The sequence below is a fragment of the Larus michahellis genome, chromosome Z (genome assembly GCF_964199755.1).
Source record: "Larus michahellis chromosome Z, bLarMic1.1, whole genome shotgun sequence".
NCBI classification, from domain to species: Eukaryota; Metazoa; Chordata; class Aves; order Charadriiformes; family Laridae; genus Larus; species Larus michahellis.
Window position 1 is genome coordinate 14,202,877 of NC_133930.1, and position 110,964 is coordinate 14,313,840.

Below are 110,964 nucleotides of genomic sequence, written 5' to 3' on the forward strand. Positions count from 1 at the left end.
AGCCCGAGCACAATGAGTCCATCCCTTACAGTCACTGAATCTGTGCTCACTATGCACCACACACAGACCCCTGTAGTTGCATGCAGCCTAATACCAGCTGACCTCGTAACCAGAAACAAAACCTCCCAATACACGCATTCATTTGAGCATGCAAAAATTGTAGATACAATAGTCATAGTGTATGGTAGCCATAGTACATGGAACACAAATCCCTGCCAGCGTTTTGATTCCACTGTCCATGTGGAGTTATGAAATCACCATGCAAATACAAAAGGTGTTTTCTAAACTGCTCATCATGCTAGGCCCAAACTGAACTCATGCAGAGACTGAACTACCTCTTGTCCATGAAGAAAATATTGCTTTTGATCGCAGGGTTGAGGTTTTTGGCATGGTACCAGGGAGCTCCCAGTGTGGCTGCCTGTATCACACAGAACTGTACATGGCTAGAGGGCAAACACAAGATTCCCACTGTGACAACATATCAACCTTTGTAAACAAAAATATGGAATGAAAAATAAGAAGCAGCAAGGCTATCATGCCAGCAGTACATGCCGTATTTATTATTCTAGTGCATATGCTCTGAATAAAAAGATCTTTGTAGGGGTTCCGCTGCCATTCTCCTTCAAAATTAGGCATTTCTAAATGCACAACAGCTGATGAGAACACTTTGCAACTTGAAAAAGATCATATATGGAGAAAAGTAGTTTAAGAAGTCCATGGGACCCGATGGGATACACACATGGGTACTGAGGGAACTGGTGGATGAGGTTGCTGAACTGCTCTCTATTATATTCCAAAAGTCATGGCAGTCTGGTGAGGTCCCCACTGACTGGAAAAAGGGGAAACATAATCCCCATTTTCAAAAAGGGAAAGAAGGAGGAACCAGGGAACTATAGGCCAGTCAGTCTCACCTCCATGCCTGGTGAGATTATGGAGCAGATCCTCCTGGAGGCACTGCTGAGGCAGAAGAATAACAAAGAGGTGACTGGGTACAACCAACACGGCTTCACCAAGGGCAAATCATGCCTGACAAAGCTGGTGGCCTTCTATGAGAAGGTCACAATATCAATAGACAAGGGGAGAGCAACTGACATCATTTACCAGGACCTGAGCAAAGCCTTTGACGCTGTCCCGCATGACATCCTGGTCTCCAGGCTGATAAAATATGGCTTTGACAGATGGACAATTCAGTGGATAAAGAATTGGCTTGACAGCCGCACCCACAGAGTGGCTGTCAATGGGCCCATGTCCAAGTGGAGGCCAGTGACAAGTGGAGTCCCTCAGGGATCAGTACTGGGACCGGTCTTGTTTAACATCTTTGTCAGTGACATGGACAGTGGAATAGAGTGCACCCTCAGCAAGTTTGCCAACGACACCAAGCTGTGTGGGGCGGCTGACGCGCTGGAGGGAAGTGATGCCATCCAGAGGGACCTTGACAGGCTGGAGAGGTGGGCCCATGGCAACCTCATGAAGTTCAACAAGACCAAGTGCAAGGTCCTCCATCTGGGTCAGGGCAATCCCAAGCAATGATACAGGCTGGGCAGTGACTGGCTTGAGAGCAGCCCTGAAGAAAAGGACTTGGGTGTGCTGGTGGATGAGAGGCTCAACATGAGCTGTCAGTGTGCACCTGCAGCCCAGAAAGCCAATCGTATCCTGGGCTGCCTCAGGAGAAGCATGGCCAGCAGATCGAGGGAGGTGATTCTCCCCCTCTACTCCATTCTCATGAGACCCCACCTGGAGTACTGCGTCCAGTTCTGGAGCCCCTACTACAAGAGAGATATGGACGTGCTGGAATGTGTCCAGAGAAGGGCCATGGGGATGATCCAAGGGCTGGAGCACCTCTCCTGTAAAGACAAACTGAGAGTTGGGGTTGTTCAGTCTGGAGAAAAGAAGGCTCCGAGGAGACCTTATAGTGGCCTACCAGTATCTTAAGGGGGCCTACAAGAAAGCTGGTGAGGGACTTTTTAGGATGTCAGGTAATGGATGTCAGATGTCAGAGGGAATGGATTAAAACTAGAGATGGGTTGATTCAGATTGGATGTTAGGAAGAAGTTCTTCACCATGAGGGTGGTGAGGCACTGGAACAGGTTGCCCAGAGAGGTGGTGGATACCCCATCCCTGGAATTTTTAAGGCCAGGCTGGATGGGGCTCTGAGCAACCTGATCTAGTGGGAGGTGTCCCTGCCCAGGGCAGGGGGGGTTGGAACTGGATGATCTTTAAGGTCCCTTCCAACCCTAACAATTCTATGATTCTATAAGAATGTCTATGTTTTTCCTACAGCCTTTTCAGTTTTTATTTTCTCACTATAGTATACCTCAAATCACTGTCAGCAAATTCTATCCAAAGGGTACCCTTGCAATGCAGCGTTTGAGGGCAACAGCTCTCACAGCTCTTCAGTCACCAGTGTCCTGCTGTTGAGCAGGTTACGGAGAAGGTGCATACTGTAGGAATAGAATTTCACATAAACCATCCGTGACAAAAGAAATGTTAACCCTTTGAATTGTCTCTTTTCACAGTAATAATTTAATTAGAACTTTAATTTGAAACAGATCTGAGGAAAAAAAATAGTTTTCTAAAGTTGTTTTGATTGTTCCATTTTTGAATTTTCATAGAAGACATCATAATGATGATAATTGGATAAATGTTTCAATCCAGTTTCCCTCTTTCAATTTGCTTACATCTAAGTTCTATATGAAATTTCTTCACAGTAGCCCTGGGAAGGAATTCATAGGTCTTACCGCAACCTAAGTGAAATGTCATTTTTTTTCTCTGAGTTTGCCCAGAGCCTGCACATTTTTCTGAAAGTAAAACAGCAAATTTCTATACTTCATCTGAATTACAACTCTCACATTCTCATGTGCTCGAAGACTCTACTTTTTACTTTTCATTCACAAAGAATCTAGAGGCGCCACTGGAACGAGAGCTGTGCCAGGGGTAACGCAGCTTCAGGATCAAAGTGCAGATTTATCAAGAAAACAATGAAGACTAGGAAAACAAAACCACTTTAATGATACAAAGTCATTGTATGTTCATACCAAGAAGATTTCACTCATTACTACATTTGTGAACAAAAGGGAGAGGCAGGCATAAAGAGGAAACAGAAAATTATGTTAATGAGGTTGCAAAAAGGTAGCTGAGAGATTTTTCCCTCAAGTTTCACATGTGTGTAATATAATCAGTGATGGATTAACATGTTGGAAGTGAGAGGCTAGGAAGCTCTTCTAAACCCAGAGGAACATCTGTTTTAAAAACAGTGCTGCAGCTATTTGGAACAGTCTTCCCCAAAATTTTCTGAGGGTACCTATGGCAAAAACATTGCAGTATTAAACTTTTCTAATAACTTTCCTGTTTGAATCTCAGTAGAATTGGCAATGAGAAAATACAAGAGTACTTACAGGGAGAAGGAAGTTAATGTTTTCCTGTCTGCAAGACTCTTGTTCAAATATGCTATAGAATACTATACTGATGGCCCCAAAATACTGTAAAAACATTTTCCAGATGACACGATCAAGTCAGTTTAACAGAATAAGCTATACTGGCGGCAAAACTAGAGAAATAGTATGTAAAGGTGGTCCTAATGCATTTATTCTTTGAGGATTCCTTTTAAGACTTTTCTGTCCCAAATCCATCAGTCCAGAACTTTTCTATTTGCATATTTGCTGACCAGTTGTGCAGTTTGCATGTACTGACTTCCCCGTGTATGAGTACAGAAAAAAGCCGGGGAATTATCTTACGTATACTGTCAGAAAAGGAGAAAGCATTACTGGTAAGAGGGAGGCTCTTTTTGCTTGTTTGTTTAGGAAAGGCCAGGCTGTTTGTGATCCAAGTCAGGAAGAGAAGGATATTATGAGGATAGCAAGGTAGGCACGATGTAAACTACTCGGGTCTGCCTGCTTTCATTAATTCCAAGTAAAACTGTGTCTACTCTCTCTGCCCTGTGATAGAACTAACATTTCTGTGCAGAGACTGAAAGACCTTAAAGATCTTAGCATAAGAAGAACAGTTTTTAGATTAACACATGTAGCTTATTTAAATATCCAAGCCAAGGTGCAGAGTCACAACATTTGTACTCACTCTATGGCAGCATCCAGATTTCACTGAGTATTTCTCTCGCTCAAGAGCTATTTGATCTGTTGATAATGGCAAAGAGGGGCAAGTAAAGATATAAAGCCCTCAGCATTTATCCCGTTTCAGAAGCAGAAGCAGATTGTTGACTAGAAAGATGATAGCCAGGTACCCCTTTATTTTCAAAAATGTGCACAAGATCCTGTTTCACTAAGTATTAAGCATATGAGCTAATAGGTAATTTCCAAGTTCAGGAAAGTATACATTTCTAGCGACAACCATTTTCCAAAGAAGCTCTGACTCTCAGCTGCCTAAGAGGATTGTGCTCATCACTGCTGGTTGTGTTTTGTCTCTCTCTCTGCTCTTGGCAAACACATGCATCAACAACTACAGCCTGTCAATCCTGCAGCCTCGTGTGTATAACGCGCCAGCCCGTTCAACACAGCCTCTCATGGGAATCTTCCACCTCAGCTATTGCTTTGGGCTGCAGTTCCTGTTCGTTCATAAAGGAGAATATGACTATTCCTTCATTACCATCTTTTTCAAAAACAAAACCTATGACATTAAAATTTTCTATTATTATCATAGCAAACACAGACATTATCTTATCTATGACCAAAAAAAAATCAGCACTTGTCATTTATGAGCATTGTAATTTCAAACCAAATGATAAAAACCTGTACTACCTAGGGATATTAAATAAGAAATTAATAGACTTATACATATAATCAACTGTTTACAGCTTTCTGAAAGATATATTGAATTTGCTTTACGCACGACACCAAAGCTGCTTTTAAAATGAAGTTCATTCGAAAGGCATTTCAAAAATTACATGAATGACATTTGAGAACTGTTAAGGCTAAGTCTTTGACATGAAAGCATTTAGTATTGTAGTCAAGGACTGACATACAAATAAACAATGAATAAATAATGGAAAACCAGTGCTGTGAATGTCAGTAACCACAACATATGCTTCAACATGCTCCTTTGCTTCCCTGGAAATATTTGCATATCCCATATCAGTTAATTTCATATGATGGGTGAGACCACCAAAGAGCACGGCTCTTCCAAAGGGTCATCTTCCCTCAACTCTGCCCACCTTCCAGCTCCCGGCTGCACTCTCCTGTCTTTTATTCTTACCTGGCTCTGATGCTTGTTGGATCTTTATGTGATTTTGTTCATGTTACAAAGCAGCAAGGAGTTTTGAAATAGGAAAGTTCCTAAACAATTTTTAGATGACTTTGTAGCCCAGGTTATATTCCGGTAATCTTACTTGTTGGTCAAGGATTCATTCAAAAGCCACATATATCTCTTAATACAAAACTGCAAATTTTGCAGGCTCATCAAGGGCAAATACGGATGTCAGAATAGTCTTCTCCTCTGCAGACTGTCCCTAGCAAATTATGTGATCAAATGGCCACCTACAGAATATTCATGAGGGTAATGGTCTTTTTTAAAGATCTTTTCTTAAGAAATATCCAAAGCAATTGATGGGTACCTTAACATGTTATCTCAGATTCAAGAATATCTTCTGAACAAAATACAAATCAGCTACTAAACAGAAGTTTCACAGCACCCTTCACAGTGACACCTTTTCATAACATCTAGCTTTCAACACAGTCAAAGATACTGAATTATACTAAAATCATAAGCTTTTATCTTGAAGGGATCTTAACACTACAGTGTAAAAAGTTGAATTCATCTATACTAGGAAGAATGGACAGTTTCTGCTATTTTTCATTATGCTTAAAAATTACTTAAAAAACATCTAACTCTCAAATTAAATTTAACATGTGGTAGAAGTCAGCAGATAATTTCACCATAATTTCTCTCATTTTACATTTAAAAAGGAAAAGTTCATACCATATAAGGATTGAATAATATACATTCAAATAGTTTAAATAGTTTCAATAGTTAGGCCCCTGGGTGAATGTGTCTTGTGTCTTCTTGTTTAGAAACTTGTCAAAATAGTGTCATATATGGATAACATTGAATTTTCAGATTGAGATGATTATTCATACAGATTTACACCTGTGTGGTTTGTTCATACAACACTTTCCATGTAAAGAACAAAAGTCGCATCATATATAGAATATAATTGCCATTGATTGAGATTTCATCTTACTATTTGATTTTACTCAGCTTATGCAGAAATTTTATACTGGTTTTCTTTTTAGTAGTTACTCTAAAGTCATTTTATTATAGTAGTTACTCTAAAAGGCATTGTTTTATTAAACTTAAAACTGCTGTAACCTGCTGCAGGTTCTAAGGTTCAAATCTGAAAAAACAAAACACCAAGAAACACACAGCTCACTATGATTTAAATAGCACTTCCGCAGTTCTATTTTACAAAATATCAACCAAAAGAAAACCCATTTTCCCATTTGGGCTCCTTTTGTGGCAATAATATTTAATTACATATATTCTGAGACCTAAGACCTACTGAATGTTACTCTGTCTTCAAAAATGTTCTACAATGTCAAAATGTACTTGACTGCTTTATAGAGACAGCTTTACTATAGATAGCTGTGAAGGCTACATGCTGTTTTTCTAAGAGTGAAAGATACCAAAGTGCCATAAATGGCAATTTCATTTTTTAAAATTTAAAAATAACTTAGTGAAATATTATTACTATTGTTTATAATGTCTGTTATTAAAAAAAATAAACAAAACAGGAAAATAAAAAATAATGAAAAAATAACTGAAAATTTACGTTCATTTTGCTACACTCTGCTGTACCATAATCTACAATGGATGGAAACCTGATACCTGGCAGATCTCCACCCCAGAATACTGGGTTAAATGCCTTTCCAGGATCACCTAAAGATTCCTATTTAATAAATTCCACACTAATACATTAATCCGATAGATAAGCAATGGGCTTGCTTCGTGACTCCTACGCTGCGCTGGCACTTTTGAGGCTTTGAGGGGCTTGTACTAAACATCTAAATTTTTACTGTAATGCAGGGCGAGTTCTGCAGTAGGCAGAGAGCTGCACTTTGTGGATCGCTGCTCCCACATCTTACAGAGCAGTGAGTCACTTGTGGAAGATCGGTCTCGTTGTTACAGATGGTTCCTGGAGTTTCTGGTAATGCAAATGAAATATATTAAGGGTTGTGCTTCATATCTATTTAAAGTATAATTTTATAGTACATTGCGAATGTGTGAAAACCAGCCTCCGCTCAAAATGTTCACACAATAAAAATTAAATACGCACAACCTCCACAAGCATTCACATCAGCGGATGTAGTGGGAACTGAAATTAGTAGCGTTTTGCACTTTTGCACTACATTTAGAGAACCTTCAGGTATCAGAGGAGAAAACAGAGTGAAGCTGTTCATACATCACTAATAAAAAGGGGGAAATAAATACAAAATAAAAAAAATTTAATCTGAGGCAAAGCATATTTGGTTTTCATGGTATTCACACAGGTCCATCAAAGTAAAATATTCCTACAATTTAAACAAGATTTCAACTGTTCTAACTGCGTTTTGTGTGCAAAGGGGAATTCTGAGTTTTATTTGTTACTGAACCATTGTAGACTTTAATAGCTTGTGATTATACAAAGTTCACATAACTTGTTTTAAGCTGTTTGAATACAGCATGACAAAAGCAGCTTAACGGGATCTTCTCATTTCATTCATCTCTCATATTATTCTCCTATTTTGAGTTACTGAATCACGGGAATTCTCTCTTTAAAAACTTATCAGGAACCCGATAAAAGAATTAAATGCTTTCATATTCCTGGCCTTAGAAGAAGTCAAGAACAGCAAATACTTTTCAAGAAGTATTCAGATCTCAGAAAAAATACTGCTTTATGGATACTTTCCCCAAGACGACACATTCTCATAATGTTGTGTTTTTAATGTTTAGGCTTAAACAAAATTCCTGGCTAATTCTACAAAGAATTTGATAGTGATTTTACAGAATTCATTAATGAATCATCAGGAAATTAATATCAAAGCACAGTTGACTGGGTTCCTATTCAGCACTTGTGAATCACTGCTCATTGAGCAAAGCAATCACTGGACAATGGGGGTTTTGCCTGAGCAAAATGTGAGTCAGGAGACCTGGACTCCCATTGTCTTCACTGGGAGTTTTGCCTGCATATGGAGTGAGCTGGGACTTCTGGTGAATGGGAGCCATTCACAGAGTAGCTAAGTAAAGCACCCAATACATCACCATTTTGAAGTTAACACTAGGTGGTAGACATAACTGGAAGAAATACAGACATTTTTGGAGCCATGTGAAAGACTTGTATAAAGCAGCACTTCAAATGCATTGTCTCTTATTTCCCCCTATTTTGGCCTAAAGGTTTTTGTTTTGAAAGGTATCTGGCTGTTTGCTCCGACATTCCCTTTGGTTTAACAAATTAATTAAAATAATATCCTTTTTGCATCCAGTCTGTAGGCGGAAGAGGCATCCCTGTTTGGAGGGGAAGAGTTGACATCCTTGCAGCTGAAAACAGAAATCTGTTCCACTGTCCATACCCCCTATCATTGTTAAGTTATTTAGAGATTTCTAACTAACCAGTTCTCGGCATGCTGCTATATGAGCGCATATCCAGATCTATAGAGACACTCACAGATAGAGATTTGTGATAGATACAGCCACCTCCATGAACACATGTCAGTATGAGTGAGACCTTCAATCCCATTTCCCAAGCCAGCTGAGAGCTGGTATAAGCAGAACACAGGGAAAGGCTAAAGGTGAAAAAGGAAACTGAATGAAATAAAGAAAAAGAATAAAATAGCAGGACAAGAAAGCCTACAGGGAAAAGAGAACATGAGAGAACAAAGAGAAAGGAGTTTACAGACTGCACACAGAAGGAGCATAAAATAAGGGATGGTTTGGAATAGGTGACTGAGAGCCAAATAGGGTCAAGATCTGAACTCCCCTCAAAACTTGGATTCACCGATTCAAATGAAAACAAGACCTAACTTTAATCATTTTACTCTGACTCAAAGGAAAGTGGTGTGGGCTAAGGAGTAAAAAGGGAGATAGTCTTAACGGAAGCAAAGGGAGGAGGACAGCAATGAACCTGCAAAAACATGAGGAATAGTTCCTCTACCAAGGAAAAGAGGACAAGGGGGCAAGGTAGCACTCCCTTGGGGTGGAAGTTCAGAAGGGAGCAGAAGGGTGGAGGGAGTGACTGCATGAAGAAGCAAACCTGTTACGTATTATATAGTGAATCTACAAACGAAGGATAGGATACTATACTATGGCTGAAATATTTGATTTACATTCTTCTTTTAACAATTTCTGGGAGGAATGAAAAGACTACTGTTTGTGTTCTTTGTACAGATGCATTTATAATGTATGTCAGAAGAGCTTTCATTGTATACCAAATAAATCTAAATAAAAATAATGTACACTGTATTAATATTTTGTGTTCTTACAGAAAAGACAGTTTTAAAATGTGTACTCAGCACATTTTTGTTTCTTTATTTTTCTTAATTTTTCAATTGCAATTTTCTGAATTTCTTTTGTACAACAGTAGTATTAAGATCCTCTCAGATACTAAGTGAAGAATCTAGTCCTTCCAAACAGAACAGATTTCAAATTTTCTTTGAAATATACTTGTTCACTCTGCTATCTAACGCTTAATGTTTCTATAGATCTGAAGGCAGGCATTTGACCAAGTTTCAAGAAAAAAACAATGCGTAACAAATGTTAAAGGACTGTTCCTATTTTTAGTAAATTTTAAGTAAATTGCATATTAACAATGAGTTCTGTGGGCCCTGGATCCCAACAGAGAATGGAATTTCAGAATGAAAAACACAGCAAGAAAATAAATGCTGACTACTGCACAGCCACAGTGCCTGGGTGCCAGGGCTACTCTGAAACACAGACATTTTGAAATCTTCCGCGGGGTCTTAAACAGACATCATCCAGAAGAACCTAATGACTTTAAATCGTCTAGGCCCTATGTGAACTGGAAAGACAGAAGCAAAGAAGACTTTCTGCCATTCTGTTTTCCAAACCTGATGCTGCTTCTTCTCTTGCTGAAAATTTGCATGTTTTCTCAGAGCCTGTTTCTTTCTCACAATAAACAATGCAAAGCCATCCTGCCAAAAAAATGTCCAAATGCTAAACAGTTGCTATTATAGTCATTATTATAACAGCAACTTAGAGCTGTGTGCTTTTAAATTATAATTGTTTTTACAAAAGATTTTATGTGTCTTGATTGCAGTAATTATGATTCCATAGTAGTAAATGTGTATTTAAAAAGTCACGTTACCTTACTGATCCAAATGAATGGGTTTCCTTAAATGAACTTCATACAAATGAGTGTTTTTCTTTGTATTTATCTTACTTGCTATGCTAACAACACACTAGGATGTATTAAACAGCTGATAAACCATTGTTTCTTTATAAAAATTACTACAGACAAAGATGTCAAACAAAAAGCAATGTTTTACATGAAATGTGTTTTACACAGATAATACCAGATTCTAATTCAGAAATGCGCATTACTCTTTACTCTTGATTCTTACCTATCTGCCTTTACTTTGTTTAAGGAGACCATGCCAAGAAAATAAAGCGATGGAAAAGGGAAAAGGAATCTGAGCCCATGTTTGTTGTACGGGCCAGCACATGTATTGTGATAAGCCTGTACCCTCTGTAAAGAACATCCAGTATAAAGAGCACCACAAGATCCAAGAAAGGGGCTTCTTCAACAACCAGTCTGGTAGGGAATAAAGGCAGAAAACAGTTCAGCCAGTGGGACACCCACCAACGGTGCTATTATCCCAAAATAGGACCTGTGTGGGATGGTTGCTCTGTTGCTACTGTGACCAGCAGGGATTGGAGGTCACGATTTAGAGTACCCGTGACAGCGCGTACTTCCAGACAGAGCTTCCAGGGGACTCACAGTAGCTCAGTTGATTCACAAGCTACTGACGTTTACAGCTGATCAGAGAAAAGATTTGAAAAAAAAAGAAATCAGGAAGAGGAAACAGAGAGGAACCTGAGAGAAAGAGGGTAGCAGGTTTCTGGCTCCAATGCCACGCTCTTTTGTGACTCACCACAATGCTGTATTAACTTTTCAAATGAACCTGTTTGTCCCTCAGCACCCATTTAAGTGGTTGCCAGTAGCTGTGGGAAAGCCAGTGAAGCTGTACTTACTATACAGCGGTTTGGATCTGAACTGCAGTCGGCTATCAGTGCAATCCCATTAGATTTCTTACAATGACACAATCCCATCCTATCTCCCATCCCTCCTAGACAACCTTGCCTATTCTTCGGTGAGAACTGCTCCATTGTACATACAGATATTCACATTCTTGATAAGACAGTCAGGGGAAAAGGTCATGAGCCACATCCTCTGCTGGTATAACTTTATTTCCCTTCCCCCTTCTTCCAAGAGTGAGTGGGTGATCTGACACCCTGTGTTGAAAGGAAACAAGGTTGTCTATTCAGCTGCAGTCAGACATAAAGTATGCGTTAGGGCCCAGACAGCCGGTGATGCTGAATGGAGATAGTACAGGTTCGTGTTTCTCTGCTGGGAATTTTCACAGAGCTGAAAAGGAATGCCGCGTTTTTATTGTAAAACTTCTGACTGACAACTGACAGAGCTTGAAAACATAAAATCACAATTATTCTCATGGCACAAGACCTCAAAATGTAGGGAAAAAAAAGACCAACAGAATTTATTGGCTGTTTTGAGTGAGTGATGTTAAGACTGTAATGGGACACTAAATAGAAATGTAGAAACAGATCACTGAAAATCTGAGACCTGCTGATTAGACTGGACATTAATACTAATCATTCCACCTAATCTCAGGCAAAACACTTTGCTTTTGAAATATCAGTGTGATGGAATAGTGGCATTTTATAATAATAACTTAATCTTTAACATCAACAGAACATTTTACAACATAAGTTTTACTGATAACTGAGCTTGACCAATAACTTGCAATGTATCAAAGGTAAACTCAAGTTCAGCGTAACCAGTAAAGGAAGTTTCCTACTAAAAGTGACCAACAGGAACATTCTTTGATTCATATCATAGAGTCGTCTTAGAAGGGAGAACTGGATTCCTTTAGGAGAAACAAAATGAGATCATATAATCCAAGCACTAATGGGTGTTTGGGCCACAAAGCAAGGTCAGAACTAATCCCAAGTAACACTCCTGCGGCATGTACACTGCAAAAGTCTCGTCCTGAATACTAACTATTGATCTACAGATCTTGTCCTGCTGATCTTCAAATTTGCTAACAGAACATAGCCTATGTCTTTTTTGATCTATGTAGTGCACATGCAAGTATATAAATTACAGCTCACTACCTCTTCCCACTGTCTTCAATAAAGCAATGTGTTAACTTTCATTGCGTCAGATCTTAATAAAAAATAAAATATTTTTTTCACAGTTGGCTGACTAAAACTGAGGTATTTGTCAAATCCCACTATGATAAACAGATTTGAAAAGAAACAAACACCAAACCTCAATTTATCATACTCATTTTAGCGTGCTCAAAAAAGCAAGAGCCAACCAAGTATCTCAGGAAAAAAACATACCACAGTCCTGTGGAAATACTCAGGAGCCCAAGCCTGTGTTTTAGCTCTGCCAACCATTTGCTAACTTGTATGGATTAAATTTGACTTCTCAGAGACTCAGTTTCTTCATTGGTACAACAGGGTATAATGGTAATAACAGTTCTAAGCTGAATTGGAGCTTGCAAGGGAGTCATATACATTCTTATTTTGTCCAACTTAACTGAAGACTGGGGACATACCAACATACCATTTACCATGAATAAACATATTCAGTCACAAGAATTTTATTCCAGTTTTGCCATTGTGGTTTCAACAGTGCTTCACTGAGCTTCTACCTAAAACTCCAAAAGTTCAAAGATTCAGACAGTATTATTTTATAAGGCTGATTTATTAATGTGAGGACTGGGTTTCTTTGAATGTTAAAAAGCTTATTTCAGCTGGGATCCATGCACTTTTCATACTGGATTTATTACTCTCTGGGAAATGAAATGGTTGTACAATTTGTTGCTTCATTTCCACTTGTGCATTTCCTTCAACTGACTTCCCTGGGTTTTTGTTTGATAGCTCTACTCAGATGAAAGTAACAATACTTTATGTTTGAACAGCAGCTTCCACTCTGATACCTTTACTTATTTTACAAAGGCACTCAGATACTTTGCCGACATGCAAAATACATTTACTGGCTGATTTTGTTAGCCACTAGCAAACAGGGCTTGAGTTTACCACGACACGTGATTTCAGCTGGCTGAACCCACACAGCTTGTGAGGACGAGGTTCAAGTTGAAGCCAGTCCTTACCCTATACTTGCACGTCCCTGCTTTGCAAGTCACCTGGTGCATTGTCAAAGAAGGGCTGAAACTGAGACCCAAAGCACAGTTAGAGGGCTGGGCTAATATGACAACACAGACAGGCTCATCAAGGCATTAGGTCATTCCTTGTCAATTTTTATGAAAATGAAGCATGTAGAAATAATTTTGTCGGTGTGAAATTGGTGGTAATACCAATGGCTGCTGCTCTGTGTTGCTCTACAAAACATACCAATGCTTTTCTACACACTTCGTGTTGGACAATCCAATCTAAAGTCTACAGGGTTTCTAGTCACTCTTATGTTTAAAGTTGCTCATCCTAGAAACTAATACTACTGAAACTTTAGTTAGATAGAAGCACTTAACCAGTAACATTTTAAATTTGTCCTAGTCCTCGTATTAAGTACTGTATACTAAATCTGTTAAATCTATTATATATATAAAAAGGAAATTCCAGTAAATTGTAATTTCATGTATTGCAGGTTGACTCTCTACTATGAACTATGACTCATTTATTGCTATCCAGGGATCTCTAAAATACCTGTTTATTATAATATAAAAGGTAGTACTCTTTATATAGTATGGTTTCCTTATTTCACCATCAAAGTTAAAATCAATAAAAGAAATGGATGTTGGGAAAGGAAGGAGAGAGGAAAAAAGACAGAAAGAAAATTTTGAACCAGAACAGGTTGCCAAAAAGCTCTTAATGTTCTTTTTTTCTAAGCACTGTTCAATAATGTCTGCTGCTCACTGAGAGCTAATAAAAGTATCACTGCTGAAGTTAAGCTAAGCCGTGAGACTGCTTTTTGTCTGTTTTCATTTTGTCTCACTGAATAGCTAATTCTCTTACAGGATTATCCTCATCTCTCACAGACTACATTATAAATGAAAGCATTAAATGATAACATAATTTTGGATCACCTCGTTTGGGGCCTGACCCCCCTCCCATTGAGGCAATTGGAACATTACTACTCATATGAAGAGAGGGCAGAATGAAGTCCTTATCTGGGAGGTTTCACAGAGAGCATGCCATACTCCAAAAAGAAAGATGAAACATGCAGATTGCTAAAGGCCAAAGGTCAGTTACGAGGTCAGTTCCCATCTCCAGGCAAAATGGTGAAAGTATTTGAAAACTGCACTGTGAAAAATAAGAATGAGATAGATATTAAAGCCACCAGGTGTAAGAAAATCCAACATGTGCTTCTAACTTCGCAACACAAGCTGTCAACATTTATTCTTGCTTTTTAAAGTCAATTAATAACTTAATTTAGATGTTTACTTCCTTTCTTAAGCTAGATAACTAAGATCAAGATTCTGTGGTATACAGTTCAATCTCAAACTGACATTAATCATGAGCAAATTTGCATTATACTGTAAGATTATTTTTCTCTACATTATACATCATTATTTGAAGCACACTTAAATTAGGAAACACTTTAGCAACACCATTACTGTGATTTTGTGGAAGTAACGCTGCTCTTAATTTTATTTCTCACCTAACAATTTTGTGTGTGTGTTGTACATAAAATAATTCCTGTACACTTAAAATGGCTTTCCAGGAAAAAAAAAATTAAAAGCCACAACATCTATAAACAAACTTCTTAAATTATATGTTTAGCATAAATGTATATAAATTTCCATTTACGGTATTTGTTCCTCTTAAAAGACAATATACTTAAAAAATCTCATGAAAGGTGCACTGAAAGGTAATTACTGAATATTTTAAACTGACTTTACCAACATTTAAAGCAAAAGTTTTCCTCTAAAAAGTCAAAGATGGTCTTTGGAAATTCCCCTGACTCTCTTCAAGTATCTTTTCAATAGTACAAACTTTTAAATGCTAAAAAACCTGAAGGCCACTGATTTCTCAAAAGTGGATGTTTTATGCGTTTCCCGTCATCATTCATTCCACGCTATTGAAACAGGCTGAATGGCGCTTAGTACCAGTGAGTTTGAATCGCTGAACAAGAAGCAAGTCCCAGCGTGTTTTTGAATATCTACAAGAAACATACAAAGAATCATAGCTGATTACGTTTTTCTCTGTTCTTGATAATGCTCCAGTTGCTTCTGAGAGATATGTTTGGTTCTTCCCCACCCTGGGAAGAGTACATCATGAATAGCTGTCTTTAAGAATCAGAAAATATGTGACGGCTTCACACCATGTCCCTTTTTAGAACAAACTCGCATGCTCGCACATTTTACCATTTATTTTAGAAAGCACAGGAATAGCGTTATATAATTATGCTTAGGCTTTTCAGATTTCCAGTCTGGAATACCTAACGAAGAAGCGCCTCCAGCCTGCCCTGCTCTGTGTGTGTGTGTGCGTGCGCGCCCACGATCCTCCAGTTCTTCCTGGCTTCTGATTTTGCATTTCTAACGAAGCTGAACTGACAAAGCGTGAAAGTGGTCTAAAAGGAAAAACAAAGAAAGTGACCCTGCTTTCACTGTGCCAAGACTAATCAATATTCAGAAGCTCCGCTTTCCCCTCTCTTCTGATGTGTTTTTATTTTTTTTCTCAGAGTTGGGTGAACAGTCTCCTCCCCTTTCCTTAAGTTGCGGTGATAGTAAGCTGCTGTGTTCCAGAGCACATGCAGATTGTCAGTTTTCTCTGTCTCCCGCTCGCTCCACTCTGCAGCTCGCTTCTATCTGCTGGGAAACCCCTACCTTACCTGCCACCACCCTGTTCCCAGAGAACCGAAGGTCTGAAAAGGTGAGACGATCGTTTCATTCGGTGGGTTCTGAGTAGGGAGTCTGAATTTTTCACTCTCTGCCTCTGTATGTTACTTCTATGTAACGATCCTTCTGGCTGTATCCATGTTGTTTCTTGATCTGAATGTAAGTTATAAAGGACAGATTATCTGCATTAATCATCTTGGAAAGAAAAGGCACTGTAAACGAATCTTTTTTTTTTTTTTTTTTTTTTTTTGCAAAATACTAAAACTAATTACTCTGAAAAAAACCCTGCTTGCACACAGTAGTCGTGTCCAAGCTAAAATACTCACTAATTTAAAAATCTAGCTGAGTCTTAGAATGTTTCCTCTCTGTAAAGAAGCACAACACGTAGCATTCTGTTAAAATTTGGAGACAATACTGCACCGAAGCGTCAAACTTGAAACATATGGTAGAAGCAGCAATCAAATCCCATCAAAATTAATTTGTTACAACACGGTATTTGCTTTAAAACAGACTGCTTGAAAACCCTGTGTATTTATATTCTAAGTGTTTCCTAAAAAAAGGACTTTTGGGCACTAGATTTATTAAAAGTAAGATGTTAGAGTCGGGCTGTGTATAAATGGAGTGAGATTTCAGTGGAAGCATCTAACTGTATCCATTTATTAATTTCTGATTTCTTCATAAAAACATGCCAGTGTATTAACTAAGTCCTCCGAAAATGGGATTCTCAGTCTAAAATTTTTCTGAAACCTTTCTGCAGCTCCATTATTAAATGAATTCATACCAGGCAGCCACCAAAGAAAAAGAAAAAAAAAAAAAGAAAAATAATGTCCTCGTGAAGGATTTTTAATATTAAAACATTTTAAGGTTGATTCAGTGTTTGATTTTGTAAAATCAGATTATATCTCCATAATTGCCGTCAGGTCAAGCTAAGCATTACTTTGCAATGTGAACTTGTATCACAGTCTGAAGCGTCAAGCTAAGTGGGATATAACTCCTGATGTTTTACAGATGTGCTCTGAATAGTTTATACACTTCAAAGATGAATGTTATCAACATAAAACTGTCAAAGGCATATCTTCTAAATAGAGGTTGAGGGATAAATAAACTATTCCTGCTGCGTTTTGACATGTGAAAAAGAGGAATTCAGCCAATGCATTCAACCATTTAAAACCATCTGAAATGCAGAACATTTTAAACCTATCAGTTTAAGCAAAATATTTCTCTTCAATGGTTAATGTGAAGGTGAGCCAGAATTTTTTTCAGATAAAATGGGCCTGCTAAACAGATGAAAAGCAAGCCTAACAGATAGTTTTAAATATTATAGCACCTTATGCTTCTACAGATTGTACCAATTTGACATTAGCGTATCTCTAGCAATTGCCAAAAACAAGTTACTCCTGGGTTTTACAGCATGACAGCAATTCAGATTAATCTCTGAAGACACGGGACACATCTGATCACTCCATGTAATCCTTCTTTCAAAGAGTTCTTTAACAGTCATTGAGGCTATTTATTAAAAACTGCAAGCAACAACTTCAATATTACAAATAATGTAAGTTTTACTGAAACATGAAGAATATTTACTTCCATGCAAACATATGGCTAATCATTCCTCTAAAATTTTACTGCAATATTTGGTATTTCTTGTCTTGCAGGTTTCTCTAGTACCTCCCACAGAAAAGTCTTCCATTTTTTGAAGGGATATTGACAGAAGTTATTTGTAGAAGAAAACTTTCTTGAAGATAGATGACTAAAGGTAACGGAGAAGAGCCAAAAACTGGAAGTAGGATGGAACGCATTCAACAAGGAGTCCGGAAACGTACACTTTTGGCTAAAAAAAAAGTGCAGAGCATAACAAAGGATGATGTTAAAAGTTATTTATTGAGGAATGCCTTTGTGCTCTTCACCGTTGTTGCCGTGGTTCTTGGTGAGTAATTTGTTCAATAGGAATATTCTGTTCTCCAGTGCATTTGACAATGACGATTTGCCTGAGCGATTTGCATTACAAATGAGATCCCAAATGCTTCTGCACTGATAAGAATGTTCTGGCTTGGAGAGTTTTGGCTTTGACAGCTGCGTGTTGAAGTTTAGGGAAGAGGCATTTTAGTTATTCTAGTATTCCTCAGCTGAATTTTGGTGAAAAAAAAAATAGCTAGTTTATGGATTCTTCTCTTAAAGAATCAGATTCAATAACTGAATTGAATGTTTTCAATGAAGTCTTTTTCTATGGAAGCCGTCTGCTGCGAATGCTCAGGACGTAACTTTCATTTACCTAATCTATGAAAAAATAACACCTTGCAATGACAAACAGAAATCCTCAATGAATGAAATGAAGTGACATTTCTACACAAAAGTATATATTAGAGCCTCAATCTTTTCAGCTTTCCTTTGATAAAAGCAAACCAATCAAACCTAAGTACAAGTTTATGCTCTCTCAGTCACTCACAATCTTACACATGCATCCTTCAGATGCAATTGGGGCAACAATGGCAATGCTACCTATTCAAAGGACTGCAAGATAGCACCTGATTAAATGCCTTTTTACAGTATACGGAGAGGAATCCAGGACATCAAACAGCATGTAGATTTGGAATGCACCAAAATGTAAATTTAAAATATTGCTAAACATTTTGATAAGAAAGAGAATCTTCAGAGCAAAACATACAATTTTTTAAACAAGTTTTCCTTTATATAATTACACAATCACTTTTGGTAATTTTCCCTTAACTACAGATTTTCTAAATGACACCATGTGTTTCATGAAATACCCTTCTTTATGGTGTGACCAAGAATATTATGGCTTTACTGTAACACTTTCATTTTTATTTTCTAATTTCTATGAATCTGCTCATGAAAACCCAAATGTTAGCACTTAAGGGTATATATCCTACACCTATGTAGGCCCTAATGTCCTTGATAATGCTGATCTATATAAATCTGCTTGCTATGGTTCTACAGCTTTTTTAGGAACTAAGATTTTAGGGCTTTAGCATTATTGTTGCTTGATACCACATCTGCAGGGTTCTTTTAAATCAATTTCAGGTTTGATGGTCTTTTTCTGGGAGACAACCATATTAATTTGCATATTGGTAAAATAAAGTAGTTTTTTGCTATAACAGAAACGTGAGTTTCTCATATTCATCAAGAGTATTTTATCACAAGTGCTTTTAATTCCTAAATTAGAATTTGTTCAATGCAAAAACCCCATTAATATCGGGGGTAAAAAATGTGGGCGTTTTTTCTACAGTGGTCATGAAAGGCAGAACAAATTATGCGGCTTTTGAAATACTGTCCAACCTCAAAGGAATGCAATTCTTAGATTGTTGCCTGTCTATACCGCACAAGACCAATGTGCTCTTGCAATTTTTTCACTGTCATCTAGCTCCAGTGTGACTCCTGTAAATTTGGCAAAGTGGGAACAGAAATGTAGGCTGGACAAGCGTTTTTACTGTTATTGCATGTTCCAGTTAGCTTTAGATGACTAGTGACAAACATCTGCCCACAGCTCCACTGCCACCTACAGCAATGGCAGAGTACCAGTAAGGCTGGAACACAAGTTAGGGAAATCATGAAAATGATGAGCTGGCTGCTCAAATTCTGCTCATGAACCTATAGACGTATCTGGTGTAATACGTGGAAAAACATCTCCTCATTACTATGAGAGAATACTACAAAATTTTGTTACATTTTTTATTTGTGGTGTAATTTTACAGTATATATATGATTAGAACAGTAAATTCACACTTGGTGGCTTATAAAAAGGTAAAATTTGGTTTTTTGAAGAGTTTTTTGCTGTTGTGGAAATATTCAGAAGTAGGGAACAGTTGGATAAGGAGTTTGGAAAACACTCAGCAGTTGAACTCCATCTGTCTAGTTTGGCAAGGACTAAATTGTTGTAATCTCTCAGTTTGGTGATCTGTGGAAAATCAGGCGGTGGGCTTGATCACTTTCCTAGCAAACAGTAACCAACATTGCGAAACTAACCCACCAATTAGCAGCACTGGCTGTTTCATCAGAGATGCTTGGATGTGAGTGTAGGTGGAAACCAAACTATACTCAGGCCAGGGTTGAATCATTTACAAAAAATGATGCTTAATACTCGCTGTAATCTAAACAGACACATTACACCAGTTTTTAGTTCTGTCAGTCGAGCAATTTTCATAAAGACTAAACTCAGGAAAAACAGAATTTTAGCTTTAAAGAGCAGAAATATTTCTTTCAGGCCTCTTTTGTCAAGGGACTGACATGAACAAGCCTATCTAATAGGGCATTTCCGATTTCTTTGCTGAGCAGGATTGATGCTGGTGGAGGTTAAGTGGATAGGATCATATGTCTTAGCCCAATTTCATGACTGTAGTTTATAACAGGCACTTGAGTTTGTGTCTGTGGAAACATGCACTTTGTAATGAAGTGGGTAGCTGCAACATGCATTTGTTTGAGAGTAGAGATTTTCTGGCATTCACATGATAGAGGAAAAATACAGCCATTTACCCTAACTTCTGCTGTTACTCTGATTCTGCACTGAATTCATTAGCTGCTATAATACAAACCCAATTAGTCTTTAGAAACCTAATGATGAATATGCGAGAAGTTATTCATGTTGAGAATCACTTCGCGCTATTCTGCATTTCCCCAGACCCTCAGGAAAGGTCCTTCTGAGTGCATACTCTGCATGGGCAGGGTCTGTCCAGCAGATCGTCATTATCACTGCAGTTGCTATTTTTAGTGAAATCTAAACTGCTTTCAAGTCCTTTAAGAAACTTCGAGAAAAGCATGGTTAATAAGTGAGTTGTGATGCAGTTTTTCAGATTCTTCTGGTACAGCTAGAAATATTAAATTAGTTTTCTGCAGTGGATCTTGGCAAGTGCCAACAGATGAGACCAATTATGTGAGGTGAATTTGGGAAGCTGACCACTGGTAAATTCAGAGTGTCACGGTGACCAGGAGCAATTTAAGGTAGGGTTGGGGTCATGGTGGCTCATGGAAAATCTGCAGGAAGTCTTACAAACTTTGAAGTGCTAGCCAAATTACTGGCAAAATCTCAGGCAGTGCCCTCTCTCCCACGCTACTTAGCTCCATCATCCTGTCCCCAAAATGCCTTCCTTTCAGATACCCTTCCTTCATCAGCCTGTCTTGATTCTCTGCTGCTTACCTCCCATTTTCCAAAAATGCCACAGGAGTCCAGACTTTACTCTGGCAGGACTCCCAAATGCCAAAGAATCTCCTGTGGATTCTGAACCTGTACAGAAGGAAAGATTGAGACACACAGAGCTGCTGAGCAGAGATCCTCAGAAGCTGTTCACAGAGACATACTGTTTTAGTTGAGGGGCTCGGCGAAGTAGAGGAAGGTTGTGGAGCAAGTATGACAAAAAGCAGTTTCTGCATCGTTAAGAAGCCATTATAGCTCCAAATCATTAGCTAAAATCCTTATTACGCTGCCGAAGTTATATGCTGCAGTTGTCCACTGGGACATTCAAGGGAGATGGGATGGATCCAGTTCTGTTCTCTGGTTGCCTGTCCACTGAAGGGAGCTCAAGACTGGCTGTGTCCTTGAACCCAGTCTTCTGTAATTGCGGGCAATCTCACAACAGATGTGAGATGTAGATTGGCCTATACAACATCTGCTCTACAACAGCATGCACCATATATAAGATTCCAAAACTTTCCAACACCTTTATAAAAAAAATCTAGTTAGAAGTACAGGAAGAAGACAGGAGAGATGAAGGCGTTGCTAATGTCCCCATGACCCTGAAAAAAGCAAAGAGTTAAATAAAGCCTGCAGATGATCCTTTATGATACAGAAGGCAAAAACCCCACAAAATCCCCTAAAATACCTGAACAGTGAAAAGCTGTCCAGAGTAGCAGATTCTCCTATCTCAACACACTCCTGTTTAGTTTAACAACAGTTTAAAATGAGCCCTAAGAGGTACAAGTCTGTAACCCACAGGTAGACAGAATCCTGGATAACGCCCACAAAAAAAAAAAAAACAACAACCCGGTCTCTTGTGTGTTGAAGTGACATCTTTTCTACTACTGTCAGATCCCCTATATCCATTGAAGACTGAGGCTGACATACCCAGAGAAGAGTATTTGACCCCATTACACACTGACAATGAACATGATGACAGTGCCTAAGGCAGCCTTGGTAAAATTTGCATGAGAACAAAGCAAAGATCCATCACTATAGGAGAAACAGCTGTGGGAGGTGGGTCCTAGGTGAAAGAATATGTTAAAACATAATTAGGGGAGAAATGTGGTACCGTACAAAAGATCAAGATACAAGAAAATCAAGACAGTTTGGGGACAGCTAAGGAGAAATTAATTCTATTTACATTGAACTCAGGGGCTGCCTCTGCCCCAGTGCTCGCCTAAAGAGCCTGCCCAGCACAATTGCTTTCCCACTGAGTGACAAAACCTTCCTAAGTAATATTCTGAAAAAATTGCTACGCAAAACCTGAATTCTTTTTTGACTTAAGAAACAGTTACAATTGGGGGGAAAGGAACAACACAAAACAACCAACCAACCAAAAACCATAAAAAGACACTGTAAGATCCAGAGTAACACTTAAAAATTCAAAGGAGGTGATGCTTTTCAAAAAGCAGAAGAAGTATAGAAATAAAAAGTGCTTTCCTTCTGTGATTAAGTAGCTAGTAATATAAGTCAGGCTGCGAAATATGAACAGTACAGTACTGTAGCAGTTACTTGCAAAATAAAATTATGATATTATCACAGTCTTAATTTGTTAATGTACGATCTGGTATTACTGAAATGAAACAGCACTGGTTGTTGGACATAGGTGGTACTGAGTAACAATAAACTTGGCTACTTTGTGAATCACAATTGTGTATTCTGGAGACAGCAGCTGTGCATATATGCACAGTAAAGATACAAAATGTGCTAAATGTAGCCTTGCTACAACAAAACAATGCAGAGAAACATACACTCACTGAAAAACGGAAGGTGAGACTCTCACAAACCTCTCTAGAAATTAAATTTTAATTTATTTATGTAATACCACTTCTTACAATACAGATTTCAAGGCTGTCCTGGATGGAATGCAGGACAGTAACCGCATGAGACATTTAGGATGTTTATGTGGTTTGTCAGAGATTTTACAAGAAAATTCCCCAAATGCCTGTAGAATATGATGATCATGCTATCAAAAGCCATGTTACAACAGTAACAGTGGTCATCCCAAAGACTGCAAAAAAAAATATAAATTTGTGTTGAGCATCAAAGGGGACTAAAAAGATGTTTTAGCATCAAATGAACTAGTATTAGGGCTTGCCAGTCCTTTCCTCTTTTCAGTAGGCAGGCACTGTAGTCACTATGGTGACAGCAGAGCAGTACAAAATCATAAGCAAGGTGCCAATGATTTGTATGCTGAGTAAATGTTTAACGTTGTTAGATCCTTACTAGCTCCCTAGCTATTTTAAAGCCAGAATGAGTTGTCATCTGCACTGGAATGCTTTTGAGTTGGCCACGATGAAGGTGTAGCTGAAGGTGGTATGTTCAGTTGTTTATGAATTCCTGAAACTTTCATTCATGTGGCTGAAATTTCTCACATAATTTCTTGAAATAACCAGGCATCTAAAAGCTTCTGGGGATTTTATGATACCAAAGAAAAAAATGTTTTTATAAAATACTTGTCTTTTTAGGTGAATCAAGATAAAGTACATTTGAAAAACTCTACAAAAAATCTAATACTAATGAGAGAGAAATAAAGAAATTAGATCTTCTGGATGTTAATAAGGCTGCAAAAAAAAGTAAGGTATAAATGCAGGCATTGTGATAATTTGTACTGTGGCATTGACTTCTAGATCAGCAGCTGAAAGATATTGACTTTTTTATTTTTTTTACGCCTTGTTAAAAAAAATCAGGTGTCTGGAACCACCACCAACATAAAATAATCCATGCAGTCACATTAGTTGTGTATATCCTCCTTCCATCCTTCCAATTCCTTTCATCTAGTGTGCATTCCCATTCAGTTTCAAATTACAACTCGGCTTCTTTGGGATTTAGCGTATTTTGTCATATATTTGTTCGTCAGCATATTACAGCTCAGTTCAGCCTGGAGCTTTGAAGCAATAAGGCAATGTAAGTGTAATATTAAAAAAATACTAAGGAGCTAAGAGATTTCTTCCTCCCATACTAATTTGTCCCAGCTGTGTTGTTCATAGAATATACTATGGTGTCTACTGTGTATATTAGAAAACAACTAGGGTCCTGACCAAGGAGTTTTAAATTAGTCATTGATACAAAAAAAAAAAAAATAGAGGATATGGAATTGGGAAGAAACAACAGAAAACAGGGAAAGAAAAAATGGAAATTATTCCAGAGAAATTATACTAAAAGTCAGATTATTCCATTTATTATGTCAACCCAAGTTGCACTGACACTGTACTTTTAATCAACAGGATGAAACCAGGGGTGTGCAACTTTTTAATATACATACAATTTTGAGGATAGATGTTATAAGGCATTTTTTAACAAAAGAGGAACATAATACGTCCAGTGAACTGTACAACAGTGAAAAGGAAAACAGTTAAAAGCAGGAAAAGAGGTAAAGAAAACCACAAGGATAACAGGAGAATCAGGAGGGTAAGAAAGTGTTACCATTACTCATATTTTGTGGTTGTCCTCCCATATGTCCACCTTTTCAATTCTTGTTCAATTCTGTACACTGAAGAGGCACCTTTTCTTGCTTGAAATTTGAGATGTCTATGTATTTTCTATTGGCATGGATAGAAGATCATAAACGGAAATCAGCTTGACAGTTAGGAAGTGTGTGCTTGATTTTCACCATTTACTGTAGCTTGGCATAACTGAAAATTCTCTTATTCAAAAAAAGTCTGTAAAAGATGGGACTTAAGTGTTAAGCATTATTTACACTGAAACATAAGCTGGTGCCTCAAAATGGCCCTAGCGAATGCTCTGGGTCTACTATTCAGAAGGACTAAATTAAAATGAGAATAAAATTGCCTTTGCATGAATATAGCAGGACCGCTAATCAGGGAATTCCTGGGAGTACTAACTAAAGGCAGTAGATAAATAAGGCTACTGCATATATTTTGATGTCAAGAAACAGAAGATGCATATCTCAGAGCTGAGTGTCTTTTTGGTGCATGAGCGAGGGCTAGAAGACTCAAAAGGGTAACACCACAAGTCCACAAACTATGCACATAACTGCCTAAAACTTGCTAGGAGGTAAAAAACCCCAGCAAACAAACAGGTTTGCATTCCTACTCCCACTCCTTTCTGAATGAGTCTGGACCATGCCAGATATTTTCACCCAGTCAAGATCCAGAAGCACAAGAGCCCTCACCTTGGGAATGGTGTCAGCAGCACTTGAGGAATTGGCTTACTCTTTTCCTTTCAAAAGGCAACTTAGAGGAGGATGCAATTCCACCATCCTTTTCCAAGTTGTGTCATAGGCAGAAGGAAATGCAAGACTTCTAGAGGCAAATACATATGCCAAGAGAGCAAAAGGCGGCATGATGTTTAAACCTCATGGCTAAAACACTCATCTGTAACAGGGAGCCCCAGGTTGTCAAGTAATCCTTTGAGCAAGAACAGGAACACAGGGCATCCCAAATCCAAGTGATTCTCTGCATGTGTTGGTTGTGTTCAGTTTCTAGATCTGCAGGACTTAGCTTGGAATTAGGCAAATAGCTGTTTGGGTCATGGCAATCCCTAGAAAAACACAAGCAGAACAGTGAAAAGTGAGGGATCTTCCAAAAACGAACAGACAAGTCCCCATTGACTATACAGATTTCCAGAAATAAGCTTTTTTTTATCTAGACAGACTCTGAAGCTCACAATTTGGACTTGGGTACTTACTATGTAATTAAGTATTGTTCCAGGTGCCAGTTTCCCTTTGCCGTTTTTGTGGCCTTTAAGATAGGGAAATTCTGCCATTCTGAATAACACCTAACAGTGAGAAGAGATGTATCATAACCTATATGGAGGCTACATCTAAATTAATTATCTATGCTACAACATATCCTTCAGATGTGTTAAGTCTATTTAATGAACTGAAATAAAACATTTTTGGAAATTCATGTTTTGAACGAGGCTCTTGACCAGAAAACTAAATAGATGGAAGGTTTTATTTATGAATAGTTTCATAGTCATATTGAGGTTTTTAGGGATGAAGTGGGTCAGGTAACAAAAATCAAACAGCTAGGGGCTGAAAGCATCCTAGCTTATCTTTTTAAAAAGACCATAACATGATTCCATGAATTTCAGTGATGAACCTGATATCCTTATCAAAAGAATTCACTGAATGATAAATCAAACATAAATAAAGGGTTCCGGTAGTGCTTACACCTGATATGGCAAAAATCTTGTATTCTGTAACAGGAAATGCTTCCTCTCAGTCTGTCCAGGTTGTTTCCATGTGTCAGCAAGATACTGGATAAAAAAGATTCTTTAAAACCTTTTACAAAGTCTGCCACGTGAGTTATGTTCCATGACCCAAACAGTTCTGGCATAGGCATATCTTGATTCAATAAAATACTTAATCCTCAGTGGCAAACATCTCAGTTACAGATTTAGACTATCAGCACTAAGCTAAATTAACAGGTGGTTTTGTAGGAATGAAAAGTTGGGCTAGCTCCATAGAGATATGAATGCATAATTTGAATGTCCCGCAAATGATGGTGTAAAACTGCACACCAAGGAAGCCAAGCTTACAATGAACCTTTGTAGTGTATGTCAAAGGTGGAATTAGAAAAAAAACAAACAAATAAAGGCAACTATCAAGGTCTAACCTCAGGCTCTCTATTAAACTAGAAGTTATTCAGAGTAGAGCTCTGCTTTCTGAGCATGTTTGCACGAAGTTCTTGGCACTGAGGGATCTCAGTCTCATTGACCGCAATTCCTCAGTGTTACTATACTGTAAAAATACAAAATAATACAGATGGGCAGCTGAAACTGTAGTAGAGAAAAACAGAATTCAGTGCTGTTAAGGACTATGTCAGCTTCCAGTTGAGGAAAAACAGGAGAGAAAGAAATGTAAAGGTAAGAAAGGAACTATGTAAACTTTAAGAGAGCAGCTTTGTTATCTGTTGGGAACTATTCCTTATGCGAGCAAAAACATTAACATTAGTCAAGAAAGTGAAGCAGCAAAGTAAACCCAAGCATGAAAAGAACAGTTATTACAGTAACTTTGTAAAGCACTGGGTGGTACCATAATTCTAAATATTACTTTACAAAAAATAATCTGGCATATATTGTGAATGTCTGATCTTTTTTCTAAGCATAGTAAGAGAGAATTCCTGAATTTTTATGGAATTATTTGTTATTTTGGGGATCACAAGTATTTTTTCTATAGCTCAGAGACTAATAAGAGTACATAAACTAGCAGTAGTTTGTCTTTCAATAAAGTCTTTTGTCTAAGGATGAAATCAGAAATAATGTCTCTATTCCATAAAGAGCAGTCTGCTTCAGGGCCAGTAGTGAAAACTTCTTCATTCCATATCCTCCAGGAATGGCCTGCGATTGCTTGTCTTATAAATAATAACAAAAGAGAAATCAAAGATGATAAATAAATACAGAAACTGTTCAAGGAAAACAAGGAAAAAATTAAGAAAAAATTTGAAGGCAGAGAAGCGTAAGTCGGACAAAAGGAGAACAATATTTTGGACATGTTCTCAAAGGAAGAGAATTACCTCCTAATTGGGGAAGAAGGGCAAATGAACGAAATAACTTGAGAGAGAAGGGAAAAAATGTATCAGTGTAACACTAGAGCCAAGAAGCAGCAAAAGACAGATTTCAGTGATTTTTATAAAAAATTTTGAACAGCACTCAGATGCTGTTATATCCTCAGATTTGGTATAAGAAGCAGCCTCATTTAGGTGGTACCTCATAGAACAGTGATTTTACTCATTCCTTAGTTACATCAGTTCTTCCTTACAGCTTCAGGCTCCCCACGAATACTATAAAATGCTTCTGGATCTCTGCAAATTGTAACTGAATAGTGATGTTAGAAGTCTGGTGTGATTTTTTGGGAAGGTAATAGCTCTCACCACATAAAGCGAATCGTCAGGGATTCAGGTCCCTTCAGGGTTCGGGAGGCAGGTGTTCCAGACACACAGCGACTGCAGCACCGCGGCTCTGTCTCTCCTCAGGGCAGCTGAGAGCGCCGTGGCACTCTCATGACCCTTGAGCAAAGGTAACACACTGACTTCTCTTCTGATGCAGGGAACAACTCTTTGACATCAGTGTAGCTCTTCACTACACATTGGCTTTTCTCTGGACTTGTCTCTTTTTACAGCCTTAGAATTCTGTCCAGGTGGAATTGGAGGATTTTTTTGCCTGATGTTTTCTGATCTTTCACAGCTTAATTGAGGCGGGAGTTTCAGCTAAATTTCTTGATAGCTGGAGGTTTCAGAGAGCCTCAGTGGTCATGTGTGCATGCACAGTAGACTCTGCAGCATGTAGGCAATAACTTTAGCACTCCCAGAAAGTGTCAGGCCTGCCACAAATCAGTACGTGCCATCCAGAACTACCATGGGTGGTGGACATTAAGTATTGTGCATCCTGACTGAAGAAGATACGTGTTTTGTATACAGATAAACCAGGTAGTTCATTCTTCCCAACAGAATTAATTCAAGTTGTAAGGTCTCACTTTGCTGCTAGAACCACCCCATGACACAATATATCATATCATTGGGCTCTTCTGCTTCCCCATCATGACTAAGATATCTAGTTCTTCTACAGTCCTTCTCCTGTGACTCTCCTCGTGATATCTCTCAAGCAAAGGAGAGGTAGCCATTTGTGTCCAAATTAGCCCATATTCCACTTCAATATAGCCACCTATAAGAGCTACTTAGAGCACACGTCCTTAAGCTCTCTAGTGCTGTGGCATCATCCAGTTAAAAGAGAAGGAACATACCACACAAAAATATATACACTTGTACACATGAGATTCTCTGCTGGGTCGATGTCAAATGAGCCCTGTAGTAGATGAATAACAGCTAGTTTATCAAGCCAACTGATACTTGGTCATCTTCAGGTCTGAAACAGAGAAGCAAGTTCATGTGGAAAACATTTGCTCTAAATCTAGCCTCAGAAGAAGAGAATTAAAGGAAGTTTAAGCTATGTATTAGCTCAAATTCTGTATTGCCACAGGAGGAGTGACTGGTTACTTAAGGGTATGTTTCTGTGATTGATTAAGCCGATCTTACCTTCGCCTCTGGCTGCATATTTTGACCCCCAAGTATTTGTTTTCCTCCTTTGACATCACACCAGCACCACCATCATCTAGCACATCAGTAAAGCTGTCCAGGGCACTAATCTGGCAGAAATCTAACCCAATAAAAAATAGTTCCTTCCTTGTTTAGCACCCAAATAAGCTCATCTCAGTATATGACAAGTACAAGTGCATTGAAGTAAGGAGTCCGGGTTTGTCTAGTGTGGAGAAAAGGAGGCTGAGGGGAGACCTCATTGCTCTCTACAGCTCCCTGAGGAGGGACATGGAGAGGGAGTGCTGAGCTCTTCTCCCTCATACCCAGTGACAGGACACACGAGAATGGTTCAAAGCTGCACCAGGGGAGGTTTAGACTGGACATTGGGAAGCATTTCTTTACCGAGAGGGTGGTCACACACTGGAACAGGCTTCCTAGAGAGCTGTTCGATGCCCCAAGGCTGTCAGTGTTACAGAGGCATTTGGACAATGCCCTTAACAACATGCTTTAACTTCAGATCGGCCCTGAAGTGGTCTGGGAGGTGAACTAGATGATTGTTGTAGCTCCATTCCATTCCATTCAAAAGATCAGCTTAAATTGTAGTCTCTTTCTAGCTGTAGCAATTTGATGCTTTCCATAGCATTATTGCCCTCAGTTTGATTCCATACATGCCCTACCTTTCCTTAGCTATTTGCCTACCACAGGACTTGGACAAAAGAGCCTGTAACTGTTTCCCCTCAACCAAGGGCATTTCTCCTTTTTTGGAATAAAGACTCATAAACGGCTTTTTAGGTTACCCCATCAAATATACTTTGCATGAAGGACCTTTAAAGAGAGTCATAATCTTACACCTTTAGGATAAAAAAGGTCAAAGAGATGTAATAAGACAGCACTGTGACCGTATAATACAAGAAGTAGTTCTCAAATGTTTAGGACTGCTGCAGTCCTAAATTAAATTAATTGAGTAGAAAAAGTAGTTAGCTACTAAACAATAAGTAGCATAATTAGAGCTAATCTTTAAGATAAACTTATCAAAAGTAACATAACAATCACAAAAAAAAAAGTCTGCTGCAGTATTTAGGTATTGAATATTTCAGTTAGGTACACAGTATTTAGGTTCACCAAAATGGTTTCAAAGGGAACATACCTCCCTACCTACAAAAGGAAGACCAGAAGGAAGAAAGGAGCAGGTGCTGTAGAAGGGGGGTGAGGGTGGGGTGAAGGTTCAACATAAAATTGTGAAACAAAAAAAAGATGAAATCAAAAGCATGCAAGTGAATTCGTGAGTCTGTAGTTCTTGTGGCAAGCAAAGCAAGAGATTAAGAACAATTGTGATTTTGTCGGCAACTTGAAGTATTTCTTATCACTAAAGAAGTTATTTATCTGTCTGTCTCAAGTAAATACAGTTGTGGCCTTATCTAAACGGGTTGTTAGAAGAAAAGGTGTCAGAACAAAATGGTAAATTAAGCAGAAACAAATGACCCAAGGAACAGAAGCATTCATTCCAGGGCTCTGCAGGACCAGAAGAATGAAATGGCTGTGCGGCTAATAAAAACATACAACGTGCCATTAAACTGGTAGGAGCCTGATTCTCTCACTGGCTCCAGCCCGATTTCTGTTATAGAACAAAATGTTATTTGCCTGCTGGTTACAAGGTTTTCTGGAAGAGCACTATTAACAGCTGTTACTTCTGTGCACCTTTCCACCTATCTTTTCCAGTTATTATGAAGTCTTCTATTTCCTGCTGGAAAAGAAAAAGTAAGTCTGTACCTCATCTGTGAAAAACAAGGATATTGATACAGACCTCATTTGACAGTGTTTTGAGATTTACTGGTAAAAAGCAGAAGTATATGTAACTCTATATTGGTGTGTTCTTTTTGAACTGGCAAGCGCTAATACGGAAAACACAGCTCTTGCACTGTCATGAATAAACCACCTAGTGATCTCCTCTTGAAATACGCTAGGAGTGACTTTTATCAGTTAAAAAGTAAAACTGCTAGATTTTCTACTTTCTGCATAAAAATACAGTAGAGAGAATGGACATTTAAAAACATATGAACGCCAAATGATGGTATGGTCTCAATTCCTGTGTGTTCCTGAACTAAGATAGAGACCAGAAGCACATAAGGATTCGTTTTAAAAACTGAGACTTCACTTACTTAACAAAACTGCTGTTATTGTTCACTTAAAAACATCATGCCAATTAGGAGCTCCCTTATTCTCTTAACATTACGGATTATTTGAAGTAGTGAAAAAACACAATCCTCTCTATTAATTTTTTTTTAAATCTAATTCTTCTAAGTAGGCCAAGGAGGAGGATAGACTTTAGCTTTCCTAAAGTCCTTGAATGAGCGTTTAGATCTGAGTAAAGCTTCACCTCTCATCTTCTAAGAGTTACGGTTCTTTTTTTTTTTTTTTTTAATGATGTGGTGTTTTAAACCCATGTGTAGGTGAGCAACCTATTTCATCTAGGCAACACAAAGAATCACGTGAAATAGCCCTCTAACATTGTGAGAACAAGGCATTTTCTAAAACAATTAAGAACTTCATTTTCTCCATGCAGGATTTCAAAGTTCATTTTCAAATTCAATTTAGGATATTATATATAAGTTGATGATACTCTGGTAGATCAGTACAACATTATTTTTTTAAAAAAACAACCAAACAAAAAAGAACCTTTCTGCTTAAGGCCCTGATTTTAATGCTCACTTCATCACACATTGATGTTAATTCATTTAAGAAATTTTATATAGAATGTTGTATGTTTCTTAGCAATTACAGGTATACCCGTAGTTTTTAAACCCTGTCAAGAAGACTTTATTGTTTCCTTTCTGGTACTGCAGCCTAAAAGTGAAAACTCTAGTCCATTCATCAGTGTCTTCCTATTTTAGGAATACGCAATCCCAAATCATATCTACCATTTTTTCATCACATTCCCATGACTGTCAGAATTATTTTCATCTTCTTCTCTCAAGTTTTAGATCCTCTGTGCACTGTATTCATACAGATTTAATTTTATTTTTAACATCTGCATTGGAATAAAAATGCAATAAAATGGTTTAGTTCAAGAATTGTTCTTATTGTCATCAGGATTATCTGCAAATCAAATTTTCCATAAATTTAATTATATCACTAACAAGAAGACCTCAAAAATCTTTTTATAACTCTAATCTGATTTGCTTCTTCATTATGAACTGTATAAATTATTGAGCAATATGGTTCTGTTACAGAACTATACACATGCATAGAATTCAGCTTAACTTAAAAAAGCAGTACTGATTTTTGTCCAGAAAAAGCCTAACAAATTCTGTCGAGAAATCAACTCTTCCCTGCAGTGCAAAAATGGTATAACATTTACTGTTTGAGAAGTCAGGCTCTGATAGCATTGATTGGTTGTTCTTTTCTGTTACAAAGGGTAGACAGAAACCTGCACAACAGGTTGTGGGAGGTTGTTTCACACAAGGCTTTGTTTCATTACAATTTTCAGAATTAATCAGAAACTTGAAACTTTTACTGAGAAAGGCCAGCTCTAGTATTTAAACTTCTCACTCTTGCTTGTGGAGGGTGCTAAGCACTACAACTCTTACCACACACAAAGACGTGGACACACACCTTCCAAAGGTTTAGTACCTCCTACCAGGTCTCACTTCCCAAATTTATTTTGACACTTCGTCATTGTGTCCATCTTTAAGTCATCATTGTATGCTGTTTTCTCACTGTTTAAAACCTGTGAATGTTGGTTCTGAGAAATTAATTCAATGAAGTCAAAGCTACCTTGCCAAGTCTGACTTTTCTTTTTCAAGTTCATAATTTTTGTTGATAAAACTTTGTCAGACAGCCTGTAATATCCAGTATCTAGGTATTTAAACTCAGAACAGAACATAAAGTTTCATCACCATATATCCTAAATCGAGAGACTGGTAAAATCATGCTGTTCTGTTTTCATTGTCACAGAATACATTCAGGGAATAATTTGCTTAAATTGCTTCTTGCACTGCTAAGGTCACTGTGTGAACACAATTGCCAGAAACGTCTGTGAAGCAACTACTACTATACCTATTTTACAAGTAGGGAAACAGAGTCAGAGAAAGGTTCTTACCGCTTAGGCACAACTGCGTATAAATTAACAGCAGTGCTAAGATCAAGGCTGAAGAATTAGTAACTATCGTGTGTTTGACCCAGTTCACCAGAATACACTACCAGGGCACATTTTTTCCACATCGCAGAAATTCTTTTTGTAAACTGTAGTGCTGGGCAACCCTGTAATTATGCACAGAGCGCTTTAGGACAAAAAAAGCAATAATTTTTGGCTCAACAGGTTTGCATGGAGCTTCAGAAACTTACTCTCACTACCGATAATATTCATTCAAACAGCCATCTACTCAAGCCCTGATTCTCTCTTAGGCCACTTTGTGCTGTTTGAACAGTAGTGGACCAGATAATCAAGCCCTTATAGCATAGCATAAGGACTAGTTCTTATAGCAGCCTCAGAAACCCTTACTAACTTCAGTGAGGCTTTGTACTAGTGCAGAGATTAATTCATGTGGAACTAATTGCAGGACTGTGGCCTAAGTAAGAAGCTGGTCTAGCTCTATTTGCTTGTTACCCAGTTGTCCAAATGCAGTGCTCATTAAGTGCTGAAACAAAGGGTCCAGATGGATTCTTTATATCTGAGAAATGTGTTTCCCATATAAAAGGAAAATAATCAGTAACACTGCAGTGGAATTTAAAACCTTATTAAAAAGAAGGGAAACTCCAAAGCAGGTCTTTTAAACAAGACTAATTCAGAGGCCCTCCCTCTATGCAGTTTATGATCCACTTTTGCCTAAAAAAGTCATTTATGTAAAATGCATTTTGACTACCTGAGTCCATAGTCCCACCGCTCTCTTCCATAGTGTGAACTCCATGCTTGGTTCCAATTGTGCTCTAATCACTTTCCTTCCATTCTATAGCACTGAGATTTTCTGCCCTACACAAGACATTTCTGGACTCCTCTAACTCAACCAACCTGCTGAAGTCCCTAACAGCATGATCAGACAGAGGTCACTAATGTGACAGTAACAGCTGTTTCTTACATCAGCAGATGCAATAAGCTAGCATAGGAGGCATAACAGCATATTTTAGCTAGTAAAATTTGGCATGAAGATATCTGCTGTATGAATGTACCAATCTAAAATATGATTGAAAAAAACTAAACCACAAAGAGATTAAGAATTGGAAATAGCAGTTCCCCCCTAGACAGCGGGGAAGAACATGGCGTCATGAATGGGAAGGAGGGATAGTTGAGTTTCACCACCTGTATGGTTAAGGAGCGTTCCAGATCCTGGCTGGATATAGAAAACCTGCATCAGATAGGCACCAAATCATTTAACATTCAGTAAATTCTAACTAGTTGGGTCAATTAACCAAATAAGCAAATAAAGCAGTTGGTGCCAAGTACAGGACAAAATCTGCGAAGTTCTAGCTGAGAAATTTAGGTTTCCACATGTCAGCCCATCTATGGCTTCCATTTGTAAATGTATCTCAAGCACCATTTATCTGTTCCCACCAAGAAAAATGGATCCAGGCACTCCTTACCCCACTCCCTCAGGCATTGAAACCCACCACTTAATTATCTGGTAACACCTTCCAACCCTGATTAGCTGCTTCTTTGCAAGTGCCTGCATTTCTGAAGGTAGGCATTGGGTAAAGCTACTTACATCCCGATGCTGTTTTGCCCTGTAAAGACCTAACCACAAGGGGATTCTCAAATACATCTGCCCTGGTTATCTCATCCAATCTGAAGCACATCTACAGGACCAGGCCCCACAGAGTAAACAGGCATGGACAAGACTTCTGAAGGTTGGTAGCTAGCATGTACATGCATTGCATATATGATTACACTCAAAATCCCAGAAGTCAAAGCGCTTGGCTGCAGTAGCAGGGACTGTTTCCTTTCCGTTAATGCTCGAGATGTACCCTTTCACATTAATCCAGATTTTAAAAAACAGAAGCGCAAATAACCTCCTGAATCTGTTACAGTGAAAAATAATTTATTACCTTCAGTAGGACTACTCATAATAGTAGTTGAGATTTGAGAAAGGAGTGCAATCCTGGGAATAACCAAAACAGCATGTTACAACCAAATACACCAAATAAGTGCTCTACAGATACTCGTGTTTGTATGTTACTACTACTTTAGAAGAGTAAGTCATGATATCCTTTCCCTCTTTTCAGGTGTAATCCTTGGATTTTCTCTCCGATCATATAAGATGAGCTACCGGGAAGTCAAGTACTTTTCATTTCCAGGAGAACTACTCATGAGAATGCTGCAAATGCTGGTCCTGCCACTAATTGTATCCAGTTTAGTCACAGGTAAAAAAAAAAAAAATCCAACAGTTTTTTTTGTTCTTTTAAATAATTTGATAAAGATGCACACACCAAATCTTAAGAAAATGAATGTTCCATGCCTTAGAAGTGTTAAAACCTGTAGAAAACGATCCCTTTGCTATTGCTGTTTAAAAGACAAAGTAACAAAAGGTTTGAATTAATATACAAAGAAACTGAAAGATGCTTCTCCCAATTCCAAGACAATCTCACTGTACAAGTTACTATGCGTAGCTACTATGAAGCTGACTCTGTACTCCACTTTCTTATCTTACTTTCTGAACAGATATTTCCTCCACAATATCCTATTGCTATCAAAGATAATGTATCTCAGAAAAATAGTTCGAAGACCCAAGAAAGTTTAAACTATTGATCGTGGGCAATAACACATACCTGTAAGCTTTGTCTACCTCCTAATCTTTTAGCAACAGATTAGAAAAAATAGGTGATAGGTGGGATAGACTGGATACTTTGGAAGAAACTTCATTCCATCAGCTCTGGTTTCCTGTCTTCCGGTCAGCAACACTATTAAGCTTCAAGCCCTCTTTACTAAGTTGTTCCTTAAGATAGAGATATAACAATTAATTTGTTATGATGACATATGCTTTGTCATTCCACCTAAGTTTCATGAAAGAGCTCTTGGATTTTTTATGAATGTTCAGGGTGTACCTGTGATATATTTACCTTAGTAATTATCTGAAGAAAAGAAAGTACGGGCTAAGGTCTGTCAGCAAATCGCTGGTACACCTTGGAGAACTTAATCAAAACCAGCCACTGTGCAGTTCTAGGATCTAAATACCTCATATACTACCTTAATTGTTAGAGGATCCACAGAATATAAGCTGTTTTCTATTTAATTGATTTTAAAATATTTTAATATTAAGACCTCCTCTTACAAATGCAAATGAGCATAGACCCCCATCTTCACAGATACCAAATACAGTATATGCATGTCTATAAACTGTTAATACCACAGCAGAAAAATAGGGTATTCACAGTTACAAAATCATTTGCCTTCACATCTTTCAAGGAGAAAGTAATAGCTTGTTAATATACACACATATTATAGGGATTCTGAAAGCTTAATGCACACTGAAACTAGGGAGAAATTTATAAATCTTTTTTAGAAACAATGACAGGTTTTCTTCCCAACCAGTGTATAATTCTGTTACATGTCATGTCTCCTTGCTGTCTTCTTGTCCCTTTCACTGCAGAACTCCTCAGGTTGGCTGGACACTGATAGAAGAACCATTAAAAGTAGAAAAGGAGAAACATTTACCTTTCGTCAGTGTCAGCTGCGACTGGCACTGCTGCTTCATTTTGTAGGAAGAGTTATTGCAGGAGAAATTACCTGCTCAGTTCCTTGTAACTCTGCATCCATGTCGGTTCTCTGACAGAGCTCACAGTAAAACAGGAAATTAGGTAGACCATCCTACACAAGGATTTGAATCCACTTTCAAAATTCTAAGTAGAAACGCTTTGTTCGGGTAAAGATCAGCAAATCCACCTCAGAAAGTCGCAAGGAGCTGGCCTTGTGATAAAACAAGCTCATTTGCTGGATCACCAAGTCTCAGTAGAGATTTTGTGAAATACCAGAACAATGGGTTTCCAACCAATTCTATTCTTAAAAGAATCTTCCATCTCTGGATTCAAACAATACCCTTCTTTTTGGTAACCTTTTTTTTCCTTTTAAATTCTTTGCAGCCATTTTATACTTTTTTATGCCCTTTTTTTCATAACAATCATTTCCTTTATTATATAAAGGCTTTTGGCAAAGAGAAATCGTATGTATCTATAAGACTTGTTGTATTATCATACAAGTGCCTTGCAGTATTAAGTGGATTATTCTTAGAGTTTAGCTTTGAAATAGTGACAGCAATTTTCAAGGTGAAATTTTAAACTTCTTTAGTCTGGCAGGGAACCATCAGAGAAAACTCTATGCCATTCACAAATGACAGATTTCATCTTTCCTGAAAACTGTTAAATGCAACAGGACTATGTCTTTTTCCATGGGATTAAAATACATTTTTCAGTTTATTGCTAAAAACTGTGGAAAAACTGTTTCCTATAGTGAACAACACCTCATTTAGTGTATAAATTCTTTTGTTTTAAAAAGATGCTCTTACATATTTGCTGCAGAACTCTCATACTCAAAGTATTATTGAATATCCAAATAATAATGAACTGTAACATTTACAGGTGTTCTACTATGCAATTTTATAGATGCTATTGGCTTCTTTTTTTTTACCTGTTATAGGATAATTCATTGGATAAAACTCTTATGCTTCTCAAGCCAGTCTTAAGACCACTCTTGGCATCCATGAGCCAAATCTCTTATTTCCTGTATTTTGTTTGGTAAAGCAAATTGGATGCCTCTTAACTAACCTCAAAAAGATTCCTCTGGGGTCTTGCACACTGATAACATAATTGCTTCTTCCACTTGTAAATGATCTTGAATAAATATTTTTGCTGTTTGCAGGCATGACACTGTCTCCCAGATGTGAAGTTCTGGGTTTCCATTTGTATTTATGTAAGTGTGTTCAATATAACTGGTTATGACAATATCAGAACATATGGTCTCTAGGTATTAGAAATAGGCTGGGGATGACTACATTCCTTTGCAAATTTTGTGAATGTCAAAGAAATTAGAACAATAAAAACAAAGTAATAATTATAGAAGCTATAAGCTGTTACGTAAGTGAAAGATAAGTTGAGAAATGAAAGACTTCTATGAAGGTAAACAGGTCTGATGGTTATTCACAGGCTCTTGGGAAAATAAACTGTAAAAGGTGAAGTCAACCCAGTCACATTTCTCTATAGCCTGTTTTGGCACTTTCATGAAAGAAACAATGCAGAATCACATTTAGAGGTTTTTACTCACATTTGCCTGATGACTTACCATTATTGCACACGGCTCAAGCAGGTATAAAGCTTTCTCCATGAGATTCTATCTTCTGATGTGTATGTTACCAGGCATGTACTAACAACTGCTTGGGAGAAAATAGAGGTTATTTGCATACCTTTTACCATCTTTTACTGTTTATAGGAAAATATGATTATATGAATATCTGTATTCTTCATCTTTTCTGGTTTAGACACAATTCCAGCTGCATACTCTATGCTGGTCTTTATTCTCTACAGTCTTGCAAATGGGAGAACTCCTAAGTGAGCATTCCCAAACATTATCTCTTAGAAAGTCAAAGGCAAAATTAAAGCACAGTATATGGGTAGTAGCACAAATAACCAAACAAATAGATGAAATTCACATTTGGATTATTTTATGGCCAAGTCTGGCCTGAATTCTTACACAAACACAGGGCTGACAATTTTGCTCCATTTCTATTTTGAATTTGCTGCAATTACAGGAATTAAAAGTATTTTGAACCTTCTTATTTCATTATAACTTGAAGCATTTGACATAAACAAATTGCTTGACAAAATTATTCTAAAATATGTATTGGCCCTAAAAGGTATATAAAATAAATGTATACACATATGATAACAATTCAACTCATCATGAAATAGGCAAAGACTGCGAGATTTGCACCAGCATTAAGAGCACGATGCATTAACATTTTGTGAGTTGTTACAGCAAGATCATAATGAAGTTGAAATGCCAGCCCTTAAAACTGGCCCACAAATTTTATCTGTGTATTTCAGTTATTCACTGAATATAAGGGCATCAAAATGAGTTATCTTTTCTTAATGAAACTACATATTTCCTGAAATCACAGTCACAAAAATGATTCATGAACAGTCTTTACAAAAAGTGTAGTTGGAGCATAGCGTTTGTGACAAATATTAAAGCTAGAGAAATTTTATAATGGGTATTTGCAAATATTTTGCACAGTTATGGTCATAGCTCAGTTTAATATAGAGGCTGTTTCTCTTTCCCCAAAATTTTGGATGCTTGGAATTTAGTTGTACAGAGACCCCTGCTTTCAATTGCAAGTAAACTAGAATTAAATTCTGCGCATTTCTTTCGAATATGTTTGTATGCTAAAGTATAGCAAAGCACAAAAAGCCCAGTCAAGATCTGACACTAATATTTGATGCACATTACATGAACAGTAAGACAATAGTTTATTTGCTAACATAAATTAAGCTGGGGAAAGAGAAAAGGAATGTAGAGGCAGTGAAAGAGCGAAGTCCACTGGCTTGCCACAGATGATACAGCAGGTCAGCAATGGTACAATCAAGCAAATATCCCGATCATGAACACCAGTACAACACACTGTTCATTAGATGCTAATGCTTGCACTGTTCATTGGATAAGTTAATGCTTATCCAAACTGTTAATGGGAGCAGCAGTAATATGGTATAAATTAATCTTAATCACAGACCAGGATTCTGTGTGCAAGATTTTGTACAAACAGAAAGAAAAAGACTGTGAATCCTCCTACACAAAAGAAGGCTGTATCATAAAACAGTTTAGAAGACTGACTACGGAAGGTTTACCTTAAAGAAGAAAAACATCTAGTATGTAGTTTGTAGTATATTTTTGTTTATATTCTGTCCCCTTTCTAATTTCACATAATGTCATGACTGTCTTTCCTGGAATCTGGAAGATCAGAAACTTTCGGCCTCTGATGCAGCCTTTCAATAACCGACTACCACTGACAACTGCAGGAGACACAAGTCACTCTCCTTTGAGCAGACTCAGAGACACAAGGTTTTGTGCCCAGACTTTTTCAACATGTTCGTAGTATTTATCACTAGAAAAACTATAGAAAGTGTTGACAATGTGCAGAAATCTGGAATTTCCATGTATGGATGCTTCTTAACTAACCTCAGATGTACATATGAAGCTTTTGATTTCAGCTATCGAAGGAGTCCAATGAATGGTGACAACGTTAAAAACAAGTAGTAAGGAACATGGTCTGTCTCCTCACTGACATACAAAGGCACATAAAATGACTCAAGTAATAAACCAAAACACAAGTAGAGATCACAATTAACAGCCAACTTGCAGATGCGGTTGCTTGAAATTACCTATAATGAAATTAGGATAATATTCAAAGAAACAACTGAACTTGAAGTAGTCTCCAAGCCGCTCCCTTATGTAAGTCAGGAAAAATGCAGCATCTGGATATGAACAGATTCAACTGCTGAAAAGCCACATTTTGCCCAAAGCAACTTATGGATGTAAAATGTGGAAAATTAATGCTGTGACATGTTGTATAAGCTTAGGCAAATCATGTTTCCCTTTTATATCTCTGCTTTCTTGCTCCTTTCAGGTGTAGTGCTGGTGAAGTTTTTTTTTGTAGCTACCAGGCAGAAAAGCAGATGACTATATATGATGGAAATTTTAATGGAGACACGTAGATTAAGTTGTCACAGCTCAGCAGACACAGAGTATATAGCCATTTTAGTTACATCGCTCTAGAGATGGAAATAAACTTAAGCAAATAATTACAGCAAGAATGGTATATGGGGCCATAACTGAGATGGTTGCTGTAGAAAAACTACACCCAAAGTTACCTAGTGACCGCTTGCAACTAGCTATGATGATATCACCAATAATCAGATACACATAAATGGACCATATTTTTTTTACTAGATACAACTGTTTAACAGGAATGTGTTATCCATGAAGTAAAAAAAAAAAAAGTATCGTGAAGTTAGCATAAGGTGTGATGGACCTAAATTAGGTTTTATGACAGGGAACTGTGATACGATGGCACAGCCCCCACATCCAGATAGCGGCTGTATGCATTCTTCAGGAAAGATATCATTCTAGAAAATAATACAATTTCATGTTACTAAATGTAAGAAATTAAGTTTCATATTTGCAAACGAGGCAGTAAATGACCCATCAAGTGTAACCGGATGCAAATGCTATTAAATCTTATCAAAGCACCCATCCACTAGTAAATTACTAGCATTTTTCATTTTGACAATTGTAATGTTCTTTACTAACGTATTAGTAGCAGTAAACATAGAGGACCAGAATTTTGACTTTGCTCATCCTAACCTTTCACATCAGAGCACACAACAGGAAGGTCTCATAAAGAGACCTGCACATCACCTCCTCAAAAAAGAGGCTGGGAATCCATCCTGTGTCTAGGTTTGTGGAAGCAGGAGCCATACTGCATGAAGTCTGTGTAGTTCCAGTGCTCTCCTGCCTACTCACTGACAAGTCTATTGTGGAAAAAAGGCTATCGCTTACTACAAGGTCCCAGGTGCTGTCTCATATCAGCCACAGATGTTTACGGTAATTTCAACAGATGGAAGGTCTCCCATTCATCAGGATTCCAGAGAGGGGAACAAATGCCGTGGAGCCAGCATTATCCTTCTCCCAGGAAGAAAAAGGAGAGATCTAGCAGTAATTCCCTTTAATTCATTCTGTCAGAACAGACCTATAGCTAGTGGCTGTGCAACATCGTGCGTACTCACAGTAAAGATGGAAGCCAAAAATATTAACAAAAGTCAGTCTTACTCTTCTGTCTTTCAGTTTAAGAAATATAGCATTCCTGATACAGCTCATACATGAAAAGTGAGAAATAATTAGGCAATGTTTGCTCAATTTAGCTGGTCACCAGAGCAATGAACGTATTTTCCAAATTCTAACAATCAGAAATTTTCTGATTTTCTCAAATTCTCTGGTTTTTGCATGCCATAAAGAAATTATTTTAGAAGTCAAAGTAATCAAACCCCATCAAATCAATGAAAAGTTTCATACTCATCTACATTGACTCTAGTTATAGGTAAAAGAAGAAAACTGACAGATTCTCTATGACTGAAGGACCTTTTGTATTACCAGTGTATTTGAACTGCCTGCATATCTGTATTGGAAGCTTTCTACAGAGGAGCTCTGTAGTTATTTCCTACAGTAGTAAGCCTGCTATGAGTAAGGTCCATGAAGATCCTAGGAATGTGTTATTTTTTACTCAAGCCTTTCTTTAAATATATAAAACGTTATTAAAAATGTAATTTACCCTCTTTTTCAGGCAGCTCTGCCCACTTTCTCCCCGACCCAATACTACATATGCATGTCAACATTGTAAAAGCTGGCAGCTTTAATTTTATGCACTTGTACATTTCACGCCCGCATCAGTTTATGCATTCATATAGGTGTCTGCATATGCAATTTGCATAACTGGACGACAGTGCTATTTAATTTGAACATCCAAATACCTTTTTCCACAAATAAAGGAAAACTCATGCTGTGACCTGTGTGTCTCCAAAACAAAGACCAGCTAAAAGTGTGGGCATGCAAGTTACCAAGTTTGTAAAGATCCAGTGATCTTGGAAATGGATTTCCTGTACTGATAAACTACTGAAGAAATATTACTAGTGTTGACCCGTGTCCTATAACAATTTCATCTCAAGCTAATATCTGTATGGTAGATTTGGGCCAACAGCAGCAAAAAATATACAAACACGAAACTTTAAACACATAATTGCTTTAAACACCTCTTCGGTGCCTGTATTACTGTATAAAACAAATGTCTATCAACTCTGGCCTACAACCCCTAATAATCATTATTCAGGCAGGCACTCAGAGATGAAAAAATTGGAACCTTCTTGTACTGTTCCCCTCCACAGTCTTTAAGGGAATGTGGGCAGATAAGTTTAATAATTATGTCATGTAATTCTGAAGTATTTTGGACAAAAGTTTTTAAAAGTTTAAAAAAAAAAAAGAGTTTAAGTAGCACACAGCTACATTTTGGAAAATCAACAAGAAAAAAAGATAGGTTGGAAATTATTCAGCACCTAGAAACATCAATTTTCAAGTCAAAACACAAAAAGAACTATGTGCAGATTCAGTGCATGTTGGCAATAAATTTGACTATGATTTCCTCAATATGTTTCCTGAACAGAAAGTGCTCCAGGAGGAAACAAACTATACCCAGTTGGAAGTCAGAAAGCATTGTGCAAGGATGGATGTTAGAAAATCATAATGAAATGTCATACATATTTGTACAATAAATACAGCTTTGTGTGGAACTTCTTACTCAGAAAGTGCCATATGTCTTCATCTATGCAAATACTAAAAGTAAGGAGCTACAGAAAGGATCATAAAATGAAAATATACTTCTGAAACAATTTCGCAATAGGAAATACATAGCAATCTATCTTCACAAGAGCCTGAGAGAACAATTCTAAGTGAGCAGAGATCCCACTAAAAATTAAAATGCAGTAAGAGCAGAGATTAGATTCCTGCATATAATGGCACTCTGTATAAGATAAAATTTGATTAAATCTTAAAAGAGAAAACCTAAGCATAATATGCAACATCCAAAAGCAGAAACTATGCAGCAGTGTAGTTTTTGAAGTCTTAGTCTCTGCAAGCAATAATGCAAGGGTGTTGAAGAACAAATTCTGCAATCATTAAAGGCAGCAAAACTAAAGAATACCTCTAAAATCACTCAAGTTTGCTAGAAGCAATTAAAGGTTGATTTAAATTTCATTGGAAAATATAGCTTTTCTTAGTGGACGACTACTTTTAGTTGTTTCACAAAGCATCGAATAACAGGTTGTTACACACTTCCATTCAGTTTGCATTCTCCACGGGATTCCAACGGAATTCATAACAGGTAACAACCTCCCATCCTCAAAGACTTAGTTTTGATTTTTCACCTTAGTTCAAATGCATAACATCAAGACTTTGCTTGCTGACAGGAAAGTCACTGGCACAATAAAAAGCAAAAACTATTTGTAAGAACATGCAAGAGTTAAAGCATCTTGCTGAGCACTGATGGACCATTGTAAATCTACACTGTCTCTTTATTAACATTTCTATGTCAATCAACGGCAGAAGGATTTAAAATATCTTAGGGACAGTTCAAAACAATTTTTTGAGTTTAATAGAAGCAAATATGAATTAGTTACAGAAAAAGAGCACACCTGAAAATTTAAAAAAAAAATAAAATAAAAAATATTACAAAATATAAAATTAGCTACGTTAGATTGTAAATGGCAAAGACTTGGGTTTGTATTTTGTACAGCAAAATGTCCAAAACGCAAAATCAAGTCTCCTCAGTGTTTTGGGAATTAGGACACTGAGAGAAAGCATTTTATTCAGGATATTGAAGATTGAAACTGTAAAGAACAATGTTTTCAATAGTGAACGACTCTGTGAGAATGTGACAGATGAGCTAGGATGTTGCCAAATGCAAAGTAATACACCTGGGAAAGGGGAACGTACTACACCTATACTACACCTAATCACAAGCTCTCCGCTGGCCGTTAGTACACAGGCAAGAGCTCTCAGACTCACTGCGAACAATCCAGGGATGGTGACAGGGCTTATTAGTGGAACGGAGTTCCAGTGAAATGCAGGGATTCAACAGACTACAACTCTTTGGCTTGAAAAAAATACAACTGTGGAAGATCACCATAAAAGCCCAAAGAAATCATGAATCATTTGTAGAGCCTTAGATGGAGTAATGATTGATTATTATGTCTCATAATTATTTTTCATAATAAAAGAAATATGGGGTGTCCAATTAAATAACTAATAAAGAAAAGGAAGTGCTTTTTCACACAGCACACAATTAAATTGTGTTGTACAGTGCCACAAGCCAGAAGTTAATAGTTTCAAAATGAAAATAGAGAGTTCGCAGATGCAGCCATCATTGACTATTAAATTTGGGGAACTAGGAATTTAGGAATCCTCACTGGTGGCTAGATGCAGGGAGGGCAAGAAAGGGCAGTGAATACTATCTTTTTTTGGTTTCTCATAGTCTTTCAGTATGAATCTGTTGCCAGGTAGAGCTGAAGACAAAGAAATGGGTTGGCTGACCATCGGACTAACTAATTTTTCATAGGCTTATGTTATTCTTGCATTCCATAGAATTTCATATCAGACTGAAGGGGTGTCTCTGTCTTCACTTGTTAAGATTTCAGCTACCAGTTTCTCTAGGGCAATGACTGCTGTCAAGAGTTTCAACTTTCTGACACACGTAGCTCTTTTGAGAGCTGGTTCAAGACCAAGGAAAAACTCTTCCAGGATCTGAGAATCGTCTCACCTTCAACAGATGTAAATTCACTCCATTGAAAGGAAAATAGACTTAAAAATAAAAAAGATAAGACAAACCATATGTCAAGAAACAAGGAAAGAACTATGCACAATGATATCAGCAGCTCTTAATTATGCCACTCTTGGGAAGCTGACAAACAACAACAGTGTAAGAGCTATATAAAAGTATGACAAAAAGCAGTCTGAAAACTTGTGAAGAGAGAATTTATGCCCAGAGACAGTTAGGTTCACAGAGGCTTCATTCAGGCTTTAACAGCTTTCACTTTCCTACTTCTTTCACCTCATTACCTCTAGCCTGAACGCCATGATCTGCATCCCCATTTCCTACATGTGAATGTAGCACAATTCCATCATATTTGCTTCCTTGTCAGTTTGTCTCTGCTATAACTGCTCATGAAGACCAGAAGAATCTAATCAAGAATGCTCCTGAGGCTGCATTTTGGGAACACCAGGAACACTACTGGGAGTACTTGCACACCAGCAGAAGTGACATGACTCATCCTTTCATCAACGCTGCAAAATCTGACAGACACAAAGTACTTCAGAATCATTTCAGCAGCTACACAGATCATTGCAGAAGGACCAACTGACCAACTGCAGACCAAACCACATGCAGAAGGTTGTCATGCTTCAGAAACAGGAGACTAATGCTATCATTAGGTCCTCTACCCTTGTTTTCACCCCTGACTTTTGTCCCATGTTTTGATAATGGGCGATTGTTGGTCTATAAGATATTATTTCCATTTAATTCTCAAAATTAATTGCTAGGTCTGCTATATGCTGTCCTTCAGCTATATATTTGGATTATAAATTTCTATAAGATATATTCATCATTATCATCGTTACTGGAGGCAGAGATACTGAATACTTGTCTCTTGATAGCACTGCTGGATGCCCCACCTGTGTTCTGAGCAGTGGAGAACAAGGAAAGCCACTGTGCATCACAAGGGCTACAGGACTCAGGTCTTGGGTCTGGATTCCTGTAAGATATTGGATTGTCTGGAAGAGGAGGAAGGCTGCCCAGCTAATCGTTCATCCTGGTATCCAGCTGCATGACACAGCTCTTGCTGGTGATGGAGGACAAGAAGGAGAAAACAGAGACATTCAGCATAGAAATCTCTAATGATTTGTTGAGATTACAGATATAACTAAAGATCAGCAATATCAGCAGATTTCAACTGCATGTTAGAGTCATAAAGCAGATCCTGCATCAGCTATAATTCCTTTCACCCGGACATTCCTTTTAGTGCATATTTTTTCTTTTCTCTTCCAGTCTGTTTCTAAATACATTCTATATCTGCCAGTTCAGACCTTGAGAAATGAATGCAACAAAATATAAACAATGCTGTTGTATATGGCATGAAGAGTCACTCCAAAGATATCACTGCAAATATTTAAGAGCTTGCCTGGTTGCTAGGAATTGCTTTCCAGTTGTGTCATAGCTCCTTTTCATAGTTGATAACTTTTTGCAGAGATGTGGCTGTCACAGGGTAAAATACATTTTCCTTATTTCTGTGTTGCAATTTTGTCTCCAGCTGAGTGCCCGAGGCAGCCATGAACACAGAAAAAAGTTTGCTGAAACCTAGAATCTCCTTAGAGAATTGCCAGCCTTTTTTAACTGGGTGGAAAGTCTCTTGATGTGAACTTTTCCAGGCCCCAGTCTGATCTGGTTGTCTTTATGCAAGTGAGTCCAGAGTGCTGTTATACTGCTGAAGTTTGGTGCAAAACTCTTGTAACATACCACCAGCCACAGAAATGACTGGGTTTTGTGATGATGGCTTATTTCAGAAAGCATCCTTTTTGGCTAGATCTGGGCATACTCTGCCACTTCTATGCACTGCCTCAGGTGTTTTACTTGGGCCACCCTGGTGACATTTTTCCCTGTTTACACAAGGCCCTTTTCCTTAGATTCTCTCTAGGACTTGATCTTCTCAGGTTTGACTGAATGGTGCCACTGATACATACCACAATAAAGTTAATTCAGTTTACCGAAAAACCTATCTATGTCTCTCTGGAAGGCAGCAAGTGCCATCTGCATTCCAGAAATGGGGAAAAAGGAATTTCTACAGGCTCCCACTTGTTCTCAAGGTTGGCCTTTCTTGAATTGCCTGTCTCAGTGTTTCTCAGATCAACAAAGCTGTATATTTAGAAATTCTTATCTTGGCCAAGAATTCATCATTGTAAAGCATGGCATTTCCATCTGAAAGAGGGACATGTGCAATCAGTACAAACACAGATTCCTCAGAGGTTTGTACACTTAGAAAACGGTACAGTTTAGTACACCATAAACTTTTGGTTCTTGCTACTGTGAAGAAAGGTATATCTAGCAAAACGGCAAGAAAAGTACCTGGGATGGCAAGCTCTCCCATTTTGTTTCCTCAGCGGACCAGATACAAAAGTTCCCTGTATTCCTTCTATTGACAGTGCATTGAAAGGACCTTTTTCTCTGCAGGAGTCTAACAAAACCAAAAATACCAATGTCGATCTACAAAGAGAAGTATAAGCCACTAGGATACAGAAAGACTTGTGCAAAAAATATTCTCATTATTTATGGGGCATTATCATATGGGAATTGAAAAGATAAAATTCTTTACAGTGCCACACAATTAAATAGCAATCAGTTCTAACACTGAGTAAGAAACATGCAAATAAAGAAAACAGTCAAGTGCTCAACTGTCATTACAACAGAAGCTTTCAGATCTTAGTGTTATTCTTAAAGACCCGTTATCTCTGGAAGTCAAGTATCAAAGCAAATTGAATTCCTGGCCCCCTGGTTGTGAAGAAAAGCTCAAAAATAGATCCTGACTATATCGTGAAAACTCAAGAGTCACACAACAAAGAGCATTTATTCAAAAAAATGTTGGGTTTTAGGATATTCCAGTATTTGGAGAGCATGACTTCCGGAGTAGCTAGAGTTATCAGATCTGTTATTAATCTTTAAGCAATATTCATCTTTTCTACTTGCCTGAAGAGTTTGAAAGGCTTCAAGCATATCGCAAGTTGTGAAGAGTTTTTTGGACTAAGTACATTAACAGAAACAGTTATTTAGATGCCTCAGTATGTTTTCAGGATCAGGCTTTGGTTTGTAGTAATTATGTACTTACTTAAACAGAATTAATGTTTTTTCAGATAATTATACCATTTCATCCTCAGGCAACTATACCTCTAACTCCTTTCAGGTGGTAGATAAGAAAAAGAAAAGTACAGCATAGTACTAGGAGTACACTATTTGCACTAAAAATTAACATACTGATGCTGATTCTTTCCTCCATAAACAGCTCTCTTTTTTTCTCTCTACTCATGCAAAGCTAAATACTTACTTTATTCTGACATTTCACCACCCACTAACTTAGATCTGAATACTTAGATAATATCAGAGATTCTCCAGTGAATATAGTTTCTTTTCAGAGCTAGAGAAAAAATACGTTGTTGTCAAGAGTTCACCTAATGAATGGCTGTTTCATTAATGAATACATTCTTGCACTGAAAATCAGCTTTGTCCAGTATTTTCAAATGCAGTATGTCTTAACTCCCCGAACCCTGAAAAGAAAGTTAGACAAGATTAGTTTACTAACCCTGGCTAATATCTGTCTGTGTAAAGGGCCCACTTCCCTAGAGAAAATAAAGCTTTCAAATTCAAGATAGGATTTTTAATAGTTCATTAAAAAGTAAATAAGTTTCTTTTCCGTTCTGCAGAACATCAGAGTGATCTAAAAAAACCCTCTTCTCTTTCATCTGTTTAGTTTAAAATCAGCTGATATTTTCTTTGGTACCTCAGACCTCTCATAGAAATTCATATCCTCAGTCCTGTGTGCAAGCAGATGATGCCCAGATGGCAACTGTATAACGCTTGAATAGTGGAAGCCAAAATCTATCTTTCAGCCATACTTAGCACTGTAACATCTTGGAAAAGAGCTGAATAGTATTAATAAAAAGCACTGATTGCTACTATCAGGCATTTCAGAGGAAGACTTAACTTCTTTCCATTGCCTCCTAGAAGTCTGTAAGGTGGACAAAGACAAAGCAAAACATGTACAGCTTTGATGTTGCAAGGCTGTAACTGAATCAGTGACCCAAAGTTCAAGAGGTCATTGAAACAAAGGAGAGAAAAGAAGGAAAACAAAAGCCTGTTCACATGAAACTCCAATTCCACACTTTCATAATGAGTTCTCAGAACAGCCTTAACATAATTACTGGATTGTGAAAAAAAAACCCCAACAAAATTATAATGACAATTTAAAATGTAATAGACTAATTGCAGCTAAAGTAATGACTCCTTAGTGTTCATACAGCATATGAGTAGAGGACCTTAAATTCACAAATAGGAAGTATTTTTTCCTAAGGTTGATTTGATTCTTACCCATTAAATTCTGGGGGTGTATTTAGGGTTTAATTAAATAACGATTTACTCCTATGGTCCATGAAGAAAAAAGGAAAAATGCTTAAGATGTTATGCATTAGGATGTTCTTATTTATTATTAATATATTAATTTATGGATTTTAAGTGTTTTAAAACGCTGCTAGTTCAAAAAACGTCTATACAATTTTTTTCAAATTATGTCTGCATCAGATCCTATACTCTTTAAATAGACTCTGCTATACTGGATAAATGAAGTCTCAGATTGTTTCTAGATTCTTTATTAATACAAGATTCATTTTTTGATGCCATATAAAAATTTATAAATTATATAAATTTATAAATTTATTTAAAAATTTTTTTTAGCAAATACAAGTTAATGCGATTCTTTGAAAAATAAGAATCTAGAAGTACTCTGTACTGTCAAATTAATTACTGTTCTGCAATTTTTAGTGCAAATAATGACTTAGAGACATGAAGGAGTTCCATGCATTTCCTTTAGACACAAATAGATATTACTATGTAGTGGTGCATCTTATGTGTACCTGAACTACCAGAGGGACCGAGGCCCCACTATACTAGGTCCTGCACCAAAGCCAATACAGTATTGGGGGTAGTGTCTTCCAGGACAAACTTCCGCAGATTGAGAAGATATTATATCAACATTGATGACTTCACTGTCGTAGATAGATAACTGGGTTAATTTTATATCAATATGAGGAGCAGGATAGCAACAGCAGCGTGGAGCCCCATTTGAAGTGATTTATGGTGCTTCAGGTGAATGCAGACAGCACTAGAACTTGGTGGAAATTAAAATCATACTGGAAGTGTGAGAGGAGAAAAGTCAGCAAACAAAGTGTGAATACATGAAGAACAGCCCATGGAAGTATACACACTGTTGCAAAACAGTACAAACTGAAAAAATGCCTGGCACATGGGAAGGAAGGTAATAAACTAAAGGATTACAAGAACATGTAAACACCAGAGGGTGTGTGTAACATAGACAAAAAGGAAAGCGAAAGCTCTACGAGCAGCTCAGATAGATTCTCCAGAAGATCAATGGATAAAACATCAGTAGATCAATGAACTGCTAGCTTGAAAGCAAAATGAAAATTTATCACTTTTAAGTTGGACACAGATGCACCCATCAGTGTTGTGTCACTGAGAAGATTTGTAAAAAAAAAAAAAATTTTCAAAAATTCGGCAATTTTGGTTACTGGTAAACCTGGTACAAGGATAAATAGTTGTTACTGGCACAACACAAAATAGGCAGGATTCTTTAGTGAGTGGGCCATTACTGAAGTAACCAGAGTACTCAAAAAAAAATCAAGTCTTATTGAACATCTCTAAAGGCAATGCCACAATGTTCTTTTCCAAATTACCTTAATATTGCTGAATTAGCAAAGAAAGATGATCTCAGGGGTTTAAAATTTGTGCTAAAATTAAAATTCCAAGCAGAAATCCAAAGACCAGGTTTTTACCAGGTGCATTAGTAACACACTAACATTATCAAATCAAAATTATCAGATCTTAGTTGAGTCACATCCAACTGGGCAAGACTTCCTTCCTGCTGCTGCATGAAGTCTATGAAACTAACTGATGTCAGACCCTAGTGGACAATGATCCAAATAGAAGACACTATCACTGCAATAGTTGCTATTATTGAAAGTTTTAGTGAAGATGCCAAGAACTGTCTGGCCAACAATACTGGATCACATTTTGAGTGCAAAGGTGATGCCTCCAGCATAGAGTTGTGACAAGTTACAGATCAATACAATCCCATACCCCAAATCCCGTATCATTTTGCAAACAGATAGGGATATGTCTCTATCTTTTTTTAGACAGGCAACCTTAATTTTCCATTCTTCACATCTTGCACTTCTCTGACTAGAATTATGTTCACTTCATTTTTCTAGCAATTCAACAGAAGTGTCTCTTCAGACATCTGTTACGTTTTGAAGGTGTAAAAGCACATACATTTTTAAATGAGACTGCATTAACGCCAGTTATGCCTTACAGTCCTTTTAATGCAGTCCCTTTACAGATATCTCGAATCTCACATCTGTATTCTCAAGTATGTCATATTGGTTTTTTTCAGTAGCAGCTAAAGTAAGAGTTTACAGCTTCATCACAGGGTATACAGCCAGTCAGATAACAGAAGCACTGTACATTTCTGGAATGTTGTTTAATAAGTGCTGCACACACAAAAACATGTCTTCAAAGGGCTCCAGGCACAGTCTGCCAAAACTCAGACCAGCGTTTTAGCAGATTAAAAGCTTCCACATGTATTTTAAGGAATTATGGATTTTTATGGAGCAGTAGGTAATGTGCTTAACACCATCCAGAAGGCAAAGGTATCTTTATCAGCGGTATCTGGCCAGGATGTGGTGTGTTTCACGTTTAAAGTAGATATTTTTGGCAATATGTTCAGAATAAGTGAAAATTAACGTTTTAATCCTTGGGGAATAGATGCTTCGGTAGCAGTCTTACAACTACAAGCATATTTATTTCAGTCTTGTAACAACATGTCGTGTAGGATTCAAACTAACTTAATGTGCTTTGGCTTATCAGCTACTACAATGAGCTTTTTTCCTAATTAAACTGAAATAATTTACCATGTTATGTTATGCTTTTTCTTAAGCAAATATATTCATTTTTTCAATCCTGAAACAGAAAATAAGCAGCTTTATGGCCAAGGGAAGAATCCCATTTCCAGGAAAGCTTAATCCAAATGTCTGGACATAAAAGGATGTCTTTTTAGAATTGCACTGTGCAGGTAGCAGCAGTGTTTTATTACCAAAAAAATTGTGAGCTGCTATTTTCTGTGTTCCTGGGTCTCCAATTCTTGGCTTGAAGACAGTCAGCCCTTTGTACTCTGTTATTACAATGAGGTAACCAAAGAAAGAGAGTCTTGGTTTGAGACTGTCAGCTGTTACTAATCACTGCTCCATGGCTTGCTGTGAATCCCTGCTTGCCTCTCCCTCCTGCTCTGCTTAGCACACATAAAGAAGATAAATTACTCCCTAGTTTCCCTTCAAAAAGCATATTGTTTGGCACATTCCAATACTGTGAGCAAAAGATGGAATAATGCGAAGAGTTAAATGGGTATCTAAACAGCCCCACAGCAGGGTCCTTCTCAGGCAGATGTGAGTTTTAGGAAATGTACTTTCCTACTAGTTCTCCAAATGTATTCTGTTACCTTGCAAACCCAAAAAATAAATCAATTATATTTTTCAGAAGGTAGAGCATATTCCTGCAAGAGGTTTCCTGTAGTAACACAAACATCACTGACACTCAATACATGAAGCATCTAAGTGTACCACATTTACATATTTCACTTTACTGCAAGGTGTAATACTTTGGTGTCTATAAATTATTTAGCAACAAGCAGCACAGTCTGGGGAGGTTTACGGAATTCTTCCCTGCCCTCACTGGCTGACACTGTCCTGATACAGAGAAGAATTTTAAAGGGAGAAAAATCAAGTTATTTGTGCTTGGAAACAAGAAAAGTAAAGAGGTGAGCAAGGCTGTGGATACCCTACCATGAAAATAGTTAGGGTAAAAATAACAACTGATTTGAACCTCAAGCTCAACAAATTTCTTACCAAGACTGTATAATATATTTGCCTGCTGTATCAGAATGCTATACTTGATGGCCCAGGAAATACTTTCCAGCATAGATTACTGTCATATTTTTTTGTAAAATCACAACTAATCCCAATGCGCTGAAATGCAGCAGAATTTCATAAAGTGAAGTTATTCCACTGAAAGAGCAGTATCAGTGATTAATAGTAACAAAATGGTCTTTTGTTATTCACGGTTAACTGAAAGGTAAAAATCACTGTAAAGCCACTAGAGATTATTTGGGCCTCTATCATTTACACCAGCCAGTGATGTTCTGAAATTACCTTACTATGGTTTCACAAACATTTTCCTTCTAATGACTAAACTGTGGCTAGAAGAGTGTGAGTTTGCTACCAACAGGATGAAGGATCAAAAACCATGGTCAATTACAAAGTATATTCCCTTAACAAGAGTTAGAAAGGGATGGAGGAAATATGCTTTAAGCTAGTACACTTTACACCTACTTGCTAGCATATTTTTATACTGTTTCCATCAAGAAATATGGGACTAAAGAAAGAGTGAAATGTTCAGTTTGCATCACTTTTGCATGTGCAAAAGCTTTCAGAATCTCTGAGAGGTATCCAGCATCCACATTCAGGTATGTTGCAAAACAAGCGCTCTATGAATAACAGAAATAAGTGTATATGGCAGGGTTAGGTTAGCATCCTCTAGAGAAGGTCTCTTTTCATTATATACAACCTTTCTTCTCACTGTAGTAATGGAGAATCCCCAAAGAAAGGTACATCGCTTTATTTAAGTTCTTATGTGGGCTCTTCCACATGTTGTTAAGTCCTGCCTTTCTGTTAAAGTCTGGGATTTCTCTGATTCACTCATGCTGTGAGCTTTTTTCTTACACGTAACAGGAAAATGTGTGTATCTTTATAAAAGTGTATTTTTGTGCGATCTTCTTTGAAGGCAGTGCTGGTTTGAGTAGCTGTGGAGCTCTCCTGAGCCCAGGTGCTCTTTCGCACACCCTTGTTCTCTCCTTGTCATCAAATGGCGGATGGTGTTTGCTCAGATACCTGCTGAGAACAGAGACAGCTTAAAGATAAGCAGGTGGAAGTAAGGAATGCTTAACTTGCTTTAGCAGTGCTGCAGCCAAAGGGCAAAGGATGCAGTTTAACTGTACAGATAACTTGAAGTAATGGCAAACTGCTGCCAAAATGCTATTCTTCTGCTCACAGAAATGGTCTCCTTTTTCCCTTGTATAAGTTCTGGTGTTCACATTACATGATTCTGAGATAATTCAAAATGACAAACTGGCAAAAAACCTGACCCTACAAAACCCAAAGTTAATAGTTTCCTGATGGCAAGGGATGGGGCAGGATTACAAAGCTGCAGGGCAGGTGTGGTCCTTTAGGAGCCGCTCTTAGCCGTTGAATTGGCTCACTGAGCTGGATTTCTATATCCCAGCCATGGGTTTCATTAGTCAGTTTGGCTTAATCACAATTATGTAATTTTGGATCAAATAAAACTACTAGTTTTCCTGTGATATATTTGCCCAATGTTCTTAATGGTTCTGGAAAAATTAATTAAGTATCTAGCTTAATTATTTAGATTTCCATATTCAAATAAGAATAAATTAAACCGAGATTTGGGGGCAGCTTGTCCCACCAGTTCATGCGAAACGCATACAGACCTGTTTTTGCAGACGTATTTTATATGGCATCAGGAAGTCATTAGCTGTATTGATTTAACATTAATTAACTTCATCATTGCATATAGTTCTTTGAAAATGTTATTTATCTCTTTTCTTTGCAGTTTTATTCTTTCGCTGCTACTGCTGTTAAAAATACTAATCCAGAGTTTCGACCTGGTCTTGTGAAGGGCTCAACTGACAAAGCTTTAAATGTTATTTAACTTTTGTTTTCTGGGAACGCTCAGCACCACTTAGGACATGCTCAGCAGCTAGCAGAATAAAGCTCTAGAACTTAATCATGTTAATTAAACTGAGGCAATACTTCCACTGTCTTTACCTAACTATTGCTTTCCTTAGAATTTTTCTGTCAGCATCTTTTACCGTGACCTTGCACAGTGTTATTCATTTCCACAAATCCTCATCAACATACACAAAAGGGATTGTTCTCATGGTCTCACACTGAGAGTTTACTCATCACACAGTGCTTAGTGGATGTAGGGGGTCGGGAGTAGCCCATTTAAGACTGCTTCATTAGGAGAATGAGAGACAACCTTAAAGAAACAAAATTAGGGCAACACTCCTGAGTCAACAGTTGTCATTATTGCTGTTCCACCACAGGGGTCCTTAACAAGCAACTGCAATGTCCTAATGATGAGGCTATAAAAAATAAACAGGAAAATAATTTGCAATAAAAAGATGCCCTGTCCATAATATTTTGTTTTTAAAGACATCTAAAGGAAATTTATACAAAAATCTACATTAGCAAGGAAGTTCCATCAATTCAGTTCTAATACATTGAATAAGGAAAGAATTCATAGTCATAGAAATTATCTCCTTTTTATTTCCAGTAGTCAATATGTATGAGGACCAGAATGCAGAGTTTGATCTACACACTCATTCAGAACTGGTTCATCATTTTATGTATTTGCAGCAACATATCGCTACGTCTCACCAGGATTCTGACTGAGAAGCCTCCAGTCATCTGCCCACAGATGGCAGCCTCGCACCAGTGGCTCCTCAGCCAAGTGCCTGCACCAGGGGTCTGAAGCTGCAGTTCCTCTTCTACTGAGCAGGATCACTACTGTCCTATGAGGAGCGGCTGAGGACTTTGGGCTTGCCAAGTTTGGAGAAAAGGAGGCTGAGGGGAGACCTCATTGCCCTCTACAGCTCCCTGAGGAGGGACGTGGAGAGGGAGTGCTGAGCTCTTCTCCCTCATACCCAGTGACAGGACACACGAGAATGGTTCAAAGCTGCACCAGGGGAGGTTTAGACTGGACATTAGGAAGCATTTCTTTACCGAGAGGGTGGTCACACACTGGAACAGGCTTCCTAGAGAGCTGTTCGATGCCCCAAGGCTGTCAGTGTTACAGAGGCATTTGGACAATTCCCTTAACAACGTGCTTTAACTTTTGGTCAGTCCTGAAGTGCTTAGGCAGTTGGACTCGATGATTGTTGTAGGTCCCTTCCAACTGAAATATTCTAGTCTATATTTAAAATTTTCATCTCTATGCATCAAAAGTAATTTTAAATAAACCAAATGGTCAAAAAAATTGTGGGCAAAATGTTACATTTTCTTCTTACAAGCACAGGAGTTTTAGCACACAAAAGCAAACGCATAAACTTATGTTTTCCAAAAGTTTTTTTAAGGGCAGCAAACAGATTTCAGAAACAGGGACTTTCAACATGAAAAGCAGTAGCTGAGCATTTTGACTATTTTCAATCTGAAATTATACACACGCAAATGTGCATACACTCACATGCACGCCCCCTCCCCCAGTAACAGAGTCTCCCTTGCTCTGAAAAATGATAAAATCACTGAAGATACAGGATTAGTCCTAAGTAGTGACTGGGTTGGTTTTTTTTTTAGGAAAAACCAAAGAAAATGAATCCTACTACATGCCCATTTCTTTGGTGGCATACTACTTTACTGTTGAGTGTAAAGAAAAAGATCTCATTTAAAAACTGCTAGTTATGGGCACTCATTCAGCAAACCATGCTAGTGATTAACATTAAGGACAAATATAAAACCAAGAATGCTTTGCTGACTACAGGTTTACACACAGAAATAGGGCCTCAGTCATACCATCTGCCGACCCAACCAGTTATCCTTGTGGTAAATATTCATATTCTGTCTAATTGTGTAAATATGTATATTCCTTTTTTTTTCTAAAAAAACCCCACAGGCAGAACCTCTTAAGTACTGTAACAGGAAAATTAAGGTATGTGATTAAACTCAAATCTCAGACTGAAATAGCTCATAACGTGACCTGAGGACATTGGACTGCTCTGCAAGAGATCAGTTGATGCAGTTGCACTAATTAAAGGCAGAAAGTGTTCTGTAGTTGTTGGACTTTCTAGCATAGGTGCTGCTCTTTGGCTTTTAAAGTAATCCCTTGGAATTTATTTTTGAACAAGCAGATCCAAAGCTATTATTTGTTTAATGTTATCTAAAGAGAACATGCTCAATGTATTTCACCTTTGATCAGACTGAGGAGTACAGTACCATCCCTCTGCATTAGTGTGCCCTAGTATAATCCAAGATTACACACAGATTATGTACAGCATGCTTTCAACGTCAAGAAAATTAAAAACAATAGAAGCAACTCTGGATTTGTAAATTCTAGAATTCTGCATAATCTAGAATCATAAGTACAATATAAAAATATCAGTTGAACACAAAACCAGTGATAGTATCGTAGCTATTCAGGAAAGTTGCTGCATCATTAGTTCATGATAATTTGCAGAACCATGATCAAGTCAGGTGAACAATCAGAACTATCAGATTAACTATTCAGAATTTTTAAGAAGTTGCCCTAACTAGATTTTTCATCCATTTTCCTGCATCCTTTCTCTCTCTTTGTCCTTCTTTTCCGATAACCCAACTTACTTCTTGCTACCTTTCCTACATACTGAAGTATTTTCATTTCTTCTCTAACACTTTTGTTAAAGACCATCATAGTGGTTTGCTTTTTGCCCTAAGACTCTGGAGAACACCTTGTCATGTCTTTATTTCACCCACAGTGTGACCGATTCCTCACTTATTTCTCAAGAGAGAGAAAGAGTAGGTGAAGGGAGAGGACGGGGTAAGGGCTTGGGTTTGTTTGCAGTTTTACAGACTTATGCCTGCCCCCTTCTTTCTTCTCTTCCCTTCCTCCCTCCTTGCTTCCCTCCCTCCCCATCAATACTTAAAAAATCATTCCCATTCATGTTGTGTGCGCGCACACGCTGGGAGAAATTACAGGCCCTCTGCTCCAGGTTGCCTTGACAACTTCAAGGCATCCCTGTGCGTGGGGACCGGTGGCACAGCAAAGTTTCCCAGGCCCCCTGGGGAAGGGGAGGGGAGAGGAAGAGGGGAGGCAGAGGTGCCGGAGCCAGCAGCCATGTGGAGCAGAGAGCAGCAAGCAGGATGAAAGGGGCACATACATCTCCCGTGGGACAATGGGAGTTTTGCTGGCTGGCTGTGAAAGGACACACTGAGGATACAATGGTCTGTGACACATGAAAGCTTTGGAGCGAACTTTATTGCTTCTCCATTAAAGACCCTTCCAGAGTCCCATTCAGCTCTAAGAAATCTCGTCAACATTTTAAAATGTAAAGAAAACAAACACCTTCATTTTCTCATGTTTTAAAAACAGATTTAAAATATTTTTGGAGATTATTCTTGTTGTTGGTATGCTGGAAGCTTTTGCAGTTTCAGCCCTGAATGGTACTGAGTGTCCCTCTTGTGAGCTCCCCGAGTTCCCATTAACCACAGTGGGAGGGAAGGCTGCCCAGCAGCTCCCCAGTAAGGGCTCTCTGAGGTGAGAACTGGCTTCCTCCTCATATAGCTTTTGTTCACACTTAGACTTGTCATCCCTCTGCTTTGAATGCTTACTGCTATACCTGCCACGAGCGGTTAGAGCTCAAGAACAGAGGAATTGCTGTAGCCTACTTTCAAGCTGAGAAGTCATTTATATGATAAGCAAGAGCAGGAATGAGACTGAGCAACCTAAAATAAGGGGCCATGTAGTCCCAGCCAGAGTGCATAATAGGAAACCAAGCTGGAAAGCAGCTTATAAAGAAAAGAGCATGACTCTTGCTCCTGACATATCACTTGCACATGGTTCACCACTCAATACCAGAATCAATCCAAGAAAGAATAGGATCACAAGCTCTAATCCTTCAACACAGCAATCTGTAGTGGTAAGATGTGCCCTACACTGATTCCTAGTGATTTCTGGAGCGTAGGAGACTCAACCTAGTACCAAGTGTGGGGTCCAAAGAAAGATCAGGCTTGGTTAAAGCAGTAAGCACGTAAGGCTGTGAACCCTCTAGAGACTGTTCAGCATCTGGTGCTGGATCTATTACCTGGCAAGGGCAGGATACTGGGAACTGACTTATTTAACATCTGTGCAGTTCCAAATCTCCCTACCAAACTATATAGGTTAACCTTCTCATGCTCAGGATGTAAACCAAGTTTAAAGCTGATCTTAACTAAAATGAAAAAATACACAGACCATTGCTGCCACTTTAGAAATAGCAAGTAAGAACACAAAATGGCAATTAAAGTACATGAAGTTGACTGGACTAGGGTGCATGGATTCAATTTTTACTTTTTAAATTGAACTTCTTTTTAAGTTGCGTACTGATACTTTAAAAATAAAATTAGTAACAAATGCTGTCTGTTATAAACATTGTGCAACTCCGTAGCAGATCTGAAATTCTCTAAGAATTATTAACTTCATTTTTATGTATTGGTTAATCATATTCTCATTATTTTGCATTATTTCGAGGACTCTCAAAAAAATCAATCCTCCATCCACCAACAGGAGGGCTACAGGACTTACTTCCTGTTTGCAAAGATAAAAAACCTATTTATTATTTGGTAGCATTTACCATTTTTTTCACTGAATTTCAAAAAATAAATGTAAACTTACCCCAAGCATTATCATCCAGTTTTACTCATGGGAAAGCTGAGCAGAGAAATGAAGGATCAAGTGCTTCAAATATTGGATTCCCATTTTCAGTTTCTTTACAGTGCCGGTAACACTTTGCTCTTCTACCACAACGGCACAAGTAAATCAAGCAATTCAGGGTGCAAATCTAGTCATCTCCCTTTGCAATTCATTTTGTGAGCACAAATCCTACTGGGTTTAATAGCTTCTGCTGAAAGGAGAGGCAAACACTAGGTGAAAGGAAAGGGTAAGTATGAAGCATGTGATTGGTTTTATACTGTGAAGATTTGATCAGAGCCTGGAACACAGCCTTGATCTCAGTTACAACAGTGACCACAGTACTTTTGCTGGAACTGCAGTAGCTCATAATTCCTCCTTTGGAAGACAGACGGAAGTATGATACATCTGCAGTGATTTGGGAAAACATTTAGTTTTGCCAGGTCATGATTCAAGTTTTGTATTTCCATATTATTTATATTCATGCAGTCCTGGTGCCTCATTTTAAATGCTTTCTCTTCTGAGACAGGTACCCAGAGCAGCAGGTGGTCAACTTTCGTTATATTTTATATGTTCAAAGATGGCATCTAGATAAATGTGTGGGCAATCCTCAGGAGTCTGGAGTAAACACTGCCATACAGGCATCCACAGGAGGAGGTGATAAAGCAAAGAGATCTTTTCCTGACCTCTTTCTTCACTCTGTACTTCAAAAGCTTGATTCCAACAAGAAGCATCAGCACTGTTTTGAGACAGTTAGTGTAGCCTCCAAATGAAATATGGGCAAGTTATGGACTACTTGAAATTTTAAGGAGAAGGAACAAAGGGGCATTTTAAGGAGAACACTAACTGCACCTGCTTGGAAAGAGAAAGAGTATCTCCATTTCTGACAGTCCTCCTGAGACACTGCTTCTCAAAGATTCAGAGCTCACTCCCTGGCAGAACTGCACCTTCATTTAAAAAACACAGTGCAGCCCTGTTGGTGCAATCCGTTGAACAAACACTTTAGCAGATGCCATAGTGAGCACCCCAGTATTCACATTAGATCAGATGCATTAAGACAAGCCAAGAATTAGGATTAATGTCGCAAGTTTTCCAAAGTTTATAAATGACTCTAAATGCTTATTCATACAATAATGAGGATTTTCTGAAACAAACTAACAGCACTTAATCTGTTTTAAACTTCCATGGCTTGGGACAGAGGTAAACTGAGGTGATTCCATTAGGAATTGAAGAAAACTCTTCATACACCTTAACTGTAGCAAACATTATCAACATTACTTGAGAGTACTCTATTTTCTTTCTTACTATTACAAATTAGGTGCAGCACATTTCTAAGGCACATTTTTCAGACTACTGTAACTATGCTAATAAAAAAGCATTAATCAGTTCACTGGAATGCAGGGAGAGCCACACTGCATCAGACCAGTAATCTTTGCTTTTAACCAAGAGCTAACAAAGCACTCGGTTGTAGCTTGTGACTCTTGTAATAGAGGAACTCATGTAACTCTTGTAATAGAAAATTATGTAATAACAAGTATTAGGGGTGGGATGGGAAGACAGTGTCAGTATGAGCTGCAAAAGAGGGACAACTTACCTTGTGTAGCTTTAAATGGACTGGTCATCAAAACTCTTCCCACAAAATAATTTTCATCATGCTGAGCTTACACTCTTTACTCGCAACTGTATGAGGTGAATGTCCTTGTGCTTAAATTTACTAGGAATTGCTGCCCTGGATAGTAAAGCATCAGGGAAGATGGGAGTCCGAGCAGTAGTCTACTACATGAGTACTACGATCATTGCTGTACTGATTGGTATAATCATTGTGGTCATCATCCACCCCGGGAAAGGTACTAAAGAAAACATGCACAGAGAAGGCAAAATTGTGCAAGTGACAGCAGCAGATGCCTTTCTTGATTTAATCAGGTATGGCTATGATATTGCACATTTTCTGTACCAATAGCAACAACAGTAATATTTAGATTCGTATGAACAAAAGTAGAGAATTTTAGATAGTTACTGCATAAACTAGCCCAATTTCTTTCAACTATGTGATACCAATATCTCTAACCTCTACAGTGCTACAAAGGTATACGTGGATTTATTTTCAAATCAAGCTGTTGCAAGGGAAGAAACTGCTTTGAATATTCAAAGAAAGATTCTTTCTTTTACGCACAAAAGAAAGACTTCTGTTCTGCTATCTGCATGGGTCTTTTCCCCTCCTTCCACAGCACAATCCTTATTACCAAATTCCTCTGCTTTCCTTTACTTCCAACTTCTGACAGTTTTCTCACTTCACCTGAATCCTTGATTTAGCCAGTAATCTTAATTTTGAATTGTGGCCACCAATCTGGGTGCAACAACTCAACTTGTTAAACTGTATGGATGGGAAATAAATTCCAGGAACAGGCAAGTGAAATGCTTGAAATAGAGGGGCACAGGTATAAAATCTTGTTTTCTCCTTGCTCAGAGACTCTGCAATGTCTCTTTTATAGAGCTAATATGTCACAGATGTATTCCAGGGAGTAGGGAAGCTGAGGTTTTGAACTCGGGAGCTTTTTCACAGGTAAAGCCACCAAAATTTTGTGTTCCACTAACCCATTTGGAGAAGCCAGAGACATGGAGAAAAGCCTCCAAGAGTCATGCTGCCAGGAAGGGGGACTTCAGAAAGACCCATGAAGAGGTTTGCACTCAGATTCCTCAAAATTTATTCAGCTAGGCTGCTTCTAATTCCCTCAGAAATGTCACCATTCTGGAAAGCAAAAAACAAACCCCCATATGTAATAAGTATACACACACATATATAAATATATGTGTATGTGTTGTTTTTAAAGAATAGTCTAACTTCAAAAATATTTATTTCTTAATCACGACAAGACTCGAGTGATAAATGTCATGATGTACTAGGGTATATGACTGCAAAAATTGTTTAAGAAGTAGAAATGCATTAAATATTAATAACTTCTTTATTAATCTGTATTCAGAAAGCATTAATAAATATAAAATTAAAAGTCAGCACTGACCCAAAGAGCTTTGTTCATTTGGTAATTTAGCTAATATTCTGTTCCATAACCAGATCTACTATACACTATTGGATACAGAGATCGCAATTGCCAGGATCTCTCCAACCCTACTACAACCCTACTTATAAAGCTGACCGGGCCAGTTCCATATGCAAAGCTCTACTCACTGTATACATGACTACGTACTTGTCTTAGGATTCCTTTGAAAATTAGCCGGTCAATTCTTTTATTAACTGTGCCCCTACTTAAGGTCTTACCAGAGTCTTATCACTTCTCATGCTATTTTCTTTCTTTTTCACAGAAATATGTTCCCTCCAAATCTGGTGGAAGCTTGCTTTAAACAGGTAAAAATGTTTCATTATTTCCAACTAAAACATAAAAAAGCAAGTAATTAAAATGTTATAGCATTTTCTTTAGGAATATCATGCACTTGTACTTACAGCAGAAACAAATCTTAGGTATGCTGCCAGCTGTCAAAAAACCCAAACCAAACCAACCAAATCTGTGTTTCGTTTCCAATTGTATTGTCTCAGTATTTGCTATGAGAAGTGAAGAAAACACACATGGCATAGCAAATCAAAAACTAAGTTTTTTCAAAATGTCAAATTCTTAAGTCTACAACAAGCTTCATTAATGTCATTACAGAATTTACTTTTCAAAAATAGTCCTATGTTAAATTAGAAGACACTGAGATATGCACTATCTGTACAAAGACTGGAAGATGTTCAAGAATGTCATGAGAGAAATGTGCATATGTTCAAAAGAGAGGCAACAGTTTTGTGGACATCAATAACAAAATCAAACAAGGGGACTTCCTGCCACCTATAATAGGAGCACGAGAGAATGCTCTTTCTACGTTGCTTCCCAAATTCCTCTGTCATTAGCCTGGTCTTAACCTTAACTGTTCTACGGAGAAAATAACAGTAACAGTTACATTCCTTTTTTAAAAGGAGGACAGTATAGATTCTGTGAAACCTACAATGTGTATTTCCATAATCTAATTGCTTCGTATTGACCCCACAGACAATCTTGAACTGATATTATTTACCAGTTATTGCTGTAGTAATAAAAAAAAAGCTGAAATGTGGAGGTCAAGAAGGAAGAGGATAAAGTAAAAACGTTCCAAAGTCCAGCTGAGTTAAATCTTGCAGAAGAATTGAAAAGAAACAGTAACATTTGCTTTAGTTATATAAACAGAGACCAATAAAAAGCAGTGACTTTCTAGATTAAAGATTTGGTCAAGATTAAAGATAAACTAGACCCAGGTCCAAAACCAACAAATACTATGCCTCTGTTTTCAGTAAGGATGATGATGAACTCAGGACAGTGATGCAGAAGAGCAGTATGGAAAAACAAAAGTCCATATCTAAACTAGAAACAAAATTCAAAGAATTTAATGTAATAAAGTCAGGGAATGATATAATCTTTATCTGAAAATAATGAAAGAATTAGGACATACAGTTACAGATCTAGCAGCAAATATTTTTAATAAATCTCTCAAGTTGGGAATTTATTATCTATAACTGGTGAAAGCAATTATAATGCTTTTTTTTATGACACAGAAGTGCAATGGATTTAATCTCTTTGGACTTCTGTAAAACAGAGTGTTTAATATGAGAGAACTGAAACAGTTGAGCAGGGGACAGGATTATTGTAAAAATGGTAAGATTTGTGTAGATAGCAATGGAAGTTGCTGAAGGATTGGGTGTACCTCAATTGATATTTTTATGAATGACATTGCCATAAAACGCACACAATGAAATTTATGGATGACAAAAAAGTCCAAGCACTCTGTATTGATATATATATAACAATGCCAAAGGATGTGGTATGTCCCTGGCACACTGAAATACACAACAACAAAGTGATTAGGCTCTTGCAGACATTGCCATGTTTGGTTATGTCCTTGTAGCTCTTCATCACATGTGAAATAAACATTTAGAAATTAATAGTAATTTCTGCTTTGAGATGGGAAGTCACCATCAGGAAGAAAAAGAAAAAACAACTAAAAAACCTCTAATTCAGCGCTACAATATATTAGGTAACATAACTCCAAGAGAGGAAATAAAGTCAGAGGAATGTGACTATCCGGAATACTTAGTATATTCTGGTCATTACATTCATAGGAAGATTCATGCAAAATGAGCACAATGGAGAGGGCAGTTGCTGGGATTATCAAAAGAACACAGCATATAAAGCAAAAAGAAGCTTGATTTAAAAACTATTCAGGTATAAAAAATGAAGTCGGAACAGAACTGTGTAAGATAAAAATGTTTATACAACAAATGGAAATCACTACGACTGAATTTAAAGTCATAGTTAATAAGATTTTTAACTTTCATTACCCAAAAGGTGAGGTCCTGGAAAAATCTTCAATTAGGAGTCATGGAAACAAACTACCTCATCAGTTTTAAGATACAACTTGAGCAATTATTTTGATAAAATATCCGACAGCAACAGGACATGACTTAGTGACTAGAAGTCCTAAATCTATGTTCTTAATTAAAGACGTCCTGTAGATTCTGTTTACCTTAAGTATACTGTATTTCTCGTGTGTTTTACAGCTTAAAGACATCTCTGAAAAATGGTTCCAAAACCAGGAAATATTTCTTTAAGGTTTTTTCTGACTTTTAGCAGCACCAGTGCTTACTGAAGCTCCATGATTTTAAATCTGTCATACTGATACTATTACTTTTTGAATCAGGCACCAAAACCTAGATTTTTAGGTATAAGTTACTTTGTTGTAGCAGATTTGTTAAACTAAAAATATTTTACAGGAGAAACAAGTCAGATGTGAGATTCATAGGTGTCCATATGACTGACTCCATAACTTTATTTTCAAAAGCTTACATCCATTTTTTCACATGTTTCACAGAAGATTTATGAAGAAGGATGATCCACCTGGCACTAATCTGGTTCTGTAACACCGTGTTTGCTGTCCAAAACAAAAACCAGACTACTACTCACAGTCGTCCACACTCAAAGATGTAATATTAATCCACAGCTTTGCACACCTGGAAATCATCAATAGCATATACAGTCCACATTCAAATCACATATTTTGATATGTTAGGTGCTCAGATTCTGTCTCGTAGTATCCTTAGGAAGGTTTCTTTCCTGACAGAGATCTCCATTGGAACCCACTGGAAGGCTTTTCTTTCTTTCTCAGCATGGCCAGCAAATAGGTCCTCTAATGACTGCGTTAGTACTCACAGCAAGGTTTGAACCTCTTACTTTCCCCATCAATAGCAAGCATTTGCCAATGCAGCACCACATACACCAACACATAGAACCAACTATCATTTCCAAAGTTTTTAACCTCAAAATATCAACTATTACTCAGGTTTTGTAACACCAAGACATGGAAAATTGTACTTTACTTTGCATAATTAATTTTAGTGAGGTAAAGTTACTTTTCTGGATGTGAAATTGCTCTCCTGCAACATGAAATGGATCTGTGTGGAGAGGGAAACCAAGGTGGGGAGGGCATCTAGAAGGAGTTGGGAAAGCTTTTGTAGAATTGCTGCTGGGAGAAGAGTCCTGAACGAAGACTGGGACCTTAAGAATTAATTAAGAAGGATCTTTCTAAATTTTCTACTGCTTCTCGTTCAGACTTCTGGTTCTTTAGATTCCCTTTCCTGTTCTTTTTTCACTGCAAGTCTGTGAGGCAAACAAAGCTGCTTCCTCTTGCTTCTTTTTCTCCTCCTCCTTCTTTGCACATTATCTTCTCCAGAAATAAGAAGAGTGGTGGAAGAAAATACCCCTCCCCCCCCAAAATGGACCTCCCATTGTGGATCCTAGAAGCCAGGAGGAATCCCTGTAGGAGAGAAAGAAAGGCCACAGAAAAGCTAAGGAAAACGCTTCATTCAAACCTTTCAGCTGAGAACCGGCAGAACCATTTCAGGCTTTGCGGGTGGCATTCAGCCCCATGCCCCAGGAAAGCATATAGGGACAAAAAGCCACCCTTGCCTAGCAGGTCAAGTTAAAAAGAAGAATCTGGAAAATGTTGGACTTCAGTCTCATTCTGTTCTCCACTTACTCCCTCTCTCCCTGTGAAAGAGCAAAGTCCTGGTGGCACCCTGTCTCTATCAGGACCTCCTCCAATTAAATCGGTGGCAGGTAGGGATCACTGGAAACACCAGACTGTTAATCCAAACAGAATACCTTCTAATGATGGCTATTTCCATACGACATATGTTGCCGCCTTCACTATGTACTTATCATTTGCAGGCTTTTTTACTGATTTTTATCAGTAACAGGAGAGTCTGAAAAGACTGACTGCAGATAAATATTCCACACTTACCTAAAACTACATTACTTTGTTCAGAATTGGCTCTATACTGCTATATTCACCCCCAGTTCAGGGATACCTAAAGAAAAGTTTGGATTTATCTTTCAACTCTGGCCATTATCTCTTCATTTGTCTTTCTCTGCCAAATTCAAAAGAGCTACCTGTCCTGGGGCTAAGCAGTCGTAATCAGTCTGCTTCTTAAGCAGACACTGCTTTTTAGCTGCTTGTGCTCTCTGTCAAAAGACAAAAGAAACAGAAGTGAACTTGGGACATCAAGAGAAACAGAAACAGTCTTAAAATTTGGGGAGGGACATTCTGTTGTGACAAGGTGGAATTTGATGCCAGCTGAAGCTTAAAGAACAGAAAGGTGTATCCAATAACTGCATTTCTTATGAGCTATTTTTGATTAAATTTTCTTTCCTGAACTCATCAAGAGGATTGGAAGTGTTAATCACACATCCAGACGTGAATACTAACTAATATATGCTATCTATTCCTCATGATAATTTTGGCTAGTTAAGATATATTTTAAACTGTGTCATCAGCTCTTATGCAGACAATTTAGAATGCTTTCACACGTGTCCATATGGAAAGAAAAGAAAAAATTAATTAGGAAGATGGGATGTCACTGCCTTATTTTCATTTCTTTTCATTTTTTAGGCTTGCATTTATGCAAACTTGTTGCTTTTTAAAACATCATTCACTAAAAACTACATCATCATACAGACCTAGCACAGAGTTCTGACAGTAAATTATGAGTTTTCAGAGCAGCTGCCCATGCAATTACCTTGTCTGCAAGTTAAACGCTGGAATGTGCTACTGCCGCTTTATAAAGTTGCTTCGTAAAAAGTCATGCAGCATATTCAAGTCAAATGTCTGTGGGTATCTTGTACAACTAATGAAAACAAAATAATAATAAAAGTGTAAACGACTAATTCATTATGTTATGCAATAAACATATCACGTTTGTTGCAACATGTTGCAACAAATCATATTGTCTACTTATAATGAGATAACTTAATTAAAATTCCTTTTAAGGTTTTCATTAGCACCATGCTTTGCAAAAGAGTCCAGAATTGCCATTATTTTTACATTTTACTTGCAGATAAAGTTGTTCATAGAAAGCTATTAGTATTAATATGTTCCAAATATTTACCTCGCTGCTAATTTGTTCTCTACGCATGAAATTATGGAAAAATTAGGAGTATTTTGCATTTAAAATTTTACCAGGCAAAAATACCTCTGGAGACAAAACCAAACATCCTCAGAAATGACAGGTGTTCAGTGACGTTGTCTAGCCCATTACAGATTATCAATGTAGGTGTGTTGTAAAACAAAACCAACTCTTCTGAGACCCTTAAGCCTACAGTCTATTGTATGAGCAGTTTGTCTAAATTCTTCCAGAATTAAATATTGCAAAAGAACAAGGATCTTCAGAATCACAGAGTGATATTAAAATATCAGTTTAAGCTACATGAACAGTTGATAACTCTGATTCCCACCACAGAGATCTGTCTGAAAGCATAAAAGCTCACAAAATGATCTCTTATTACCAGTTTCTCTGCAGAGCAGTAATAGTCAACTCTGCTATTACCTCATCTATTTCCAAAACTTTGACATTTTCTATCATCTTGAAGCTGATCTTTCGTCCTGTCACTTCCTGTAAACAGTTGGCTTTTTCACCATTCTACACACAGAAAATTTGTTTTGTGGTTGTCAAGCAAACTTGCTTTTAATGTCACTTGAAAAAACACTAACACGAATAAGGCTCAACCTATGCTTTTTTCCTTTGTAGATATCTCCTTTGCATTTCCTGTATTTGGTTTTCCTTAATTTGTGTTGCTTCACCAGGAACCTTCTCATGACTTTTGACAGACAACTTTGGGCGTAAGAAAACAGACACATCCACAGAGTTATCCCTAACCTCCATTTAGCAGTAATGAAAGAAAGGCTAGCTCAAGTGACTTTCCCAGAGCAAATAAAGTTGCTCTGATTCCTGTTGCTCGGATTCCCATTTTGAATCTCACTCTAAATAGACCACTGCCACTCTAAATTTCTCCACTGCTCTGGAAGGGGTTCTAGAAAGACTATTCTCCCTAGTAACATTTCTGAATACTTAAGTCTGACCAACGGGGTGAGTCAACAGATAAGATCTACATCTCTATGTACCAGTCTAGTAGCTGAAATGGAAATGAACTTTGCTAAGTGAGGTCCTAAAATATGTATTTTGCCCCTAAAGAGACTTATTAAAGGCATCTTGCTGCTCGGACAGAATTCCAGAATCAGCACAAAAAAGACGGAATATGCTTATTACAACCTAAAATGATTTCTAACTGGGGTTTTTAAAGGTAAGAAACTTCATGTGATTGTGCTTCTCTCCTGTAGCTGCCCAACTTCTCAGTCCCATCATAATTTTTGAGCCCAATGGCCAATTCCAACCTAAGTTTACAGAATTGGGGAGTAGGGGACAGGCAGAGTTCTCAGACAAATGAAGGCTGTGCTGCTACGGAAAGAAAATCGGTTTATGACTTAGCTAGGAGCCTGTTCCAACAGACAGCAGCCAACCACATGGGCAGCACGCACCTAACACTGTTTAACAGACATATCACACATTGCTTTTGACCTAGTGAAATAGGTAGGAATGAGAGAAGCACCTGAGGGTAATGGAGGAGAATCAGGACAAAGGCAGTTATGACATGTCTAGGGAAAGTAGGAAATTAATAGGAAATTCAGTAGGAAATTAGGTTTTAATTCCAGTCCACATTAAGCAGCATGCTTTTTTGTTTTGTCTAATCTGTATGCCCACAAGTTCAGCATAATTACACCCTTCAGGTATTTGCATTAAGGAATTTTTACCTAAGTTTTTTTTTTACTGAAAAACAGTAATAAAAATATACATATAACATAATTATCATACCTGTACATATTAAAAAAAAAAAGGAAGAAAGAAAATAAAGGGAAAAAAAGAATTAGAAGTGTTTGATGTACAGTGTTAGGCAGTATTTTAACATTCTTCTCAGGACTGAATTAAAAACACTTTAGTGAGAACTTCTAGAAAATTTCTATTTCCACAGTAATAGCTCTCTGTCACTTTAAGAGGCAATCCCCTACCCTGTTCCCTGGCTGTGTAGTTCCAGCCTCAGTGTTTTGCCCACTCTGGCATTCATCGGCCAGTGATTCATGTCCAGATCAGTCAGCCTCACCTCCATAGCCTTTACCCCCAAATGGCCACTTTTTTTACTTGGTAAGTTTTCTGCCAATTTAAAAAGTAGAATTGGCTTACTGAGAGATCAGAGTAGAACTGACACAGAGAAGAAAGTTGGATGTGAGTGGATAAGGGAGTGAAACTCGGTTTTTCCATGTCAGCGAAGTGTTCAAACAGCTCAGCTGTCTCCTTTAACCACAGCCCAAGTCTTAAAAAGTTTTAGCAAATTTCATTTAAAACTGAAGAATATCTGACCTCCATGGAGATTCATTCTGCTACACCTTATTCAGAAACTTTCCATAAATCTGCTGTAAGCAAGTTTTATTTGAAATTTGGAAAGACTTAAAGCTTTCAGGGGGATACAGGAAATACGTGGAAGGAGTGCATCAAAACTATTCAAGTATGGAAAATAACGGGAAATTAGGTCAGTGTTGATAGATGTTTATATTCAGGTTTCCCACCTTAGTCACAAGTACTCCATTTCACTTAAATGCATGTGGAATGCACAACAGACTCCAGATATTACTAATAATACTACAGCTCCTGGACTTAATATTTGTCTTTTGTTGGCAGGCCCAAAGGAATAGAAATCCAGAGATGCTGAATAACCGTGATACCAGCATCCCAGGGTTTTAATAGGGTCTTAAGCATCCTGAGATATATTAGAAACATTTTATAATGTTTATATATAGCATTATATATATATATAAAATATGTATGTAATCTTTTATGTTCAGCAGAATTTAATCGGTAACAGGGCTGCAGGGCTTTTTGAGCCCAGATAGAAATATTCAGGATGCACCTTTGTCTTTGGAAAAGCATTAGGTGGTGAAAGACTGTTTTTAGGAGCATATTGAGATTTCAAAATTCATTTGCCCATTCCATAATGGAACCATTTAAGGTAGAACCCTTTTCTTAATTAAGAAAAGTGGTGACTTGTTACTGCAAAGCATAGAAAACTAATGGCTTTGACATAGTGAAGGAAAAAAGAGGTATGTTATATTTAAGTTGCTTTTGGTGTAATTTTTTTCTAATTCAAAAAGATGAAAAGGTAAGGAAACTCCAGAGCACGTGAAAATATTTTCACTAGCCAAAAAAGACCTATTTATTTAACAGTTGGAAATATGCTGTTGGGAAAAATAGCAATTTATAAAAACGCGAAGTAAGAATCAATAGTTTTGTCACACAACTCATGACCATGACAAATCTGTGTCTTTGATGTTAGCAAATTTCTGAGAAAATAAGTTCTGGAAGCTAAAGGTGAAGATTTAGCTCTTGAAGCTAATATGGATTTTTGTTCCTTTCAGGAAAGCCAGATTTTCATCACAGTACCTTTTACCAACAAATATTACACAAAGAATTCAAATGTCCTATAATAGTAATTAATAATTTAATGTGTGATTTTTACCTTTGTTTGCTATAACTCACAGAATCCCTATCTTTCTTTTATTTTTGTTTTAACAGTTCAAAACTAACTATGAAAAGAGAATGTTTAAAGTAAATATTCCATCTAATGACACATCCACAGTGGCTTCCATAATAAGCAATGTGTCACAAGCAATGGAAACCCTCACTCAAATGAAAGAGGAAATAGTTCCTGTTCCAGGTTCTGTAAATGGAGTGAATGCCCTTGGCTTGGTGGTTTTCTCAATAAGCTTTGGCCTGGTGATTGGAAGCATGAAGGAGCAAGGTCAGGCATTAAAAGACTTCTTTGATAGCCTTAATGAGGCTATCATGAGATTGGTAGCTCTAATCATGTGGTAAGTGCCTCTTCGAAAAATTTCATTTTAAGTTACTAACAATACTTTTTCATTACAGTCAGGCACTGGATAGCAAAAGTCTGTTTGGCAGGAAGTCAGACAATAAGATCTTAACTACCTTGTAGCTTTTTTCATAAATGAACCCAAGAACTGTAATTCTGTGTGTCAATAATTTGCCCGAACATATCTACTCTTCCAGAGTGTTTAGCTTCTGACATAAGAAAAAGCAGGGTCTATGGCAGAACTTGTTAAGCCATTCTATGTCTTCATATAGGTAGCGATCACAACACCATGCTATCTAAGTTTGTTTATATCCTAATCTGACTTCACTAAAGAAAACTGACAAACCTCTCCCATAATCTTATTTCTACACAGCAAGACCTTGTTATTAGTTTCCAACACAATTGGTTCCTGCAGCTGTGTAGCATATACCTATGTCCTTGCATTGTAGCTGCACTGTTTACACATACACATAATTTTCCTACTTATTTTTTTGTGTTCAGTAGGTAAATAAAATCCATACATTTTCCCTCAAACATTATGTATGAAGTCTTTTCAACAATGAAGATTCATTATGTCTCAGGCAGAAGGTTAATTATGAAAAGAAATTATGTCTTGTTGCCTTCTTTCCTCCAGAAAAAAAACAAACCATCTCCAAAAGCCTACCCGAGAGCAAACGCACGTATGTTGCAGTACTAGATACAAAGCTAAAAATATTTTTCCAGTAACTAAAATTCTATTCTGTCAGGAAAACATTTATACAAAGCAAAAATCTTTTCTCCTTCTTTACAAGAATGCTTAAGATGATAAGGAGTGGATGAGAATTGTTACTTCTGAGAAATTTCTACATGGATTTGACGGTTTAAAGTGCAATTGAGATATGCCGGATAAATTTTGTTCTGTGGTAACTTAGTGTGAAAAGACAAGTGGACATTTATAGAAATAATGCTGTACCAAAATTTCAGCCACAGCAGAATTATATTATATTTTTATGGTTAGCCCTAGGTCTTTCTTCATCTTCAGCTGTGCTTACCGATAGGAAATAGCAGATCACACCAAATTTGTTGCTGCCCCACAACGCAGCTAACCTCTGCCATACAAATGGCTTCATGCTAAAGTATTTACCCACTGCCCCACTGGATAAAATGGGGCTTGTAGCTTGAAATCATCAGAAGTTATCAGCCTTCTGTGTGGGTTCCTTCCCCAACATGGGAAACAGCACTGGTGATATAATAGAACTGAACACTTGGCATAGTCTACAACTATGTCAGTTGAGCCTTCGTTCATACAGACTGAATTATAACAGAATTGGCTAAACTAGCTTTTAAATCACACTTGAATTCCAAAGGGAGCTCATCTCCCTACATGTCTGAAAGGCATGCTATACCTCTTGAAATCTTTACCTGATCCTGAATCCAACAGTGCCTATCAGAAACATTCACTGCTGTGGTTTCATCCAGGTTGAACTGTTAAGAGTTAAAGGGTTAAACACTTGAACTGCTTCTGAATAATTGCATTCATCCTAACAGTGAAATCCTACATTCATGCATGTATATAAACACAAAAGGTATGAACGGAGAAGTGAATTTCTACTTTGTTCAGCACAATACCAATGTGGTTCCTAATTTGCAGGTACGCTCCACTTGGAATCCTCTTCTTGATTGCTGGAAAAATTGTTGAGATGGAAGATATGGGTGTGATTGGTGGTCAGCTTGCCATGTACACTGTAACAGTTATCATCGGTTTGCTAATTCATGCTGTCATTGTCCTACCTCTTCTCTACTTCCTGATCACTCGTAAGAACCCTTGGGTATTTATTGGAGGCTTAATCCAGGCATTAGTCACAGCTTTGGGAACGTCTTCCAGGTATAATACAATTTTTAAGGCCATATTTTTTTTTACAGCATTACTGGTTTGAGAAATGATTTTGCCTAATGCAATCGGCTAACTCTGTATTCAGGTATTCCCTTGGGCACTTTATTTCAGTTCCACTGCTCTCCAGTAGACATAATTATTATCATTGTATTGACTTGAACTCTATTTTCTATTGTCCCTGAACCCCTGAACAGAGATGAAACGAGTGTGGTGATGCAGACTGCATGGCCAGAACCCGTGTGACTTTGATTAGCCTTGGTGTTTGAGATTTTTAAGTAGTTTGTAATGGCTTGCTGGTAAAGGATGCAGCTGATGAAGGATGTGCATGCAAAACGGAGCAGCAAACAGGAAAAATCAGCTGGGATTCTGAGAAGGATTAGGAGCCCTTATTGGCAGACGACATTGTGTGCTCAAAATCCTGATAGCCAGTGATGGGTATATGATCTGCAACAGAAATGCCACTTTTGCTCTTTGTTGATGAAGTCATAGGTACGTCATATGAATAAAAAAACCTGTTTGCATCTATGCTGAAAGGAAATATTACTGTAATCAAGTATACATTTCTATACCATATGACCTTTCATAAAACACTTTTCATGTTGATAGATTTTAAAAGTGTTTCCTAAAGACAGATGTTTTAAGTCAGATATCCTGTATTACCAAATTCAAGTCCCTGGTGTTTGAGATCATTTTGAAAATCTGGATGAGAAGCTATTGTGATCATTACTGTAGAATCTGATTAAATTTTGTGTAATTGAAAAAGCCCTTGAGGATTTAAAAAAATTATGACAGTATATTAATGGGTAGAGAGGGACAACTACTGATTTCACATTTGACATTTTGATGTCAATCCTTGCAAATTTCTCGAATGCCTAAAAGGAAATTTGATTAATAGGGATTTAAAAAAATAATGATTAAAAGAAGATAATAAAACTAATGCCAGTCAACATAGTTTAAGAGAAAAAAATAAATGAAACTACAGCTTTGGTGCATAACAGCACTGGTATTAAGAGGATATGTTCCAGCTTCTGTAAGACATTCCACTTGGAGCTGCTCCAGATTCTGAGTAAAAACCGAGATTGATTTAAGAGAGCATACTATACTGCAAGTGGATTTAAAAGCTGTTTAAAATTCAACTGCAAGTTGACCGTCATCAAAGACGTTTTCTAGCACAATCTTCCACAGCCCTTATTTACTTTACATTCTATCAGTATTTTATTTTATCAATACTGATAAAGTTTTCAAAGACATGAAAGTCTGTTAAGTAGTTAGCCATGAAGAGGTCACTGAGATAGAGTAATCTGAATTGGTGGGTCTTGAAAAACCTCTTTACTTTGGTGTGATTAGATGTAGAGATACGTCTTTAAGAATAAAGATCCCAGGCAGCTCTTATAAAATGGCCACCTTTTCCTTCCTTCTGAGGCAGTGTCTCTGAAAAGGAACGTGGTGTCATATGGGCTGAATGGGCACTCCTGTAACATATGAAGGCAAAGTGTTCTGTTGGGTTGGTCTTTAAATGAAATTATCATTTGTATCACAGTTGGATGTCGCAGCAGGGGAATAGTGGTGTGCAGGGCCTGGCTGGGACAGAGGTAACTTGCTTCGTAGCAGCTCATATGGTGCCGTGTTTTACAATTGTGACCAAAACAACACTGATCACACACTGATGGTCTAGCTATTGCTGAGCAGTGTTTGCACAGCACCAAGACCTTCTCTCTTTCTCACTGTGCCCCCACTGTGAGTAGGTTGAGGGGCGTGGAAAAGGTTGGGAGGGCATACAACCAGGCAGATGACCCAAACTAACCAAAGACATATTCCATTCCCTAGAACATCATGCTCATCAATAAAAAAGGAAAGAGGGGATTTGAGGGAGACAAGCCATCTTTGACTCAGGAAGTGGCTGGCATTGGTTTACCTGTGGGAGGTGTTGAGTGATTGTCTTTTAATCACTTGTTTTGATTTGTTTTCTTTCTCTCTTGTTCCACTTATCCTTCACTTAATAAACTTACTTTTTTTTTTTTTTAATCTCAACCCCTGAGTTTTCTTGCTTTTACTGTTCCTTTGCCTGTCCCACTCAGGCTGCAAGGGCAAGTAAGCGAGTGTCTCTGTGGTGCTTAGCTGCCTACTGGTGTTAATCTACAAGTGGTAAACAAATGTAATCACCCATCAAAATGCCCTTTCCAAGGGAGAGAGCAAATAAATAAGGGAAAACATGCTGTTTACTGAAGGCTTGAATAGCTCAGTTTGTATAACTTCAGGAAAACAATGCTTACGGATGACTCAGTCATAACTCCAAGACAGAAAAATGAGAAGTGGGAACTTTTAAATAGGCAGAAGAATCTTGTGACAAAATACTGGTTAGACACATTCAGACTAGGGACTACATAGACGGTGGCAGTAATTAACCATTGGAAAAACTTTCCAAGAGTATTAGGAGAAAGTCCATCATTAGAGGTGCTTAAATTCAGTCTTTGCATTTAAAAAAAAAAATAATATCTGGTAGATCACATAAAAACTAAGACAGTTAGAACAATTTCTCTTGTCATCACTCTTCTCATTCCCCCTATGTAGAATTTATATCACATATTATCTTATTTTTTTCTGTTTCAGTTCTGCAACACTACCTGTCACATTTAAGTGTCTAGAAGAAATAAATGGAGTGGACAAACGAGTTACAAGATTTGTACTCCCAGTCGGTGCTACAATTAATATGGATGGAACTGCTTTATATGAGGCTTTGGCTGCAATATTTATTGCACAGGTTAACAACTTTGATCTGAACTTTGGGCAGATTATCACAATCAGGTACAGAAGCCATTATTACCTACATCTAATAAAAGCACCTTTGTGATGACTCCTTCTTGCTGTTATATGTGGGATTAAACAAAAGTGTCTAGAGCTAAAAACAAGAACTGCTGCAGAAGCTGAATAACTGTAATGATTTACATCCTCTGCACAGAAGAGCCCCCCCCAGCACATATTCTCTATTAGGCAAACCCTTAAAAACTGTAACATGACGCACTTATCACTGCACTTAGAGTCAACAAGAACAGTTTTTAATGGCTTTTAAATTTTCTTTCTTAAGAACTCACGCAACTGTTGGGAGCTATCGACTTACAATCAGTACCAGGTAGCTTATTATGCACGTACAAAGCATTAGCATAGTGCTAATGCTAGCAGAGGTAGTGTTTTCCTAGTCCTGATGGTCTCAGGATACAAGTAGAGCAAGCTGTGTAAGGAGCAGTAATACCTTGTATTACACCAGCTGATAGAGGTGAAGACAGGTATATTTTCAAGCACACGAGCCTTCATGTTTGAAATAGAACAGCAAACAACCCACTGCGTAGCACTCGATGATAACTGATTTGCCTTAATTTCATTATGTTACTCAAACAGTTTAAGAGAAAAGGGTGATGGGCACACATTCGAAGAAAGAAAAGTCAGCAAGGGGAGAGAGGGGCACTGTGGGACAGAGACACACATATCTTTCACTCAGGAACACTGAAAGTTCAGATATGGTGAACTTAGGAATGTAGAATATTTTCAAGCAGAAGTGCTTCTCTCCATAAAACCCACCAGCTTAATTCAATATTCACCAACAGAAGGCAAAACTCTGCCTTCACACTCAAAGGCAATCGTTCCACATTCATTAGTACTAGAGCTGCTCCCTACCAAATCACCTGACAAAACAAATTATTCCTAAACCAGGTGTGAACACGCATATTTCTGTCAAGTTACTAGACTGCGTGACTCAGTGTTTCTGGCAGCTTTCAGCTTTCTGATGGCAGAATGCCAACTGCTGGAGGACAGATACTTCACCTGGCATGAAGTTATAGTGAGATGGACAGAGAATAAAAGTTCTTGCATAAGATGTGCCAGGACAAAGTTACATTCTCAGCTGTTCTTTTAATGTGTTTGAGATTGTGGACTGAGTTTGTTTAATGGATGGGGGCTGTAATGTTTTTGTCTGGCCCTTAGCATGTAGTAGAGGATTTACCACCTAACAAAATCATGTTTTGAGGGTTCTAGATAAAGGTTTAATGTAAACATTTTGGATTAAGATCCACACTCGCCTGTAGCTACGCAGTGTCCAGATAACAGTCTGGGCTCATCTTTTTATCTACTACTGACCAAATGCCTTCTTGCTTCATACATGTTTTTACTGTTTGCCAGATAATAAGGAGAGTTGACTGTGGAAGTCAATTAATTGCTCTTGCCATCTCTTTGCACAGCATCACAGCTACAGCTGCCAGCATTGGGGCTGCAGGCATTCCTCAAGCTGGACTGGTCACCATGGTCATTGTGCTTACGTCAGTAGGTTTGCCTACAGATGATATCACTCTCATCATTGCAGTGGACTGGTTCTTGTAAGTATTTTTATGGAGTCACTAAGGGCTTAGACCGTATTTAGAAGTGTAATAGGCAGTGACATTCTGGCAATACTGTAATCAGTGGTGTACTTCTTTTGCTGTGTAAGGCAGTTTGAAAGAAGTGTTAAAAAGAATCATAATTTCTTGTGATTAATGTATTTTCTTAGAGCAGATGGTGAGGGGTGTTACTTTATGATGGTTCCTTCTGCATGCAAAAAGGTTACTTATCCAACCACCACAATGTATTGCCCCTCAGTTTTTCCATTCCTCTGTCTGTAGAAGACTAATGACACCTCTAGGAATATGGGGATGTCCCTTAGGTCCAGGAACTAAATCAAAGGCAGAAGGTTTCCTCCGACCTCTATTTTGCCTAACCCCTATTAGTTATAGTTTCCAGGGGCTTTTACCCTTCAATCTTCTCAAGTGATCTCTGCCAGAAGTTTCCCATGTTGTTAGCAGTACATAATGCTTTCAAATTATTACCTAACCACATGCCACAGCCTTATGCAGGTGGATACTTATCGAGTAACAGTGACAGTCGCTCCTTGTCAAGCTGTCTCCTACATCTGCTGGGCAGAGCCTTCTAAGAGGGCTGAATTGTTGTAGTGTGATTTTACTTATTTCAGCCTAATTCCACCCTAAAGTACTGACTGTAGTTTATAGTCAGGAAGGAAATGACACTAACAAGATACATTCTCATTGGCTTACATGTTCAGAGGATATAAGGGTGATCAGATGATCAAGGGAGCACCTCGCTTATGAGGAAAAGCTGAGACACCCGGGTCTGTTTAGCCTGGAGAAGAGAGGACTGAGAGGGGATCTCATCAATGCTTATAAATATCTAAAGGGTGGGTGTCAAGAGGATGGGGTCAGACTCTTTTCAGTGATGCCTGGCAACAGGACAGGGGGCAATGGGTACAAAGTGGGACACAGAAAATTCCATCTCAACGTGAGGAAAATCTTTTTTACTTGACAGGAACAGGTTGTCCAGAGAGGTCGTGGAGTCTCCTTCTCTGGAGATATTCAAAACCCTCCTGGATGCATTCCTGTCTAACTCGCTGTAGGTGACCCTGCTTTGGCAGGGGGGTGGACTAGATGATCTCCAGAGGTCCTTTCCAATCCCTGCCATTCTGTGATTCTGTAATATAAACCCAAACCACCAGAGTATAGAAATGCCTCCAAGAAGCATCTGCCATATGCTCACTTTGTCATCTCATCACACAGCTGTTTCTTGCTGTGTAGTTGCCAAGAGTATTAACACATTTTGTGACTCCAAATCATAGTATATTTATTAATTTCTGTAGAAGAAATCATGACATTAATAGTTCAGATAAATGAATATACACAGAATCACTGAATCATCTAGTAGCTATTTAAAGGCCATTTTAACAGCTAGTCTGCATGCTTCTCTGAACAAGTGGTGAAATCAAGGCTGACTTACTATTTCTCCTTAGGGATCGTCTCCGTACCACTACCAATGTCTTGGGAGACTCCATTGGAGCAGGAATTGTTGAACATTTATCACGGCATGAGCTGAAGAACAGGGATGCTGAAATGGGTAATTCTGTGATAGAGGAGAATGAAATGAAGAAACCATACCAACTGATCTCACAAGAAAATGAGAGTGAGAAACCATTAGATAGTGAAACCAAGATGTAGGTTAAAGAAAGCACGAGTCCAACACTGCAAGTGTGGAAAACACACTTTTTTTCCAGCCATTTATATCTTGAGTTCACCAAGTTCACTTATTCCTTGTTTTCTCCCTTTATGCTAGCACTGGGAAGAATTAATGAAAATATATTCCAAATTAGCAGTGATCATGGTATATGTTGGCTTCCCACTTAAAAAAAATTAACAGGCAACACACTGGTCCTGCTACACATGTGCTAACTGAGGACAAAAAAGACAGACTGTCAATTAAATAAAAACAAAAATCAGTGTATATGTTACTCAGTCCTGTAAACCTATTCTTTTTTTTCCCCCTTTTTTTCCTTTTTTATGAACTGGAAAGTAAAAACCGATAGCAGAGCCTGAAAATGGTTTTATTTTTTTAAATACCCATTGCAAAATTCCTAACATTATAAACACACAATCAACACTTCTAACTTGATAACTGCATCCAGCTAAGTAAATTAACAGGATTTTTGCTTTTTTATCAGATTTTTTTTTTCTCTAGTGTTATATTGTTGTTGAAATACCAGCAGGACAATAAAAAGGACATTAATTGAAAAGATAAAAAGGGGGAAAATATATAAATAAAGAAAAAAATATTCCTAATTAGCACTTCTATCAGCTGAGCTGAAATACTTCTGAGCAAGTTATTTTATCTAGACACAGTTTTTGCCATTAGCCTCAGCTGATCTTGAGAAAAACTTAACCTAGTCAGCTCCCACTGACTTGCAAACATTTACATATGTATGTATGTGCCTCCAATGTGGATTTACCCCCTTAATTTCAACATTACAACCCAGCTGAACAATCTATGTGTGTAAGTGTTTGCAGGAGCAAGGCCCTAGTCTTATTCACTCTGGGACAGAAAAAGTGTCGTCATCTTTGGAAAAAAAAACATAGCATGCTCTGGCTATGCCAATTATCTACTTAATAAGCAATAATAAGAATAGAAGGTAGTGCCAGCGCTCTGCAGAAGGTGCAAAAGGGTGAGATGCTCAGATCCCAAAGGGACTGGATTCTAAATCTGAATCCCTGAGACCAACAGGAAGTTTCCTGATTGGAAACCTCCCAAATGCTTGGTCATCCCACTGAAAAGTTGTAGAGCTATTAGCTGGATTTATGTTTTTCCATCTAGAGAAGAAGTCTCCCTATCTGAATGTGAAATTTCAAAATCCTTGTGTGCTTATCAGTAGCATCTCAAAAAAATAACCCTTTAGAAAGTAAAACTAATGGGTGCTTTTTACTTTTTACTAGGAAAACTATATAAATTGCAAAATAGTAAATACTACAATAAATGCTGACATTTTAATTAGAAAGCATTTTAAAGCACAATATTGTAGGTTTCTTTCAGGGAATAGGTAAGGAAAGAATGAAAAAAGGGAGACAATGCACTTGTAATCCTGTGGCTTTTTTTGTTCATTTCAAGATTATTCTCTGATGAAGCCGGATTCTAGAAATATAAATAATGTATTTTTTCCTTTTTGCCTTGTATTATTTTCGAGGTTAAACTGGAAGGTTTTATAATGCAGTTACTGTTGGGGGAATGAAAAAACATTAATTGACAGGCACAATAATTTCGAGTGATCTATTTTATTAAAATGTTCCGTTGTCTTCTTTCTCCCTCCCTCTACCAAAAATTTCTGACGACTGAAATGAAGGAATCCCTTGCAATGTCCCAGTTACCACTCAAAAAACATTCAATATGTTGCTTCTGTCACTAAAAGAACATAAATGCAGTGTACAAGTAACGGTAGTGAAAATGTCAGCATGCTGGCTGACGGCAAATCTTTTCCCAGGCAAGACCCTTTTTTTTAGGACTGAAAACTCCTGACCGTCTTCTCCAGTTGAGTAACTCAGACAATACAGGCAGGAATTCTACAGTGAATGAAGTGAGCAGGGTATAATACAGAGTATTGAGCAGTCAAACCAACAAAGCTCTAAATGAATCTCTGACTGAAAGAAAACAAATATGGGGGATCTTTTTTTGCTAACAGAATGCAAATCTAGGATACAGACAGGCATTTTCTTATATGTAATTAGAGATATTTTTATATAGATACTGTATTCAGAATGTGTGTATAAACATTAACTGTAGAATTTATGGCATAACAATTTAATTTTTTGTTAAGATTTTGTTTGGAAATACATTGCAAAGACAATGTAAATGGCTGTCTTTCTATGACATCAGCTGAGAAAAATGAATTGTGTCACAAAGAATGTGATTTTTTTTATACTAACTTTGTTTCTTATGGAAATCAGGTATTATAGAAAGATTCACTTTCCCATCCCTCACTGGTTCTGCATTGGTATGCACCCAGAGTGGATTGAGAAACATTACTTTGTAGATGTATTTTCAATAAAAATAGTTTTACATTACTGCTTTTTTGTGGTTTACAATTTATTTCAAAGGCTCTGTAATAGAAGCTTTGCACAAACTCAGAGCTGACAAGCTCATAATAAGGGATTTCAGGAATTCCAGGCCATTTTATACAGCAAGACTTTGATATAGCAGGGCTCCCTCACTTCAAATACCTGCTTACAGTCTCGCAATCAAAAATAGATAAGGCTGGGAGGGAGGAACCTTAAAAATTAAAAGAATCAACGTTCATCATACTTAAGTTCATTCAAATTCAAGTATATAAATTCATATTGCTATCTGCAAAATAAAAAATTATTATTTACATTTTCATTAATTCAACTACTGCAAAGCTGCCCATTCATTTTGGACGTACAATTAGGTGGTCCAAAACCCCCACTGACTGGGGATTACATCATCTTAACATTACAGCAATCCTAGACAATCCACTGTTTTTCTCACAGAAGTGGTTTGTGATGGTGTCGGGGATCACTCGGCACCAACTTCAGCTAGCAGTCACCATCTAATGGAAGTGAATGTCTTGTCAGAAGGACTGGTAAGGTATAAAAGACAGGATCTGAATCACTTGCATCTGGAAAGTTGGTTGGAGCAGATGGAGGCAGCAGGGAGAAGCCCTGCCTTCCTGAACATACACTGACCAACCACTGGACAATGACCTCTATGAATTTGTCCGTGATATTTTGAGTGAAAACAATACATAATGCAATCTGTTTCGTAAAAAAAAAAAAAATCAGAGAAGACATGGTGTTCTAAAGTGCATGAGCATAACTTTTTACAGTTTTTTCTAGTTATCTACACATTTATTCACTCAATCCAGGTGAGAATCTTTGTGTTTCTAGAGTTACTATCATGATGGGAAGAGCTAAAGAAAGAGAGTTAGCCTGTCACTTGGAGATATTATTGGCATAGTGGCCTTACTTAGTCTTCTGTGCCCCCATGCAGAATAAAGATCTCTGGTATTCCATAATTTCTCATCAGTGTTTTCATTTGGAAGTTGGGGTATGAAACAGCCATGCCATTCTTAGGCAAGAATTTATGTCTCTGTAACAGTGTGTGGCCAGTACGAAGCAAAGTGATCATGCATGTGGAAAATCAACTACTGGCACAGGAAAGTATTTCTGTCTTCCTTTCTGAAGGACTGAATTTGCACAAGTGACATTTGTGTTCCAATGCAGGCAAAACTGATAAGAAATTTAAGGCTTTTTTTTTCAACTAACCCAGTAACACATGCTTGGTTTAATGAAGTTACAATGGAAATGGTACAGAAGAGTGTGTCTTGCTTCTAGTGTGATCAACAATGCTAGTTGTCATCAACAGTGTGTGACCAACGTGCATCTAGTGTGATCAACAGTCTCCCAGAAAAGGATAAAAAAATCTGAGGTTAACTGATAGATCACTCCCTGTCTGGATTTCTGTGTCATCTTTCCAAAGAGATCAAGGTACCCTGGAAGCACGGAGTAAGATGGAGAAAGACTCCTGGAAGATGGAGAGAGACTTGTACACCTCCATGCCAAACTAAAAACACAGACTTGAAATATCAGTGAGGCAGCAAGATTCCTTCTGATAATGAAGAGAGCTGTAGACAGATGATATAACCTACATGGTGAGGCTTTTCCTTTCCCTCTTCCCCCACCTGGCTCCTCAGATATCTCTAAGACACCCAGAGGCATCTAAAATTCCAAAATTCTAGTACAGGAGCACTTGCATCTCTAACCAAAGTTTTTCTTCAACATGCCTCATTACACAACTAGGGCTGCACAAATAATTGATTTTTCACTTCAGTGAGAGAACTGAAAAACTGGGGAGAATAATTCTTCCAGGGCATCATGAAACAATTTTTTTACTGCTTAAAAAAAAAGAACACTCTCTTGCAGGTATAATGAAATGTTTAATTCTCCAGTTCTTGAAACATCCTATCTCACTTCTGGATTGCTTTTACTCTATTTTAACTTAAAAACAAATCTAGTCGTAAAAAGAACTGTTGCTTGGAAATAAAACATTGAACCATTTTGCTAGGAAAATGTTAAAATTAAATATTTCAACTTTTCTATAATATCTCCTCACTTTAAAGACAATTGTATTTACAGAAGTTGGCACAGATTCAGAAGCATTTGCCTTTAAACTGCATTTTTCAGCGGTATATTTTTATATTAATGCTTTTTCTTTGCTCTATACAGCTTCTTCCCTCTAGACTTTGCACATTTTTCTGCTTTTCCTGGTTGCTTGGATTTTTCTTCATTGTACTATTGGATTTTTAGAAGCTTTTTCAAACTCTTGATATTTGGTAAAAGTCTTGAAAAATGACTTTCCTGATACTTTTCCACTATAGTTACTATTACTCTTGCTCCTACCTTGTGTCCATTTCCTGCACCATGTTTTTTTTTCAATGCCTCAACCAGTTTCCCGTTTTCTGCAGTACCATATTCCTCCCTCCATCTATCCAACATTTTCTCTTGCCTTTACTCTTCATTTTTACAGCTCCTCCTCCAAGAACTCTGCTGCAGCAGGTCTTTATAAACCCAGATTCAGGTCTCAATAGTATTCTTCGTCTCCTTCATAAACCTAGGCACGACTCAGCCTTTCTGTGTTTTGGTTGCCAACCAATAAAATGGGGCCAATGGCATTGTTCTAGCACCAGGGTTGTTTCCAGAGAAATCAAGACTGTGGAGAGCCCGTACAACGGAGCTGCCACACACACCTGGGTCGTGTCTCGTGCACCATCCAAACGCTGAGGACTTGCCCTCGTGCATAGTACTTTTGTACTATTATCTCCTGTGCTGTAGATACTTAAAGTGTATTTAATAATTCATATTACCTTCTCTCCAAAGCAAAACTTAAATGAATTTGTCCATTGTAATTGTACATAAAAACAGGGCAAATCCTGTGGTGTTTGCTGGCTCCTTTCACTGGCAAAACTCCCATGAATACCAATAGGGAGAAGGATAAAATACATATCTGACTTGGATTCCATGCAGATAGAATAAACTACAGTGCAAATATGTTTAGACTAAAATTAGTACTGATGAGAGATGGTGACTGTCGTTGGGTCTGAGCAGGTGCTACACAAACCTCCCTTCACAGATCTGCCAGTTCACCTGCTCCTGACCTGCAGTTCCTCTCCTATTCAAATCCTGCTCCTCTCCCAGGCAGCAGCTCCTGGCCATGCCAAATTGCCTGGTGGTTTTGTGATATGCACAAATGGGGACTGGGATGAGACCACCCAACTTGCTTTCATTTACAGGCTAAACCAGGATGTAAGGCCGAGTCTCCAGAAGAAAAAGACTACGGTACTAACCCACTGTGCCACTTAGCCTCCACAGTGCAAAAGAGCTATTCAGATGCTGCCAACACTTCATTTTCAGATGTACTGTGGCTCTGTAACAATCAGCCTGCTAAAAACTGTAAAGTGTTTCCCAGCAATGACAGCCAAAAATTTTGTCTCATTGGATTATGCTGCCATCGCGTGGCAAATGCTTTTTGCAAGTAACATTTTCCCTCCAATTAAAAAAATTAAGTTAAATCCTCTGATGAACAGTTGAGCACATCACTTAACGTTTGCTTCAGCTGCAGAATGTTGTTGTTACTATTATTATTATTATCCAATTTATCCACATAAAGAACATACTCATTCATCTTGTCCTCTGTTCAGCACAGCCTTAAAGAGGTTCAGCTGTGAACACCTTAGTTCTTATGTTGATTCTTTCACACGCGTGTTCATTTGTCTGTGCTTCTCTGAGCACCTCTCAGGCACAACCAAGGTGTCTTGGGGAAAATGTGTGCCACAGTTCCTGAAATATTCTTTTAGATATTGGGGGAATGGTGGTGTACAGGCTAATTTAGTAACACTACTCGCTAACACAGTGGAGTTTCACGCAGTTGTTAATCTCTCTTCCAGACTCAATTGGTTCTCTTTGAAGGGGCTTTGTCTTGGTAATCTGATGTCCCCCGAGGTGCTATGAAAATGCTAGAATTCTACACTTGGACTCTATACCTGCCAAACCTTGTGCCTCTTGACGCATACAGACAGTACATTGACATCATGCATTTTGAAGGGACTTGAGAGTCAGGCCAAATGTTAGTCTTTCCACGGGAACCCTTGTTTAGCACCTTACTGAAAAAGCATCATCCAGGCTGTCAGCTGTGGCCAAAGAGCATTTGGTACATCTGATTAAGAGAGGAACATACAAAACTTTTTAAGTTTCCTTTTTTCTAAGACAAAGTCTGGCCCAGGCCAGTTCCCCAACTCAACCACACTAACCTGCCAACAAATTACAGAGCCCCTCAGAGTACAAACAAAGCATGAGCACTGCACTTTTCTTCCTTCTGTTTCCTGCTGGTGGGCTGATGATTTGCCTCAAAATCTCTGAACTGCTTCAAAATTCAGACGAGTCAGATGAGATCTTCCAGGGACACATCCACCAGCTATGCAGCTGCTCTCTGCTTGCATGAAGCAAATGCTACACGGCATCTGGCCAGGGCCTCAGCTTTTCCCTTGCAGACCAGCAGTACTGCCAACTCCTGTAGTACTAAGGATTCTATTGCAAACTCCTAGAGTCAGAATTAGGAGAATTTTGCTTATGCTGTCTTAAAATACGTTTCCAGCCCTCATCATTGTCTAAAAACACGATGTGACATAGAGGTCCAGAAAGCAAAGAAAAAGAGCTCCAAATTACTATTTTTAAATCAGTCTTAAAAAAGACCAACTCATGATTTTGAACATTTGATGTCTGTAATATTGAATCCCTGTGTCTGCAATACTGATCCTACTAAAATAACATCCCTCAAAAGCTGCTCCAGCAAATATTGATCTTCCTGTCAATTAATATTTTTGTCAAACTGCACTATGACTTCCACAGTTTAGCAACAACCAAACCACCATGAAACTCCACCACTATCAAAAAGTGCATCATCTGCTAAAAATATAGAGAAGAATTTTTAAATTGTGAAAATAATTCCAGGACCACAGGCAGGACTTTGTTTACTGCCAAGCCAAAGCGGCTCTCCTATTTCAGAGCTGTAATCAATATACAACGGAGTCAAGCTTTGCTTGTTTCTTCTTTCCTTTCAATTCATGACATTTCGCTGTATAATCTAGTCTGGTTGGTAAAGCACTCTCTAGATATAAGCACAGCTGTGAACACAACAGAGACAGTATTGGAAGGGTAAAAGGGTAAAAGAGTGCTTGGGGAGATACTGGGAACTACAGAGCAGCAATTCCAGCCTCCTGTCACGGTAAAATAATAGCATAAACCTACTCAGCGATGGGCAAACACAGGGTATTGTGAAGGAGTTGACATAGTTTCTGCAAAGGCAAAAGCTGCCTCATGAACCTGCTGGACTTCTGTATGCACTAATGCACTAGTAAGGAAACCAGTGGATGCAATATATTTGGATTTTCAAAAAGCCATTGACATTGTCCTACACCAAAGGTTAATACAGAAAATAAGTTGCCATGGGCTGGAGGATAGGTCTTTTACGGATTTAAAGCAAATGGTAGGCCTTAACTAACAATTCTCAGGAAAAAGAAGTGTCCAAAGTGTTTCCTCCCAGAAACTGGTGCTGGGACTAGTTTTATTGAACACCTTTATCAATCCCCTGGAGAACGAAGTTTGCAGTGAAACCTTTTTAAGTGTACAGATAACATAATGCTCTTTCCAGTAGTTAAATTCCTTGCCAATGGCACCAAATTCCAGAATGAGCTCACAAAACTGAATGGGTGAAAGGCTGACAGGTAAGCTCGCCTTTAGACAAATATAATGTAGTGTGCCTTAAAAAAGGCAAGAAGGAGGACCCAGGGAACTACAAACCGGTTAGTCTCACCTCTGTCCCTGGGAAGGTAATGGAGCAACTCATTCTGGATGTCATCTCCAAACACGTTGAGGAACAGGAAATTATTGGAAGTGGTCAACATGGATTTACCAAGGGTAAATCATGCTTGACCAATCTGATAGCTCTCTATGATGTTATAACGGGTTGGCTGGATGAGGGGAGAGCCGTAGATGTCATCTACCTTGACTTTAGCAAGGCTTTTGACACTGTCTCCCATAACATCCTCATTAGGAAGCTGAGGAAGTATGGGCTAGATGAGGTGACAGTGAGGTGGATCGAGAGCTGGCTGTGTGACAGAACTCAGAGGGTTGTGATCAGCGGCACAGAGTCCAGTTGGAGGCCTGTAACCAGTGGTGTCCCTCAGGGGTCAATACTCGGTCCAATTTTGTTCAATATATTCATTAATGACCTGGATGATGGGACAGAGTGTATCCTCAGCAAGTTTGCTGATGATACCAAGCTGGGAGGGGTGGCTGACACTCCGGAGGGCCGTGCTGCCATCCAGCGTGACCTGGACAGGCTGGAGAGCTGGGCAGAGAAGAACCTAATGAGGTTCAACAAAAGCAAGTGCAAGGTCCTGCACCTGGGGAGGAAAAATGCTAAGCACCACTATAGGTTAGGGGTGGACCTGCTGGGAAGTAGTTCTGAGGAGAAGGATCTGGGGGTCCTGGTAGACAGTAAGTTATCCATGAGCCAACAATGTGCCCTTGTTGCCAAAAAGGCCAATGGAATCCTGGGCTGCATAGGGAAGAGTGTGGCCAGTAGGTCGAAGGAGGTCATTCTCCCCCTCTACTCTGCACTGGTGAGGCCACAACTGGAGTACTGTGTCCAGTTTTGGGCTCCCCAGTTCAAGAGGGACAGGGAACTACTGGAGCGGGTCCAGCGTAGGGCAACCAAGATGATTGAGGGACTGGAGTATCTCCCTTATGAGGAAAGGCTGAGAGAGCTGGGACTCTTTAGCCTGGAGAAGAGAAGGCTGAGGGGAGACCTTATTATGGCATACAAGTATCTAAAGGGTGGATTGAAGGAGGATGGTGCCAGACTCTTTTCAATTGTTCCCAGTGACAGGACGAGGGGCAAAGGGCACAAGTTGGAACATAGGAAGTTCCGTTCAAATACATGGAAAAACTTCTTTACGGTGAGGGTGACAGAGCACTGGAACAGGCTGCCCAGGGAGGTTGTGGAGTCCCCTTCTCTGGAGACTTTCAAGACTCGTGCGGATGCAGTCCTGAGTAATGTGCTCTAGGGAACCCTGCTTTAGCAGGGGAGTTGGACTAGATGATCTCTAGAGGTCCTTTCCACTCTGAAGTTTCTGTGATTCTGTGAATCTGTGATATGGAAAAAAATCTAAACCATGTCTACATGATGCTGAACTCAAAACTGGCAGTTATGAGCCAAGAAAGGAATCTTAGAATTGTCAGTGACAGTTTTCTGAAATCATCCTGCCCAATCTTCCTGCCCAAAAAAGGCAGCAGGATGCTGGATGTCATCAGTAGAGATGGTTAGAACAAAAAGAACAAAGGACATAATTTTGCTGCTATGTAAAGACCTTGGTGCAGCCACACCTTGAGTCCCATAGACAGTCCATGTCTGTGCATTCCAAGGAGGACGTACAGGAATTAGGAGAGGTACAGAGAAATAAGCATGGAAATAAAACAGCTGCCTTATGAAGTAATACAAAAAGGCTGGGATTCCTTACTTGCAGAGGTTGTGTGATGAAGAATAGCAAAATCAAGGTGGCAGTAGATAAGGTAAATGTAGAACTGTTATTCGCCATATCCAACATCACTAGACACAGGGGGAGCTTGATGACACTACAGGGATAGTATTTTAAAATAGAGAGTTTAAACTAGTTAAAAGAGAGTACAGCTTTACAAAGTCAATAGTGAACTTTGGAACTTGGTTGTCCCAGGACTTGCAGGCAGACAGTATCACAGTGGAGGCAACAGTACCAACAGGTTCGAAAAGTATTATATACATTCATTAACAGGCCTAAAAGCAGATACCAAAAGTAACAAGGAAGGACAAATCGTCCAGCATCCTTACTACAACAACTTCGAAAGTTAAGGAAGTCACACACAGAAGTGGCCAGCTCACATGTTTTCACTAAATTATGTCTCTACCACAGGGCAGTGAGAAAATACTGGGTTTAACAGAATATTGGTCTGACCTAGCAGGATATTTCTAATGTGCTTACTTTTTTTCCATCTGTCCCACAAATAGCAGGCATTTCAGCAACACAACATGGGCCATTCTGTTATCTGCTGCTAAGTATCCTCTGGCACCAGTAATTCCTTCTTGTGGCTTTCCACTTCACTGACTCATGCCTTAAAGTTCTGCATCTTGCATAAAGGAGTCACCCTGGAGCTGCAAACTGATGGTTAACATCTTTCAGGAATAACTGTTTTCTGCTTTCACACTTATGATGCTGTGTGTGCTCATGTATATGATCTTCCTTTGCAGCATGTTACGAAGTTCCCTTGTTAAACCTTTCACAAAACAGACACAACTTCCCTAGGCACAGATCTGTCTTCTAGATCTGGAGCAGCAAGACCTGCTTCCTAGATCTCCCAGTAAGTACCATTTTGCAGTTTGGGCAATGCAAGAAAGGCCAGGTGAAACCGTGAACAAGATGTCGCATCTTCTTATCTCGTTTTTCTATTGCTTTCTTCTTATCTCCTGTTTTTCTATTGCTTAATCAATTTCAGCAAATCCAACCTCCTGTCGGAGCAGCCTGGTAAGTGTCGATACAAAGCTGTACAGCGCACTCTGCTGTTTTCCGGCCAATCCACTCATGCAGGGAAAGCTCAAAGTCTGAAGCACAGCGGCTTCGTCTCATCTGCATGTGCTCTCCTGAAATACAGCTTCTGTTATTCTGATGTTTCTGCCACTTTTCGCAACATTCTCTTAAAGGACTTAGGGAATTATTGGGACTGCGAAAACAAAAACTCCAGAAAACAAACTTTTTTCCAGATTCATCCCACTCCTTTGATTGGAGAGAGCTACAATAGATAAAGAAAGACAGCAACTTGGTACAGTAATTCATCATCTGTTAATGCAAGTGCCGTCAGTATCAATCACCAAAGCGCTCAGTTTAAAAATTCTTTAAGACAAAGCAAATAAATTATAATTAATTCATTTGTATTGTCAATACAATTTATTATTATTTGAATAAATTAAATTATTATTAAAATGTTCTTGTGCATATTTTTTATGGATTTTCATCTTTGATTAACAAATCTATGAAAGCATTTTATTCAAAGCTTGTCACTTAGAAAACCAAGCATAAGGATATTTATAAATGTCATACTATGAAGTTGCTAAATTTTCTCTCTCTCCTGCAAGGTACTGAGCATTCTAAGTTTTTATTGTGTTGAAAAGCTGTTCTGAAAACAAGTACGCAGGAAGTTGTACCATGTGGCAAATCAGAGTTACGATTTTGAAACCCTCTAAGGCGTTTATCTGGGAGAATTAATGACAGACACATATATCATTAGTAGTAAAATCCTGGGGGCTCCAGGTGTAAGGCAATATCTCTATTCGAACTAGTGTGTTAAGCGTGAGGGAATACAAGACTTGTGATTTCCTCCCGTTAACAGGTCAGGGTTGTAACCAGTTATAACCAAATCATGGGGTCATCATTCATTGACCCAACTAGCTACTTAGCCAAGATTGAACACTCCTTCAGCTGACACCACAGAATGAACCACACATTAATAGTAAACTGTAAAGGATAACAGTTCATTTAATTTTTATCCCTTTTCATCTCTCTCCTTCTTTACTCAGATTTCCCTCCTGTCCCTTGCTCTCTGGAGCTAGGACTGGACTTCTTTGTACATTTATGTACATTGCCTGTTAAGCAAGGGGGTGCCTTGAAGTCCCTCTTGGAGAGTGGGCAGTGGACATCTACCCCTGTGTTGTGAAATTGGTTAAGGCAAAAAGCAGCACAGAATTTGTTAGCTCACACACACTAGAAATTTTGCTACTTTCAGCAGAGTGCTTTTGTTCAGAAGTTGCACTGTCCATACAATATTTAATTTCAACCTTTGTAAGGGCAGAGGTCACCATACAGACAAGTGCAGAGAAAGGCTGAGAGCTAGATGGGACATACAGTACTGCAGAGAAAAGACAGACCAAGGACTATGATCTTGTTTCCTCCTCCCTTCTTCAAGTGGATTCACAGGTTTTGCAGTAATCCCTTACAGCAGGATGAAATTCACTCCAAACCAGGCAGGGTGAATTATTCGTTCTGCCTGACATCTAGTGGTCCTAAACAGAAACATTTTCGGCAACTCTGAACGGCTTTTTCCTCTAGTTTCCCGGTTGAATAGTAGACACTCAGCCTGAACACCATGTGAAAATTTACTGTTTCAGATGGAGGGCCTGTGGCCTTTTCTAATATTTTCTAACATTTTCTAACATTTCTCCTGAAAATAATTTAAATCATAATTTTGATATGAATTCTGCTTAGCTTTCAAATGAAGAAAAAACTTAAATAAAAGCCCACGTATGTCAATCAATATTCAAGAGAATCACTTGCCATGGGTTCTTCCCATGTGCCCAAGCATATTGTGGAAGAACAGTTCTGATACATGACCAGTAAAATAACTGTACTATCCTACACAATCATCCCGTTTTTTAAAAATAGTTAAAATACAGATTTTCTGGAATAACCATGTTACTTTAAGCTATGGCACTCAGTAAAAGTGATACATGGAAATTCATCTTGTATTTTAAGTACCTTAGTCATCACTTTTCATTATTCTGATTTAAGGATTTAATATCTCTTTCAACTACAATTTTCAGAAAGAGACCCAAGAACCACTGGTATCAAATGCAGTGCAAAAAAAAGTCTATAGACAGAGAAGATGGATAAAAGCAGAAAGTAGTAGTGTTTTTTTTCCAATGGGCTGAATAGCAACTCCTCACTATTCATCATTGGCCACATCATTTCAAAAACTACACAACAGCAAAAGGGCATTCCAAGAAAGGCGAGAGATATTATATTGGACGAATGAAAAACCTTCCAGTTGAAAGGAGCACAGAAGGTGTAGAATTAGTTGGAGTGCTACTAAAGAAGCCATTAAATGGCAAATATCTCCATCAAGTGGAAAGAAGATATGCCATTTATGCTGTCTTCTAATGAAGAAGCAAAGTGGCAGTCCATGAAATGAGAAGCTGAAAATTCACACATTGCATTTAGTTACTTCAGATTATATTGAGGCGAAGATTTCAGCAGAATCCAGTTTCCATGTTTATAAAGAATCCAGAAAATTTTCCATGTTTTTAAAGACAATGAGAACATCCATACTCACCTCAGATGAATTCATATAGAAACTTTGAAAAGGGACAGAAATTCTCATGCCCCAGGACACCCACCAGTCTCTGTGTGCCAAGTAGGGGAAAAATCCCCCATGGGCATGCTAGAACACAGGCCTTCTTCCGCAGTTTTGCACTTTCTCTGCAGCTTTGGCTTGCTGTTGTTGCCAAAATCAAGTTAAATGAACTGGAGATCTGATCCAGGATGGTAGTTCTCATGTCCCCGGTATGACAGCAGCATGTGAAAGGAGAAGACATGTATGTTTATTATTGGAGGACGGGAAGGCAAGAAAGCAAAACCTTGTGAGGCAGATGCCCTCTTACCATTGACACCATATCATGCATCTCATATCATGAGTTTACCAAGCTCCATTTTGAAAGCAATTATGATTTGGCTTTTTACCTCTATCATTATAATTCAGAAGCTGTTTATTAACCTATCCAATGGTTAGGAATTTCCTTGTAATTTCATATTTTATAAAACTATTTTATACCCATTTGTTCTTATTCCAGGTACTTTCTAGCTTGCAAATAGATCTCCTCAATCCCCAAGTTGAGTTACAATATTTCTTCTCAGCCTTCTTTTGGCTGGTCTAAGAGTAAATTTTTTCAAGTCTACTCCCACGTATCGCTGCCCCCCTGATTGTGCTAGCAGTCCTCTTCTACACTTGAGCCCTTACCTTTCTTGCGTATAAGCGACCTGAATTGCTAATGGTATTTCAGATGAAGTTAAGGATGCACAAAAACATTAATTCGTCCTAATAGCTACCAAATACTTCACTGACACATCCCAAGTTCTCATTTTCTGCTTTACTGCCATCTCATTCTCTCTACATGCAGTCATCCTTTAAACATTTTTAACTAATTATCTCCCAGTCTATAGCATAAATTCATGTTATTAGTCCCTAAATGCAATGACTTTGTGCTTTGCACAAATTAATTTCATTGCATTCCATCGTTACTTGATTTCTTTTTTATATCAAAGTCATTTTTAGAATTATTAAGACTTGTCTTAAGTGGGGAGCTTTACTAGTAACACCCCCTTCAATGTTACTCTTCTATCTTCTCTTTTAACCAGTGTCTCAAACTCCTGAGCTCTTCTATACAAACAAATCTTCAGTTCAGTTACTTTTCTTCAAGACATCATACGAAACACTAGGTTGAATACCAAATAAATGAGATCTAGTAAACTGTTTTTGTCAAGAAAATTAGTTATATTTAGAAAGAAAACTATACAGCAAGTTTGGCTTGATCTATGTCTCGTGAATCGACACTGCTTTTTATCCTGTTTCATTTAGTCCCCACATCTCAATTCCATCTGATTTTTGCCAAGTCCTTACATTCTACTAATCTCAGGCTAGACTGGTAGCACAGCAATGGGGCCTTCAGAGAGATCTGTACAGCCTAAGAGCCTGCGCAAAGGCAAGATTAGGTACAACCAACATTATTTTTGTCAGTTGTTTGACCAACCTGCTCTCAAAAACTAACACAGCTGTGAAAATCTTCAATTAACCAGTTAGTTCAATTAATAGTTAGAAATATATCCTGCTGTTCACTTCAAGCCCTCTCTGCAACAAAAGATGTTTTCTTCCTTGTTCTTTTCCCACCCAGAAGAGAAAATTATTGATCACCTTTTTATAATAGCATTACTATATGGATAGGCTGTGGCTGTTTCACAGCCTTCTTTCTTGCAGTTTAAATAAAACCCGTTCTCTCAGTCTCTTTTAATAGCATGTTTTACAAACCTTTTAGATTTCTTCACATTCTTTCTGTGACTTTCTCCAGTTCATTTAAGTGTATTTAAACTATTATATATTCTAATCTATTCATCATAATTTACAGTATCATTTCCTTGCAATCCTGTAATTCCTGTTTCAAGCATGAATTAAAATTGGTAATGAGTACAGTATTTGTTGTGCAACATGTGCCTGTACAAACAAATATACATGAGATCTGCCTGACCCTGGTAACCAGTGAAGGAAATGTTTGCTATGTATCAATCAAATAGATGCCCATTTGAAGTACCTTATTTTTTCCTCTCCTCTACATATCTGAAGCCCTGATCCTGCAGACTCAAAAACTTACATCATTTCACCCTACAGAGTTCATGTCTACCATTTTTGATTACTACTTCAAAAGAGTTATTATTAACACATACAAAACACACAAAAGTTCTACCAGTTTCTACAGCATTCAAAATTATTCAAAGAATATTCAAATTAAATTTCAGTCAATATATAACTTTCTACTTCCAGTCTTCCTGCAAGAACTCATCACAGGGTAATCCAGCAGTGACAGACTGACTGGTCACAAAGTACCCTGCTCTCTTTGGAAGAGACAGATCTTTGTAAATGGCTGCTGCTCTGCCACATTCAGCAGCCAATGGGTGCTGCTCTCCCCTTGACTGATTCTTGGATAAAGTGGAAGGAAAGTACTTTTCATTACATAGTTGCGGAGGGTGCATCAGCCCTGGAGGTAAGAACTATCCCTGTAAAAAGCTCTCAGGATGGGGGCACATGGGGACAGTATAGTCTCTTCCTTTGCTGAAAGTTGTACCGCTATACGGAAAAGAATTTAGGACGCTGAGCTAGAAATACCGCCATTGTGTTGTTTAGTGATTTTGGATACACAGCTGTGTTCTGGCGTCTACTCCAATGCACACTGAAATATTTATATTAAACAGTTAATAGTACAAACACACAGACACAGCTTGAAGCAGGAACTGAAATCTAGAGATTTTCTCTAGTGAGTAGATGAGCAGCCATGTAACATTGCTTGCCCACAACATCATCAAATTCCATTTGAAAAAGGTAGGTATTTTGATCCCATAAATCCATATGTGATAATCAAAAGAGGTGTTCGGGAGATAGAACGTATAAATGCAGACATACAAAATCATTAAAATACTCATCTTGGAGACTCAACTTGGAAACATGAGCCTTGCCATGCTCCAAAATCTTCCATCCTGTGCTGAAAGGGCCTCATAAGTCTTTTCCCACGGAGCCTTTGCCCACGGAGAAGCCTTAGTAAAGTACTAGCACTTTCTAAGTTTTATCCTTTTTAAATCAATTTTTAAAGATCAATTTAATGGTTTTAAATTGACAGCAGATGTAATTTCATCTATCTCACACATTTTTTCTGCAGCACTTATTTACATTGGAGGTCCTCCTTTGTGTTCTAATTCAGACCCTAAACTATAAGCTGAGGAGTTCTTCCTTCATTCCTTTCCATCACAGAGGTAACTACTCCCTTGCTGTCAGCTACATCAGTACTGTTGCATCAGTTTACAGGCTTGAATTCCAGTCTTGTTGTCAAAACAATCATGATGAAAGCGCGTGAATATATGATGCAAGAGCACAATCCCCAAGTGGCAGCTGTACCTTACTAACCACATCTGAACGTGAACCCCTCTGTTTATCTGTCTCAGAGAACACTGCAATCTGCACTCCTAGTCTCCTCTGCTGCTCACTATGCTTATTTTGTCAGTAGGACTTTCAGTGACTTGCTCTCATCTCATCTTCTGCTGCCGTGTGCTTAAATGAAATGAGGTAGAAAGGATGCTGTCCTGCAGCAATCACGAGTTTTGTAATGAGGGTGTGTTCCAGTCCCAGGTAGCTTTCCAAGTTTCTGGCCTTCTGATGCTCTATGCTAATCAGTGACAGGGTGTCTCAAGGGGTTATAGAAGTCTAGGCTTGCACAGCAACACAGAAGGAAAACTTTTGTCTTCCGCAGCTTAAAAGGTTACAGAAACTCTGTCTTTGTTACTTGAGATTATTTCAGAATCATTCCTAATTTCAGCTGCTTTTATCCACTCATTTTCTGAGTAGGATTGCTGGGTTTGATATCACTATGGGTCACACTCTGCCCTTATCTACTTACACAAGCACTCATTCCAGGTGTAATGAAAACCTCAGTGCAGAATTTAATCAGACTTTCTTTTTTCCCTCTGCTCTCTCTCCCTCTTCCTCTCCTTCCCTCCCCTCCCCTTCCCTTCCCTGCCTTCCTTTTTCCCCTTCCCTTCCCTGGAGGAACAGGAGAGGTGGATTCAGGTCAGAAAGGTGCCCTATGGGGGAGGAAGTTGTGCTATAGGAACCAGGTCTAGTCTTTCCCTTACAGCACCGACCATAGGGACTGCAGCATATTTTCCTCTTGCAGCTTTGCACTCTGATTTCCCAGTGATCATGCTATAAACTCCTCCCTCTTTGGAAAGGAAAAGAAGAAAGTGGACCTGAAATGCCCTTTGAGTGTATCTCCTCAGCAAAAGCGGATGACTCTGTCCCAGATAAAAACACTACATTGCTAGCAGTCACTTGAGTTACTTGATTTTTTGTTACCTAAATATGAGGGGCATAATATTTAGCATAAACATCCCACTATCTGCCCTCCCTGTGAGTATCTCCATATTTATTCTTGTTTATGCTTCACTCACACAGTAACATTGATGTCTTCCCTTCCAGGAAGGAAGCAGTTAAAATTCAATTTGAAATAACAGTTCCCAGAGGTTTCGTTTACCTCAGTAATTACTGCTTAGGGAGAGAGGGAAAAAAAAACCCAACCAACAAGTCCCTAAATCCCCATAGTTTGCTGGTAGTTCCTCTTTGCAGCTGACATTGTATTTACTGATATATTTTAATTCAACCATGAAAAATTAGTCAAATACCAATAACTTTGTTATCCAGAGTGCTGACAAAGGAAATAATGGAGCAATTAAATGACACATTGGAACAGGCTCATTAAACAAATATAGCCACCGCTTTACTGGCAGCAGCATCTTCATTAAAACCGGGTTTAGTATCAGGCAGAGGGAGAGGAAGAAAAGGGAGGGGGGCTGGGAAAGTGAGAAAGTGAATGCAATAATATTTTGCAGGACATTTTCCAGCATGGGAAAGAACAAGGTACAAAATTATGTTTATCTTCTGTCAGAGACAGAAGATCAGCAGTGGACTATGTTGAATTCTGCTCACATGATCAAGGACCTTCTCCGTCCACGTCTGAGTGACTTTATAAGGGAAATAAATCATCTTGATTCAGCAACAGAGTAACTCCTGCAAAGTGCTGAGTGGACAAAGGATATTGTGCTCTGACCAACGCAGGATTAGAGGTGTTCCTGCAGGATCTCCCTGTAAGTCTCCAAAAGCGATGGGAATTAATCGACTGCTCACTGTCAGGCATTTAACTAAGCACATCAGCAAACTGTGAAGGAATGTGGCCAGATGTGCACCTGTGCCAAATGCACCAGCATCCTTTCTTAAGCTACCACAGTGAGCTCAGTTTTCTGCATGAATCCTAGGATTTTCAATGAGGTATTAATGGTCCTTTTGAGCAGTAAGTAACTAGCTATTTGAACAGGTTGTTTGCTCATTTCACAGCTCTTCTGTTTTCCTGCTTGAAGGAAGTGGCATTTATAACAGGGGAGATCAGGTGGAGAAGATTTCTCTAGGCTAAGAATATCCCTTGTCTGAATCTGCAAGCAGATGTCTTGAAATGACTAGATTCTCCTGGGGAATCTATATCTGCCAGAAACAGCAAATCTGCCTCAATATGAGCCTTTGGAGCTCAGTCAAGTAAATATCTCGCTGCCTTCATAGGTTATTCTGCCCAAGTCATATTTGCAGCCACAGTTCCCCCAGAGTGAAGATCTTCCACTGCACCTCTAGCTGGTCTGTGAAAAGCAAGTTCCTGGCACCAACTTATTAGTTTCATATCATCTGATGTGGGAACTGTATGCCACAAAGCAGTCCCACCCCGCCTTTCCAGTCTATACAGGATTCACGCATGCAACTTTTAATGTTAATTTGAAGTAAGAATTCTCTGCCATACATAGGTTGGAACCACTTTAATTTCGGAGAGTAATTATTCAGACACCATAGAACTGCATGAGTCAGATGCAAAAAGGGGCGGCTTGGTAAGCAGGCCCAGCAGGGCAGCCACACTCTGCACTGCCACCTGGGAGACCTGAGTGCCGGTGGGAGCACCCTCAGAACAGGCAGGTGCTAATTATGACATGCACGACAGAGGTGGAAGATGCATTTTTACAGAGGGAATAGCAGTCATGTGCTAGCATCTTTGAGATGCTTTCTGAACATTAAGGATTAATTCCGGCCTTTCTGTTCCCTTCCTCTAACTGTGAAAATATGTGAAGCAAAATGCAGATAGGGCAACAAAACCAGAGCAAGAGGCAGAGACAGGGAGTTACTACAGTGTAACCCTCCTCATCACCACAAAAAGTGCCTCTGGCATTACCTTAGCCCGTTCAGGACCAACAGGATATACGGAGGTCTTATCAGCAAAGGGAGCAGAGATATAACTTTGGCATACTTCCCTGTAGCCCTGGAGAGGTCTATGGTTCCAGCAGCACTTCCTCTCACCCTGCGGAGACAGGAAACCTATTACTGGTTTCAGAATGAAATGCTAAGAAACTATGAATGATGCATCCATGGCAATCAGCCTCACTCCAAGAATTCAACAGTTTTGCATCCCACAGATCTCTAGCTGGGAGATCCCATCCATCTCCTATTGTCAAAACTGTACACAAAGACTGACAAAACTCTGCCGGTGCCTCTAAAACTCACCAAGGTTCAGGGCAAGAAAAAGGTTTTTTAGGGCAAGTGGAAATACAAGACAATGGTGGGCTGTCACAATCACCTCTACTTGGAGCCAACAGAGCAGTTGCTATGGCAAAGTGTAGGGATGGCCATAGGACAGAAGTGCTGTAATGGTTGGTGATATTCAAACTCTTAGGACCATTATCAGCTGGGTGGACCTGACCCTCATTCAGGCCCAGAAACAAGAAATCCTGGAAGCAGAGTAAAAGCACCCCCATCTATGTGGCTCAGTGGAAGGTTAAACAGCAGGGAGGCAGGGAGGTGGTAATGCTAATGGCTGGAAACATGGGGAGCAGAAATAGCTTGGGAACAGACATAAAGAAGTTTGGATGAGAGCGTGCAAATAATTAATTTCATAAGAGAGCAAGGAGGTAAATGAGTGGGTGAAAGGAGGGTGGGTCAGAAGGACTCAGGTTGGTTTGTGATCTATCAATACAAAGACAGAATCTGAAGGTATACCACCAACTGAGAGCACCAAAAAGTGAAGTGATGCAGCTAAGAATATCTTGTTAATTAAGAGATTAGAATATTGCAAACATAAAGCACCAAGTTCATCTACAGTCTAGCTCATTTCCAGCTTCTATTGACTTTCATGGGATTACAGTATATTTTCTGCCTTGAGAGATGTTTAATCAGCTCTTTTGTTCAAATAATGATTTAAACACTATTCTGTCCCTACTCATCAACCTTTATACGGGACTGACCCTGTAGGCTGCTTCACATGGGAGAGAAACTTGAGGATGCAAACTACACAGTTGATCATCTTGGGAGTCCGGCTTTCTTACTAGAAAATGTGAACAACAATACTAAAATCCATGCTGGACCCAGTATGAATCTGTAGTTATTGCTGTGCAGCTTTATGCCTAGCTTTTTGGTTACATGTCTGACCTCCCAGAAAGATCCTTGACCCAGACTCTGTGCAGGAAAACAGAATTCATACTTTGCATCTAGATCAACATTACAGTAACATCATTCCTGTGGGCAAAGGCAAACAAGTTTTTGCACACCAAGTGAGCTGCAGGAAATCACTGTCTCAACGCTCTTGGTGCATAGCAATTGTAAGGCAATGTGACTTAGCCTAACTTTCACTGCAGGCTGAGCTTATACAGGTGTTATAAAGGCCATATATTGGAAAAGCAAGGTTTATGAGTTCACAGATAACACAACCTGAGCATAAAAGAGGACTGCTAAACCTCAGATACTACAAAGACATACCCATAGAGCCAAAGAGTTGTTCTGAAAAACTGGTGTCTCATCACATTACACAACAGAGTAGAGGGTCCTTGAAGTGACTAAGAGAAGATGCTGCCTCTTGCAATCCTGGTTCAACAAAGCAGAGAATAAGGTGTTTGGCAGTGGCTAGAAATGGCAAAGTCAAAATTTATTTTAAACAAATTGGCAAACCCCAGAATAACTCCAGCTTCTCTGTATGGTTCATTGTACACCAATTCTTCCGAAACAAAGACTTCTTAGGGGATTAGGAATTACATTGGGAATGTCTCAAAGCTGCTCCAGGGGACATTTAGACTGGACATTAGGAAGCATTTTTTTATTGAGAGTGTGGTCACACACTGGAACAGGCTTCCTAGAGAGGTGGTCGATGCCCCAAGGCTGTCAGTGTTTCAGAGGCATTTGGTCGATGTCCTTAGTAACATGTTTTAACTTTTGGTCAGTCCTGAAGTGGTCAGGCAGTGGGACTAGGTGATCATTGTAACTCCCTTCCAACCGAAATACTCCTGTTCCGTTCTGTTCTGTTCTGTTCTATTCTATTCTATTTTATTCTTTTCTATTCTACATCCTTGATTTCACAACAACAGACACAACAAAAAACACTGTTGCTTGGCACTGTAAAAAAAGCATGTAATACCCCTTCAGTGCACAGTGTGCTCTTTCTCCAGATTCCTTTCCACCTCCTCCTATCCTTCCCAGGAAAAATACACCAAAAAGACAAGTCCATGAAGTAGGAGGAATGGTACAGAGAGGCTGGTTTCCAATGAGCAGGGACAGATATTTGTGAAATGTTTGAGCACAATATTGTCCAATAAAATGCATTCCAGATTCACAACTGTGAGTTTTAGCTTCTCTACTAGGGGTAGAAAATAACCAGACAACATACCCAGAGAAAAAATGTGTGTACAAATTACAGTATAATCAAAAAGCCAGGTTCTTGCCTATAACCATTGGTACTACCTGATCAGATTGAGCCTGCAAGTGTGCTTTAGATTAGACAAAAGGGTTCACATGTGTCACGTGTCATTCTTTCTGCTGTTGTGTCATTCTGTTTTAACTCTGCTTTGGGAAATTTAGCCTCACAGAGTAAAGGCTGCTTGCATTTCGTATGATATTGTCTACTGAGGCTGGGGTCCTCTTTTTTTCTGGGAGGAAGATCAGGGCACTGAGCATGCACAATTCATACAGTGTAAGGAGGAGAAATGGGCAAGCATCACTCCCAGTGTGCTCAACTCACCGCATCAATGGTGTTTTTTATGGAAAAGCACACATGGTTCTTTCCTTGTGCATCTGCTGAAGAAAATAAATGCACTTCCTTGGTGCCAAAATGTGGTAGTTGGGCTGCATGTCAGTAGATAAAGCTCTCTTTACCCAAATCCAATGTTTTATTGGTCTTTCCAGTCAAAGGGTTCTGCCACTTATCACAGATCACTGTAACTACAGCACCTCTGCACGCAGGCAAGACTAATCTCATGCTTTGGTAAATCCTGGGACACTTGGGCTGAAACAAGACGCAGAGTAATATGTTCATGCTACAGAGGTCAGAAAGAGGACAGCTGGCATTAGAAGCTTTTTAGGCACTGCTGCCTCTCAGGCTAGAGCTGGGTCAGGGTCCATTGCTCTGCAGTTAGTGAAGATTTGAGCATTCATCAGGCCAAACAAAGCTCATTAAAAAAAAGGAAGAGTGGGGGGAGGAGAGCGGAGAGATGAGAGGGCAAGTGAGAAGAACATAGCCAATTGTGGTACAATGGAAATTTCCTGCTGGCTTTAAGCCCAATGGCAGCCATGGTCCTAGCGTTCAGGAGAGGAAACAGCTGACAGAGGTAGCAGGAGACTAATGTTAAAAAAATGGGATGCCTGACACTGAGAGAACTGTTTATTTTGGTCTGTTTGTGTGCTCATTGCTTCAAATAAATCGTCTTTACTTGAGCTTTTTGTGTAATGATGTAACTCAGTTGTCGGGCTCTTCCCAATAAGTTTAAATGCTTCCTTTTTGTAAGGTGCTGGAGGGTCAAAGACAGATCTTCAGATTTGGTCCAAATGAATCCAAGAATCTTAAGACAGTCTTCCAAAAAGCTTAGTTTTATGGCAAATAGTAGGAAAACTTTTTTTGTCCAGTTAGATCTGATGCAACATTGCTGGGTTACTCAGCCTACCTTAGATAGAGTCTATCAGTGTAACAAACAGGTAGAAAGAAATTACTTTGCAAGACTGAAGCAATTACAAGGTATGTAAACAGACGTGCCTTTCTGTCTCCCAAAAATGTATGGCAACTTTATGGCTATTTCCATTACCTTCAGAGTTCCAGCCTTTAAAGATCTCACTGGAAGTACTCTAGAAAGCACAATGACCTCTACTGACTGTGCATGTGACAGTCCCTGAGACTGCTCATTGCAGGAAGCCCTGCACTGGTGCTCATGTCCTCTGTCAGTATATGGAAACATTTTGTTCCTCCGCCCATCGTGAGGCTCCACTGACAATATCCCCACTGCCAAGATTTGTGGTGACTGAACCGGTGGCTAGAGAGACCCAAGGGGAGGGCAAAACCACAAAATATCACTTAAGTCCACTCTTCTTCATCCTCCTGATCTGACTGCAGGCACAAGCATCCTGTGAGCTTCACCCTGTTTTCTCTATTTTAAAAGTCAGAAAGGAAATATCTTTTCATAAGGGCCAGTGAAAGAGAAAAATCACTAAAAAAGCCTCAGAAACAACGCTTTGTGACACAGCACACTTTTCCATTTTTAAAAGAAATTAAAATAATCTGATGAGATTTCTGCTAGATGACACATTCATTTTCATTTCATATTTAGGAAAAACCAGCTGGCTTGCTAGGTTCTGTACACAATATCTGAAGTACGTATAAAATGTGTGTGTCATCTTTTTGATCACAGCTAAGATCAATGTCAGCCTTGTTTGGCTGCCTTGACAGTTTCACTTTCATTCCCAGGTGGACTTTGTGGGGACAATTTTAGGTGCCACATGTTTTGAAACCGTTCCATGCTCAGATGTGTTTAAACCCCACCATTTGTATTTTTTTTTTCCAGAGAAAAAGAATAAACTACTGCCTGGAAGAAATGACTATCTTACAATGCTCAAGAAATGCCAAGAGCAATAAGAAAGACTGGCAACATACTGCTTGATGTTTTAATATAATACATTTCTTAAAAAATCAGTGGATGATGTGACTCAATTGGCATATATGCAACCTTTCATTTCCAGTGACATAAGACTCCATGCCAAGAACAATCTTAAGGCTAATTTTAGTTATTCCTGTCCATGCCTTGTCTTCTAAAGTCCACTTTTACCTAGCTAGTATAGCCAGCGGGGACGTTATGCTTTTTCTCTGTTAGTCACTGTTGCAGTTTAATCCCAGTCAGAAGCTAGTACCACACAGCTACTTGCTCACTCCCCTTTCCCCCACAAGAAGCGGGGGGAGAACAGGGAGAAAAGGAGGGGAAAGGAAAAAAAAACCTTGGGAGTTGAGATAAAGGCAGTTTAATAGAAAAATAACAGAACAGGAAAATAACCATAATAATAACAACAACAATGACACACGTCACTCTCACCACCTGGTGAATTGGCACATCGAGCAGTGATGGTGAGTACACACCCCCTGACTAACCCCAGTTATATACTGAGCATGACGTCTATGGCATGGAATATTCCACTGGCCATTTCATCGTTCTGCCTATGCTCCTCCTCAGCTTCTATGGCAAGCTGGAAGAAATCCTTGAAAAATATAAACATTGCCTGGCAACATCTAAAACAATATGCATTACTGACATTCCTTTCATACCAAATCTGAAACAGAACAACCACTAGGAAGAAAATTAACTCTGTCCCAGCTGAAACCAGGACAGTCAGCTTGTAGCAAGGACACATGGAGATCTTGTAGAACACAATGCTGGCATCCCAAGCTCACAAACCAGGTCACGGGATGGTCATGTGATGGAGGCAGCTTTGCCTGATCTGAATCAAGCTGCAGGCATGTGGTGGAAGAGGAAGCAAGTGTACTACCTGCACGCTGCCTGTCCCCTGTGAAGGACCCCTGTCTTAGGTACAGCAGGTCCATGGCTCAGAGCCGCGATGGAAGCAGGAGGGAAGGGAAGAGCACAGGGGCGCTGTAACTGCTCAAGAGGCAGGTAACACAGCAGGAGGAGAACAGGTGGGAGCCACTGAATTGCATCTCTACAAACAAAGCAGGAGCTTGACAGGTTCATCTGCCTCTCCTAGGAGAATCTCTGCACGGCAGCCGATGACAACTTCCTCCTTTCATAGCATAAGCAAGAAACAAACGTGTGTCAAAATCTAGGCTATTACTGCTAAGCATCTGTACCCATCAAAAACCAAGATTACCCCAATCACACATAATCATGATCTGCATACGGGGGCTCCTTGTTACCCTAACACATGATGAGAAAGCATGGGCTACACTGGATGCTTTGTCTGTATGCCATGAAATCTCTTACTTTGGGAGGGAATTAGAGAGGGAAAGGCAGGGGGATGGAAAGAGAGAGAAGCAGACGGTGTTACTTCAGCTATAGGTTGTGGGCATGCTATGCCAGAGAAGAAAATGACATAAATTATTTTTTTCTCTTTTTTTTTTTATAATGTAGGCAACCAACTGAAAACAGTGTACCAATGCAGATACAGAACTAATAACACTGAGAGTAAACTCATGCCAAGTAATTTGAACACAACCACAAGATAAAATTTTACAGATTTAATAATTAGCAGAAAATTCCACTTTGTTTTCTCACAGGAAGTAATGTAGGTAATCTGCTTAAGGCAGGGATGCATATTGCTAGACATTTGTGCAGATTCTCGTGTATCTGGGGAGCTTCATGATGATGACATGATAAGAAACTGTAAGTTGATGAGGAATGCAGCACATTATTGCAGGTTGTTCATTATTTATTTCTATTTATGAATTCTAGAAAGATACATGTGGCAAAAAGGGTTCTGAGTAAAATAAAGCAACTTAAAATACTGACCTCGTAGTCGTAATCTATAGTGAGTTCTGCATAAGAATAGAAATCTATCTGCAACAGATAGATTACAACAGTTTCTAGCCTTTTATACAAATAGGACAAAACTCTTCTCATAGTATCATATATGTTTAATTGCAAGCGTGTTGTTTGTGATTATCAGAAATGATGATTATTCTTGTTTTCTTGGTCTTTAAAATTAATTCTCTCTTGAAAACCATCATATTGGAAAACTTTCAGGACAAACGATCATACTGGAAGTTTTTAAGACAGTAAAATGACTACAGTTTATTTCAAACTTATTTTTGCAATTTTTCCAACCAAACTGATTTCTATCAGTTGAATGATGCTGTATTCAACCAGAGCAGCAAATGCTGTTTAATTTCACATTGATATTGAGCTGTAATATCATTACTACATTAACTGAATTTTCTCTGTTTAATTCCTCAAGGCAGTATTTTCCTCACGATATAAAAAGTATTTTCAAAAAGTATTTTAAACTACGAATGCACACCACCAGAGGGCAATGTAGTAAGCTTGATTTTACAAGGTACATTAGTAAGAAACAGTAGACTCTAAATGAAATGCATATTAAAAACTCAAATTTTTACAAAACGCAAAAAATATTATCTCATTTATTCAACATTTTAATCATTCTAGTTTTCATAGAAAACAGGAAACTGTATTGCCTTGACTACTGCTGGCAAGAAATTTATATACGGAATCTCTTCTAATTGTGTGTCTACAAATACTGCCTTGCAGAAGAAATACAAAACTGTGTTTATTTTAGACCTGACTTTTCAGTTAAACCTAAGGAAGCTGATACATAACTGATTAAATTACTGATCAAAATTGGGGGGAGAGAACTACAGGGAAGCTGATAGCTAAAAAAGAGCAGACAATTTCAGAGATTATGTTTATTCTTACAAAATTGAGACTGGACTCTTCATTTCATGTCATTTGACTGCAGAGTAACTGGCTTTACACTGAGGTTTTAAATAAAACTAGGATTTGAGTTACCAAGAAATGCCATTTGGAGGCATACTTGTAAGAGGATTCTTCTAAGAAAAACAGAATTACCATAATCCAGAAAACGGCATTTTATGCAAAACATTATCTAGACAGTCTTGATGTCCATTTAAGATCATCCAGGTCAAATGAGGAAAGGAAGACCTTTACCTCAAGACCCATGATAGCAGGAAGCTCTAGGCTTCTTACATTGAAACCACAGGGGTACCGGTTTATGAACAAAAGCCCTACTTAGAGTTCTTCAAAGTTTGAGACTGTTTAATCCCAAAAGGAACTGACTACTTTCCCACATATGAAAATTATTACAGAAATTAAAGTCTCCCTGGTTTCATTATGGTAACTAATATAATTAAGAAGGCCCAAAGACTCGGCTAGGATCCCTTGCTGAAAATTCAGAAACCATAACTTGCAGGTATGCAGTATAAAATGAACAACACAAGATACAGGAATTGTACGTTATCAATGAAGATGGAAGGCACATTCCACTCACAGGTTTGCAGGGTTCCCAAAGCCTGGTAAAATCAGCTACATTTTATAAACATCAGATATAGTAACTGCTTATTTTGTACAGACAGACAGGTGTTTCTAGAAAATGGTTTGTCAATCAAAAGAAAGACACTCCGATAATGGAAATGACTGCAAGCTTTGTGCAGTGGAAATATGCTCACCATATAGAATCTGAAAAGAAATAGCTCAGAAGGCAACAGAATTGCAGCAGTGCTGATGCTCTGCTTTTAGATGCTATCTTCCACCTAAGCAAAGCATTTTCCAAAAGGTGGCAAAACATCTGGAAAAAAATGAAGGGGTAGGATCTGGTTTAGCCAAAGTCACACCATGAATCAAAGATTTAGGAATAGAAATCCACATCTGCAGCCACCTGATCTGCTCCCTGGACAATGTTCACTACTTATCTTGTTAAAAACACTGTTTTCACATGACAGACACTCTTATTTTCCTGTCACTGAGAGAGGCTAATTCTACTCAAAACAGAGGCTACTGGACTCTCAGTTACACTGAGAGGTGAGTGTTTTGCACGCTGCTGTGTTATGTTTAGTATGTTGCACTCTGTGATCTGAAACTCTTTTGCACAAAGTGAATTCACTTCCATCAGGAGGTTCTCCTTTGCCATTAGTTGTAATATATACACACTGTATATTCCATAGTCATCTGTGGGGGCAGCACAGGTGCATGCAGCTTCTAGAGGGGTGATCTAACACTCAGAATCTGCCTAGGTTTCAATAGATTTGCACAAAGCTTGCACATACTAATACCACGGTCAAGCAAGGCTTGCAAGTGGTCTGCAGTGCTGTATCTGGAGAATATATCTCTCCCTGAATGCCCAAGGACGGCACAGCAAGCAAAACTTGCTGCAACTCAAAGGTGAATCTGACCTATATTCTGGGCTCCAGGCTTCTTTCAGATTTCATTTCATGGATTCGATGGCCATGAAAGAGTACATGATGAGGAGGGGAGAAAAGAGGAAAGTGACTTAGAAATATGTGGTCTAGCTGGAATTCCACCAATATCTGATATTTGAGTACTCAGGTCAGGGTCAAAATAGAGCCAAGATGCATCTTCGGGACACACTGCAATGAGAAACTGCTGACGCATCCAACTACTTCCTCACTTTTAAGCATCAGGCACCAGCTAGTGATCATTTCACTAGCAGTGCAGTGGCACTTGCAGCAACTAAGTCCTTTGTCCTGGACAAAGTACACTGCTTACAGTAATTCTCAAATGCAAAACCAAGACATTCAGTGGCGATACACAGAGTGATTATGAAAGGTCAGAATTGTCCTAGATGGTGCTTAAAATGATCGCTGAAGGCCAAAAGGGCACTGCAGCATTATGCTTTGGCTTCTTTCACGTTAGAAAGTTGGCAATGTTCTCCTGCCTCTGGGGTGCAGTATTGGACAGTTAAAGTAGACTGGAATCCTCTCAGCAGAATAAATGCCCCTTCCAAGTGTGGCTGATTTTGCACTAATCAAGTTTGAGAGAAGCCGCTTTTTATTATTTTTTAAGTCTGTTTGGACAAGAAAACTGTAACACTATTTACAGTTTCTTAACCTGAAGCACTCAATTTTCCTGAAGTATGTGTTACATTTCCTATAGCCGGGAGACGTAGGGCTAAGTAAAGGTATACAATGTAGAGCATTAATTCACAAAAGGGGTCTGGACGTTACATCAATGTCTGTTCTTTCCATATAAACAGTCCCTCACCTGAATGGAAAACTTAATCAGAAAGGTATACATTTTCGTATCTATAAATACAGACATGGTTCTGTCACACGTAAGAACAGCTCCCAAAGTCAGCCTTGCAGCAGTTAAAGCATTTGAGTCACATCACCAGTACGAATAGGGGAGAGTGCCACAAAGACAGATTACATGTTAGTAACAGAAAGATTCTGGGGACAGCTGAAAAGGCAAATTAGCCAACCCCTAGACGCATATACAAACATTGTATATTTATGGCTCCAAGTTTAGAAATTTCCTAGGCACTGAATTAACAGTCATCTAAATGGTGCTGACCTGAGGTGGGTTACGCATGTCCCACAGCTGTTAATATCACTGCTCAGGTAGCTCAAACTTGAGTTTATGTACCTCTCCGGACTGCACTTCAAACCAGAGAACAATTCAGAAAAATTACAATAAATGAACCAGGAGTACAAACAGCAGGATCAGAAATACACAAGTTCTCAGCTGCTTTTTCACTGAAGAACCTAATTCTTAAAAAGACTTATGTCTAATTTTGAAATCCTGTTTTTATAATAAATAAATAAATCCTAAACTAGGAGACCTACCCTACCCTAAATAAACTAGTATTTTAAGTCTACAAAAATATACTACCTGCAGCCCTAAGGATACATGGATTCAAATTTGAACTCCTTTGCTTGAAGAACCAGTTGGTGTTTAAGCCCCTTAGTATTCCTTGCCCCTCCCAATCTCTTCTTGTAGTCTTGGCAGAACAGCCACATCTCTCAGGGAACTGATCCTAAAGGCTACTTGAGTAAGAGTTTAAGAAATGCGCTTTTAAGGCTCTCCCAAGTTCTCAATTTATCTTAATTAAACTTGGACAACCTGACTGTACCTGCTCCTTCTTCTCAAATCTTTCTCCCACTCCGGGCCTTAGAACTTCATGACGCAGAGTTGTATTGTTGTAATGATGAATTATTTGACTGAAAAGGGAACTGGAAAGAACCAATACTCAATGACCTCTAGGCAAAGACATCTTTGTGTGGAATCTGTCACGTAG

General features: G+C 38.5%; 1 protein-coding gene across 1 annotated transcript; it reads left to right on the forward strand.

Annotated features, from left to right (window-relative positions):
• The first annotated feature begins 15,648 nt into the window (after positions 1 to 15,648).
• On the forward strand, positions 15,649 to 82,707 carry SLC1A3 (solute carrier family 1 member 3). The gene is made up of 10 exons (XM_074569662.1): positions 15,649 to 16,080; positions 17,702 to 17,973; positions 35,454 to 35,591; positions 61,858 to 62,062; positions 63,461 to 63,503; positions 72,120 to 72,415; positions 74,048 to 74,281; positions 76,901 to 77,095; positions 78,523 to 78,657; positions 80,115 to 82,707. The coding sequence occupies exons 2-10, from the start codon at positions 17,793 to 17,795 to the stop codon at positions 80,317 to 80,319; spliced, it is 1,632 nt and encodes a 543-aa protein (XP_074425763.1). The 5' UTR covers positions 15,649 to 16,080; positions 17,702 to 17,792; the 3' UTR covers positions 80,320 to 82,707.
• Positions 82,708 to 110,964: the final 28,257 nt, after the last annotated feature.

Bases quoted from the DNA above. Each gene is read 5' to 3' on its own strand.
- SLC1A3 (XM_074569662.1), top strand. From the start codon at position 17,793: ATGACTAAAGGTAACGGAGAAGAGCCAAAAACTGGAAGTAGGATGGAA. The intron at 74,282-76,900 runs GTATAATACAAT...TTTCTGTTTCAG, and splicing joins GCTTTGGGAACGTCTTCCAG to TTCTGCAACACTACCTGTCA. The intron at 77,096-78,522 runs GTACAGAAGCCA...CTCTTTGCACAG, and splicing joins GGGCAGATTATCACAATCAG to CATCACAGCTACAGCTGCCA.